The sequence below is a fragment of the Drosophila subobscura genome, chromosome A (genome assembly GCF_008121235.1).
Source record: "Drosophila subobscura isolate 14011-0131.10 chromosome A, UCBerk_Dsub_1.0, whole genome shotgun sequence".
Taxonomy (NCBI): domain Eukaryota; kingdom Metazoa; phylum Arthropoda; class Insecta; order Diptera; family Drosophilidae; genus Drosophila; species Drosophila subobscura.
The window spans coordinates 5,019,905-5,144,009 of NC_048530.1; the positions used below are offsets into that span (position 1 = coordinate 5,019,905).

The window sequence follows — 124,105 nt, forward strand, 5'->3', positions numbered from 1 at the left end:
TAGATTTCAAGCACAATAACAGAATCATTTCTAAGAAAACCTTTCTAGGAGTCATCTTCGCGTAACTCTATATAACCATTGACTGGTCCCGTCTAAATTCCCGAGAATTTCCCACAGATTCCCAGTACAAAATAATTGTGATAATCAAAGACCATGTTGGGTGGTGTTTTCCATGAATGAGGCAGTCTGATAGACTCCCAGTAAAGCTGATAGTTTTAATTATGCTTTAAATACCTTTATATAAAATATTTAATACAAACAAATATTTTGCCTTTGCCTTTGCCTTTTAGATGGTGACGGAATGAAGTGAAATCCTCATGCAAAATCAAAGAAGAAAATCGAAAAGTGAAGCGATCAAATGCATGAGAGTTGAGTGCCTGCCTTCAGAGACCGAAGTGGATTTTTTGTTGTTGTTTTGTGTGTTGTTGTACAGTGTAATGGCCAGAAGAGATCTCTGAGTGACAGAGAGTGAGAGAGCTTATACATCATACATGAAATACATATTATGAAATGTGAGAGAGATTCCCGAAAAGAAACCGTGAACGCACACACAAAGTAAAAAACCAAAAAACCTAATAAAAAACAACAAAATACTGAATAAAATCTCCAAAACCAAACTTCGATTGAAAGCCAAAAACAAAACAAAAGTAACAAAAAACGACACGGTATATTTTGTACATAAAACAAGACACAAAACACGACACCGAATTTCATTCATGGAATGAATGAGTGGTGCTGCGGTGCGTGCAACACGAAATTAATCCAATAATCGTAAAAGCGAAGGATAAGCCATATTAATATCTGTATCTTGATAAGTACCACCATAATCTACTCCAACTGTACTCCACTCAACTCCACTCCACTCCACTTCAATCCACATACGGCGAATACGAATACAACTGAGGAAAGGAAAATATACTCAAAATTACGGCATACGCTATACAGATTACGGCAGCATTGGACTACACTCAAAGCTCCTGCTGCTGCACCACCGCCACAGCCACCATAGCCACCAAAGCCACCACCATCCATAGCCATAGCCATAGCCATAGCCATAGCAGAAACTGCAACTGCAACTGCAACAACAACAGCCACCACAGCCACAGAATGCCAGTGAAAAAGCAAGGTAAGCGAAATATTTGCCATTTTCTGTGTCTGTATACGAGAAGCGAAGCTGTTTCTCCATCTCCTTCCCTTTCCATGGCCCACCATCTACCATCAGCATCTCATCCTCATCCTCATCATCTGGAGAGCTCTATCGCTCTATCGCTCTCTCATTCTCTGGTGGTTTTCATCATCTCGCTGTCACTCTACCTTGTGGTCTCCACGAGAGTATTACCTGGAAAGTACAGTACCCCTACCAGTAATCCCTCTTCCACCCAAAAGGAAGCTTATGTGGGGTTTTGGGTAGAATGTCTGTGGCTGGAATGCGCTTCACATCTGCAACAAAAAGGATATACGCACGTAGAAACAGATGCAGATACAGATAAAGTATGTGGGCAATTAGGGAACTCTTTTTGTTGTACTTTGTAATATTAACTTGTAATAATTAGGGACTTACCACAGGGTCTTTGTGTTCCCTTTTTGTATAGAAATTAAATTGAATCTATTTTATGAGGTGAAGTTTGTTCTTTCCATCATTTTCAGCTTTAATTTAATGCGGCTTTTCTCTGTGCCTTAATTGAGCTTGTAGTTTATGATATTTTCGATAAATAATTGTGGAATTATTGCGCTTTTCCATAAACAAATTTATTTATTATTTATTAACCCAGGTTAGGTTAGGTTACAGCGGATCAACATGAGCCGGCTTCGGCCCGTTGTGATAAAAAGCAACCCAATATCATCAGCATTTTACTATTATTTTAAAGCAGTTTTCTCAGAAACTACTAGGGAGTCTTTTTTGTATACAAACAACCGACTCATTCAATCGCTTGGGTTTCAAAATCTGAGCAAGCACTTGGCTTGGTTCCCCTTTTGGTATTTTGGTAGTTTCAGATTTCCGATATTTGGCATCGTTTGTTTACGCTTATTCGAACTGCAGTAAGCAAAAGCATCAGGAAGTGGTAAACAAATGAGAAATGAATGGGAAACGGGAAGACTGATGATTAATGCATTCGTTTTATAGACTTTTATAGAATACTTGAAAAGGGTTTTTACATAAATTTATCAAGAGATGACTTTGCCGTTGGGTTCGAATTTATGTGGATGGTAAACAATAAAAACCACATTGAAATCGGAAAACTTTCTCAATACATATTCTCATTATTGTGTCATCATAAATGGCATTTCAAGAGACAGAAAACTATTCCGCAAAGAGCAAGCAGCCTCCTTTCAAGTGTACAAAGTGAAGGTCAACGTCAGCGTCTGACGCGTGCTGCCACAGATACACAGATCCCAATATACATGTATCTCTATCTATATGGTAGCAAAAAGTATCTTCTTGTGTATTTTGATTTGTTATAATGTCTCGTGGTGTATAATCAAAATTGTTTGACTCGCGACTATAATAATAAATAATGTGTTTAATTTTTTGTTGGCAATGCGACAGATGACAGAGGCACCAAGCACAGTCACAGGCACAGCGTTAGAAATGACCGATGACCCCCAAAGGGGGGAACGAAAAAACTGTTATTTAAGTCCATATAACAGAGAGCAGAAGAACTGTGTAAGAATTGTGTAAGAACTACACAGAATTCAGCTCAAAAGGCATACGTAATTTTAGTCAATCTTTATTGATTTATTGGGGCCTGGTCCGGGTACTCTTTGGGGCAGAACAGACACCTACTATTTGGTATATTATAAAGCAAAAGACTCTGGGTCAGACACAGTCCAGTGCGGTGCGGTGGTTCGACCTGAAGAGTGGTGGCTTCTTTGAGAATGAATTCGGACACGGACTCGGGCTCTGAGCGGGAGAAGAGCAGCGATCCCAACGAGGGTTTGCTCAGCAGCGATGAGAAGACTTTTCACGACGACGACGACGATGATGATGAGGGGGAGGACTCCTCGCCAGCGGATGATGAGGCAGAGCCGGAGGAGGAAGAGTCCCTGCTGCCAGCGCAGAAGCAGAAGGAGGAGCCGTTTCAGGTGGAGAAACAACAGCCCACAGCCCCAGTGGTTGTCTTGCTGCAAACTGATGAGGAAGCCATAGAAATTCAAGAACAAATCGATGTCAACGTCGCTGTAACCTCAACCGCAACATCATTTGTGAGCGAGGAGGAATCCGCTGGAGTCGTGCAGCCACAGCAGGACCAAGGGCAGGAACAGGAACCCCTGAAATGTCCTTCCTCGCTGCGTGACAGTGTACGCGAGTCGATCGAATGCTTTTACTCGGCCCAGGATCTCCTCGAGTACGGCCACATGCTATCGTCGACAGCCGGCGAGCAACGGACACCGGATGTGGAGTCCGGCTACTTTGAGAAATCCGAGAGCGATGCCTCGCGGGACGAGTGGGAGGCGGCTCCCTCAGGCGGAGCCGCGCGTTCTCGTCTGCTGCTGTCCGCCTCACCCTCCTCCTCCAGTCGCAATAGCTCCGAGAGCCTGCGCATGGAGCTGAGTCGCTTTCGGGCCATGATCGAGACCCTGGAACGAGAGAACCTTGAGAAGTCGCAGTCCGAACAGCAGTTGCAGCAGCAGCTGCATGCCCCCCCAAAGAAGGCCAAGCCCAAGCCAAAGCAGCGATCCTCACATCCGCCGGGAGGGCCTGGACTGCCGGCAGAGCAGCGTGGCTTCTGGTCAACGGTGTTTGGCGAGGCCGGACTGGAACTGGGCCAAAGCCAGGAGGAGGATGAACGTATTGCGGTAATACAAAGTACGGAATTTCTTTTAATGGGAACACTTAAAGAGCAGATGAGAATCAGAATGGGAAAAACTTACTATAGAATCAAAGGATTGTTGGAGATTGGATGGACTATTGGGAAAAATGACAGACACTGCCATGATAGCCATTATTTACATATATAATTTATACATATTTACATTATATTTAATTGAAATTTATTCAATCGATTTTCTTGCTCTTTGATCTTTTGCAGAAGCTCATCGGGCTCTGGAATTGCTCGAGGATTACCATGCCCGACTCTCCGAGCCTCAGGATCGAGCGCTGCGTATTGCAATCGAACGCGTTATACGCATATTTAAGTCTCGCTTGTTTCAAGCGCTGTTAGGTGAGTAATGCCCTGCCCTCTGGCAACTATTATTAGTTAAGCTAGATTAGATAATAAGGAGTGCAAGAACAGGACTCTCACTTATGGATTATATAGCATTTATCGATTCCCAAAATGGATTTATTTAAACAACGAATTATCGATGTATTCATATCAGAGGTGCAAGGCACATCCAACAGTTTTGTTGTGTGTTTCTGTTTTTTGTTGACCGCAAGAAAGAATTTATCGAACTGGAAGAAGATCCCGTTAGTAGTTGTTCCGGTCTGCCACTGGCTCTGTCTCTGCCTATCGCCCAATCGATATTTGGTTGTCTTTTCATTTCTATTCTATTCTTTTGGGCTTGAAATTATTTCCACTTGACAGCGAACGAAAAAACAACAACGAAAAACAGCCAGAAGAGAGAGGGAGGGAGAGCGATATTATTGCATAGGATTTGGGTCAAAACACAGAGGCCCAGGCAGAGCGAGCGAGCGCCCAGAGCAGAGCAGAGCAGCGGAGAGCAGAGCAGCGCAGTCACGGTCGCAGCTTGTCGCTTGAGTGTTCCGTGCCGCTGCCGCGGCTGCTGCTGCTGCTGGGCCCCCCTGTGTCCCATTCGTTGTGAGGGACATTCGTTGCCGGGTGTATCCATCCATTTTGAGGGGCAGGCTGCCGGCCATTGTGTCTGCTCTGTGGGACTCTTCTTTATTTTCTATTTTTTTTTTTCTGCCTGTTGTATAATTTGCAAAAGTTGGTTCGCTCTCTCCGTATATGCCCGTGTGCCTGAACCATGGCCTCCATTCCCTATATACTTGCCACTGTGTGGCATCATCATCATCATCATCACCATCATCGTCATCATTCTCATGGGGTAACCACTGTGTGCCGCCACCGATGCCGCGTGCCCTGTCAGGCAGCAGTTGCATAATCCGTTCTGTAGCCCATATCTAGCATTTCGAGTCGATGCCTGCCTCCTCCTCCACCTTCTTCTTCTCATCGTGGTACTGCCTCTTCCTTCTTACTTTGTTACTGATTCTTCTTCTTCTGGTTCTGCTTCCACTTCCAAGTTTTCTTCTTCTATTTCTCACTTTGTTGTTGCTTGTTCTTCTTCGGCACACTTTGTTGGTGGTCTGGTCTGGTACCTACTCTCTCTCTCTCTCTGTCCGTCCTCTCCGTTACAGTTACTGCTGCTTGTCAAAGTTTCTTAAATACGCTTCCGTTTATACGGGAGACCATTTAGTGTGCATTTTGTATGCTCATTTTGTATTTTTCCATAGTTTGTGAACCTTTTTTTTTTAAATTTAAGCAAAAGCCAAAATAAATAGCTAAAAATAAATCAGAAAGAGCTTGAAAAACAAATTAAAACAGATGCAGCTGTAAATATCAATAGTTACGGGTAAATAAAGCTTTCTAATTGAGATTAAATATTATTTCATATATTTAACAAAATTAATTATAGTGAATTTAATTAATTTAGTATCAAAACTATATTCATTTCAATGAATTTTAATAATTAAATCACTTTAATTTAATATTTATTTATATGTTTATATGTTTTTGCTTTAAGGCAAGGCAAACTTGCCTTGTCCAATAAAGATTTTCCTTATTTCAGGGTGCACACACATCATGAAATAATGTTATCGCATAAACATTGTTACAGTTTCTCTGTGTTCCCTTGTCGTTCCGAGTGCCCAGCCACAGATGAGGTGGTGACAGAGGAGAATGCAGATAAAGTGAAACAATAAGTGGAAGGAGACGAGTTTGAGAGCTTTCTCTTTGCATGCGTGTGAGTGTGAATGCACTCTGTGGAAATAATTAACTTGGCATTAGCCACACAGCCACTGGCCTCAGCCCTCAGCATCTACCCCGTCCACTTGGTTGAAGAATCTCCAATCACATGACATGGCCTAGGCTGGTCATCAACTGCATGTGATATCAACCTGAGGCTTGAATAAAGCCCCTACCTGGTGCCTGTGTGCGAGTAAAAGCTGTTTCTGGCTCGTCCTTGCTATTTGCCATTGAGCCATGTTCGAAGCGGCTTAGAGATTGTAGAGGCTTTTCGGGTGCTCCAATTGACACTTTGGATTTGAAACTGCAAAAGGACTGTTTGAACTTCGGTTTAAGTTGTAGCTTCCTGTTTTTTATTGTGGCAGATATCAGAGAAATGAAACGATTAGAGAGTTGGAAATTCCTTGTGCATATTTCAACAATTTTCCTACTTGCATGACAGACATCAAGTACATGATGAGTGGGGAAAATGCAGGAACAAGTGGCAAGTTTTTACTTTCTTCTTTTTTAGTAAGCTGATTGAGAGGCACTAGAGCTTCTTGCAGCAGAGAAGTTAATGTACCTTTGAGTCTAGAACTTCTAAATTCTTAACTCCTAAACTTAAATTGATCAAATTGAGTGCAAGAGAAGCTTCAAACGCAGAAACGTAGGAGAGGCGGCCCCAAATCGTCATGAAGTTTGTCAATTTTCAACTTCAAAATGAGCCAAAAAGTAAAGTTGATACAAGTCAAGGAATTTGACTATTTTTTTGGTCACGGAGATACCTAAGCACACACACAGCGAGAGCGAGACACCTTTGTACATAAGTGGAGATGCTTAAAGTTCATGCCACCAATTGACACTCCGGAGAGAGACAGAGAGAAAGCGAATGGAAGTGGTAGCCAAAAGTATAAGCCCGAGTCAGAGGCCACAGGGAGCACAGAAAGATGAATGAGTGGGGGTGTGGGGTGGTGTGTGTGGGTTGTGGCGGCTGTCGGGTGTGTGTGAGCTGTTAGCATGTGCAGGCCAAAATCCGAATTTAATTGGCCTAGAATTCGGTTTATCTCTGACTGAGACCTGGGCTCTCCAGCACACACACACACACACATACACACATACACATCAGGGGCCTGGGTATCGATTTTCATGAGCCTCCTCAAAGGAGGGCCACAGAGCGAACAATACGAAGGGAAGGTGAATTGAGTTTCATCATCTGTTGTTGGCCAGAACCAGAAGCAGAAGCAGAAGCAGAAACAGAACCTCCCTGAGCCCACCCCTTCCTGCCTGCCGGGGGCTATGACATTGGCATTCGCCTGAGAAAAGCAGAAATGTTGGCAACACAAAGCACTCTGCAGGCAGCCAGCACACATCAGAACAGAAGCAGAACAGAACCGACTGGAGCAGGAAGAATCCATAGGAAACATTCCGAAGCCAAAGCATTCGATAACTCATTTTGGGTTCAAGTGGCTCTCAATCGATTGCATAACGATTGTCAGACACACTCGCTCACTCGGCACAATGGTCCAGGTCCAGCGGTTGTTAAAATTCTTTTGCCATGAAATATCTTTGAAATCATTTTCTTGACTCTTCCTCTCGCTCAGCTCTCTCCCTTAAGAGTTTCAGTTACAGTTCCATTTCCCAATTGCAAGTGCCCAAATAAATGCAAACATTTCCTGCTCTGCGGAGAAACCTACACACACAGACACCATTACGATAAATATATCCTTGTCCCAGTCGGAGGTCCCTCTGTCCCTATTCCTATGCAGCCATGAGGAACATTTCAATGAGAGCAGCAGCATTTCATATATGTATTACGCTACTCGAACGTTTGGAATTCGATGCTCTCCAATGATTCCCTAGCCCCGTTCCCATTCCCATTTCCATTCCCTTCTTCCTGCCCCTTTTCCCAGTTAGTTTTGCCAGGCAAGTGGCGCGCTGTCGTGAACAGGAAATTAAATGGGCGCCATGGATTTCGTTTCTCCCTGTTTGTTCAGTTTCTGTAAAGTTCAGCCGCGCTTCGATTATGTTCTGCTCTCCACAGTTCGGTTCGGTTCAGCCATATTAGATTCGTTGCGATTCAATTCAATTCGTTCCCCCATTTAGGCCACTCGACTGTTTTGTGGAAGCGAAACATATCGGCAATGCCCCCCAGTCTGTGTGGGAGATCGGGCCGGGTCGGGCCCGCCTGTCAGTGCCCGGCGTCAGTGCGCATTGAAATGTGTGCATTTGAGATGCATTCTGACAGTTTCCTGATTTCCGCTGTTTGCTATTTTGCTACCGCACCAGCGCACTTTCCATCCAGCCATCCAGCAATACCCAGCGGGGGAGGCAGAGACAAGAGAGAGACAGAGAGAGAGAGAGCGCGAGAGCTTTTTCAATAATCAACGCTAGCTAGAGATGAGCGCGTGAGACCATGACCCTTTGAAAAAAAAACCTACCAAACGATGGTTTAAACGTGAATTTTGTGCACGAATCTCTTATGGAAATTTCTAAGTTTTTGCTAAATCTCAAAACTTATTCTTAAGGCACAGCATCCAAATGGGTTTATTCTATATTTAAGACCTTTTGCTTTGCCTAGAATGAAGTTAAAATCTGATTCCTGTTGTGCAGAATGGAGGGACACGTGCTGCAACACTGCACAAGCAGCTACTCAGTTTCTGTTTTCGTATTAAAAGTTTCTTATTATTAATTAAAAACCCCAAAAAGCTATCATTATTTTATTTCTAAATCCATGGCTAATTTCTGCACATTTTTCAGAGTTATTTCCGAGCAGAATCTTGTGCATATTTTGTGTATTTTTTGTGCTTGGAATGGCAAGTGTTTTTTCGGTGTTTAAACAATTGAAAACCTTGTTGGTTTTATTTAACACTCTCTCTAGATCTCAGTGCGTCAGTAAAGTAAAGTTTCAAGTGGCTGGGGTTGCAGTCTCCTTCGCATCCAGAGGTGGCTGCAAGTCGCGTGGGATGGCCGCCCTCGTAATCGTTGCTGTTTATTTATTCATTCGGATGCATTCCACGTCGAACGCTATCTGTATTCAATGTTTTCAACTTTATTAACCACGTTGCCACTTGGGCCACTCATCCAGCCATTTATTGTTTACTCAAGAAGCAAGAATCAAGAGAATCTGTAATCCAGTTGTCTGTTGTCTGTGGTCCCACAGTCGGCTGTGGGTGCTGTCGGATTGGATGGCTTAAATGAGGGATAATGGGGATATTTTCTCAGTCTCTTCATCTCTCTTCTTGGCTTCACGTTTAAGCACAAGGGGATAATCTGAGTTTCCTGAGTTGAATCCGAACAGATCCCCAACGCAGATGGATGACTACGGAAAGTAGTTTGCCTCTTTCGAGTGTCAAAATCTGGCTGATTGGATGTCTCGCACTTGTAGGGTAAGCAACTCAATTAATATGAATCGTATTCAAGCAGAAAATTTAAGAATTGTCTCTTGCTTACAGAAACTGGGAACAAACTGGAAGCTCTACCAAGGGGAAATGAATCTGCGGAAAGATCATCGAACGCATCGAGCGGGTAACGCTGTCGTAAAGGAGAACTACAATGACGAAACGCTAATGAGCAGGGCACACCTCATGGACATTCGATGGATATGTAAAATGCCCAACCTGTGGCCAGCTCGGTGCTCCCTCGGTAGCCTCCTAGCTGCCGTTCGACCACCGAGACAAGCCGTCAAAAGCCGCGACCAGCGACGCCATTCAGCTAGATTTTTAGCTGCAAGAGGGAGCTCCTTCAAAAGTCGACTTTTCTATGGCTACAATTCGTTTGTATAGGATTAAGGATTAACTTCTCAATGGAATGGAAACCCTATTCAAAGATTTTTCCTTTTTAAATGAGTCAGCGCAACCAGAGGCTGAGGATTGCCTTCTGCTGTGCGGCGATCTGGCTTCTCTGTCGCATGCCACCTAGTGGAATAGCTCCCCAGTACCCTTTGCATTTCAATGCGGTCAGCAGGATTTAAGCTTTAGAATACTTCACTTGGCATATTAATATTTAATAGGACACTTTTTATGTGCCAATTTGTAATCGATTTACACTATGGAAAATAAGGTAAATAGCGGCATATCCTGGCTCCAAGTGTTCTGTCACTCCTCAACCTGTTTTATGCGTATAAATTAATCAAATGAAAACATGAGATCCTGTCCGATCTATACATCTATATACTGTGCTTAAAAAAAGTCAAACATTTCAATTGGAATTTGTATTGCAATTCCATTAAGATAAGCGCTTATGTATCTACACAAATGCTAAACATGATAAATGATAACTTAGTTAATGTAAGAATAAATTAAACAGGGGAAGGATTATTTTAAGAACAACATTAAGTACAGGGGTCTTAATGTGTAACAGATGAAACTGTTTCAGCACGTTAAGCGACTGCTTCGAGTGCAGAATAATGTTGCAAGCGGTTGACCTGTAATTTATCTGGCTCTATTAATACATTTTAGAGACGCAAATTGAGTTGCGAATCTGTTAAATGGGGAAATTGCAGACTATTCCAACCATCACACAATCCTCAAATGGTACATTTTCTGCTGAATCTTTGTTAAGTTTTAGGTTAGTCTTAAGATGCTAATGCAAGTTCTCTTAAACAAGTGAATAATTGTACATTTGCTTTCTGTATTTGCAGATATACAAGAATTCTATGAATTGACCCTATTGGATGACTCAAAGAGCATACAGCAAAAGACAGCAGAGACATTGCAGATAGCAACTAAATGGGAGAAGGATGGGCAGGCCGTTAAAATAGCCGATGTAAGTGAAAGACAATGCAACTCCAAGCCCATATAGAAAGTATATGTGTATCTATTATAGTATATCTATTATGGCGTGTGTTTTTTGTTTGTTTTGGGTTCAAAGATCTATTAATGAAGGAAGGACAAGAGTATACATTTCAGATTTATGTTTTAGCCAAAATTTCATGAAATTATTTTATGGTTTGTGCATCATTCGTATCATCATTGCTTTAAGACTCGTTCTATTATGCCATATCTAAACATATCTACATATCTGCCTATCTGTCATATCAGCTCTCTGCTCTGCTCTATACTGTTTTCTATATATTCTTCTCTTCTTCCACTCCATGCTTACTACTACTACTAACTACTACTACTACTATTACTATCCTGAAAACTATTCACACAGTTTATAAAGACAACAACAACAAATTTAAATCGCAATTGCGTCTATGAGTTTACCAACGATGCATCATCCAATCAGACAAATCAATCAGCACTCAATCAAAATCAAATTGTGAATAATATCAATACAAATGCCCAAGCGCATGCCGAGGCCCTCAGCAGAACATTTAAAAATGAATTGGAAGAGATTTTGGTAAGATACATACACAATCATTACACACATATCATTATCATTATCATTATCATGCATAGTATACGTTCATTTATACATCATTTACCAGTGAATAACTCTACGTGAAATATCTAAGCGTTGCATATGCTTTTTGTCATTGAAACCGCATTAAAGATTACATTTTTAAATGCATAGATGGATCGATTGATTCAACTTATATTGAGCCTTTATTATGTATGTATTTACATTCACTTGAAAACATTTTAAACTGAGGATGAGTTTTAGGCAGGCTCCTAGAGCGGGCGTCTGATACGATCAATGCTTATCTTGATCTTTAAATATTGGATGCATTTTTGGCACTGGGAAAGAACGTCCACAAATGCCTCCATGGTGCTTCATCGCCAAAAGTTGAACTCTAGACGATTTTGTGCTAATTTCAGTTTACACCAGGGCTCGGCACCCATACAATTAACGAGACGTTTTTGCGTATGTGTGTGAAGACGCACGCAAAACGGAACATTTCACTATATTGGTATTGGTACGAATCACTGTAGTACGCGTGTACGTGAGGGCAGCGCAGCAGCAGCGCACTTTTCCGCACCCCAGGGATAGGGCCGTGCCGAGCCCTGGTTTACACCTTTACGGTAGCTGCCGTGTTTAAAGACTTTACCACTTAAAGCTGCACCCAGTATCTTTTAACTATGGTTGTACCTTAAACATTATGTCGATATCTAGTTCTGCCATAACTTTCGCGCGAATCGCAATTAAATTATACTTTTCTGAGCGCAGTGCGGTTACACGGTTGACGCGTCATGCAGCAGCATCCCTCCGTTAATTGTTTCCAAGAATTTTCCAACTAATTTAAAAAGTTATCCGTGCAGTTTGCAGCTCAATTAAATGGGTTAATGGGTGGGGGTAGCTACACTCATACTTGCTCGATTTGTTACTCTTAGGACTAACTATGCCCTGAACAAACCCAATTGTACACCCGCTCCACCCGAGCAAATTGAAATCTCTTGAACATGTCTCAGGGTGGGCGGCCCCAAGTTCGAAGAGTGGGCTGACGGCTGAAGGGCGAAGGCGCGTGCGAATACACGAGTAGATCCATCCATCCATCCAGTTGAATGTCCGCACTCGAGGTTGTCCATGGATAGGGCTTCAAGTGGCTATGACAACGGTTATCCCGGCCCAATGCCCATGCCCATTTCCTCTCCTTTCCCATGGCTATACTCTGCACGTGCCAATGGGTGCCACACGATGATGGTGATGAGCGCCAGCTTAGGCAGCGTCAATCTCAAACTCAAAGCAGTCTGCTCTCCTGTCTCTGTGATAATGTGATACCCAGGCCTCGGACGGGGAGCGCAACACTGCTTGGGCAAATGCACTGCTTAGCAGGCAGCAAAGCCCACAAGCTGCTGTCACTCTGCCAACCATTGGAATGGGAATGAAATTGAAGTTGGAATGGGTAAAGGCTCTCTGGCTACTTTATTAGCGAGATTATCAAGTATTATTATATCTGGCATTGTGTAATGTGCAGGACTAGAGGCATACTTCTATTTATTTTCTTATGGCTGGCTCTTCCTGATGTCCGTGTGATCTTTGTTAATCTCTAGAAAAGAGATCAACCCTTCTATGACTGCAGAAATTGCAGATAATCTTTTAAGGGGTATCCTGCAGGTCGTTGCCACTGTGTGTATTCTTTATGGCTTATGCTTTATACATATTTACATACACATTAAAAAGCAGACACAAAGGTTCAGATTTACAACCTTTTGCTCTCTCTCACACTTCCTGTCTTTCTCTCTCTCTCTCTCTCTGCCCTGGCTCCTGGTCCCACGCTCATTCGTCTTCGCTGCTGCCTTGTTTGCTTTCCAACGCGTCCCGTTTCGTTTTTTGACGATGCCGCCCGGGACATGCGTACTGCACGATAAACGACAAAACGACCAACGATGAAACGGCGAAATGTTAGAAATCGGTAAACGGTAAACGCGGGGGCCAGCTACCGGTTAAACGGTTCACGTACAGCTGTCGCTGCACCCACATCGGGTGCACAGTGGGACGCATTTAATGTTCCGTGGCGGTGGGTGGTTGCGTGAAGTGGAGCAGCGCGTCACAGTGGGCATCCATAAGGATGCTGTTAACAGTGCCGGGTGGGGGTTTTGGGTGATCTGCTGGCAGGCCCCAACCAATGAACGATTACCCCAGGTTCTGCTGTCGACTTTTTTCCATTTGCTTTGTTGTTTTTTTTCCCCCCCTGCTATTTTGTTGTTGTTGCTGAGTCTTTTGTTTTGCCTGGCGACGCCGACCGAACGGTTGGTTGGGGCTTTCGGTTATTTCGTGGGGGGGTGGGTGGCGTTGGGTGAGTGTCGTCCGTCTGGCATGCGGGGTGCCATGATGTGCGATTCGATTCCGATGGCAATGGCGAGGGCGAATGCGAGACGAGGCATGGCGAGGCGAGGCGAGACGTTTCGATACTAATAGAAGACAGGCAGGCGGCGGCAGGCGGTAGTAACAGTCGTGCTGTCGACGTGTCGAGTCGCATTAAACTTTGCATAGCGGCGCGCGCTTCGTCGTCGTCGTCGTCTCGTCTGTTCTGTCTGTCTGTCTCTGCCTCTGTCTCTGTCTCTGTCCTGGTCTGTGCCTGCCGTCTCTTCGTTTTACCTTTGGTGCGACAACGACTCTGCACTGCTTGGATTGCTTCGATGCTTCGACTGCTTTAACAACTTCGGCTGCTTCTGCTGTTTTTTGCTTTGTTTTTAGATGTGTGTATTTGTGTGTGAGCGTGTGTGTGTAGCGGTAAACGCATCTAAGGCGGTTTAACCCTTGTGTTGTGGTCACTATTATTGCCAATCGCATATCGCGTGTCTCCTGGAGACACATTTCTTCCTTCCTGCCACCGCTCGACGACCTGTTTCTATTCTTCCAACACTTCAACTTTCTCTCTCTCCCTCTCTCTCTCCCTCTAGTGAGGGTGTGGGGCGCTGCCACCGGCATATGCGTGTCCATCACTCATGTCCGTTCATTCCTCCAACCATCACTCCTATTTTTTTGGCGCCAAAATGCAAACATTTTACATAATTTGTAAGACATGTTGTCTACAAGAAAGCAAAAGCAAAAAGAACAACAACAGCAGCAGGAAGATAGTGTGCTCTGTAGATGAGGGAAGGTGGAAGAATAAATGGCTGGGGGCGCGGGTGGGGAATGGGGCATTGTTTCAGGCAGGTTTCCAAATATTACGTGTGTATACGCTAGTGCCAGTGCCAGTGTCCGGCCCTGCCTCAGGGCAATATGCCGCCCGTTCCAATATTCTCTCTTAAGTTTGTGTATGTTTTCCGTTGTGAGTTTTGCTTTTGCTTGTTTTCATTAACTCTCCCCTTCCACCCCATTCCACAGCACACTCACTCTCTCAATTTTGTTCCAAGTTTTTCATTCATGTCTGACGGACCCCGACCCGACGCCTGGCATTGGAAAACATCGTTAAAGCAACAAGAAAACAACAATATATCAATCTATTTATTTTGGCAGCTTTGGCACGCTTTTTTCCCATTTTTTTTTCTTTCTTTCATTCTTTCAGACTTCCCTGCCGTTGTACGTCTTCTCCTTTGTTACTTTTACCTTTCTTTTCCGTTCTTTGGCTGTCTTTCGGCGCAAAATTTCAATTGAATCTTTCATGCCAAATATCGCTTGGACGCCCCCAAAACCAAGCCATCTGTTTGACCATTTTGCATACATTCAGGTGGCCACATGTTGTATGTGTATGCTGAAAGAATGGAAAGAGAGTGCCTTTCAGTTAGGGGAACATCTTAACGATGCACATTTCAAGCGCAAGAAAGTGTGAACATCAAAATGAGAAAATGATTCTGGTTTGCACCAGAGACACCGCATCTAGTCCGTTCCCTGTCTAAATGTATTTTCAATCATTTCTGCGACAGCTACGAGTATTGGAAAAGAAAGCCCAACATTTAGTACACGGCGTTCTTGTACTTTCGACACTTTTTTCCTTTTTTTTTATGGATATTTTGCCTGTATCCCACATGTTTTCTATTTTAATTGCCAGATGTTACAAATGTTAGCAGAACCAATTTTAATTTCGTATCAAAGTTGGCCCAAAATCCATTGAAAATAAATCAGTTTGGCAAAATTTCAGCTGCGCTTTTAATTAGAAAGTTAAGGGGAGCCAACCCCCACACCACATGATGCAATTTAGTTAGGGAATATTTGGATGTTGCGAAAATATATTTTGTTGAGGGTAGAAGGGCGTTAGGGTGTCTGCATCAGTGTGGCAGCGACTGTAGTACATGTGGAAGAAAGTCTGCAACATTTGATCTATGCCAAAACAACAACAAAAACTAAAAAAAACACAAGAAACAACAATTTTGATTTTGCACTCTGGCGCACAGATGTTTCATCCGACTGTAAACAAAACACCAAAAAAAGAAAAAGCTCTCGCATGTGGTTGGGGCCTGAGGGAGATCTCTCTGTGGCAATGGCCAGGCCTTGGGGGAAAATACTACATATGTATGTGTACAATGTGCGTGCGTGTGTGTGTGGGTGTGAGAAAGAGAAAAAGAGCAAGCAATTACTTGGCTGAACAGTATCCACTGAGTAGCAACAAATTTAAACGGCAAACAGATTTCCATTTGATGTGAGAGGGCAGAGGGAAAAGCGCCAAATACAAACACGAGTCCACAAATACATATGTATTCACACACATATGTATGTATGTACATATTTACATATGTATTCATATATACAGATACAGATGTCAGGCCGTTTGCGGGCGACCTACCAGTTCGCTTGGAGACATTCCAGCAGAACATTCCAGGCTGCTGGGGAACTTGTTGCTATCGCTGCGAGAAGCTCCCCCTCCCACTAGCACACAAGGGCTCCCAAGGGAACAAGCTTAACTTTAGCTGGCTTGATGTAAGGATTTGTTGTTGGTTACATTGTAGTTTTTATTTTCTAGTAGGCAAACGCTTAAGCTCTCCCTGCCGAGGAACGAAGCGGAGCATAAGCATAGATTTTGTGTCTGCCAGCGATGGCAGAGGAGCTTTAACTGCGTTGCTCGCAATCCCCCCAAACTTAACTATCGCTTCCTTTCACTCATACTCAAATCAGCTCAACTTGCGTATCGTTTCTCTCGCCCTTTCACTGAGAACAGAAGTTTCCTCTCGCTCTCTTCCGTTCGCAACCCAAAAAGCTTCTGAGCTTTGATCATGGCTGTTCCCTCTCTCTCTCGGTCTGAAGCAGCGCTTCTTTCTCTTCATCGATTACAGTTAACAATAGAGCAACATTGTTTATTCTTACTCTCTCTCGTTCCTCTGAAGAAACTGCAATAAAAATAAAACGCACAAAGTGAATTATGTACAAAAACTAAGAAAAGAAACAAAAAAGGCAAAAAAAAAAAACAGGAAAAGAAACGCTAACCACCGATTTTTTGTGAGAATACGAATACTAGTGCTGTAACGCAAACAAATCAAAATGATTGACTGGGTGTCGATTGTGCGGCACTCGCGACGCCGTTTCTCTAATTATATGGGCTCCCGGTCGCCGGTGCGCATGCGCCGACGTCGTAGGCAGCAGCTCATGGCACCGCCACAGCAGCAACAACAGCAACAGCAACAACAACAACAACAACAGCAGCCAATGTTGCAGCAGCAACATCAATCGCGTGCACTGGAAAAGAAAGAGGAGAAAAAGGAGTCTGGGGGTGGTGGCGGGTCGCGGTATGCCTGCTGCTGCGCCAATGTAAGTGCCAGTAGGATGAGGAGTGGGCTGCTCAAGGGCTGTCAAACGGTGCACGATGAAGCAGTTAATGTTGGGCACAACGAACTAACCGAACTATTCGTTTTTCCATCTATCTATCACACAGAACCAGCGCATGCGCATCGAATCGGACACGGAGAATGCCAAGGATGTGCCGGCCGAGAATCAACAGCAGGTGCGCAGCTCCCGATCTCCCCAGCAGCAACAGCAGCAGCAGCAGCTGCCGCAGTCACAGTCCACGACATCGGCCAGGAGTGGGTCCCAGACCGTAAGTCGATACACTTTTAACATGTTAACCATTCCCAAGGCCATTGCTGCAACTAACGCCTGGACACAACACACACAGATACAGATACAGACATACCAAAACCCACAATGCATCATCCACATGCACAGTGTTCATCAACACCAACACACTACCAACACCAACACCAACAACAACAACACCAACACCAACAACACCAACACCAGCACGAAACGCAGCCACAGCGACAGTGCTTTGTTGCAGCAGCAGCCGCAGCCGCAGCAGCAGCTCCCTTACCGGCATAAACTGCTCAAGCGCGCTTTTGAGTCCACATAATGGGTTGGGAGAGGGCAGAGTGGAGAGCGCCGCCTAGAGCGAGGCCATCGAGTGAAAGCCGAAACAAGAGGGGAAGTGGGAGAAACCGTTTGCTGTATTTAATTAGGCGCCGCCCCTCTCTTTCTCCTTCTCTCTTTTATAAATTGCCACTTTATTACTCTTTACCCCGCCCCAGACCACCACTCTCTCTCTCTCTCTCTCTCTTTCTGTTACACTCTCTTTTTAAATGAACCGTTACGTGAAGGTGCTAACGCCAGCGCTTGTTTGAGGGGCCGACGCTTGGCTCATTTCCGTTTCCGGCAGCGGATGGACGGGCAAGTGTTGGTGAACCAACAAAAAATCAATGCCAAGCGCGCTTTTGGCCCCAAATCACTTTAATAAGTGTTCCAGAGAAATATATGGATTTAGATCTTTTCACCCAATTTAAATCCAATGCAAATCGCCAATATTTTCGCTACATTATAATCTGCTAACTTTTCCTTTAATTTCGAAAATTATTCTTAAGTTTTTGCATGATTTTTGTTATTTTAATGCTTTTTTTTTGCTTCCAAAATAAAAAAAAAAGAGCAAGCTGTTTTGTAAAATATTAATAAAAAAATATACGTTTTATTTTTATAATTGTTGCATTTGCATTTATTATTTCCATGCTGTATGGTTTGTATTTCGTTTTATTTAACACCCTTTGCTTGGTTATTTTTAAATTTTGGCCTAATATCCCGCCAATCTTTTCAAATGCGAGCCAAGATCGCGGCTTGCCTATCGAATGGGCTCAGCAGCTGAAGTTTCGATGTATCGATAAGCAACTCTAATGATCGCTATCGATCAACGCTGCAGAACAGTGCTGCAAATCGGTACACAGTCAGTACTGTACAACTCTCAATTTAGTTCGGTCTCTCTCTTTGGTTGGGTGTGTTTTTTTGTTATTTTGTTTTTTGCGTGCGGGCATTTGTCAGGGGCCGTGTATTAAAATGTAAAACATTTTCGTGTGTGTTCGAGTCAGTCGAGAGAGTCGCAGGTCGCCATTTAGTAAGTTCTAGCGCGGAAGTGCGGGAGTGGCTGCCGAGCCAGAAAATCCATCACATACGTGAGCGGTGGTGGTGGCATTGCCAGGCGGCAGAAAGTGTACCAGACCAGTTACGCATACCGAAGCATACAATACAATACACCGTCTGGCGATAGTTGCGATATGTGATAGTGATGGTCACGGGTTGACTCACCAGCCCCCCATCCAGCCATCGATCGAACGCTCTCCCAGCTCTAGCTGGCGGCTGGCCGAGGAAAATGCCAACAAAACAAGACGCGAAGACGCAGCAAAGAGAGACAGAGAAGCTAGGGCTAGAACATTTGCATGTGTGTGCTGGTTGACTGTGTGTGCGTGTGAAATACCTGCGCGACGAATTCTAGTGCCAAATAGGAGTCACACACATGCATGTCTGATGTCCGCGAGTGACCTGGAAAGCGGCGGCTAAGGCAAAAACAGAAACAAGAACCGCGACGCGGCGAAGAGAAGCGAAGCGAAAGTGCACGCAAACTAAAATACCAAAACAGAAACACAAACAAATTGCAATTTGTGCTATCCAGCAAGAGCAACAAAAGTTTTAACTTTAGCACACACACACATATCCATCGGAATGTGATTGTCAAGATGTGTATTTCGTGAGTGTGTGTTCAACGTAAACCGCAAAAAATAGCCACAAGTAGGAGAATGAGAGAGAGCGGTAGAGAGCGTGCCGCTGCTTACAGTTTTTTTGTATTTGCCATTTACTGTAGAAGCAAATAAATAAATAATTTGAAGCGAGCACACACATGCATATGGGTGCCTGCGTATGTGTGGGAGAGTGATTAGAAGGCAACGCTCTCACTCGCTCTCTCCCTCTCTATCTCTCACGCTCAAGCGGCGCGCCAGCAGAACACAGTAGCGGCAGGCGGCCGCACTGTTGTATTTAACATTCCACTCGCTCACCGTCGGACGGACGGAAAGAGAGAGAGAGAGAGAGAGTCGCTGCGGCTCTCGTTTGGTGTTTTTTTTTATTGTGAATATTGTTTTATGTGACACTCGGTCAGCGTCTGTCGGGGAGATCGCCAGTAACAGTGCTGTGGCTATATGGATATATGGATATATCTAGTGAATCGAAAATAATGTTCGATGCGTGTGAATCTTTCTGCTTATCTAGTGCGTGGCGGCAGCAGCAGTTACAGTTACAGTGAATGAAAAGCCTTTAAAATTGGTTAAATAATCAGCTAACAGCAGCAACAACAGTAAATATTTGAACAAAAATAAAAAGAGGCAACGTTCCCGGCAAAGAGAACTTTTAAAGAGGAGACAACCCAGACAAAAACCGCACGCCCGCCACTTGTCAGTGTGTGTGTTCAGTGTGTGGTGTGTGTTTGTGTGGAGAGAGCAAGAGCTTAAGAGAGCACTTAAGCTAAAGCTAAGCTCTGACCCCACATCCCAGCCATGACGACACGCAAAAAGAAGCGCCAGGATAGTGCTAGCGGCGGCGGTAGCGGTGGAGGCGGTGGCTTCATCAAGAAGGTTTCATCACTCTTCAATTTGGATTCGGTAAAAGCACAACAAAATCTTCTACATAGATCTAGATTCTAGAAAAACGCACACACTATAGACACCATAATAGTATATATCTAAAATATATACATCTATAGTCTATAGAGATTATACATTTTATGCAATATCCGTTGTGGGGGTTGGGGTGGGCTGGTGGTTCTTTGGGGGTGGTGTGTGTGTGTATGTGTAGTGGGCGCAGCTTTTTGGCATCTGTGCTCTATATAGACGGATGATTCCATGGTTTATTTATAACAAATTGCCAGCTGGTCAGCCAGACAGCAGCAGCATAAATGGAGAAGGGGGAGGGTTGGAAATGGGAGTGCGTCATCTTTGCATTCGCATTGGCCATTTCTCTCTCCCCTCTTTCTCGCTATCTCTCTCTCTCTTTCTCTTGCCTTATGCTGTTGCTGTTGCTCCCAAGCAACGGTTGTTCCTCTTCCATTCTTTCGCTTGCTCTTTCGGTGCCCTTAATCTTTGGCGTATTCAGCGCAGGCGTAACGCCGCTGCCACCCAACAGCAGTAGCAGAGGCAGCGGCTCTCTTGCGGTGCTTCTCTTGCTGTTCCCAATCTCTCGCTCGTTCTCTCTTTAAAACTGTATCTGCTGTGCTTTTCCATCTTTCGCTTACCCACCCACCCATTATACGATCAACGAATGTCTCCGACAGTCTCTCCAACGAATGCTTGGGTATGGTGGATTATCCATCAATAAATGTTTACTCAAATGGATCTGTTAGTTCTGATCAGTGTAATGTAATGCTTCCATTTACAACAATGTATTCCACAAACAAAATTTATAAACAAAACGCACGGCCAAATACACTAAACAGACACCGAAGGACAAGGCTTACAAATTGGAAACTAAAATTGTATAAGGTTTTTGGTTTCCGTTTCGATTTGCGCAGGTGTCTCGTCTCGACCGCTGCCGATCGTCACGTCACGTCACGTCTGCCACCCACCCTCAACCTTATATCACAACACGCCCCTCTTCCTCTCCCTCTCCCTCTCCCCGTGCAACCACCCTGTTTCGGGGCAATCTGCCAGATATTTATTTGATCAATGAAGTGTGAAAGTGTGCATTGTGCATCCCGTGCGTAGTATCTGGAATTTAATACTCTCAGTCATAGAACATGTAAAGGAAGAGGAACAGGTATAAAGTGTTGTATATGATGTCAAGAAACTGTATAATTTTCTCTCTGAAATTGAGTGGAGGTGGATACCACTCGGCATATTCCTATAGTAAATTGACTGATGATGCGCACAGATCTAATGATTTTTGTAATAGGGGGGATACCAGTAAATTGTTGATTAAACGAACACGCACAGAGTGCACGTTGCATGGATCTACGCACGCGTATGTGTAGTATCTGTATCTGTGTAATGTGTGGGCAGTGCAAATGCGGATTAAGTAACGTTCGTTTATAGACTCGAAAGCAAAACGACTTGCGCGTATTAGACATCTGCTTTGAATGCAAAATCAAATAATATTTAACCCTGGTGTTTGGTTATGGGATTGCTTTGGTTTTTTTTGTAATTCAGTTTTGATTTAAATGTGCATAAAACAAAAAATTCCAGAGGAAAGAGGACTCATCATTTTATTGATTGATTCACTATTAAAATGTTCCCATACGTAAATTGACACACTCATTTCTTGATAAATGTAATTATATTCAGACACAAGAAGCATTTGTCTACTGCCTAAAAGAGTTTTCCTATTGAGATTTTCATTATGTACCTGGAATTGCAACTCCTCTCTCAATATTGCCTGCCGCCACTGTATGGTGTTGGTGGGTTGCTCAAGAATTTTATCTGCCGTCGTTGCGGTTGCGGTTCTGCTTTACACTTCCTCCTTTCAGTGACTATGCCAGTGCCAGTGGGTGGGTTTTAAGCCACAGCATAGTTCCTATGTTTATCATAGATAAGATATAGCTCCAATTGCTGGCGATATGATTCTATGACGCGACTCGCTCTGCCTAGTGCCTAGTGACTGCCAGTTGCCTATAATTTTTAGGTTGTTGGGGCTTCTGTTGTTGGGTGTGTAAAGCGGTGTTAGTGGTGTTCCATTAGCAGCGCAAGATCGCTAAAATTGTTTATTTTCCACATGTATCTGTTCGCTTAGGGGCACTTTACCAAGGAATGGTGTCCATGGAAAGGCTGATGATATAAATACGATTCTAGTAATGAAATATGTAGAAGGGTACCTAAAGCTTCGACCTTTTTAAAGTTTTCTGCTTCTGTCGCCTTTTCTTTATTTTCTTGGCATGTGCCCTGCCCCCCCCTGATTCTGTCATGCCGCCTCGCCACCTTGTTTTGGCCTCGTTAATGTTTGCTGCGTGTTTTTTATTTTTCTTGGTGGTTTTCTTCGGTTTGGTTTCGTTTCGTTTCGGCTTGTGTTAGGGCTCTCCACCACTTCCACCCCCTTGAGCGCTCTCTCTCTCCCTCTCTCACTTGATAGATGTTCCGATTGTTAACTTTATGATGTAATTTTTACCTATTTATAATTTACTCTTTTTTTTTGTGTGTGTGTTTTAAATAGAGTAAAAAACAGTCAAACGGAAGTGGCATATAAGACACACGGCACGAATGTCTGAGAGTGTGGTGTTCGGAACTCTAAGATTTTTTTTTTTTTTTGGTTCGGGTTCCTCTTTAAAGTTTGCTTCTGCTTGAAAATTGTACACAAGAATGGATTGAATTTGCTTTTAATTTTTTTAAGCCCATCGGATAAGTATCTACGAGAATTATTTCCGATTGAAGGTGTACATTTATATTAATTCTGTTAAATATGTTTAGCGGTGTAGCGTAAACTGAAGAGCAGCAACAGAATAATCGAAAAGGCAGGAAGTTGTCTCAAATTTCAAGTTTTCCCAAATGCATTTCCATACGCAAAATATCGCTATGCTAGCTGGAAGCCATCTAGGCAAAGAATATTTAACTTGACCCAGGTCTCAGTGGGTTAATTGGAGCAGTTGTTTTTTTTTTTTGTAGAGAGATAGAGAGAGAGAGAAGTACACTCCCACATTTGCATTGCACTCACGCTTCGGTCGCTGTGTTCCGCTCTCTCCATATTTTGAGTCTTTCTCTCTCTCTCTCTCTCTCTCTCTCTCTTTCCTTTTCTGGTCTTGGGGTTAATGCGGTTGATGAATTCATTTACACTTGGCTGCTAATCAATTGAACTCATTTAACGATGCCATAAGCAGGCGGCAGCATCATACCAGACCCCACTGCCACTGCCCCCATCCTTCCATCTTGGAAATGTGTGGCAAGATGTTGTTGCCATTTTGGGGTAGGCCTGTTAATTGAGAAAAACAACAACAACAAAAAACAACGAAACAAAAACCAAATGTGAATGTGCAATGGATGGCATACCAGAGATGCAATAAGACATTGACATGGTTTTCGAAGCCAACGCAGACATTTAGGAATAACAACAACAAAAAAAAACCCTTAACAACGACGTATGATGGATGTGATCACATCATGCACAGGACATTTATGTTGATTTTTGTTGGTCTTGTGCATTCTTCTTGTCGATTGTCGAATGTGAGAAACGACTATTTAAGGGTTGGGTGGATAGAGGTTTAAGGGGTATTTCTGGGGAAAGTTGAAAACGATTTCCTACGCAAAATGCACTAAAAAAAACTCATTTTTTTCCTCTTTCCTCTTGAAAACACGCTTTAAAAAAACAAATAAAAATCACAAAACAGCTACACAAGGCGTCATCGGCAAAGGTAAGAAAAGAAGAAGCTCTCGCCATACGCATTCCGCATACGCATTTGTCGTTCTCTGTTTGTTGTTTGTTGTCTCTTGTTCGTTGTCCATCTTATGTCCATGTTTGTTGTGATTTTTATGTATTCGTATGCGTATTTACGTACGTTTATTGCCTAACCTAAAGCCTAACTCATAATCCATGGCAGCCCAAAGTGTGCCACAGCCACACTTGCAATGCCTTCGCTAAGATCTCAAAGGAGCATTGTCAATGGTCAAACATTTCAAGGATATATTTTTAATTCATTAATCCGTTAATCGCACACTTACACTCACACACACGCACACTTACTTACACTAACACAAAACATAGTCAAATGGATTCTAAAAAGAGTCTTCGTCCTAAATTAAAAAACTCATACAATGTCTTTGGTTTAATGAGAAAACGATGTTTTATTCGTTTGTGCAACCCATAATCCATGCAGCATTCATCTTTCTCTGTATAACTACTGTTCTTGACTGTACAACTAATCTCTCCCTCATTCTATCGCTCCTTTCTCTCTGTAGGTGAATGGCGATGATAGCTGGCTGTATGAGGACATACAATTGGAACGCGGCAACTCTGGACTGGGCTTCTCCATTGCCGGCGGCACAGACAATCCGCATATTGGCACGGACACATCCATTTACATCACAAAACTTATATCCGGCGGTGCAGCCGCCGCCGATGGCCGCTTGAGCATCAACGACATCATTGTCTCTGTGAACGATGTCTCTGTGGTGGATGTGCCACACGCCTCGGCCGTGGAGGCGCTCAAAAAGGCTGGCAATGCGGTCAAATTGCATGTTAAACGAAAACGTGGAACAGCCACAGCCACAGCGGCCACGTCTCCAGCAGCGGCAGCAGGAGCAGGAGCAGGAGCAACCGCTGGTGTTGATGCCCGAGACAGTGGTTCGGCGAGCGGGTCAAAGGTGATTGAAATCGATCTGGTCAAGGGCGGCAAGGGTCTGGGCTTCTCCATAGCCGGTGGCATTGGTAATCAGCATATACCCGGCGACAATGGCATCTATGTGACAAAGCTCATGGACGGCGGTGCGGCTCAAGTGGACGGACGTCTCTCCATCGGCGATAAGCTAATTGCAGTGCGCACCAATGGGGTAAAGTATATCGTCATATTTGTGTATGGAATGCAAGCTAATGCTTCTCCTTTTTTGTAATTTTGCAGAGCGAAAAGAACCTGGAGAATGTAACGCACGAACTGGCAGTGGCCACATTGAAGTCCATTACGGATAAAGTGACGCTAATTGTGGGCAAGACGCAGCATTTGACCAGCAGTGCTTCACAGTCTGGCGGATCAGTAGCGGGAGTGGCAGCAGCAGGAGGAGGAGCAGGAGCAGATGTAGGATTACAGCAACAGCAGCTATCACAGTCACAATCCCAGCTGGCGACGAGCCAAAGCCAAAGCCAAGTGAAGGAGCAGCATCAGCAAGTGAACTCTCAGTCGACAGGTGCGCTTACAAGTGTTGGACAAACGGTTGTTGATTCATCAACAACAACAGTAGCAGCAGCAGCAGCAGTCGCAGCAGCAGCATCACTACCATCATCAGTCCCACCAGCATCAGTAAATGTCTCAGCATCAGCCACAGCCACAGCATCAGTCATTGCAACCACAATCAACAACAGCCACAGCAACAGCAACAACCACACCACAAGCAACACCACAACAAGCAACAACAGTAGCAATTTAAGCAGCAGCTTAGGCAATGCCAATAGCCACAGTCACAGCTACAGTCACAACAACAACAGCAATAATAATAATAATAATAACAATACCATCAACAGCAGCAGTGGCAGTGGCAGTGGCAGCCAGACATCAGTTGCAGTTGCAGCAACAAATGCTTCCGCTTCTGCATCTGCAGCTGCCTGTGCTCCGCCCTCTTCCTTCTATAAGAATGCTAAGCCAATGCTTGTCAATAATGCTGAACAATCCAACACAATACGTTCCCAATCACCACCGCCCCTGCCGCGCCGTAAGCGATTTATTTATTTTTTATTTTTTTCCTCCCCCACCACCAGAGCTGCTCACATTTTATTATTTTCACTTTTCTTTATTTCCTAAGCGAATGCGAAAGCAATCGTTCATTCATCTATGCCATCTAATACAACTTCCTTCTTCCTCTCCTGTCGGATCAATCCATCATTCTATCCATTCATTTACACAACTTAATCTCCAGGCTTAAGCCTTCAGCCTTCAGCCTATTGCCCCACCTGCCCCGTATTGCTGCTAACTGCGAAATGATTTCGTGTTGTTGTTGTTGTGGAAACCCAGCGCTATGCTGCTGCTGCCTCCATACCCCGCCCCCACCTAGATCGTGTTACCTATAGCTCCCTGTAAACCACACAGCCACAACCCACCCACACACCCTGCAGCCGCCTACACACGTTCAGTCCTTCAGTTAGCCGCCCCCTTCTGAAGAAGACGAAGAAGACGTATCAAACACCCCCCCGTAAGGCTTGCCTGAGCCCCTCCACCTTTTTATTGCCCGCGCGTGTGCTGTTGATATTTTATGCCGCCAATCGATAATTAATCGCTAGAGTTGTGTGTCGTATCAATCGATCAATCGATCATTCTCTCTCTCATATATTTGTTGCATTTATTTGGTGTGTGTCCTGTATGTTTGTATGTGTGCGTGTGTGTCTGTTGTGTCTGTGTGTGTGGGTGATTGTGTGGGTGATTGTGTGTGTTTGTGTGCGCGAGTTCCTGTGTGTGTGCGTGGAAAGGGGTGGGTGGGGTGTGGGTTAGGGTGTGGATATATTAAACAAAAAAAAACATTTTGTTTGTTTTTTTCTATTTTTTTTGTTCAGTTTTTATTTGTCTCTCTCTCTCTCTCTCTCTCTGTCTCTATGTTTTCCCTTTTTCTCTTTTCTCGCTCTCTGTCTATGTTTTTGTTGTCTCTCTTTCTCTCTATCTATCTACCTGCTTCACTCACTCTTCGTTGCGTGTTCCTTTTGTTTTGTGCTTTCGTTACGTCTCTTTCTCTCTCTCTCTCTGCATTTTTGTCTGTCTCTCTTTTTACCCCCAAGATTATCTTGATCCATAAATGATCTTACCGCCCCCTTTATTTATTTGTGGGTGGTACAACTTTTACCGCCCCCCCTCCGAAAGATGTCTTATTTATTTCTCTCTCTCTCTCTCTCTCTCTCTGTCTGTCTCTCGAAAAGCTTTAAATAACCTTTAACTTTCTCTCTCTTACTATTTCTATCTCTTGTCTCTTGTCTCCTTGTCTGTCTATCTCATTTGTTTAATAATTAATTATCATTCCTCAAAACTCTGTGTGTGGCGATGAACAAACATCAATAATGATAATCGAAAATCAATCCCAAAAACCAATCCAATCCCATCTTAGAGCCCGGCTCGAGATATGCATCCACGAATGTCCTGGCCGCTGTCCCTCCTGGCACACCGCGCGCCGTCAGCACCGAGGATATAACCAGGTGAGCAAAATCCAATCGCCCAGTTGCATGTTTGATGATTATTTTCTTGGTATCTTCTCCTTTACCTCACAGAGAACCGCGCACCATCACCATACAGAAGGGGCCACAGGGACTGGGCTTCAATATTGTTGGCGGCGAGGATGGCCAAGGAATCTATGTGTCGTTCATACTAGCCGGTGGGCCAGCGGATCTGGGCTCTGAGCTGAAGCGTGGCGATCAGCTGCTTAGCGTTAACAATGCCAATCTGACGCATGCCACTCATGAGGAGGCCGCTCAGGCGCTTAAAGTGAGTTTCCCCTCCGCCGTGCCTACTCGCAAAATATTTCTAAATTGATTTTCTTCGACAGACATCTGGCGGTGTTGTCACCTTGGTGGCACAGTACCGACCCGAAGAGTACAATCGCTTTGAGGCACGCATTCAGGAGCTCAAACAGCAGGCCGCCCTCGGGGCTGGCGGCTCTGGCACTTTGCTGCGCACCACACAGAAGCGATCGCTATATGTTCGTGCCCTGTTCGACTACGATCCGAATCGGGACGATGGACTGCCTTCGCGGGGACTGCCCTTTAAGCATGGCGACATCCTGCACGTGACGAATGCCTCCGACGATGAGTGGTGGCAGGCGCGACGCGTCTTGGGCGACAATGAGGACGAACAAATCGGTATTGTGCCATCGAAGAGGCGCTGGGAGCGCAAAATGCGTGCACGGGATCGTAGCGTCAAGTTCCAGGGACATGCGGCAGCCAATAACAATCTAGATAAGGTAAGTCAGGGCAAGCCTGTCCATCTCCATGACTGTTTTATTATCCATAACTGAGCCTCGTATTATTATCGATTGTTTCTTTTCTGTTGCAGCAATCGACATTGGATCGAAAGAAAAAGAATTTCACATTCTCGCGCAAATTTCCGTTTATGAAGAGTCGCGATGAGAAGAATGAAGATGGCAGCGACCAAGAGCGTAAGTAGACAATCGAACCGGGGAACAAACGAACCAAATGGGGAAGCCAGCCAGCCAGCAAGCCAGCCGTGCCCGTGCCCGACTGCCTCTCGTCTCTCTACATGTCTCTCTGTGTCTCTCTATCGCTCGACGACACTACTACTCGTGTAGCAAACATAAATCTAGACTCGAAAGGCGGATATACATAATAATTGTACTAGTTAATTGTTGTTTACAAATTAAGGCTCAAAGCGATCCCCCACTCTTGCTCTGTCGTTTTGTCTTTTATTCCTCTCTCTCTCTCTCCCTCTCTCACTCTACCACTTTACCACTTTACCACTCTCTCTCTCTATCTGTCTATTGAAAAATTGAGTGTGTGCCTGCGCGGGTGTGTGCTCCTGTGGGTGTGTCCAAATGTATGGGTGCAATGTATGCAAGTCTTTCCTTGTGTGTGTGCGTGTGTTTGTCTGGAGAAGAGAAACTTTGTTATTCTTGTTGGACGTGTGGAATCTTCTGCGAAAGCACAAACAAACAAAAACATGCACAACCCTCAGGTGAAGAGGTCCTTCAAGTCTTGTACATCAAGTGTACATCAGCTTAAAAATTAAACCAATTTCTTTTCTTTATTTTTGTTTCCTCCATTTCCATCTATCTTTTTTAGCCACAAAAAACAAAGTGTACATCGGTCTTGAGCTGGAAATATCTTTGGTGGCTAAAATGTCTTAAATTCAAATTTGTTTCCATTTTATTTTGTTTATTAAGTTAAGTTGTGACTCCCCTCCCCCCTTTGGGTTAATGTTACTGTTAGTTCATTTGTATTGCGTTTGTGTTTATGTTTATCATTTTACATAATTTATGTTTCTGTTTCTGTTTATTTTCATATTTTACATACTCTTACCCACACCCGTTCCGAAAACCGTTCGTTCAAACCATTTACAACACTGTGATGTGACGTCCAATATGTACACTGCTCATACAATCTACAAAACTGCCTACCTATATGCCATCTACACATGTATGCCCAACTTTGGATGAACAACCGATCGATGATGAATCAACCAACCAACCAACTGAAACCCTAACATTTCACACACACTCAAACACACACACATATTTGATATATATTTGATGTGTTCTTTTGGGATGTTTTTGTTTTGGGTGTGTGTCTGGTACCCTACGATCTGATCCGGCTAATATAGTCAATGGAGTTGTGAGCAGCACCAGCGAGATAGACATAAATAGTGTCAACAACAATCAGGCGAATGAACCGCAACGTAAGTGCATTCCACACATTAACGCATCCAGATTACTTCGCTGGGAGAGCGAATACGAATACTTGCAACATGGGAAATATCTATATATAGATAGACATATATTCTGTTACATATTTTCGTTTATAAGGAGCTTTCGGTTCTATGCTCTGTTTCTTTCTCTCTATTAATTGGTCTAGTGTTGGTAAACACCCATCAGACACAAGAACACTCGCAAACACACACACATCTGCACTTTGTATGGATTAAGCTATGGGCTATATCTAAACCGTTGGCTAGTTCTGCTGAATATTCCCTTCAGTATCATCTATCTATCTATCTAGCTTCTTTTTGTATCATCGTTCATATGGAGAGGCTTCTGAAAAATCATTTTGTACATACGTAAAAGTATCAGTCCTTGTGAGCTAAGCTATGCTCTGTAATTCTCCGTAAAACTCGAGACCGAGCTCCCAAAAAGTGTGCGTTCTTTTCAGCGGCAGAGTTGCACACCCACAAACATCACATTGTACATCCGAGGCGTACATACATAAATTTGTATGTATCATTTAGGGGAAACATCATCATAATGAAATTTTCGGTTGATTTATAATATGCTTTCTCTCCTGCTAATTTAACTACACGTTCTGAAAACGTACCTACTACTTATTGCTGTTCTCTCTACATTTCTCAAACACCTTACTCTTTCCGTGTATGTCCAATGTCTCCTTTCAATCAATCAATGTTCAGGCCAATGCTTTCATCAATTGTCTCGTACACGCGGACCCCTCAATCGATCCTCTCATCGCGCTCTATACAATAACTCAGGATCGTACCTGCATTGTATGTCCCGAAATGGTTCTTTAAACGTGTACCTCATATGTACGTCAGCGTAAAGGGATAGTTAGTTTATTCATCCTTTTATCTTTTATTCCGCTGAACACCAAAATGTACTGCGGATCTAGGGATAAACCATCTTGGGTTGGAAATCTAGATAGTTCTTCTCCAGCACCACATTTGCATGTGCTTCAAGGAGAACCATTTAGAGACAGGATGGATACTATACTCCAATGTCTTGTGCGTCCCCAGATGGTAATTTTCCATTCGTTCCTTAACCGTAGTACATCAAATGCCAGAAGAACCATTCAGGGACATCATTTTGAACCAGTAAAAAAACGAAACGAAACAAACAAAAGATGAAATAGAATTTATACCCACAATATATACATATTAATGATAAAATCGTATCGAAATCGAAACGATCTCCACTGCTACTTCTGTTTTAATCTGACCAAAACATTCTCTTTTTTCTCTCTCTCTCTCTCTTGATTCTCTTCTCTTCCCACTCTCTAACTGTAACTCTCTCACTCTGTTTCTCCTCTCTTTTTTGGTTTCTTCACTGTATTTTTCTCCTTATTTTCTCTAGCTTTTATGCTTTGCTACACACAAGACGATGCCAATGCTGAAGGAGGTATGTACTCGATAGAAGAATATACTACTAAACTATATACTATATACTATACTATACTACTATATATACTACATATAAACTACTTGCATATATGTATACTATATGCTACTATATATTTACAATCATATCAAATCTGAGAATATCCAACCGAACATACAATATACATACATACATACATCTACTCGTACACAGATACAAACCCAAACATAACATAATTTCCCCAAATGCTAACATTCAATTTTACATACATACATACTCGTACATATCTACATACATGAATATTTACATGCATATCTACATACATGCATACATCAGTAGTTACATTTTAATTTTTGTTAGCGAACTTTCGTTTTTTTTTTTTTTTGTACATTATAAATACGTTCATTATCTGTAAATCACCCATTAATATACTAATTGGTATCTACATTACATGTTCGTTTTGTACATACGCGTAAATATCCTCCCTCATCGATCCTTCATCCTTCTCACACATGAATTCGGGTTTGTGTTTCATACATTACGTACATTATACATCTTCGTTTTACATATTCGTCAATGTTTTCTGTGTACATGTACATCTAAGTGTTATACATAAAACATGTTTTGGGCCTATATCGAATCCCCTATATGGTTATAGTTCCTTAATTGCGATGCATCGTAAGATGCCTGTACACATCAGCTATGCATACGCATTAAAGATGTACATACATCAGGGTATATACATAAATATGTACATCGCTTAGAGGACCTACGTACCAAGCAGAAAGTTCACAAACACAACTTTTTGGGTTGGATATTAAGTTTCCATATCGTTTCTGCTTTGATTTGACACAAACGTACACATGCATCCATGTACATCCGAACATCCATGCGGACATCCAAACATACAGATAACCGCTAAACGATAAACGATAAACCAAACCGTAAAATGCTTTCGATAAGCGTTGTTATTTATCGTATTATGTATCCATTTTTATATCGACGTCGTGTTTCAATGTTTCCACACATTCGATTCAACTCGACTCGACTGGATTAGCGGGATGATAGATAATTCTAAATAGCTTAATCGATTCATTTAAATGTACATACATGCATACATACATACCGTGCTTATATGTATACCATATGTATAGCTTGAATGGAATACATCATTCGTGTGTATTGTACTGTACGTGGCATGTGCGCCATTAGCGTGTGAGTGTGTGTGTCTACATAAATACTGAGCATAGAAGAAATCATCTAGAATACAAATACATAATCGAAATGATGAATTATGATCTATATCTATGTATAAATACACACACACACTACATACTTTATATCTACTTACATCGCTAAACCAACGCTGAAGAAGTTCCCAAAGTTGTTCACGTTTTACACGTTTTATTTTCGATTTGCAAATATTTTTTTTTTTGGTTTACAGTCAGAACTCGATCTCTACAATCTCTGGCTTACTCTCAACTGTCTCTCTCTCTCTCCTCAACATTCGCCACAAACACCTTTCCACTCGTTACAAAACAAAATGGAGCGAGAAACATCTTCTATAAATCAGACAAAACACCAAACTCCTCGCACTACTCACTCACTCAGACAGTAAAAAACTTGATAATACTATCTACAATATAAATCGATTCGATCTGTTGTTAATCTTTGGTATTTCTGTTCTTCTTTTTCTTTTTGATACTTCTTTTAACCAACCAACCAACCAATCAACCAACCCCCTGTGTCTGTGTGTGAAACTACTTCTGAACACTTCTTGTGTTTCCCACTACTACTTCTACTACTACTACTACTACTACTACTGCTACTACTATCCTCAATCTACGACTGTTTTGTCTGCGAATCAATCTACTACTACTACTACTACCACTACTATATCTGCTACTACTATTGCTACTATGATGTGTGCGTCATCGAATCTAAACGTTCGTTTCACGTTCGTGTCCTGCTCTGTCTCTCTCTCTCTCTCTCTCTGTATCGCTCGCTATATCTCTCTCTATAAATATATATGTATATACCATATATATATGATCTATCTGGAACAAACAACAAAAAAAACCAACAAACAAAACAATATTTGATTTCGTTACAATCTTTGGTTTTGAATTCACGAAAATTCCCACCGATCTAAAACATACACCATACATATATATATATCTATATATCTTCTTCAAATGAACAACCAATCCACCAACCAACAAACAAACAACAAACTCAACCAATCAACAATTCAAAATGACAACCGATATATATAAATATTTGTATACCACCATGCGCTCCGCTCCGCTCCTCGCTCCTCGACCTCCTTCGACCCTCCGATCGATACTGCAATCAACAATAATCAAAAATTCGACTACTACTAAATTCTTCCGTATATCTGTGTATCAACAACCCCCCTCGTACATCCGTACATCGTACATCACATATACGAACGAAACGTCAGGCGAGATTATCTACCGGGTGGAGTTACCCGATATGGAGCAGATAACTCTGATCTACTTGGAGAATAGCGATGCTGACTATCGTAAGTCAAGCAACTGAAAAATACAAAAAAAAAAAAAAACAACCATAAAAAAAACAAAAATTCAACCAAAACCAACAGCAAAATATATCCTAGTATATTTAAAAAGAAAAAATACCAACAAATATATAATTTTTTGTTTTAAACAAATTAATTAAAAAAAAAAAAATACTAGTGACAAGTTTTTTTTTTCTTTCTGTAAAACAAAAAAGAATGAAATTTAAATGTATATTTTTTTTTAGTTCCGAATACAAAGAAATCCAAAATTTTGCAAGATCTACTATATTCCTCTATACCTCTGATTATTCTTTTTCCTGTTGTTTCCCTTTTTCGTTCGTTTTTTCTTTTAGTTTTGCCTATCTATTGCTTTGTCTCTCACTCTCATGCTGTCTCACACTCTCGCTCTTGCTCTTGCTCTCTCTCTTTCTCTGTCTATCCGTCACTATGTCTCTCCACTTCACTTTATAGATCCATTTCTATCGCAATGTGACTTATCTGTAGAAAATTTCAAACATTTCGAGATGAAGAACATTTCTAGAGTGCCAGATTATCATAGGATATCATTTTCTAATGGGGTCTAAACTATTTGCAATCGAACACTTTTGGGCGGGTTTCCTATCCAAAATAAAGATCAGCAGTTTCTACCATACTACCAAAGCTCATCTCTAGATCTCCGTCCAGCTTATGCATACGTTTTACCCACTTTCTGAGAACTCATATTCCCCGAACTCTAAGAACTAACAATCCTTTTAATTTTGTATTCCTTGTTTTAGACTTTTGTGAACTGTTGAATAATTTTATAGCATCGAATGACGGGTTCAGTCCATAGCAAATTAGTTTTGTGAACCCTTACCCTTGAAACACTCCACACACACACACACACCCTCAGCACACACCCTCAGCACACACCTTGTTGCGTTTGCCTTTGGAAAGTCACCCACCAGTCCAACTAGACCAACAAATTGAAAGCAAATAAAAGAATGATTTGAAAGAACACTTGAGTTTGAGTAGTAGATTTTTGGCATATTGTTGCTTACTGCATACTGTTTCTGTTCTGCCGCAGTAGACATTGCTTTGATTTTCACCTTTACCTATCCCCCCCCGTAATGTTGCTCGTGTCTCGTGTTGCATGATGTCGTTCGCCGTCACCAAACAATAATCATTTTTGTTTTTGATTTTGATTTGATGAGCCCTGTCTTAAGACCTAAGACCCTCAGGAACAGAATAGAACAAATGACTCTTCTGTAAGCAATGAAAGAGACACTCTTTCCGATAAGAAATGTGTTTCCCCTTTACCTCAATCTCTCAAATGTATTCCCCTGGTGTGGGTGGGGTGGGGAGAGAGTCTCAGTCTCAGTCTCCCTGCTACCTGAATCTGAAATAAACGAATTGTATAAATTGTGTGAGCAAAACAAGTCTTATTTTTGCCATGAATGAATCTTCTCTGTGAGGTTTAGATCCTCAAGAGCGGGGCGGATACTACTCCGTTTTTGTCCTTTTAAATGTTTGCAAACAATTGTAAGTCCATCGGCGATACGAACAGCAACAGAACAGAATCTCGCGTGAACCAACAGAGTGAGTAAATGAATAAACAAACACCACCCCCCGTATCTACCCCAACGTTCAATTTCATGGTAAAACCCCGCGAAATAACGGGGCTTTGTTTGTGTGTTCTTCCCCCCATCGAGAAAGAAACATTCCACCACCGAAAGGAATCTTTCATTTAAGCTAATTCTCAGATCAGTTAATTATCATTAGAAAAGATTGATCCAATTTATAATATTTTAAACATCAAAAAAACAAAACAACAAAAAACACACCGTACACACACATACACATTATGTTTATGTTGTCTCGTAAGTATGTATTGTGTGTGCCATGTATGTTAACATCATGATGTCATGTAGCGTGTATGTAGTATGTAACTTGTGTAAATGTAAATCATGCAAAAATAATGTGTGTGTCCAACCCGTACCAGTAGTGGTTTTTATCCCCGTAGATCGAACACATATCCTCCATATCGTACTTACATATATAACCCATTCTATATTCGTAGAATGTATAATGTATGTATGTTCATTATCTACATATACATACATACCTATTTATAGCCGTACATCAGTGTGTAGCAGTAAACATTTTAGCACTTATCACAGTTTTTGCATTTTTACATTTAAGTTTTTTAATTTTAAGTTTCGTTTTTTATAATAATATGTTCCATATTTAGATTATTATGCGGATTAAGACCCCTTTAACACGACCCACTCCCCCGCCGCCCTGCCACACAGCTTAGGAGTGGGCCGTATCCTGTGTCCCTTTCCTCCCCGAAGCCTCGTTTGAACATCAAGCGTAGACCATTTATTTCACTGGCTCAATCTCTTGAGTTTACCCCAGTTTAACCTTAAACAGTTGAGTTTAACCGGCTTTGTACAGTAAATGCTCGCTAATTGGAAAAAGCAAGAAGCATGCCGGGTGCTAGATTGATGAAAATACTGAAGCGGAACAAGAAATAAATATTTTGCTGTTGAGAAACTTAAGTATCTGGCAAACGGGTAAATGGTTTAAAAGACTTGCAAAAAAAGAATGTACTCCGATTTCTTTATATTTCAAATGAGTTCCATGATACTTTTTTTCCAATCAGCGTGACCAATACTGTACCCAAAAGAATTATGATTTGCCAATTAGCTTTGAGATTCAAGATTCAAGCAATTAAATAACTCTTGTAAATTGTTGTTTATTCGTATGTGGAGAGCTTATACGGTTATTTTTTGGAGACATACTCTAACCCCTACTCCCAATAAACCGTAGAGACAAGAATGAGCACTACCCAAATATATATGACATTATCTGTACCCATCTATCTATCTTAACTCTCTATCCCAAGCTATCTATCTATCGATCTTATCCCATCTCTTTTTCGTATGTATTCCCAGATTATAAAAATTAAAAGAAACCAAAAAAAAAAATGGAAAGAAGAAGTAATTTCTGTTGATTTGTAGATATCCAAATGTGTACCAATATCCCCTCATCCCAAACCCAAACTATGCCCAATTCCCTTTCCCCCGCCTCCACTGATTCCCAAATCCAATCCCAAAACTTCATTTAGAACACTTTGTTGATGATTTTAGCCATACGTGCACGACAAAAGTCCCCTAATTCGAACTCTTTGCCATACTTTGCAGCCTCCGAGGAGAATGTACTGTCGTACGAGGCCGTGCAGCGTTTGTCCATCAACTACACGCGTCCCGTCATCATACTGGGGCCCCTGAAGGATCGCATCAACGATGATCTGATATCTGAATACCCTGAGAAGTTTGGATCTTGTGTGCCACGTAAGCTTAGAGATAAGAGACCCTCAAACTAAACTCCAAACTAAACCGATCTATTCTGATTTTAGACACCACGCGACCCAAACGCGAATACGAGGTGGATGGTCGTGATTATCACTTTGTCTCCTCACGCGAACAAATGGAGCGCGACATACAGAATCATCTGTTCATCGAGGCGGGCCAGTACAATGATAATCTGTATGGAACTTCGGTGGCCAGTGTACGCGAGGTGGCAGAGAAGGGCAAACACTGTATTCTGGACGTATCGGGGAATGCCATCAAGCGACTGCAGGTGGCACAGCTCTATCCGGTTGCTGTTTTCATTAAGCCCAAATCGGTGGACTCTGTGATGTGAGTAAATCACTCGAAATAATCCACATAGATATGCTGAAACTATACCAAAACCATTTAGGGAGATGAACCGTCGCATGACAGAGGAACAGGCCAAGAAGACTTATGAGCGTGCGATTAAAATGGAGCAGGAGTTTGGCGAATACTTTACGGGTAAGTGTGGCAAATAATTGTAGGAAAGTATCGAGTGTAACTATTATTATTATTTTGAATTTGCATTTACAGGCGTTGTTCAAGGCGACACCATTGAGGAGATATATAGCAAAGTGAAGTCAATGATTTGGTCACAGTCGGGACCAACTATTTGGGTACCTTCCAAGGAATCTCTATGACCAACAGCCACAACAACATGGACACTGCCGCCTCGAGTCCGTTGTCGACCAGTCTCGAGAACAACAAATACTGCAACAACAAATCAACCGCAACAGAAAACGCCGCACTGATGATGATGAAGCATCACAACAACAAAAATTAACAAAAACAAATGACGCGACCACGAAACAGGACACACACACACACCGGACTTATTACACTTGACGATTGACTTAAGAACAAGAACAACAGAAACAGCAACAACAACAACAAAATTGACGCAGCCGCAGCAGCCAACTTAATGTAGCAAACAAAACAATTGTCCAAAAAATATATTTGGATGGTTAGATAGATGTACGCCGCTTAGTGGAACGTACATATGTTTAAGTCGAGGAGGAACATCAGAGCAAAGCATTTGGCATCGTGTAGCGAGAACAGAACAGAGCAAAGCAACGCAGACAGCACAGTGACGACAGCAGCCCCCATTGGACGGATTATAGATGATGACGATGACGATTGATGTTCAACTGAAGCGGACAAAGGTGTATAGTTTTTAGTTAGAACAAAGTTTGGAGCACGGATAAGGAGAAAACAAAGCGAAATATAATATATACATATATATATATACACACACACACAAACACACTTATATATTAAGATCTGATAATGAAGGCATACGGCAGAGAGCAGAGAGTAGATGGCAGATGGTTAGCTGGCGCGATTAGGAGAAGGAAAAGGCGAAAGCGAAAGGCAAATGCAGAAATCGACGAGGCGAATGCTTAGAAACGTTCGTTAAGCGCTAGAATGTTGTTTGTTTTATGTTGATGTTTATATACGAGAGCCAAGAGTTATAGCGAGTTAGTTATGTTGAAGAATAATGTGTTTTTTGATATATATATAAATATATATACATATACATACAAGCATGTGCAGCACATAAATATGTACGGCACCCATGATTATGATTATGATTATGACGATGATTATGCAATGAAATGCATAATTGTAATTTAAGTACGACAGTGTTTAATAACTGACGGTAGGGGGTTGATTGACAATGATTCAGAGTAGCCTGTAGAATTGTACATCCGGATTAAAGATCCGGAAACACACGTACATCTACATGGTTGCGCTTACAGTTAAAACAGTTAAACGATTACGGCTACGATTACACGTAGACTACTGCAGTCGGACACTGACGTTAACGATCTACGATTTACGATTAACGACTATGATACAGTTGGAGATGAAGATGAAATATGAAATATGATTATTGAATATGGATGAAAGGATGAAACACGTTGGTGCATTTGTTGTTAGATGTATGTAATTTTTCCCACTCGCCTTTGCCTACAAGCAACACAAAGAAAAGAAACAAAACAAAACACTATATAAACAAAAGCAAAACAGAAAACATTAAAATCAATAAAAGATCTGCGTCTAAATACAAGCAAAATACATGAAAGAATGCAAGGAAGAAACTAAAAGAGAACTCTAGTTTTCCCATATACATACACACACACACATATAAGACCCATGTTTATTCACACACATTTGACCATGCATATAGCATATACTTGTATTTGTATATCTGTTACATTTAACAAAATAGTCCGCAACCATGCGCGAGATCCTTTCAAACGCGTCCACAAAGTCATTTTACTATATATACACACGCTCCAAACCCCATACAGACACCCTCTCACACACACACACACACACATATACACACCTATTGTAAACTGAAGCAAACAAATAACTAAGAAGATAAAGGCTCCCTCCCTCCAAAGAGAGAGCGAGTGAAAAGTGTGAAGAGACGGAAAAGCAATTTGTTGTCGCGTTGATTTGAATATAAATATATTGTATATTTAACAATTTAAAAATAACAAATATAGTATATAGAAATACATACACACACACACACACATACACAAACAGTGCAGAACAAAATGGATGGATTACACAAGGGTTAGCAGAGGAGAAAGAGGCGTATTTTGAGGGGAAAAAATCGAAATGCAAAAGTAAATGTGGAGGAGCCGCCAGATGATGGATGAATGGATGGTCCGGCTGCAACTCAATTCAGATATCTATATCATCTATATTTGCTGATTAATTCATATAAATCAATTTAAGAATTATAGCCAACGCGCACACACACACACACACACACACACACACACACACACACACGAACAGACACGAGCAGACATAAAATACAAATACATACAATTAAATACAATTGCTACCGAAATTTGTTCAAGAAAAAAAACGATAAGATGAAAATTTAGCAAAATTCAACGTTGAGTGTTAAATACTATTATTCTGAATATTGAATATGGAATATGAATATGCATATAAATATGAATTAATTATTTTTTTTTATAATATAAAACTATTACTTTACTATTATCTGGTCCGAATTTCTCTTATCCTCTTAATCTTAAATGAATACTTTTCGTTTTGTGTATGTTTTGTCAATTTTTGTACATTTTCGAAATTGTCGACGACGTCACAAGCAGCAGCAGCAGCAACTATAGTGGGATATTATATAAAATATAAACACGTACATACACACATACACACTAATTAATACACAAGAATGGATATTCATTATAATTTTTTTATATCTAACAAAACTACAGAGAAAGAAAGAGATGGAGAGAGGAAGAGGGAGATAAATATGATGATAATTTCAAATCTACAAAGAAACAAAATAGAAAAACAAGCAACATCCACCCCTCCCCCCCTTAAAAACAAAACAAAAACAAAGAAGATGAGAGAACCTTATATGTAATAAACAAAATAAAAATTCAAACAAATGAAAACTTCTTAATCAATCACACACACACACACACACCACACAGAGACACCACACAACAATTTCAGGCAGAGAAAAAAAAAAAATGTAAGTTAGATTAAAAAGAAAAGGATAACCGCTTGACAGTTTGGAAGATACATACATACATACATAAATACATACATACATACATACATACTAGTGTTAGTAAATGACTTTTGTTTTGCTCTAAACCTCGGCGCTCAAAATAACAATACTCGTCGTAGCAGAGTGTTGGCCGCGCACACGCTCGCGTGAAACAATTTCTAGATTAACAAACAATCTGCAATTGAATTAATTCTTTCCACTGCAGAGATCCCTAACTAACGTACTAATACTACTACTACTAATACTACTACTATATAGAGAGCCTGACGCCCGGAATCACTCTTCGACCTTAGCCTTAGACTCGTATGCAAGAATTTTACTAGCAAAAACCCAAAAACAAAACCCAAAAAAACAAAGAAAAAAGTCTTTCAGCTAAATAAGGACTAATAGGCAGAGAGCTGCTATAAAAGAAACAAAAAATCAAAGGAATTTCCTTATCAATTTACAACAAAAAAAAAACAAAAAAAACTTTACTTATGTGCGCACACACACACAAAACACCCGCTCCCACATAAGCCACGCGCGCACACACTCATACGCATACGTATGTACATGCATAGGAAAGCGTTTCATCAAAATTGTGCCTTTTCTTTTCGTTGTTGTTATCGAATATCGATCAAAATATACATGCATACATAGTACATATACGCATACACACATATACGTATTTCGGAGCCAAGACGAACGCATACATAAGCATATTGCATGGCCTTTGCCACTGCCCTGCAAAGTAGGCAATGGATTTTCAACTTTGAATTTTGATTGGTGAAAGTTGAAATCGCGTAAAAAGTCGGAAAAAAGTATTAAAAGTATTTATTTTCGATATAGAATTACAAAGTACATGGCGGGATGGAATGTAATAGGGAGTAAATCTTAAGATCTTCAAGGCAATGTTCTGGGCAGGGAGTTGATAAATCTTTCGAAGTAATTTTGTATTACAGGTTGTTGATCTTGCAATCTTCTTGCTTAGCGCACTCTGACTCTGTCAAAGACAACGGACAACCGTCTTTCTTCAAAAGATTTGTCAAACTCCCTCAGGGATTTGAAGATGCGCCAGGGTTTGTTTATGCGCAGCAGTGCTTAGGACACTGCGGTCATTGCGGCAAGTTCCGCAGCAACAACATACGACACACTAAGGCTTGCTATCTTATTGAAAAGCCATACGTATTGCTACAGTGTGGCTTTTGCGCAGAGACTATAAGACAAAGGACAGGACATCAAGAATGCCCAAAACCATGTTGGACAAACACTCGCCTAGTGCCTCTATGCAAGGACGAACGGCTGTGCTGTGTGTATTAGGGAATTAGTATTGTATTACATAACTAAATAAAATTCAATTTTAAAATTATTTTTAAATTATATTATTGTTTTCACTCTCAACTGTATTGCTATCTAGTACATACATACATACGTATTGTCTTGAAGATCTTAATATTTAAGATTCTTCCTATTTCCCGCCAAGTACTTTGAAATTCTATATCGAAAATAAATACTTTTAATACTTTTTTCCGACTTTTTACGCGTTTTCAACTTTCAACCAATTAAAATTCAATCAAAAGGGCAGTGTTAGTAAACATATTTTGCCAAATTTGTCATTGCATACTTTGATGATCAAATGGGGCTTCTTTTTTCATTTAATTTAATAACTGACTTGTCAGTGCTTGGGGCCACACATCACACACCAACCCAAGCGACGCGATGCAGTAGCCTTAAGTGAAATGCAATTTCGTTGGTTTTTGCTGTGTTCGTTTGCTCACTTTGGGTGGACTGGGGGTGCCTACCTTCATCGGGGAAACGTAAAAGATCAAATGGGGCTGTTCAAAGGGGGAATGATATGCACAAAGGAACACACAATGACACCACCAACCAACACATACATACATGCATATTTACAATACTCCAGAGACATCCAGAACAGAGAGCGAGCGAGCGAGAGAGAGAGAAGAAGGCGCGCTAATGTGTGACAAAATCCATCATTATGTACTATCCGTATGTCAAATGTAACTTGTTCATCAGCAGATGAAATTACTCGACCCCCCACACCCACACCCACACCGCCACCTCTCACCCACAAACAAAATGCAAAACAAAACAAAACAAAAAAGAAAAAACACCCATGAAATAAACCGAAATTAATCTACGTAATATCTGTCAAATATCTTTCCTTTGCTTCGGACTCTGGGCACAGCAAACAGCAAACAAAAAATCGAGAATCCATTTCAAAACGTTGGCATTGAGTGTGCTGTCAGTTTCAGCTTGCAAGTTCAGTAGACTTTTTGACTCCACAACGAAACTAGCAATACTAGCAGCATAACAAACAAAATTTTTTGTTAAATATTTCCAAATTTTCTGTTTAACAAATATTAACAAATATTATTCGTAAAATATGTCTACAAAGACTCTAAAGTTTGGATTTTTTAATCAAATTCACAAATTGTTTGGATCGACGTGCATTCGAAACTTCCGTAAGCGCCTGCCGTAGTCGGAAAGGGCAACAGGATGTGATCCTTATATATCCTTTTCCTCTGCAGAGAAATTCGCTGCCAAGCCAGTGCGTCCGACCCCAGAGCGTTGCAGCAACGATGGGCCATTGCAGCGGGTGCTCAGGCAGATCCAAACAATTCCAAGACCGTCATATTTGGGCTTTCACGCGGCACGCGACATCAAGCCCGAGGAGATTCCAAAACTACATGCTGCAGGTCGCAACGCAGCGTCTGCCACAACGTTGTGTGGGCCACCGAGAAGGGACATGTCCCAGACAATGCTCTCTTCGTTCAAGACAACGCCCTGCGCCTCGAGGGGAGTGGCGGAAAAGGAGCGTTCGAAAAGACAGCGAGAGTCCTCCACGTCTTCGATCGCCATGCAATCTTCGACAATGCGGAGAGTTGTGACTTCGCTGAATGTTGCCGACCTGCAGGCCACACGCGATAAACTCATGAAGTTGCTACGGCGGAAGGAGCAGCGCCAGAGCGCTCCCATTGATGCAACAGTAAGTGCCATTCGCATAAATAGCCCGGAAAATGCCGGCAGCAGGTCCTACCGCCGCATTCGAGTGCAGTCGTCCTGGCCGCAGCTGAACGTGGACCGCGGTCAGAGCAACGTCAAACACTTTGGCTCAAACAGTCGGCCGTCGGTCAAGGTGTCCCGCTCGGTTAGGCCACCGCAACCAGCCAAACGCGCTCAAAATGATCTGGACAGTGAGTCAGGTGCTGATGTGAAGTCGGCCGACAGTCGGTTCGAAAGGTTCGACAACAAAAACCTCAAACTGGATAATAACCGAAAACTGCTAACAGCCAGGAAGCCAGCCAAGAGGAGTGCCTCAGGCAGCGTGTAACCCCTGAAGAAGGTGTCATCCTCGGCAAAACGCACTGAAAGCATAAACATTCGGGCACCCAAGAATTCCCGCTCAATATCGCTCTACGCCAAGCGAAACGAGAGTTCTGCACCCGGCATGCAGCTGGCATCCCCCATCGAGATTAACAATGCGACGCCTTTGCCTGCCATAGAGGAGTCCCAGACACAGGAGAGTCCTTCCGCCAACTCGAACGCAGAGGCTGAAAATAATAAAGCCGATGAGCCACCCAAATACTTTGTCACCTACTGCTCGAAATTACCGGGAAATGGCTTTAAGCTCTTCGATGCTGCTGAAAGAAGCCCAAAAAGAATCTGGGCGAAGGTGACTGAAAACGAGAAGGAAGACAACGAGCCCAGATCCAAGCTGCGATTGCCCGTGGAGGATAATGATGAATCCGAAGATTAAATTTGCCTCCCAGGTAAGCCAACCAATTGAACTGAACTTTAACGTAACACATGATCCACAGAACAAAAGAAAATCCAAACAATATGATCTATAAATTAAATTTCAATGCTATCTGTGGATGTGGACGTCACACCCAGTGCGAGAACCAACAGCAAAGAGCAAATATCGTCCTGCTTGAAGCACAACGAAGAGAATCCATTGACATATTTCAAGACTTTTCCGTAAGACAATCATTTCAATGACATTTGACTGCCCAAAACGAATCCTTTTGTTTGCAGAATTTTGTACACATAAAACTGATTTGGATCCCGCAGCACTTTTGGGCATTTAATACCCCAGCAAAACAAAAAACAGAACAGAACAGTCACCGGTTTGACTGTCAAATTAAACCGAAGCTACATTTTTATTTAAAAATAGTAGATATAAAATAAATATAGTTAAATATATATGAACAATGAATTTGATTTAATTTTGTGTTGTAATTTCATGGTTTTTAACAGTTGAAACATGTTCAGTCGTGTTCAATCATGTTCATACACGTTCCTTCGGGACGTGTTGCACTGGACATGTCACACAGAATATGTTGCACTGGACATGGCACACGTAACATGTTCCACGGAACATGCTGTACTGGACATGTCACACGAAGCATGTTCCACGAGATATGTTGGACTGGACATTCTAGCTACAAAGTGTACGAGGAGAGCCAGCTGCAACTGTACGAGCAAATCGAGGTGCTGTGACCCCTCGACCACAGATCCATTTAGATAAGTAGATATTACCAGTTAATTAGCTATATTGAAGTGGCTGGAATGACTGACGAGCTGACTGATTGCTGATTTGGGGCCATATTTTCTATGCACGCATTCATTAGCTGTGGATGTAGCCCAGCTGCATGATTATAATGCCATAGGACAGGCTGCTGCTGATGATGGCGAAGGCACATCTCATGTCCATGCCAAACATGCCGAGGACTCTGTTCTCCGGGTAAGAGGCACGAATGGCACGCTTTAGGTAAGCCATTTCCATCTATGGATAGAGCAGGCGATAGAGTTATCTTTTTTGGACAACCCCCTTTTGGGCTCACCTGACGCTGGGCTGCCTGTATGTGGGTCGATGACGTCTCCACTAGCGGACTGGCGCAGGATTTGTTGCCCTGGGCCAGCAAATGGCCGCCCGCAATCTGCAGGAGGAGGCCATCGCAGAGCTTGCTGATGAATGCGGCGGCGGCGAGCAGGAATTTAATACTCCACACACGGAAACCCGACCCCGACCCCGATCCCAACCCTGACCCTGACCCTGACTGAGAGGGCGCCGCGAGAAAGGAGTAGCCCACATAGAAGGTGGCCGTGTTGAAGTACAGCTGGAATACCAGCACAGCCAGCACTTGCCAGGCGAACAGGCGATGCACCCGCTGCACCAGTCGCAGCAGTCGCTCCTGCCGTCTCAGCTGTCGCGTGAGGGCCGCATAGGAGGTCCTTGGATGCTCACCATTGACCCGCAGAGCCTCGCCCAGCTGCAGCAACAGCAGAACGTAGGACATCAGCAGGCACTCCCGCACCAGCGAAATGTAAACGAAGTAAAAGTTGGCCATAATGTCCCAGACCGTAAAAGTTCGCACTTCCACCACCATGTAAACACTCAGGACACAGTTGAAGTTTCGCAGATAAATGAAGAGTTTGACGAAGAACATCACGTAGTAGAAGCGACTGTGCTCCTCCTGAAGCTGCAGCACCTTGGATCGCTGCCTCATCGCCATCAGTTCGTTGTACACCGCACAGACCTCCCGCTCACGGAACGCCCGGAGCACAGTCTGCAGCACCAGGGTGAGCAGCATCATCCGCACGTTGCCCTCGCAGAGCATCTGCACAAATCTGTGACGCCGGAACATGCCCTCCACAAAGTAGTTCTGCGCATACCGCCAGTAGACACCGTACAGCGACAGAGTGGCCAGCATCAGCAGCCAGCTGTACCAGCGAAGCACACCGCAGGGCACCAGCCGGCGACGGGAGACACTATAATAGTGCCCGGTGGCACCCAGCACCAGGCCCTGGATCATCCAAAAGCGCAACAGGAGCGTGTACAACCACCGAGGCCCCATGGCGGACAGCGACTGAGTTGTCCTTTTGCCCAACCGGTGATGTGTCCTACTCCATCCGATTATACTGACGGGCAATCCATCCGAATGCAGAGATAAGCAAATCCCCATTAACCCATTCAACCTGCAAAGGCAGAGGCCACTGACCAAACAGTGTTCCAGGGTGTGCCACGTCCCTACCACACATTTCACATAAGAACAACAAACGTGGACTGTCGTCTCTTTCAAGCGCGTGGAGAATAAGTTGTTGGTGAGGCCGCAGCGGACATCGGATTCCAGCCCTCGAGCAGAGTGCTATGACTATGCAATAAAGCAAACAGCAGGCAGCAAAACCATTTCGTTTGCTTTTCTTTTATTTGTGATTGCCAATTGTCTGCAAATCTTGAGTGCTTCTTGGAAGCTTGCTCTGTTCACCATTGGGCTGCCAATGTGTCTGCGAGGGTTTGTTTGCTGTTTTAGGACCGCTTGCGCAGGTACAAATCGAATTGCACCAGTGTGATGAAGTAGGAGAAGGCAGTGGCGGCTATCAGATAGACCAGGCGACGGTCAAAGTTCAACAGGCCACAGAGCATAGGCGGTCGGCACTTGAGCAGCTCCAGCGAGAACTGCTCGATCTGTAGATACAGAAAATATACAAAAATATCCCGAAAAATATATTTATTTTGCTGGTACTTTACCTGCTGGGTCAGACACTGCTCGACTGTGGCTGGGGGCTCGGTAAAGGTGCGCATTGTGAGGGCGAGTCCTTCCAGCTCCTGCTTGATGTGCTCATTGAGCAGCGTCACAATGTAGGTGTCGATGTAGAAGCCCGTGGCGTATACCGAGCCAATCACGATCGGTATGCTAATCTCCTCGAGCGACTGCTTGGCCAGCATATTGAAGATGGCATAGAAGTTGGTCAGGTTGTTGATCAGTGTGCTCAGCACGAGGCCCAGCAGCTGGAACTGATGCATCTGCAGGCTCTCCGCATAGAGGTGGTGGATCTCGCCGAACCGCTGCCGCAGCTCCTCCAAGCGATCGCTCATCCGACAGCAGTGCTCCATCAGCATGCCGCCTGGCCGCAGCGCAACCAGCTGCTGCCGCAGCTCCATCAGCTGCAGATGCAGCTGGCGATAGTACTTCAAAGCACTGCCATTAATAAAGTAAAAATAGTCGGCCATGTTCTCCGTGTAGTTCCACAGCACAAAGGCGTAGATGGCAAAATGCAGGCGCACCTGACTGACCACGGGCCCATCTGCGGCGCTGTACACCGCGAATATGCCGCCCACCTGCACGATCATCATCAGATTGATCAGGCAGAACTTGAAGTACATGAAGAACTCGAAGCTCCGCTTTGGCTGCCTTGGGGCGCCCTGAAAGGCCGTCTCCAGGCGCTGCCGCTGCACCGTGCACCGATAGTTGATGGCCTCAAAGTGCACCGTATTGGCCACATATGTCACGATCACAGTCGCATATTTGATGGCCGTGTTCGCGAAGCTCACGTACAGCATGAGCTGCATGCGCCGGTCGTGCGTCTCGGTGAGCGTTCGGAAGTGATAGACAAAGTAGCCGGGCAGCACCAGGATCAGCAGGAGACTCAGCACATGACTGTAGGCAATCAGCAGTGCCTTTAGACCCCGTCGCAACGGCTGATGGGGCACATAGTCGATGACCACCTGGCCATAGATGACAGCGTAAATGTGGCCATACTTGTAGAACTTGAACTCGTGCCGTTCCCAGAAACTCTGCTGCTCATGCTCGTGCTCCTCCGCTGTCGACATTTTGAGCCTAGCAGCGGCCAGGATATACTGTCACCTGGATGCCCCAAGCCAGAGTACAGAGCCATGAGCGACCACTTGCGTGTCTCTATGGCTGTGCCACCTGTGCATAATTAATGCAAAAATATCTGATACAAAGGTTTTGTGGTAAAAGGTAAAGGATTAAAGGGCACCCCCCACCGTCCTTAACTTCTCTTTGAATCATTTTTGGCATCATTTATTCATCGGATACGTTAGGATTGTTGCTTGTTTAGTTGCTGGCAGATGAAGTGAAGTGTGATGAGAGGTTAATGTGTGTTTTTATTGGTACTCGCTACTGCTACACGCTACAGCTACACGCTACTGCTTCACGCTACTGCTTCACGCTACTGCTACACGCTACTGCTACACGCCACTGCTACACGCTACTGTTACTCCACACCTTTCTAATCACTCGCTGACATGAGGAACCTTTCCATCAATCTTCCCAACTATTGAAAGGACTTTGCCAATGCAATAATGGAGCCAGACGTCTGTAGTATCTGTCAGAGTACACACACATACATATACATATATCGTTCGAGTATCGTTAGAATTCAAGTGTTAATGGGATGCACTTACCGATGCAAATGTGGACAGTGATGGCGAGAAGAACGGCACCGCCATGGTCGGGGCTCGCTGGGATCGTAGAATGAGGAGCAGAATAATGCGACGCTGCCTGGGTGCACACAATGTCCAGGGACAAGTGGCCGCCACACGAGAGAGCTCAACGCTCTGCAAGGATACTCGTCATTCGATCAATCAAACAATGATTTCGGGGGTCAACTCACACTTTCGGCCACCAGAGTGCCGCCGTAGCAGTAGACGAGCAGCTGGCTGAGTGCGGCCACCGTGTAGGCAACATAGAGCAGGGCGCCCAGGCTGCCATTGCCGACGGTCAACAGATTGCAGATGCTAAAACCGATGACCAATCCGGCGGACACAAAGTGCGCCAGCGTGATTGTCGCATAGCGTTTCCGGAAGAAACTTGTCAGCGCAAAGATAGCATTCTGTCGGATTATTATGTCACGCAGCTGGAGCTCCAGCAGGACACACTGCTTGGGCGTTAGCTTCAGGTATGCTTCAAGAAGAAACTGCATGGTTTGAGGGGAATACCGGTGTCAAGGGTGACATAAATTAATTGCATACCTTGGTAGGGTTGAAAGGTGGCGCGCATTTCCTCTTGGAGCGACTGAAAGAGGGACGAGATGTGGGCACAAAACTCAAAGTAGAAGCCATCGCAGCCGCCAAACATGAAGATGGTCACATAGCCCGTGTAGGCAATAAAGGCGTAGGTCAGTGGAAAGAACGGAGAGCGCAGCAGCACTTCTGGCATTCTGTTGATAAAAGGACCTGTTGAGAGAAGTGCCACCAATGACAGCATCACTCACGTCATATTGAACGGTGTGTTCCACAGTAGCTCCTGCTCGGGGTTACGCAAATACAGCACCAAGGCAATGAGCAGTGGCTTCAGGTTGTATGTGGTGCAGGTGAAGAAACCCGTGGACAGTGGCCAGAAATTGATGCGCGCCGCCATTACCGAATGCTCATGCATAATGGCTCGCTGTTGCCGTCTGTTTAGGCCCTCATCGAAGATCATATGGCGCAGTCGCAACCACATATTGGCCAGATCCCGGCGATAGCGCAGCATTAGCAGCATTTTCAGGAGCGTAACTGCTGACGTGCCGGCCGGACAGAGTGTCTCCAGTGCCATGGTGATTTGAGCCTTCTGCAGAAACGCAATGCCCGCGTGCAGCTCTGTGACGACGCCAATGAACAGGATCACAAAGTGAACGATGGCACGGGTGGGCAGATTCTCGCCTATCGGCCAGTAGCCCATGATCTCCAGACTGAGACGGGGCACGGCAAAGAAGTAAACCCTCAGCGGCTGATCGCGTCGCAGGAACCGCAGCCAGTGCCACATAATGCAACGATAATGGAGTGTCCTGCCTCAGGTGGGACTCTTTATATATCCACCCTATTGCCTCGTTCATCTTCTGGAAGGAGGAGTAAGCCTACTTAATTGACTTGTTATGACAGCAATTAGGGCAAAGTTCTTGCGAAAACTTTCGCTGGATAATAGTCCGCAAGTTTGAATTATTGATGGAACAGATACTGGGGATTGAAGACAGCAGACAGACATCTGACGGGCAGTCAGAAGTGGCTAAGAACGAGTCGCAATCAGAGCTAATGCATCAATTAGCGCCTGCCGCTAATTTCATTTGTCCAGTAATCAAAATACAAACAAATCAAGATTAATACATTTTTGGACTTGGACTCCTACAGAACACAAAAAACTCGTGCGTTTTCGTTAACTCTAATCTCTGGGGCCCAACTCTCACGCACCACATCAGGAGGCCACAGGAGCGGATTTCAGCCGAGTCGAGTTCCCATCGTTTGTTAATCATATGAAACATTCATTCAAAGAGGTGTTCATTCACACGTCGCTTAATTCCTAATTCCTTGCCTTAAATTCGTTGCCTTTGTGCCAATCGATTCCGCTCCTGTGCCACTTCTGATTGTGCCTGTCCATTGGAGTCATAAATCATGCAAACCCGTCTGGCATCGTACACGTGTGTGCTTCGGTTCGGTTCGGTTCGGTTTTATTCGATCGTTCGTTCGAGTATATTTCGTATATATTTTTCTTATATTTTGTGGGTCTTTTTTCTTCTTTTGTCAACGCCACAGACGGGTCTAAAGGCAATCGTTTTGCAGGCACACTCAGATTAGTAGCGCACGTTCCCTGGCACGGCCCCATGACGTCAGAGCAGTATTACCATATACATTTGTGCTACTCGCACTCGTGCGCATGACGGCGGGAGTCTCTCAGGTTTTTTTTTGATCGGGTTTTAATCGTTGATTTTTGGGGGTTGGCAGGAAGGCCGATCATGAGAACCGAGTGCCGGGTGCCTGATAAGGTTGATTGAAGTTCACTTCAATTTTGAATCTCTTCCAAATAGTTTTTTTTTTGCGTTGCTCCAGTCGAAGGGCAACAAATGATAATGCTGACGATGATCATCATAATGATGGTGATGAGTAAATTGCTTGATTCGTTGGGATTGGATTGCTTTGGATTTGGATGAACATCGTAATTGCAGTGCCAAGCACCGAGCAGCTTAGAGAGAGGTGCACCGAGTGAACCAACTGGCAAATTGAATCAACGGCAATTGTTCCACTATTTGCCCCTTTTTGTTTGTTGTCCATCCCCATTTATGCCCCATTTGTTTTCACATTTTGTAGTTTTATACACCCCACACACACACACACCCACGCATAGAGACAGACGCATAGAGACACGCAATACAATTACAAAGAAAATAAAAAGCGAGCATCATTTGGATACCCTTTGTGGTCGATTGTACTGAAAGCTTCTCCTTCTACAGCTTGGATTTTGCATGAAACATCTTTAGAGACTCTGTTCAGAGACTTTCTAAGAGTGTTTGCTAGCACTTTGTGCCCCTGGCTATGCTTCCTTCTTGGCTCTGCAAACATTTGCTCATAATTCAAATACCCCGTACTGCAGCGAGTACTCGCTCTTTCTCTCTCTCCCAAAAAAGGAAAGGGGGAACGTAGAGTGAGAGATCAACTCAATTGAGATGGCCTGACATTGTTTTTGATGAGCAGCAGCAGCAGCAGGAGGGGAGTAGGAGGGGGCGGCAGAGCAGCCTTAATTTTGGTGACTGGGAGCTTGGGCCTGTGATCACGCTGTTTCATGACGAAGCCAAACTGGGACCCAGAACAGTACGCAGCACCCCAGCACACAGCACACAGCACACCACCCATACAACAATAAAGTGCACATGACTCCGAGTATTAGATAAGTTTATTATGGAATAAATAAGCGTGCGGTGCCACAGAGCCGCCGCAGAGCCCGAAATGGAAACCGAAACACCGAAAGCGAAACAGAAACAGAAACAAGAACCCCAAAAGCGGACCAAAAGCGGTGCCCCGCTGCCGCTGGCTATAAAGAAGTGAAGCAATTCAGACAGTTTAAAGCATAAATTGTTTAATAGAGTTTATACGCCAATTGGGGGCATAAAGAGTAGAGTGTAGCATTTTTTTATAATTCACTTCGCTTGGGTTCGCTTCGGTTCGCTTTGTTTTTAGCTGCACAGACGCACGCAGAGTGCCACTCCCTCTCCTCCCTCCCCAGATAAGCCTCAAAAACTACTCATATTGCGTATACGCACGCTTGTCTGCACTCTTGGAGACATTCCAGCCAGCATTCCACCACACTCTCCTATCGGACGTAACATTGGGAAAGTTCAGGGTCGTCCAGGCCAAGACTTGGAAGTGAGTTTGCTTTTATGAGGGGCAGCCGATCGGCTGGCCATCGAACGGGGCAGGGTTATGCAACTTTATGGAGGCCAAGAAGGCCTAGGGGAAAACCCATGGAAGAACAGACGACTGTTTTAATACCCTAACAGAGCGCTCTAGCCAAAATGCAAGGCAAATAAATGAATGGCAAGACGGAAAGCTAATGCCAAATAGAAAACCATTTCTAGTGCCTAAATCTAGTTAGATTTCTTCAAGCTTAACATAAATCTATTGAAAAATAATCAAAGAAATACTCATACATATGTATCTATAGACCTTTAAAGACTGCAAAATTCCGCCCAAAGTCGTAGTGTAAAGTCACTTGCCGTTGGGTAATTATGAAAATCCAAGCGATAATGGCGATAGTCATCTCGAAAATGGCGCCAAACAAAGAGAAAGTGCTTAAATTAGGGGTTGATGGTTGATGATGTTGATGGTGGTGGCCCACAATGATTAATTGCCACTTGATGATCGCCAATTAAGCAGGCAAATTAATACGAACTTTCCGTACAGAACGGAACGAGCGATCCACTCTCGTCCACAAATGGAACGATCCACTGTGGAACGGCGCCGGCGATAACACGTCTCCGTCTGCACAGTCTCCCCCGCCAATCAATTAGTCACACAAACAAAATGGCCCAGTGTATGAGAAGGGGGTGCCGAGCTGCCTTCACCTACTTACGGTTAAGTCGGTTAACCCGTGCGCCGCCGCCTTGCGACCAGCACCACCGCCTGCTGTTGGCCCGCCTGCTGGCCCACTGCTTATCGAAGCCACGCGTCAATGGCTGCTTCTTCTTCCACACTCTTCTGGGTATTTCGTGGGCACTAATCTTGGCCCAAAGGCTTTATCGTCCGTGAGATCAAAGTTTGTGGTCAGACCAGCCAGGGGTTTATGGCCGATCGATCGGTTCCGCCGACGCCTAAGCCAATTTGAATGCAACAAAGACGCTGCTGGAACACAAAAAAAAATAATTCGCCTCGTTAAATGCGAGCAAAGACCGAAACGACAGGCGGCCGATGAACGACGTCACCAGACGCATGCGCAGTTCACGTGAACGGTCCGAGCACAAGACGTGCGACGGACGGACGGAGAAGCTGATCTCAGACGAGAGGCCTGAGACGACAAACGGTTTGTGGCGATAATAGGCATATGACACTCGCTTACCCTAATATTCTATGAACTGGTGAGAGGAGGAACACTGAGCAGTCGTTAAAGTAGCGTAAAGTAAACCAAACAAATAAATAAAAACATAAAAATTGTTTATAGATCAGCTTAGAGCTTGCAGAAATGATATGTAATTATAATACAATATTTTACCAAGAAGCAGTGAAAGAAACACTCGCTTCACGCACCTTGAATCATCTTAGATCCTAGAGAAATTTCATTACGAGCTTCATCTCTATGGCAGTTGAGATTTCATCTGAGCTGCTGGATGAACATTTCATTATTCTGGTAGTAATTGATCTTTCATGTTTCCTCAAATATATTCTTCAAAATGAAATAAAGATTTACAAACCATTGATCGATTATGCAGTAAGTGTCATACGGGCCTTAATCGAAAATTACTTCACGTTCGTCTGCTCTGTTTATTTTATGTACTGTCGAATGGTGGGGCAGGGGATCTGGGGCTGGGTAGGCATGTTTGTAGATGCCGATACATATGTTAATTGTGCATTTAAAATTGAAATAAAATGTTGCTTGTCGCAATTTATTTGGCCAACTTCCTCTCCCACTCCGCTGCTCCGCCAGACGGCCCACAGTTTGTCCGTGTGTCCGTCCGAACAGTCTTTCTTTATGTCTGTTTTTATTTGCGTTTAAATTTAGACCGGCTGCCGTCCTTACACCCAAAGGAAAAAGCTTTGGTCAAGCGACAATAAAGGTTCGTTCAACATGTGTGTGCTGCAATGGAAATATTAATCATATTTTTTGTTTTGTTCATCTCACAGCTTCTCCGTCTGTATGATATAATGTTTATTAATCATTGAAAAAATATAAACTAACTTCCATTAATCATCTGGAAATTTAAGTGCTTTTCGGTGAAGGGTTTCTTGGGGGAGTACCACTATATCTGACAAGCAGTTGCTATAAAATCATTTTTATCGCTAGTCTTTCCTTATTTTTAGACTTAGAACTTGTTTGGATTGCTTATAGACCTTCAGACAGACCTTCATCCAGTTAACTAACAACTCGAACAATAGCCCTTTTTCCCCCCTAAACAAATTTGCTTGCCAATCAACATTTTCACACCTCTAGGCCTCAAACACGACCAATATTTTCGGCTGGCTGTACGCCACTACGCATTGAGACGCAGCCGAGACGCCGACTACGCACTTGGCACGGACCCGGACCCCGGACAAGAGGAGTTCACGTGTGGCTTGAACCGTGAAATCGGTTGCCGGAAAGCCATTAAAAGGGAAATACTCGTACACGTACCCGTACAGGAGGGTCACTCGCACATCTTTGATTGCTGAGATACGAACATTTATGTATGTTTGTCTGGACAATGTCAGATTTGTTCACGTTCTACCCTATAGTATTTCTATATTTACATTTTGTTGGGCTTTGTATTCGTGTGTGCCATGGCTTGAACTGGACGCCAAATGCTCGCAATAATAAAATGTGAGAATCTTGAAAAGGTAATTAGCACATATGCTCCGCTCCGTGTTTGTTTTATACGCCATAAAAATAATCAAAAAATCGAGTCACACATCCGACTGCGACGAACATCTTTTTGTGTCGGGTTTGGAGTCGGGAGTCTCGTCTGGCGGCGCAGTGGGCACTGGGCCCGGACCTATAAAAGCAGATCAATCGCCGATGGATATGCGCAGTCAGTCTCCGCTAAGAAGTGCCCACTGTGCTCTCCCGTTCCAATTTCAGTTACAAATCTCCCGCTCTCCCTCACTCTCTCGAAGCTCAAAGGGAAGCTCAAGCTTACAGTCTGCAGCCTGCACCCTCCTGCAGCGGAACCACAGTCGCATCCTGCAATATTTAGTCAAGTGCAAGTGTCAAATTTCTATAAAACGCGAAGATAGTGCAAAGCTTTAATCAAATTTTAAACACTACGCTGTGTGGGATTAGAAAAGGAACAAAATGCATTCATCGTAAGTTGGAAAACGATAGCCGCTCATCTTTGCATCTAAAATTCATCGCTAAGGCACTTGCTTGGCAGCAAACATCAGCTTTGGCCTCGGCCTACGCCTCCGCCTCCGCCCTTGTCCCTGTCCCTGGCCTTGTCATCATCATTTCGAATATCATCTCCATCGCCACCGCCAGTGTCCCCGCTCATGTCGTCTCATGTGTTCTCGATCTGCCTGATAAGCGGATTGTAATTAATAACATTGCAAATGCATCAAACTGTAATATCCCGCTAGTCCATCCTCCCTTCCCTCCAACACCATACATCGTTCACGCATTAATCAAAAGTGAATCAAAAATAAAACAAGGCATTTGGCAAATGCGAACGCGAACTCGAGTCGAACGAACGAGACGAAGCGGCTACCGGAAGCAACCAGGAATCCAATTGTGAATCAGTAACAGTAACAGAGTGTGGGAGAGAGAGGGAGACGACCGACCCGACCCGACCGCACCGGACCGCAGTGACAATAGGAGGAGCGAGCGCGCGCGCGACAACCGCAGCGACAACTGCAAAAACGAACGGTTTCCCCCTTCTCATCCTTCTACAATCGCCGACGACGACTGCGCGACGTTGACTGCGACGCTAACACTGACGTCTAATCAGTGGGATTGGGTGGGGTGGGTGCGCACACGACACTGTCCAAGTCGTAATTAGCGCAAGGTGAGACATTTTTGTTTGCTCTTTAGCAACAATCCCTCTCTCCGTGTAATGCAAATTCTCACTCCCTCTTGTGACCAACTTCGGCCATGCAGTTCCTTGCACTCATCTATGTGAGAGCTGCTACCTACTTGGCCTCACCTTGCTTAAAATACACTTTGGACAGTGTCGATCATGCAGCGGGCGGCAGCCTAGAACAAGTGACGAACGCCGCACCGCCTCTGCTGCCGCTGCTGCTGCTGCTGCTGCTGGCAGCGACTACAACAGCTGTTGCTTTTGTTTTCAATGGCGCTGCTGCTGTTGTCGCTGCCGCAGCGCTTAGTTTGTTGTAAGTAGCATACTAGCAGAACAGAACAGCAGCAACAGCAACAACAACAAATACAAAAAAAACATTACTGTTGCTGGCGGCGTATTATATATTGTTTTTTTTTTTGTTTGTTGTTTGTCATTATAAATTGAGTTGGAATAACGCTTTCCAGCTTAGTCGTGTTCCAGTAACGCTTCCGCGCGCAACCTAACTAAAAAAGACACCACCACCCAACACCCACAACCAAGGACACTTGGGCATTTCCTAAGCACAAATAAAGTTCAGAGTGTGAGAAATCCAAAAGAAACAAAAACAGGTGCATATTCCCAAAAAGAAAACCCGGAGACAGGGCTCCAGATTCAACCAACCAACCAACCAACCAACCAACCAACCCACCAATTCGAAACGTGTGCCAATCGAATCTTGTTTTATATTTGATTCACTTTTTTTTTTTCCCGCAAACCACCACAATACCAATCCTCCAGTATGTCCGGTAGAATCCTGGAAGACTCGCCCAATGCGCGCATCAACAAGACCATTCTTGACCGCTACCTGTCGCTGCCGCTGGAGGATAACGTGGTCCAGGCCACCTATGTGTGGATTGATGGCACCGGCGAGGATCTGCGCTGCAAGGATCGCACCCTCGACTTTATCCCAACGAGTCCCAAGGGTAAGCTTACACACTCCATCCATCCGATGTTGGCTGGGGCATCCTCCAAATACTCAATCTCTCAGTTTTCCATCTCTAATCTTATCTGTTGTGGCCCATTGTGGGTAGGCCCAAAAACAATTGCAATGACAGTTCTGAGTACTGCTCAGTCGCGTCTGATTTATGGGCCATAATTCAGCAGTACCGATCCAATCCGAGCAGACCCATTCGCAATGCCAGCAGTTCCTCAGACTTTTTATGGCCAGGCCACAAATTGTTTTTGTCGAACAGTAATGGGCATTTAATGTGGATCGGAATGTGTGTGAGAATGGGTTATTAGCCAAGAGATCAACTTCTTGTGGAACTCCATGCCAGACGGCGACACTCGCTAATTTCCCTATAAATTAGGGTACCCCCAAAACACAGACAGATATATTCACACTTTTGTTCTATACACAAACTCGTGCCATTTACGGACTTTTATGGGTGCTATCCGATAAATTTTGATTATAAAAAAAACGCAAAAATTGGACACTGAACCGATTCGTTTGTTTCAGTTTTCCGTTTTTAACTTTCGTGTGCCGTTGATTTTTTATTTGATTTTCAATTTGCTTTTTATTGATCCTCCCTCTGCTGGGAACAGAACCAGAGTACTCGAAACTGTCGGTTAATTATATAATAGCCAATCCCCGTCCCCCGTCCCCTGCTCAGTGTGCGCTGCTGACCTTTGCCTTGGCACGGTTCTGGGCAGCATTTTGTTTGGCCCGTCCGTCCGTCTCGGAAGTACTTTACGACCAGTATTGGGGGGTTCTAAAAAAAGAAAATTTCACGACTCGCGTCTGATAATGCGATTTAGCTAGCGGTCGCACGAGGGCTTCATAAAACAAAACATTGCGACGGCTGTCTTGAAAGAGTTTTTCTTTAATTGATTGCGTTTTAACGTGCAATTACCGAGCCAGAGTCTTTAGTGCCTATGGCAGCCGTAAACTAATCAACTTTGGGGCAAGCACTCGCTCCTCGAACCCTCTTCCACTCAACTCAGACAGATAATACTCGCACGTAGAGTGTTTCCAAAAACCGCTCTACAAACTCGGAAGTCGCTTCCATCGCCCCAGTGGATCTCTTGTCATCTTAATTATTCCACTCGCACACGCTGCCCGGCTGGCCTGCACTTGAAAGCGCATAGAATGCCAAAGCAAAGACAAACAACTTCTGCTGCCTGCCCGCCAGCCCGCCAGCCTGCTGTTATTGCTATCAAAGTGACTTAATGCGCACAATTACTAATTAAGAATCTGTAGATACATCCACACAGATAGAAACACACAAGCACACGCCAAGTGCAGCGGACAAAGAGCATAGTGGAAACGAGAGAAAGAGAAAAACAAAACAGAAAAATCAGCTCAGTGAGACGCACTTGGCGACAGCACAGCACAGCACAGCGCGTGTGGGGGTGTGGGTGTGGAAGAAAGCGACACGCTGATGCTTAAGCACTGGCCAAACGGCGCAGCAGATGATCGGCATGGCAAGAGGAGGAATTCAACTGCCTCTTGCAGAGTTTAGACGGGTCTTAATGCCTCGGCCCTACCTCACCTGATGCGCTCGTCTACGTCTGCGCCAGACAGAGACACACAGAGATGCGACATCAATATGGTAATGTGTAAGCCAAGCATGCTCGAAAAAGGGAGAACTGTGTGCATAGAGTACGAGAGTTTCTCTCAGGGAGGGGACAAGTTGGGCAATGCAGTTGGGGAAGTTCGATTCTAATTGGGCAATTTTCAAACAATTTGAAACCAAATGACATTTAATCGGCTCTGCGTGCAGGTTTCAATGAAAAAACAATTTGATTTTGCATATAAAATTGCAGAAAAACCTTCGGAGAACCACTCTAAGCACGGCCCAACCTCACTCTATCAGCCCATTGGTCATCAAGTGGAATCAATAAAATGCATTAAAAAAACACTTGAACAAGAACAAACACCCAACCCTACCTCAATGGAGCCATACGCTTATAGTTAACAAATAATTAACAAAAACAATAGAAAGATCTTTGGTGGAAAGAGGGGGAAAGCCCCAAAATGGGATGAGCAAATGTTGTGGCAAAATAAGGGCAGAGCAAAGACTAATAGCTGTGGCACAGTGACACACTGTCGTCCTCTGTCTCTGTCTCTGTCTCGGTATCTGTCTATGAGCTACAGCTGTTTATCAATCGGAGTGCGCTCTACGAGCAGACGGACACTCACACACGCAGCCAGCGAGTGATGATGATGATGATGATGATGATGGAGGGACAGCAAGCGATGGGGTACTGGTTCTGGGACTGGGACTGAAACTGGGGTCGTTCCGAGTGATAGAGATAGAGAACTAACATGAGATACCAGATTGTAAATGAAAACGTTGCCCCAAGGTCACCCCCCGCCTGCTACAATTACTCTACCCCCCTCCGCTCTCTCACTCTCTGTCTCTCTTAGCGAGAATTTTGCATAAGTGAAATATTTTCATTAGCATTATTTAAATGCATTGAGAGATGGCTGTCAGGGGGTTGTGGCTACGGAAATTAACTATTTATTATAATAAACAACAGGCAAATGGAAAACAGGTTCCCAAAGCACCAGAACTAGTCGGCTCCCCCCGTAGCAATTTAATGGAAGCCCCCTTTTTGAGGGACACTTTCCACAGAATAAAACAAAAACAATGCCCAACAGAAGGGTAAAGCGGAGTGGCTTGCATTGTGCAATTTAATATGCGCACAATAATTATAGTATATTCCATACATATTATAATTTGGCAAGGGGGAAATCACAAACAGGCAACAGGCGAGGCACATTGTTATGGAATCATATCGTAGGTACTTTGGGACTTAAGAAACCAGATATCATTGTAGAATGACTCAATGAGAGAGGCATTAAATATTAATAGCAAATAGGGAAACCTTCAGCGCATTCTGATACAATTTCACAATGATCTGCACTCGATTGACAAATATCTTTGATGGCATAATTGATTGACTGTCTCTGCTCTGTCTTAAATGCATGAAACGTACTGTTCAGAGAAATGCATTTGCATTTGTAGCGTTTACAAACAGCATGAAAATGGCTGCAGCGCGTGCCGATTGTGTGGAAAATGAGAAATTGTTAGAGAGATGTGAAACCCAAGCCCAAAAGGCAGGGCCAATTGTCAGCCAATTACAATTAATTCGAGAATATTGCATGCCAAAGTGACTCTCAAGGTCAGCCCCCCGAGCCAACCCTTAACTAATACCCCAAAACCCCATCCAATTCAATCAATTAGAATTGCCTGTGTGGAACTATGATGGCAGCTCGTGCTATCAGGCCGAGGGCTCCAATTCGGACACCTATCTGTATCCGGTGGCCATCTACAAGGACCCCTTCCGCCGTGGCAACAACATTCTGGTGATGTGCGACACCTACAAGTTCGATGGCACACCCACCGAGACCAACAAGAGGAAGACCTGCTTGGAGGTGGCCAACAAGTGCCTCGATGAGGTGCCATGGTTTGGCATTGAGCAGGAGTACACCTTCCTGGACTTCGATGGCCATCCATTGGGTTGGCCCAAGAATGGTTTCCCCGGTCCCCAGGGTCCCTACTACTGCGGTGTGGGCGCCAATAAGGTAAGGGAATCGAATAAATTCCATAATTCAGAGCTCTAAGCTCCAACTTTGCTTCTTTGCTTTAGGTGTATGCCCGCGACATTGTGGATGCTCATTATCGTGCCTGTCTGTATGCTGGCGTCAAGGTGTCCGGCACCAATGCCGAGGTGATGCCCGCCCAATGGGAATTCCAGGTGGGGCCCTGTGTGGGCATCTCCATTGGCGATGACTTGTGGATGGCTCGCTTCCTGTTGCATCGCATCTCGGAGGAGTTTGGCGTGAGTGATCAGCCCACATGGCATAAAGGGCTGTGTCTGGACTCATGTGGAATTCTTTTTGTGACGATTGCAGATTGTGTCCACTTTGGACCCCAAGCCCATGCCTGGTGACTGGAACGGCGCTGGTGCCCACACCAATGTCTCCACCAAGGCCATGCGGGAGGATGGTGGCATTCGGGATATTGAGAAGGCCGTGGCCAAGCTGGCCAAGTGCCATGAGCGTCACATTCGCGCCTACGATCCCAAACAGGGACAGGACAATGCCCGTCGCCTGACCGGCAAGCACGAGACGAGCTCCATCAATGACTTTAGCGCTGGAGTGGCCAACCGCGGCTGCAGCATACGCATTCCCCGTGGCGTCAACGATGATGGCAAGGGCTATTTCGAGGATCGTCGCCCCAGCTCCAACTGCGATCCCTACTCCGTGGTGGAGGCCATCTTGCGGACCATCTGCCTGGACGAGTAAACGTGACAGGGTGGGCAAAGTCGCCATTTTATATCCATCTCTATGCAGCATTGTTTTGCTGCCCTGTTATTGATTTCTAATCTTGTTGTTAACCCATCGATCCACTGATCCATTGACCCGCACCTCTACCCGTACCCGTAACCGTACCCGAACCCGACACCACACCAACGCGGCAATCCGAACCGAGACGAACCGAACCAACATCGGAAGCGGACCCCGTCTCTCGGCGGTGGCGACAATATGTATACCTATCTACCGTTAGACATTAGTCATAGGCGCAATTCAATTTACCTAACGTATTTTCCCCACTGAAGTTCCTGAAGCTAAAGGGCAGGATCTAGAGACAGAATTACTCTCTCGCACTTCTAGCTAAGATTTTCCAATGCATTTTTTTTTTGTTTTTGTTTTTTTCTAGCTTCTGTTGTTAGGTTTTAGTGTGAGGATGTTTTTTTTTTTGTTTGTTGTTGAATGATTGACAAGTAGAGCAAGAATCCAAAAAGAAATACCCACCCCCTAGAAGAGAATGGTGAGAGACGAAAATATAAAGCTGTAGCATCAAATACACCCCCAGACCCCATCCTTATAATTGTTAATGATATTAATTTACATTTACGAGTAATCCTAAACTACATATACAACATACTCTCTAGTTAAGTAAATGCACTACAAAATAAACAAAAAAATATATTACAAAAATCTACACAAATTGCCGTTTCATTGAAGGGATCGATCCACCACACAGCTGTATACTCAGATGTTAAGCTGAAATGCAAATTGGAGTACTCCGTAGTCAGTCCTCCTTCCTAATGAGACGTTCAAACCTTGTTGAAGCGCTCAATGGGAGCGTGTCGAGAACAAATATTATCCCTTGTTTGCATTTAATTTAATTTAATTTGGTGTCAATTGACAGCTTATCGATGAATAGAGAAAGTTGCAAGTAAGTTATTAATGGACTATTATAATCACCTTGAAATAAAAGTTTGTTGTTTGATTTTAACATTTCTATAGAAAAGATTTCCCAAAGAAATTGCAATATATCAATAGATATTATAAACCTTATACCTTTGGTATTTCCAGTGCTTTGATATTTCCAATTGATTTCACAGGGCTCTGCATCCACATGGCTCACAGAACTGATGGGTGGCAGAGTATTAACCTATGTACATGGTAGCCTTTTGAAGCCCTACTGCATTTTCCACAAGCAAAATTATTCCATGCTGCTAAGTTTTCGTATAAATATTCCATTCAGTGCCCAACAGCACGTGCTACAAATATATGCACATATTGTAGATTAAACTGAAGTTCATTGAGAGATTCGTTAGCTGGCAGACAGTGCAGCCAGACCCCCACCGATAAGCAACAGAATTGCATCATCAAATTTCAGCACTACTTTTGTGTTGGTTTTTTTATTATTTTGCTTCTCACTTTTATTTATTTAAGACTAAAAGTTATAACTTTGATTTCGCTTCGTTTTACTGTTTTATTTTCGCTTGTCTTCTACACGATTTTTCATGTGTTTGGATTTTACATTTTCCGTTCGACTTCTGTTTGCATTTCCATCGGCTTATTGAAATAGTTATTTGTTGTATACATATGTACATATATGTATGTACATATGTAAATATGTTTATATAGGTAGTCTATAACTCTATTTGTTGCTGAATATTGTGGTTGCTACTTTGTTTCCATTCCGCTAATGATGATCAACAATGAACGAAATTATTTTTACAAGTGTAATACTTAATCGCAAATCAAAACTGAACATTGCCTCTGCTTGGCCGTACTTAATGAAAGCAGTTACTGATTTGTGTACTTACTTATGTATGTGTATTTGCCTTTAATACAATACTCGTGTATTCTGCCATGTGTAGTACTCATGTACTATATGCTAATTAATTGCATTCAACGGAATTGGGGGTTCAACACATCGCCTCGGGCTTGGTCTCTCGTCTCGTCTGGTCCCAGGTGTCATTGGCCACAGTCAGTCGAAATTGATAAACTGCAAAAGGCTTGAAACATTTATCAAATCAAACAGCAGACAGACGCCAAGCAGACAGTCAGGCAGAGGGTTCAACAACTCTCCACTCCGGCATGAGTCACAGTTAAGTGTGGGTCAATTGTTTGATTAGGCAATTCGCACTACCAAGCATTTAACCCATTGACCAGGCTATCTGTGTCTGTAGAGCAGTGTGTGTGGTCAATCAGTTAACACATCAGTTGCCCCAAGCCAAGTCTAGACTGTGGACAAACTTTGAACAGAACATACAATGTGCGCTGTCAAACAAATTCAACTGCTAGTCAGTCCATAATATTTATGTACATATGTATATCTGGAAACTATCATAGATGTCGTAGATAATCATTTGAGCCATCGCTTTCAATAAAATATAATTCGATTGGATTGGTGCACTGCCCAGCAATAATTATATTTATAAATATTTGAATTTTAAGCATCTTTAAAGTGATTATCTCTACTGATCAGCTATGATAGCTCTCCGAACTCCTCCTTTTCTGGAGTTGTACAGTTGCCACCAAAAATCAGCATTCAAATATTTCCACAATCTGATTCGATGTATTCCATGTTTAATTCAAAGCTTATCCGGGTTCAAAGAGCTTCTGGAAATAGAAAGTATCTCGCTAAGATATCAGTTTTTTATCACGGTGTTATCATTTTCAGGAATGGAGACTCCTGCGTTCGAGGCTTTTCTGTGTGTTAAGTAGAGTAAAGTAGGCGGTTCGAAATAATTTCACGCTCCCCTGTACGGAGCCCTTCTAGACAACTCAGCTCATCACAGTATTGACAACAGTAAGAACTTAAAAATATTTCTAATTTCCAAGTAATATTTTGTATTCCTATATTTTTGTGCAGTTCCTCGCAATGGAATTTATTCAAGATGAATTGTTTTTTGACACACTTCTGCTAGATCCGATTTTCAGAATGTTTCCACAAATTGTAAAATTGATTTATTACTATTTCCGACCGGTACCGGCATCACCTATTGATTATCTCGGTGATAACTTGCTCACGAAACCCCCCACTCTTTGGCCCTTTTTCTTGGCGTTGCTCCTGATGGGTCTCACTTGCACTGTTTTTAAGTTGGTCTATGGCCAGGAAATAATCAATTTGGGAATACGACTCCACGATTGGGATGTTCTGCGAGAACGGGAACATATCCAGTTGGAGCTGCAGGAGGACGAGATGGATGACCAGGAGGACCGCTTAAAATTTTCAACCGCTTAAGTAAATGAATCAAATATAATTTCATCTTTTTGTATTTTTGTTGCATCAAGACACTCCCAATAAAGTGAGCGTCAAGGTGCGAGATGAATTTGTTGCTGAGCGGTTCCAGTGTGTAATCCTAAGCCTAGCTGATATTAAATATTTGTATGACAAGGCAATAAACAACATCATTCGTGTCAAAACGTCATAACAAACTGTCAAACTATGTAACAAGGCAACGGATTCGAATACGTCACTACGAATAAATATGTAAACATAAACAACAAACGAGGGGGCAAGTAAAAAACAAAAGCGGCTTCTATTGAGAAACAACTGTAAGTCAAATGTTTTTGAACAGATAGAAGGGTACTTCTATTCTAGACCAATTATACAAACATTTCTGAGCAAGGGCGAACACGCGAAAGGTTTATGTCTTGGCTTACAGAAATGGTTAATGTCAGCGCTAAACGAAACGGTTCATGCCTACGCTGAAAGCACCGGCAGGTACATACATACATATGTATGTAGCTCTGGAGAAAGCTTTCGTTTACAGCTATGTATGTACTTGAATAGCAACGGAAACATAGAAAGAGAGAGAGAGAGTTTGGAATGATGAGTAGGAAACTAAAACTATAATATGGAAACTAAACGATATGCTACAATCGTCATAAAGGTCACAAAGACCTGTCTGATTTTGCCAAAGTACTTTGTTATTTTTTGGAGGGACCCGGTACTCGAAGAGTAAATAGGGTCAAAAATGTAACACCCAGGAGGAGACGTTTCCACTCGCTGCAACTGTTAACAGCGGCTCTTATGTTAGTGGTACTGGTGCTGTCACTGTTAATGTTCAAGAGCAGTGCTGCCAGCTCGTTGGAAAGAGGAACCTCTGTTGTTTAGTGCGCACGATCGACAGTCGCTTCCCGTCGAGTGTGTATCTGCTGGAAGTGGTGCAGCTCAGGAGCTAGGCTTGACCTGGATGCATCCTGGATGCAGCCTGGATGAGGGCGTTGCCCAAACGGAAATCGTCCAGTTTTGCTTCACGATGCACCACGCACGAAGCTACGCTCGGGCCGAAGGCTGAAACCAGTACAATGGGGGATCGCACTCCATAAAATATCCATGATTTTGGTTTTCTCGTATCTTTAAAATTTAATATGGCTATTTCAAATCGTCTATTAATGCGGATTACGGATTCCTTCAGGCCATGCAGCCCCTTCTGGCAAATATTTACAATTTATAAAAAACATCCAAAGTATGGACAATTCGAACCACTGTGCAGTGGGGCGGCCCCATGTGGCAACGCCACAGCAGCCATATGGGGTACTCTTTGCTTCGCGTAATGGAAATCCATTATTCCATTATGGATTCTTTCTCGGGCCGCGCCGCGAACAAGGAAGCAAGTGAAGCTAAATCTGTGAACACGTTAAGTTTCGTGCATAAAAATCAGTTTTGGGCATAGTCCATGACGGCAAATGAACAATAATCAAGTTAATTAGTTCAATGAACGCTGGAAAGTGAAAGAAATTGCTAGTTTTAATGGCCAGACAGACTTATGAATAAACGTCTGCGTCACGCTGTGTCACGGCATTGCCAGCAGCAAAAAAAACGTGACAAGAGCCGAGGAAAAAACACCCATTTCGCAGGCAATGGCAATTGAATGAGCGAAGCCTCAAATGAAGGCGAAGAAAACTGCTCAAGTGCGAAGAAAAGGCCCTGACCCGAGCCAGCTGCAACTGCACACAAAGAGGTAGTGGATGGGGGATCGGGTCCGGTCCGGTCCGGTCCGGTCCAGGTCGTTCCGTCGCCTAAAATAGGCCTCGAACGACGAACCCCTGGGAACACAAGCCGACGACCGAAACACCCGGCTTAGGGGTTGGGATCCGAAGCGAATGTGCACCTACCTACCTGGCCCAACAATGGCGTGGCGTGGCATGGCCTAGGAGACCGAGGCTACCAGCCCGAGTCCATCAACGAGTCGTTCATCAGTCGATTAAGTGCTCTAGCCAGCGACATGGCGTACCGGAGAATTGGCAGGGAAACGATTGTAAGGAATTTTCCAGACCAGACACCAAATACAGAAAAGTGAAAAGTTTCTTTATCTTTTTTTTCCAGTGACCTCCGACTGACTGAGAGGACCAGTGTTTTTTTTTCAATGGAAACCAGTGAAATTCGTGTATAATGAGAAGAAAGAGAGAGAGAGAGAGAGAGAGAGAGAGTTCTTATTTTAAAGTGAGGATGGGATTCAGTGAGCTTAGTGAAACCGTACCAGCAGGAGACCCACGCCACGGGACGAGCTGTGACGCCCGACAGTGGAGCTTTCCAGGCCCCCATCCTAGATCTTTCGTGTTGCTGGTGCTGCAATATTCACATATGAGCATGGCCAGAATCATCCACGCACTAGCATCAAACCCCATTCCATGAAACGATAAAGCAAGCAAGAAAACGCCTAAGCGAAAAGGAGGAGGCCATGGCCCTGGGTCTCTGGCGCCCATCCCTGGTGGCGCCCAATACAGCGGCGTCCTCGGGCGACTCGAAGTTGCGGGCGCGGCAGGAGTCGAAGTGCAGCGGCATGTGTGGTGCGCACCGGCGGTGCGACGGCTGGTCAGCGCTGCCTTATAACGGAATGCTTGCAACTGCTCGGCTGGCCCCACAGAAACGAAGAGCGCCGCTGGCGATGGAAGAGTTTGACCGGCGCGAGCGAGAGGCAAATAAAATGCATGGCAAGCGTTCACTTGGTGCCACACGGGAGACACGCGAGCACGGTGCGGGAAAAAGCGTAACCACATACTTCTACCGAGCCGTGCGAGCACTCGTGTGGCACTACATGAAAGCGAAAAGGATAGCAATATGTGGTAGGGACCAAGAGAGCACGCTCCTCTCTTTCATGACTGGTCACTGGAATGACAAGGACAGCAGCTCGTGTCGCGCCGGCCAAACGACTTCATCGAAAGCGGCAGAGCAGGAAGGCCACAGCGCAGTTTGCACAGCCCACCATGAGAGCGCTAACGCAATAGAACCACATCCCGCAAGAAAGCTAACGCATCCCTGATGTGTATAACAGTGGGCGCGCTCACCTCCTCGCACTCGTACACGACGCACACACGCGCGCGCGCAGGCACGACGACGGTCTGTCGACACGTAGAGATCGGGATAGCTGCCAGGGGCGAGAGGCCTTCAAGCATAACAGCAAACCCGCACAAGAGCACACGCACCCGCCCCCGGGCAGGTGCGCTGCTATAACATCTCCCGAGAGCCATCAAGAATCTGAATCCGATAAACCAGCAAATGTCATCGTAACGTTCGAACCCCTCACCTCATCAAGCCACATCCATGGCCCATATGTAAATATTGTCAGAGTTACATTTCCCGAGGATTGCCTCAATTGAGGTTTTCTCTCCGCCCGGAAAGGGCTGCTGTCTGGCAGCCACAGGGGACTGACCAGGGTGTGGGGATCATAGGGCACAGACCTAACAGATATTCCAGAGATTAGCGCTAGTCTAGCCAAGTCGCTGGCTTTGCGCTGTCGTTGCCGATCAAGGCCAACAAGAGGCACCACCCCAGAAGAAGCTGCCACTGCATAGATTCACAAGGATTGCGGAGCCCGGAGAACCATCCTCAGGGCTGCAGGACAGCAACAGCTAAACATTCCCTAAGATCTGCACCACTCACAGCTCAAAAGCCGAGTTAAGCCACCAAAATACAATCTCGATTGCCGCCATAACAGTGTCTAGAAATCGCCGTCAAAGCGTGGCAAGAAGTTTTCACTTATCTCAATTGATTTACTTGATTGCCCACTAACACAAACTACTTGCAGCCAATCAGTCATTCCGTTTTTTAACTAACATCTATCCTTGGATCCAGTCGTTCCCCTTGACAGAAGATTGCACATCAAGCCAATAAATCAATAGAACAATAACACAAAAACAAAAGAAAACAAAAAGAAACAAGAAAAATGAAAAGAAAGAAGTGAAGAAATCCATGAAAGCAAAGGGTAAAAGCAAAAAAATAATAATGCTGCAACGTTCTACGACCTGTCATAAGAAAAAAGAATACAAAATGTATTGAAGCGCTCTACGATCTTTCACAAAAGATCTCGTTATGAGCAAAAGAATGGAAAAGAAATCAAAAAAAAAAAAGAAAAGAAAATGAAAATGAATATAAAACCCTCTGCTGGTCAATCGTTCGACCTGCAGTTGGTTTGCCAAGGCAACCGTCACATTCTATGCTGATAATGAAGAGAAGAATTGATTACTTATGACAAATCGTGTGAACATTAACCAAAGGCAATGCAAACTCTTCAGATGGAGGCCGGCGAAGATCCCCGCGTTAAGTTTCCTTCATAGTTTTGTTGTAATTTATTAACCCATTTCCCCATGACGACTTCCATCACTAATTCCACCTAAAATTACATTTAAAATTCTCAAACGTCAGCACTCATTTAACAAAAGTTGCACTCTCTATTGGTGGCTTGCTCAGAGCTGAGCCTTGTGATTTTCGAAGTCTAGTCACTCCCTTTGCGTTCTGTCCTGCAGCTAATTGGCTTGTTTTGGGCACCGTTCTCCGACCTGAATTCGATATGGAAGCAGAGCCAACGGAGAGAGCCCAAGACTATCGCATACCGGACCATCGATCCCATACATCCATCCTCAATCGGCCACAGCCATGAAGCTCTGCCACATCCCAGAGAAGATTCCGCTAACCAAAAAACGATTTGTACAACTTTCAGGTTCTGCCTGGAGGATAACTGTTTCTGTTTCTGTTTCTGTTTGTTTTCCCCCAGCCCATCCTTATTTTTCCACCAGCTTTGCTCTGTCCAGACTGTCGTCCATTGTGTGCTCCAAGCTACCAGTTTTCCCCATTAATGTGTGTACTTCCACCAATTTTGAGTTTGAATTTCCACAAGAATCCTGACATCCTCCATACCGACAGTCCCACACACTACACACACACACACAGACACACATTCATATACACACAATCGTTCGGGTTTCGGAAAACGCGTCGAAGCGTTGCGTGGTCTTGAAACGTTTTCCGAAACGGAGAATTTCGAATTTGCGTATAACAAAAAAAAAAAGAAAAAGAAAAGAAAAAGAAAAACCCGGTAAGCGTGAGCGCGCCGTGAATTCGAAAATGGAAATGAAAAAAAACATTGCCAAAATAAAAGACTTGCAGCACCGTTATACGCAGCTCGAAAGAAAAGAATGAAACAAACAAAAAAAGAAAGTGTGAATACAAAAATGATTGAAATTAAAAAAAAAAAAGAAAACATTTCCATGTAAAAGAAAAAAGCAAGTCAAAAAAGCACCGTTATACGCGACTAGAGAGACCCGCGAAAAAAAAGAGAAGTGAAAAAAGGAAACGTTATACGTCTGAGCACAATCCAAAAAAAAACTTAACATATTTTATGGCTCTTCCGTATAACTTTATGCGTGTCCGTATACCGTTATGCGTCTGAGCTGAAAAAATAACAGAACAAATTGGTTCGTTCTGTATAACAAATTGAGTAACAAGCTGTTATACGTCCGAGCATATTGAAAGAAAAAAAAGATAAAAAGAAATGTTTATTCTGTATAACGGAATAGCATGGCAACGTTATACGTCCTCAGTGATTGGCAAAGAATCAAATATGTTTATTCTGCAGAAGGAATATGTACAATGGATCTGTTATACACATGTCCCAGTGATAGGCAAAGAAACATAAATATTTATTCTGCAGAAGGAATGTTTTCGAAGTGTTATACGTCCTCCCGGATTGGCGAAGAAACAAATGTGTCTGTTGATTGGCGATTTGTGTGTGTTTCTTTGCGAATCGGTGAGGACCCTGCGAAAGTCGGAATAGGAAGCTACAGATGTGTGTCCGTGTGGTGCACATGTGTGCAGTTTCCTGTGCCGCACAAATTAATTGATTAAATGTCTTGTTGAAAACTGAAATAAAAGTGTTTCCCTTGGGTTGGGCCTGAGAAGAGTGCGGGGAGCTCTTGGATGGAATTGGAGCCAATGCTGGAGGAACCAAACAGGATGTGGCAGCAGCATTAAATGGAACTACTCAACGCATGCCGTTTAAATCATAAGAACCACGCCACACATTTTTTGTTCACAGAAATAATTGAAAAGTTACAAAATGTAAAAGCTGGCAAAAACTGCTAAATACTTTCTATACATAAAAGCATACATACAATATTAAGAAACATTTGTACCCAACTGACAGATTTTGTGGAGTGTAAGTGACTGCTAATATAAATGACTGTCAAACCCTTAAGAGGAATGTGAAAGAACTAAGAAAACTGCGCAGTCTCTTCATTCCTTATAATACACCTGAGCTCGTTTCAATCATTAAGAATGCAAAGTTTTCTTTGAAATCTGCAATTAGACAGACGGAACTTGAATTATCAAATTATAAAAAAAAAAACCATTTATAAAATGTACAAAAAGCAAAATGGTTTTCCACAAACTCGTTTGATTCGAAACTGAGCTCTAAAAGAATTGAAATTGATGGAAAAGCAGCATAATCTAACAAGCATTAACGTAAGACTTAATCTATTCGGTTCGGTTACACGAGTCGCGCGTCATGCGGCAGCGCCCCTCGGTCGGTTGGGCGGGAGGAGGGGTGCGTTTCTGCCTGGGTTTCGCGCGTAACAGGCTTCGGCTTGGTGTCGCTTGGGCCACTTGATTGTGCAGTCATTGCATATCAACGTCCAAAGAAAATACAAACAATTAAGTTGAAGATAAGAATTTACATACATATGTAAATACATACATACATACATACATACATACATATGTTGGCAGAGTTGAGTAAATCTGAAAGTGTTCAAAACCGAAGATTAAATTATTAAATTATACAAAGATGAAATTATATTTGATTCATTTACTTGCAAATTTTATTTGATTGTCCAAAAAGATTCTCGTTAATTGATTAATGCCAAAATGGGACCTGTACATTTCGAACAATATTCAACAAAAAAACAAATAACTTTTTGAAGATTTTAAGCAAGAGAAAGTTCGTGCAGGGCATCAGTCTGCTCCATCCTCTGAACCGCCTTCCTCCTCCTCTTCGAAGTCCTCCTCCTCTTCGAAGTCCCCCTCCTCTTCGAAGTCCTCCTCCTCGTCCTCCTCGTCCTCCTCGTCCTCCTCGTCCTCCTCGTCCTCCTGGTCATCCATCTCGTCCTCCTGCAGCTCCAACTGGATATGTTCCCGTTCTCGCAGAACATCCCAATCGTGGAGTCGTCTTCCCAAATTGATTATTTCCTGGCCATAGACCAACTTAAAAACAGTGCAAGTGAGAGCCACCAGGAGCAACGCCAAGAAAAAGGGCCAAAGAGTGGGGGGTCTCGTGAGCAAGTTATCACCGAGATAATCAATAGGTGATGCCGGTACCGGTCGGAAATAGTAATAAATCAATTTTACAATTTGTGGAATCATTCTGAAAATCGGATCTAGCAGAAGTGTGTCAAAAAACAATTCATCTTGCATAAAATCCATTGCGAGGAACTGCACAAAAATTTAGGAATACAAAATATTACTTGGAAATTAGAAATATTTTTAAGTTCTTACTGTTGTCAATGCTTGTGATGAGCTGAGTTGTCGAGAAGGGCTCCGTACAGGGGAGCGTGAAATTATTTCGAACCGCCTACTTTACTCCACTTAACACACATAAAAGCCTCGATCACAGGAATGGGAATGGTCCTTGTAAAATGATAACACCGTGATAAAAAACTGATATCTTAGCGAGATACTTTCTATTTCCAGAAGCTCTTTGAACCCGACAAAGCTCTGAATTAAACATGGAATACATCGAATCAGATTGTGGGAATATTTGATATATCACAACTGATCAGTAGAGAGCGCAAAAGATCCATTTTGCGAGCCACCGAATATGAAAGTAAAGGCACTGCCATAAGGCGAGCGACAAGTGATACATTTTCGTATACCCGCTTGAGTTTTGCTTAACTCTCGCCTGCGATATCGCTTACGAATGTCCTCTTTGCCGTCATATCATTCGTGAGGCTTAGTCTCATGAAAGGGCATGTTCTTTTGAATAATAGCTTCGGATGCCAATGAGAATTGACAAAGGTTTTGTCGAATATTAATTTGGTTAAATCGTAGTATGCATAGTTTTAGTTAGCACCTTGACACAAAGGAAAGAAACAGCAATAGGACAATTCCATTCAAGAGTGTTGAACAAACTCTGGTGGCCACCGACTGCCTGGGCACTGCCATGGATATTGAGTTTGAGCCACTGCACCTGGAAGTGGGCGTCGTGAGCAAGGCCCATCCGGTGTTTCGTATGCTGGATGCAGATGACATAATTCGATTTTCATGTAAGAAAAATAAAACCGCTTGGTGGATACCCAACACGCACTGCATTATCGATTGGATTGGGACTGTTTTTTGCTGCAGATTTTAGTCAGCCTAACCGCCATAATAATAACATCTACAATTAACATACATTTACATTTACATTATACATTCACTGCTCGCTATACGTTTAGTGCATGTTGTGCATAATATACACGGCATGTGTGCCTGGCGACCTCTGCCATAAATTCATATTTATATTATACATACATATATTTTCTCTTCAATATTTATTACATTACATTTATTACTTCTTACATGAATTCTACATGCAGACATATTTGATACACAAAAGGCGCCATCTACAAGTGCACAGCTACATGACATGCGTAGCCTGCGCCTAATTTGCGTTAAATTTCAACTAAAAACCTGTAATATTACAAAAAAACACACTACCAAAATAAGAAAACTTTCCGTATTGTATTTTGTATTTTTATTTTTAGAAAAATAGTTCTTTAGCATTCTTTTTGTGGATGCTAGACATCTCTTTTCTCGTCACTCGTTTTCTGCAAAAGAGAAATTGTTTATAAAAAAAAGTATTATTAAGTGTAGTTAATTAGGACGACTTAATAACTATAAATACACAAAATCGTTCAAATGCATCAAAGAAACTCGGAATAAAAATCCCTTTCTGATTGTCGGTAAATGCTATTTAAGTACAAAGATTAAAAAAAAATGAACGTAATCAAAAACGTATGCTTTGAAAATAATTTAAAGTAATATTTAAAACTATGCCTAAGTCTAATATATAGAAAAAAAAGATTTGAGATGCGAGTGCCGTTGGACAACAGCTCACAAAAGGAAGCTCAGCGACTGAGTTTCAAACTTCTGGCTAACCATATGAATAAAATGGATCGAAACACGGATCGATTCGGTTATAACTATCAAATAAAAAATATATTTTATGATAAAAAAGGAAAAAAAAAAACACTTATGCGGCAGCGAGGGGAGGGGCCGGCCAGGCTGGGGGCCTTGGATGTTGCTTCTTTCGGGGAATGCATTGATCCGATGTTCGATGTGTAGCGACATTTGATGTTAGATTTCTTATTCGTGTGGTTGGGGCAAGTATACATATATGGGGCATTGGTGCGTATGTATATATATGCTTGTGTGCGTGTGCCAGGGAACATTGATGTGTGTGGGTGTGTGTTGGGTGGGGGCACAGTTGGTACTTCTCATGTGGAACCATAGAAGGGACTGTGCGGGAACCTCCAGTTTCATCCTCGTTCATCCTCCGCCTGGCAGCGAGCTTCCTTCCTCCCCTCCTCCCCCTCCTCCTTGCTTTACAACCTACAACCTATTTACATCCTGTGCGGATCCTTAGGGGGCGACGTGGCAGCATTGCATTGCTTGAGATTAACAGTTTCCATGTACGGCTAGAAAGTTACACTAGAGACAATCGTGGTCCCGGCAGTGGGTGTGGGCGGGAGTGTGGCTGTGCCTGTGGGCGTGGCTGTGCATCATCTGCGCTGGTTCAGCATCTGCAGATAGTACTCGCAGTTGGTGCAGTAGACGGCGGGCGCAATCACATGCCGCTTGCGGCACAAATTGCACTCCACGGCCTTGGCCGAGGCCTTCACGATGGCATTGTTGTAGACGCGGGTGGGTATGGCTGTGATGGCCGCCGGCGTTGTGCCAGGAGCTAATGGGCCTGGGCCTGGGCCAGGGCCGCCCGACTCGGGCAGTCCATTCTGCAGGGCCAACTTGGTTTGAGGCGGCGGCGGTGGCGGTGGCAGGCATTCAACTTCGCCCTTGGTCCCTGGCTCAAAGCTGACCTTCTTCTGGACAGGTTTTCCATTGGCAATAATCAGCTGCTGCTGCTGTTGTTGCTGCTGCTGTTGGGTTGGCAAGGGGTAGTAGGATCCGCCTGGTTGCTGGTAGCCATGTGGCAGTGGCACACGCTGGTAAGGCGAAGGCAGCGGCACCTGCTCGCTGGCCGCTGCCTGGCCATTGCTGAAGTATCCCAGGCTCAGTTGCGGCGATGCCTGTTGCTGTTGCTGTTGCTGTTGCAGCTGATGTTGCTGGTGTTTTTGCAGTTGCACCGAGTAGGTTTGTGGCAACAGATGAGGATGATGCAGTGGCCGGGGCATGCTGGTGTACTGGGCATCGATCTGGTGCTGCGCTTGCTGCAGCTGCTGCTGTTGCAGATGTTGCTGGCTGACGATGCCACTCATGCTGGTGCGATGTTGCTGCTGCTGCTGGCGGTACATTTCCTGCTGTTGTTGTTGCTGCTGCTGTTGCTGCTGTTGTTGCTGCTGCTGCTGTTGCATTCTCTGCACATATCGCTGCATGTCCGTGGCCGCTGGTCTTCCCAGCATGGGCGAGGGCTGCTGCTGCTGCTGTTGCTGTTGATGTTGCAGCTGCAATTGCTGCTGCTGCTGCTGCTGCTGCTGGTGCTGTTGTCGTGGCTGTGGCTCCGTCTGCAGTCGGAGCATGTTCTGCTGCTGCTGCTGGATCATCTGGGCCGTTACTTTCTCGTTTGGGTGCTGGGCGGTGCGCAGGACACGCTCCAGTATCGGATTGGGTATAAAGTCGTCATCCTCCTCGTTGCCCGCGGTTGCAACGAGTATCACCTGATCGCAGAACGACACGCTCTTCTTCTTCACACGCTTTGGTGGTGCACCGGCGGCGGCACTCTGGTTGAGTGTCTGCTGCACCATCGAGTTGAGGAGCTCCACCTCGCGTATCTCCTCGGCAATCTGCGACTGGGACATCTCGTACTTGGGCTTGGGCAGCATCAGCGGGAGGGAGGCACGCGATGGTCCGGCACAGTCCACCTCATCAGCGTCGATCTTCGCCTGGCTGGGCAGGCCGTTCATCTGGGTGCGTGGCGGGGCGAGGAGTTCCTGCGAGGCGTACGACCGAATGGTGGCCGTCTGCTCGAAGCGGTGCGCCAGATCACGGACACTGCTCGGGGAGGAGGCCTCCAGCTTGCGTTGCATCGATCGCAGATCGGCCGATTGCTTGGCCTGCAGCTCCTTCAGCCAATTGGCATCCACGCTGTTGCCGGCGCTCGCTCCTGCTCCTGCTCCTGCTCCCGATCCTGCTCCTGTCTGCTCCTTGCGCAGCTTCAGCAGATGTTGGCGCTGCTGCAGCTGGGCCAGGATGCTGGTGGTGCCCTCCAGCGAGTCCAGCTGCTGCTGTCGCTGCTGCTTGCTGGCCGCCTCCAGCTGCTGCAGCTGACTGAGCTGCTGATTCAGCGGCTCCAGATCGAGCTCGGGTGGCGGCGGCGGCGGGAAGTCCTCGCTGGCCTGCCGCGAGTGGCAAACTGAGTGCGGCGGACTCGGATACGGGGGCAGCTCCATCGGCGGTGTCAGTGGCAGTGGCAGTGGCAGTGGCAGCTCCTCCTGCGCCATGCCCAGCATTTGCATATCCTTCAGCGGACTCTGTTCGGAGTGCACCTGGGCACAGGTCGTGATTATGGTCTGGCAGGAGTCCTCGCTTATCGAGGTGTTGGAGCTCATGGCGGAGAGGTTCGACAGATTGGCCTCGTGGTGGAACTGCTGCTGCTGCTGCTGCTGCTGCTGCTGCTGCTGGTGGGGCGTCAGGGCGGAGCTGGTCCGCATGGGTGGCGGCGGCGCCACCTTGGGCACGGGCATCGTCAGCTGCCGGCCGCTGCCGTGGAAGCTTTTTCGCATCAGTTTGCTTCGCTCGAGATTTGGATTCGGATTGCTGCCGCTGCCGCTGCCTATGCCATTGCTGTTGCTGTTGCCGCTGCCACCTGCCACATTGTTGTGGCACGGCCCAGCGCCGGGATAGTCGAAGTGACCCTCGGAGATGTAGCCGCTCATGGCGAGGGCGTGCTTGCCCAGACCCACGGCGCTGTCGTCTACGGAGCTGCCCATGAGGGCGACCACGGATGTCGCGGAGCACGGATGGTGCAGCTGCAGGTGATATTGATGGGCACTGACCGCTGGCGGGGCATCGTCCACGGCCTCGGTGAGGTCGGGCATGGAGCGATTCTTGCGGCGGATGAGGCCGCCCATGAGCAGCTTGCGGCGGATCTTGTGCTGCTTCTTGCCGCTCTTGTCCTTCTCCTTCTTCTCGTCCTTGTCCTCCTTGTGCTTCTTCAGCGTGTCCTTGGCATTGACCAGCAGCGTCTCCGTCAGCGAGAACTCCCTCGTGAGCTTATTCCGATCCTCGCTGCGGCTGCGCTTCTCCTTCTCCTTCTCCTTGTCCTTGTCCTTGCGCCCGAACAGAGAGCGACTCTCTCGCTCCGGCTTCTGGCTGCTGGCCGGACTGCTGGCCACCACCTGCTGCTGCTCGTACTCGATGGCATTGTCGTCCATGCCAACAGAGCCGGAGCCCGATGCGGCTGCGGCTGCGGCTGCGGCCAGTGCCTTGAGCGGACTCTTCCGCTTCGGGAGCGTCGCGTAGATCTCAATGCTCTTGGAGACGGCGCTGGGCAGGAGCTGCTGATGGTGCAGCTGGATCTGTTCCTTCTCCAGGGTGCGATCCTTGCTGTTCTGGCGCACGTGCTTCACGCTGCTGGTGCTGCCCTCCCGCATGTGCTTCAGCTCGGGCATCGCCTCCGACTCGGCGCCCTTCTCCACCAGAATGCGCCGGTGCAGGCTGCGGGCGCGCATCACGCACGTGTTGTGCTTCATCCGGGCGAAGGTCATCGTGTGCGGGTTGCTGTACGGCGCATCCATGGCGGCGCGTGCCCGGCCAGCGGCCGCGTTGCACAGCACCAGGGCCGTCTCCAGATCGTGCGACTCCTCCACGATGCGCGACTTCTCCAGCAGCTGATCCGCCTCGTGGCAGAGCTTCTCGCAGTCCCCGGACAGGGCCATGCCATGGCCGACGCCAGCTCCCGCGGCTGCCTGAGCATTGCCGGCTGCCGCAGCGCCCATGCCCATGGCTGCCTCGGGTATCTTGGCCAGCTGGGGATTGAGGATGTGCTTGGGCGGATACGAGTCCGTGGAGCTCAGCGAGAACGAGTCGTAGCCCGGGTCGTAGGGCAGTCCGTGCCGCGTGGGACTCTGCGGCACCGCAGACGCTGCCACACCCCGCTTGGCCACCATGTACAGGTAGGGATTGTCCAGCGTCGTGGAGCTGGCCGAGCTGGCGCTGTTGCGGTCCCCCGACCAGTTGCCGGAGTCGCGTCTGCGCGGCTGGTTCAGGTGCTCGGGCATGGTCAGGCCATCGCTGGGCGGCGAGCTGCCGTTGGAGGCGTGGCCGGAGCTCGACTCGGCGCTGTGGCTGCGCTGCAGCTGAAGGTGCTGCCGCCGTGCCAGCTGGGCGCTGAGCATCGCCTCGATGGGCTTCCGATTGAGGAAGCCGCCGTCCTTGTCCGCATTCGCGGTGGGCACAGCGCCAGCTCCGGCACTGATCTTGTCCTGGATGACGCTGAGATTCTGGTACTGTGCACTCAGGACGTGCTCCACGGTCTTGCGGCTGATGTAGGCATCCGTCTCATCGGTGCCCGCTGCCATGGGCATGGGCATGGCCATCGGCATGGGCATGGCCATCGGCATGGGCATGGGGAAAATGTTCTTTTGGATGACACTCAGGTTCTGGTAGTCATTGGTGGGCGTGCGCAGGGGAGTGGGCGTGATGGCGCGTCGAGTGCTGCCCAGACAGGGCTTCTCCGGACTGGGCGTCACCGCCCGACGCACCACAGTCGAGGCCAGAGCCGCCGCACTCATGGCGGAGCCGGCTGGAGATGGCAGTGAGCCGACAAGCGGCAGCTGGTCCATGCCCGAGGAGGAGCTGGGCGGCTGGGGCACGGCGTAGAGCAGCAGCAGCGGCTGATAGCGGCCGCGACTGCACTTGTCGACGACTCCCTCCCAGCTGGGACCCACCTCCTTGACGTTGGCATCGTCGAAGTAGACCCAGACCTTCAGCTTCGTGTGGAAGAAGAAGGTGGTGTAGTGCTTGCCGTAGTAGGAGACGATCCCCACCAGCTCGTGCTGCGCCTGCTGGGCCCAGCGCTGCTCGCTGACCTGGTGGAAGACGTCGGCCAGGCGCAGACTCGTGCCCACAGCCTTGAGCACGGCGTGCACCTGATCGGCGGCCGGTCTCTCCGAGTCCCACACGATGCCAATGGAGACGACATCGGGACGATTGAGCAGCGCACGACGAATCCCAATCTTGGCTCCACACGTGTTCTACGGAAACCCAAAGAGACGATGGACAATGAGTGGCTGTGGCTGTGGCCGGGTGTAGATCCCTTGGGTTTACTTACCGGACAATCGCGTATGTCGCCCATGTTGCCGGCAGCCCTAAGCAGCTGGCCGAAGCTCAACTGCTGGTGGCTCTGCATGGCCAGGCTCTTCTGTGATGTCAGTGCCGAAGCGGACACATAGTGCACCATCTGTAAAGGAAAGACAGATCAGATCAGATCAGAACAGAACAGAACAGAGGCAGAACAGTAGTCAGTGGTCAGTGGTCAGGTTTGGTTATGGTCAAGGCGGAAGTGCGACTCCCACAGTCTCTCCTCGGCACGTGCTGACGTAAGCCACAGATCGCAGATCGCAGCTCGCAGATCGCAGCTCGATCACTGATCTGCACCTTTTAAGGGTCGACTCTACGTTGGTGTCTCGCAAACTGGTTCAGCGGCATTCGCACTAGAATCTGCATCTGCATGGCTCAAACCAGTTCGAGAGGGAACGATCGGTTAACTGTTACCCAGATTGACGACGGACAGGCAGTCTGCAGGTGTTCCCATGTTGTGGAGTGCTCTAACTGTGATCTCGATCAACGATCGATTGTCAGTGGAGGAGGAGTAGGAGGAGGAGGAAAGACTCACCTGCGTGAAGGGTAGCTGCTCGGAGTTGGCACCGCACTTGCAGACACTCTGCTCGATGACTCGCATGGCGAAGCGGCGATGGGCAATGCAGGCACTGGACTCGCACGAGTCCCCATCGTCCGACGAGATGTGCGAGTGGACGCGATGCAGCAGCAGCTCAAAGCACTCGGCAGCATCGCCCAGGCAGCCCAGGGGGAAGCGTCGTCCAGCCAAGGGCCCACTGGCCAGGGCACGCCTCAAGGGCTCCGGGCAGAGGGCCGGCTCCGAGCTGGTCTGCAGCTGCTGGAAGAGTTCCTGTGTGGAGCAAAGGCAGAGTGGCATTAAGGCAGTGCTCAGAGTGGATATTCAGGCATTTGCTAAGGCGGTTCCCCGTTCCTCTCCCACTTAAGTTTGCGCTTAATCTATGCCCAGACTTACAATGACCGCATTGATGCAGCGATCGCGCTCCGCGGTTCCATTTCCGATTCCTCCACCGTTCGACAGGCCGTGGCCGTGGCTGTGGCTGTGGCTGTGATTGTTGTTGTAGCCCAGCACTGCCAGCTCCACGCTGCTGGCCACCTTGGCCAGTGCACTCACCGAAGCCTTCTGCTTGCTCTGGCGCGTCAGGGTGGCCGCCTTGTGGCCACCGCCCTCGACCCCCGACTCCATCATCATCAGCTTCCGTGGACTGCTGCGCGGCAGTGTGCCACTGTTGCTAATCAGCTGATTCAGCTGCTGATGCTGATGCGGATGCTGATGCGGGTGCTGCAGCGGTGCGGCCACAATTGCCGACGGTGGTGCCGGCAGTCCAGCTCCTTGGCTGTGGCTCGGCGTGGCCGATGGCGCTGCAGCGCCCGAGCAGCCTGGCGGCACCACATTTGTGGGCTCCTTTCGCTTGTAGCGAAACTTGATCATGTTGCTCCAATGGGCGGGGGTGTGTGCTCCTTCCTCCGAACGACTGAGTTGCGCTTCGCTTCGTTTCGTTTAGTTGGGCATTTCACTGTGGAGGGGACGGGGTTTAAATTTCGCTGGAGAGCTCTGGGAGACAGTGGGAAGCGGACTCGAAGGTTTTTGCCATTTGTTCGGGGGGGATTGGGTTGTTTTCCCTTAGTCAGCGTCGAAAGGGGAAGTGCACCCCAACCGAAAGACGTTGACGTCGTAGAACGGAAGTGGAAAAACAAACAAACAAAAAGCGAAGCGTCAGCCCCTGCCTTGCAGGGAAATCAAAAACCGAAGAAAGCCCAAACAGAAATCGATTTGAACTCGGACTTCGCCCGCGGGCACGTGCTGTTGGCTGTTGGCTGTTCGGAGACGCCGACCCAAAGGGTTCTGTGGATCGATTCAAGCGGTGGTTCGACAGCTGCGACAGGTTTTTGGTCTCTTTGGCACACCCTAAACAATAATTAAAAAACAGCAGCAGCAGCAGCCAGCACAAACTGTCCGAGAACAAGAGTTTTTGGCATGGACTTTCGCTTTTGGTCGCGACCTCATTTGCCAGGCCGATCGCCGATCGCCGATCGAAAGTTTCGCCTCGCCACAAACCGGTCCAGACTCCGACTTGGACCTCAAAGTTCTCCGCCTCCTGCAGCGACTGATGGCCATCCCCAAGCGGGCCAAAGTGCCAGTGCAGCCATTTGTTTATACATAAATGTACGTACATAAATGCATGTACATAAATGTATGCATTTATGTACGGTCCACGCTGCACTCTAATGTTGCCACTTGACAACTGCTGACGCCTTGAAAATGAAGTCGCTCCGCATAGAACTCGACCCCAGTGTCAAGCACAGGCACAGCCCCAGGCACAGACCCAATCCCAATTCTCATTCTCAATCCCAAAACGATCCCAAGACCCAAGACACGAATGAATGCACGAAATGACGCCATAAGCGACATATGGCTGAGACACTCTTGGGCTCCGTGAAACGCCTTTTAATTCGCTTTTTGCTGTTGCTTTTGCTTTTGCTGTTGCTTTTGTTGCCGCTGCCAATTACAATTGTTTGGCCAAGAGCAACAACAGCAGTCGGCAGTCGGCAGTCGACTCAAAAATAATGCTGATGTATGTGCAAACATATGGGATGTGGTGGTAATAGTACTCGTACCTTATATGGACATGCGATACCTGGAATCGTATTGGGAATCGGCACAATTAACACTTGTCAACTGGCACAAAGTGGCCCCACAAAAGTGAGTTCATCATTCAGCAAAAGTGAGTGAGAGAAGTGAAAGCCATTCCCGAAATATGCATGGGAACTTGCACAATGTCGAAGCGCAACTGTACTGCAAGGGGAAGCGAGAATAAACGTTCCAAAGGTAGTTCCACAATCTATTGGGAAGCTCTTTGCTGGCCACCAATTGCTGTGCGTCAGCAGATGGCTGGCGCCTGGCCACACACGGAGAGACCCACCCAAGAGGTGAATCCGAGTTGACTGCACTTTTTGTGACAATTGCGGGCAGGGAGGGTTCGGTGGAAAGCAGCGGTGGGAGCAGGGAACAGCCAGAGCCAAGAGGTGAAAAAGTGTTTAATAAGCGGAAAAGCCAAGCGGAAGTTGTGGCTGGAGGAGCCAGAGGGAGACACTCCAATGATTTCCAGTTTTTACTTTTTTCCCCAATTGTTTTTCCAACTAAACAGGTGGAGTGGAGTGGGGCGGGGCGGGGGGCTTACTGTTGTATAATTGCCCATTCATTGGACAAAACAGTTGCATATTAATTAGTTTAGAGCACAAATGAAAATGCAGCGTCACGCTCTTTCATTTCCATTAGCCGAGTGCCAGCAAGCCAATTCGATGTCCCAATCCCACAGCCACAGACCATGGACCAGGCAATTGTGTTGCCACACCACGAGCAACGAGCAACGAGCCACGAGCCACGAGCCACGAGTGTGTTGGCGAATTATTTTGGACCATGCAATTAGTTGGCCAATTAATTGAGCAACAATTGCCACGAAGGGCCATAGGGAAAAGGGGCCGGGCTTAGGCCCTTAAGATGCTTTCAGAGAATCTTTTCGAGAGGATCTTCCAGTTTCTATTCTGATCATTTTCCTGCACGCTTTTGCTGCTGCAAAAATGCCTTTGGCATCGTCCCAATATTGAGTTTTGAGTCAAATTTCATGTTTGTAAGTTGCGTTTTTGTTTTGCCTTTTGATTTGCGACTCTGCGAGCCAGCCAAGAGCACTCGAAAGGGGAACTTGTAGTCCTTGAAACATGGCTGGGCACTATTTATAGATCTTTGCGCACCTCAATCGAACGCAAACAGATGCAGAAAGATACAGATACAGATACAGACAGACAGCTGGCTGCAGACACAAAGATTTGAGAGCGGGTTCCAGTTTTGTTTTGTATTTGAAATGCAAACAAGTTGGAAACAGCAGTTGGCCTGCATGCTAAATCTTTGCATTTATTATTATTACTATTATTGTTATTGTTATTGTTGCGGTCTTTTGTTGGGGTTGTTGCTGCTGGGAGTCTCATGATTTATGAGCGTTAATTGTTAAGCCACAAGCGGGGGCCAAAGCGCTTGGCGCAAAGCGCATTTGTTTGGTTTTTTATGGCCAAACTGTTGTGCCGCTGCTTCCGCAATTACAACGGCAACAACAGCGGCAGAGGAACAGCCAGAACTGACCTTTTTCCCAGAGCCAAAGATTGAGAGATTGAGGAAAATCCAAGCAAGCGGGAGCGAGAGGAAGGGCAGTAGGGGAGGGACAGCGAAAACTGGTAAGGCCCAGGGCGAATGTGAGAACCTGAACACGTGCAACCTGCCACAGACAAAAGGAGGCTGCAAAGAAAAACTGGGAAAACTCTCCGAAAACAACCCGAAAGATGCACAAAGAAGTGGCAGTAGAAGAAGAAGTACGGGGCCAAGAGGCAAGGTAGGACTCAGGTAGACAGGTGACCGGGCCCAGCCTTGGGCCGCGCGACGCACGACGCACGTGAGGCGGCTGCCAATCGTTCAACTTGGGGGCTAATGGCTCCTTTACATATGCCAGACATGCGCCAGCATTTTGAGAATTAGCCATAAATACGCATCTGTACAATAGCTCCACGGCGAGCTGGCAACAAGAATTTAACGCATTAATATGCTGGCCCCACAGACACAGACACAGACACAGAGTGGAGTCAAAGTCGAAGTCGAAGTCAAAGTCGCTGCCAAAGACGTTGAAATCGATGATGAAGATGATGATACGGGACGGTAAAGTAACGTTTGTGACATATGCCCCAGCGAGGAGACGCGGCCTAAAGCGGAGTTTGTGGCCCAAGTCTTTCGTTGGGTTTGGGACTCGGTTTCGGGTTGATGGCTTGCATTTCAAGTGGGGGCGGAGACCAGTTGGCCTGGCCCCAGCCAGGAGAGGTGTACGGGCACTGGCACTGGCACTGGCACTGAGTACTGGTTTTTATGGCCTGGCAAATGCAAATTGAAAATGCAAAGTGCTCAAGCGGCCCACACTCCCGGCTGTACACCCTCTTCATTGGCCCACAAATTGCACTTAAATGTTAGCTAGTGTCTTTCTCTCTCTCATACGTAGACTGTGTGTGTGTGTGTGTGTCTGTGGGGGGAATATCGCGTGATTCTCTGGACTTTCCCTAGGGAAAGACAATTGGCCTGAGAAGCCAGCCATGGCACTCTTTAGAGCTTTGCGAGCTCGGAGCTCTGAGCTGTGAGCTGCGTGCGAGGCGCAGATTAATCTTTAATAAGCAGCATAAATGCATTAGGAGAGTGCCCACTGTACCAGCGTTGGTCCCCCAGCGTTGGCTTCCAGCCGGTTTCTGCCACAAAGGACAGGGGCAGGGGGGTTCTGCTGCTAACATTTACATACCAAAAGATGCCTCACAAAAGGCCAAAATACTGCTGCGGCTGCCAAATGGCTGGAAACAAGTTAGCGGTTGGCTTAGTGGCTCAGTGCGCGAACCGCTATGGACCCACATGGCGGCAGCGCCGAACGAGAAGACAAAACAAAGCCAAGCGAGTCAATGGCTGTAACTGGAAATCGATTAGAGTTTCGGAGCATAGAGATCGGAAATCTAAAAGCTCGAAAACTATGCAAAGCAGCTTCGAATTCTCATCCCAATTCTGGCATTGTGAAACGATCCACAGAGACTTCTGTCAGATGCTCAAACAAACTTCCCTTGAAAATTGAGTAAACTTTGATCTTCCATGGATCCCAATCGAACTGCTTCCCGGAGGCAAACCTTGAGTGCTTCTATGCTGCATCTTTGCACAACTTACGCCGGCACTTTAATAGGGGTATTCATGTATTCCTGGCTCGATTCTTTGCTGAGTTATATCCGAATGGTTGTTCCAGCCAAAAGGCACTTTTGCACATTTGCCAGTCAAACAACTTGTTGTTTTTGTTGGTCGTTTTTCTTTTTCTTTTTTGTTTCTTTAACTTTTGTCGAACTCTTCAACTTTTGTCAGGCACGGGCACACACACTCAAAACTTGAAAAAACAACAACAAAACGAGATATGATTGAAATCAGCGTTTTTTGCCGCGCGCGCGATTTTTTGGATTCTCGATTACTGTTTCTTCTGGTGGCTGCGGCTGCGGCTGCGGCGGCGGCGGCTGGCTGGATGGTTGGATCAAACACGTCCGCACTGTCTCGCGACTGAAACTTGTTTGGGCCGCAGCCGCGACCGCTGCTGTTGCCGCTGCTTCTCGGTTTTCAGACCAGACCCAACGAAAGAGCGCGTCGTCGACAAACAAAAGACGTTTAAGGGAGAGCGAGAGAGACGGGGCAGGACCAGTTATTGCGAGACGAACAAGAACTTCTGGCAACAACAACAACAATAACTACAACCAACGACTTGCTGGCCGCGCTCACCTGAGCAAACTCTGAGCCGAACCGAACACGAAACGAACCCCAAAACAGGGGGAGTTTGTCTTGTAGTAGGGCAAACAGGTAAATGTCTTGGGTGAGCAGGTAAACGACAAGTCTGCATGTCGCTCTCTCTCAGCTCTCTGGCTCTCTCAGCCACTCTTTGTGCGTTTGCGCGACAGGAGTCACCCTGTGCTTGGCTGCCGAGATTTGCCTTAATTCAAATGACAAATGCAACCAGCAGATGAAAAAAGAAGACGGCGAGCGGGAACGGGAACGGGCAGCAAATGAAGTGGCATCAGGATCAGCAAGTAGAATTGTACCAATCATCTTACAACTTAGATAATAGCCGTATAACCCGTTTTGTGGCCAAGCTTTTGGAGTCGTCTGTGGCCATGGTTTGAGTTGGAAGTCTGACTCCGACTCCAACTCCAACTTAAGCTCAAGACTGTGACTCAGAGCTGTAAACGGAAACGCGAGCAACTATTACCGCATGTCCGTGACGCACTAAATAGCACCGCTGCCCAGCAACCCGCTGAAATTCACAAGAAAATCCCAAATAAATTGAACCGACTCCAACGACAACAAAAAAACATCAATGCCCAAGGTTCACCCACAAAAACAACGAGCGAGGGAGCATCAAAAACGAAACCGATAATAAAAGACACACAAAACACGAGGGTACCAAAATTTCATTTTATATCTTCAGATTAAGCGGCTGCGGAGGGGGGGAAAGTGGGATTTTAAAGTGGGGAAAAGTAAGCCACGTTCCGATGCACGTTATCGTGTCACTGTTGGTTATCCCGCTCTCCCACTCCTCCATGCATATACACATACACCTACAAAAACAGGGAAGATGCACTCTTCTCTCCTTGCACTCGGCATTTGTATCTGTAGGCACTCTTGCACAAGATAATATTATCTTCATGAGACGTTTGCGGCGCATTAAAGGGAGCGCGAGCCCCAAAAAACTGGACAAATGTACATCTGTATGTAAATAAATACTATTCGGGCTATCGATTTAGTTAATGATCTGGAAATTGCCAAAATTTGTGTCCCATGCAGTTCCATGTGTTTTGTTGCAAGCCAACACTCCATTCTGAAGCTCCCATTGCATCGATCGGTATGAAGTACTTCAACAAAGTTCACTGCAACGTCTCCATTTAGCCTTTCGCTCTTCTTTTTTTAGGTGTCCGAGCTTGAACACTTATCTTTACATGACTCAAACCTGGAGAAGAGCTAAGGCGAGGAAGCTGCAACCTGAGCGGCAGTTTAAGTTGGAGTTGGAATCGGGTTCGGGCTTGGGCTCGTGTTCGCGGCATGACTCATGCAGGGCCTGTAACTGTGACTGTCTCTGTGTTTGCATCGGCGTTAAATTGATTGATTGGACAGCGCAAGCCACAGTGGCGTCTGACAGCAATAGGGAGAGTGGGTGATGGAATAGAAAAGTAATTCCAAGAGATGATCAACTTACACGATACTCATTAACAAGGTACAATTATACCTCTAATAATGAGTAAAAGGTTAACTTTTACATCTAATGGAAATGTAAGCATTTTTAGCTCTAACACTGCACTCAAATGTGAAGCTTAATTCGGATGATCGGTGAGCGGTGATAATTATTTGCTCCACTGTTCATCTATTATAATTTCATATTCATTTAATTTATTTCCCCCTCTCCCATCAAGTTTTGGCTCAGAACCGCACAAGAGGCAAACTATTTTGATGGATTGGTCTGAAGAGTTTTGTAGATACCATCCAAAATGACAAAAGGAATAGCCCATGGACCAGGAAAACTATCGAATAATTGATGGCAGAGTTCTGTGACAGAGTTTGATTGAATTTCTCTTCAGAGTTGAATAGATTATGGTATGGCAGTATGGGTCTTTAAAAGCAACCTTCAGATGGCACGTCGCGTGCATAAATTCGAGGTAAAAAAACAAAGAAATCAAAATAAATTTAATAATAAAGTGGAAGAGCAAGCTAAAGCGACAGATTCATGCGACTACGACGGAACAGTTGAGTGGCTGATCTTGGGGAAAAGTGATTCATTCCACACCGAAGTTGTGGATGGAGATGTAAATGGGTTGTGGATCTGTGGGGCATTGCAATTTGTCCGCACTCTGGGACCCATTAGCACCTGTTCTACGCTGCTCGTGCCCAACGATTCGCCGCCCAGCCCTGCACTGGCCATCCCATTCCGCCCCACTCCACTGGACCCACCTTTGTTCATGTTAATTTCGTTTTTATGCCCGCTTGAGCAGAGCAAACAATAAACCCGAAAAAAGTAACCCCAGAAGAGCCAGAAAATGCATCAAAGGCTGCACTCTCTCGAAAAAAGCAGAAACGTTGTTTGCACTTACTTAGATACGTTCGAGATTAAAGAGAACCCACAAAAAAACCCAACAAAATCTGGAGTACCCATGTGGACAAAGAGCAAACAAAGCTTAGAGGGGGGAGAGAAGCGATAAGAGTGCTCGATGGAAATGGTGGCTGGAGCTGGAGAGTGCTTATCAAAGTGGCACACGATCATCCACCTATCCATGTGTCTGCCTCATCATTACGAGTATCTATGAGTTGTATCTTTGTATCTCAGCATGATCGTTGAGATTGATCTGTGGACGGAGGGCTCTTTCCCGAGAAGAGGACCTGCTGGCGTTGTCTGGCTTCCATAATGACTTTGTCCTTGCTTTGTCACCGTCTTTGCTTCGATTTTCCAGCAGGATTCCTAATGGGAATTGTGCATTGAGGCATGGCCAGATGATGTCGAGACGTTTGCTCATCAAGAACTTTTTCTTCTGCACACTCCACCACAATCCCCTTCTGAAGTGAAGCATATAAAGTGAAACACAATCAACGAGCGGGAAACGGTCAAAGTGATCGCAATCGTGGGAGTTTCCCACCAAAAGGGGCCAATGTCTTCTGCTTTTCTTAGTCAAACTCCCACTCTGACGATTTTCATAATTAAATAGTCTTTGCCCTGTCTTTCCCGCGGGCTGCTACGACCACTAGCTGCAGCGGTGGTGGAGGAACAATTAATTTAACCCAAGAGCGACTCCACTCAAGCGAGCAGCGACAAGTGGCAGAGCCAAAAAGACACCCAAAGCAACGAGAACCGGGAACCGGGAACCGGGAAGCGACCGAGAACCCACAACCAAGAACCAAGCACCAAGCACCAAGCATAATTAATGCAAAAAGACAAAAGTCTTTGCTCCTCCCAAAGCCCCAGTCCCAGCCCAAGCCCAAGCCCACACCCAACCACTTCTCAGCGGCTTCTCTGGCAACCCTGGGTGTGTGTCGCAAACAAGTGGCAGGGGGGGCGACGACACTATGGCAACCGGGGACGTGGGCAGTGGGGGGATGGGGGGGCGGCTAACAAAGCGTTCAAAGCAGTCAAAACAAAACAGGCAAACAAAAACAAAACTAAAAAAAGAAGCGACCAAAGAAGAAACTAGCAGCACCAACGGCCAACACTTTCCACTTCGTCGTCGTCGTCGTCGTTGGTAGAACGACGTCATCAATGCAGGCACACAGCGAGAGAGAGAGAGAACAGTGAGAGAGCAAGCGGCGGTGGTGCCGGGAACACCCTGTGAAACGTTGCTCAAAAGTACAGTCACGTCGTTGCCTTTTGTCTTGACGTTAACTGAGTTTTTCCCGAACGTCACGAGTTTGTCGCTTGCCCACAGCGGCCTAACCATGGAAGATGCTCCTCAACCCAACAGCAGCAGCATCTTCTGCTCTCTCTCTCTCTCTCTCTAGCACGTTCTCTCTCTGCCTCTTTCTTTCTTTCCCTCTGGCTGATGATAATGATGATGATCATCTTCTGGTCTGGTTTTCTTGGCTTGCACAAACATTGAGAGGGTGACTCCAACACGGCAGCGACTCGTTTTCTGTATTCAGTTTTTCCACTTTATGGAAATTCTCGTTGTAGGAGTCCCACCCGATGGCTGGGCGGGGGAGCAAAGTTTATTGACTCCCCAGAAGGATTTCGAACGGACATTTGCATAATTCGGACTAAAGGTGAGCAGCCAACAAGCCGCTAAGCACATTAATCACTTTTTCCTTGGGCCACTAGTATTAAGCGGGGCAGGAGCGTTGAAAGGACGTCACGCTGGAGCGCCTACTGCGGGTCCTGTGCGGGTCCTGTGCGGGGCGTGACCCTGGCAGCGGTCAGGACTTATCCGGGCCGCACATTTCATGTGTGGATGGGGTGTGAACCTTACATGCCCGTTACAGGTAAGATCTCAGAATAACAGCCCCGAACAGGAGAGGGAAAACGATTCCAGATTGCAGGATTTTGGGCATTCCTCTGCACATCCTTTCTCCACTGCGCTGCAATTGTCTGGGCTGGGAAAATCAGCAACGAAAAGTGGAAAACCATACACTTGGCAGCTGACTGTCAAGAGCGGGAAGCGGTGGGTGCGTGTGAATAAATGTTCGCCGGGATCGGTGCCGGTAGCAAAGATGCAGCCGAAGACGGACCAGACAAGACATCATGTTCCGCCACTCCATCACTTTGACTGGCTGGGCAATTAAGGCGAAGTGAAAGAAATCTGCTGTGGAAAATCTAAATCTTCAAATGCATCCCATCCAATGCCAGACGGGCGCACAGGAGAGTGGGAAAATTTACAGACTGCCTGACTGACCTGACCCTGGCCGGCACCCGGCACCCGGCGCTTAATTACTTTATTTGAATTTGTTTGAATTTCCGTTTAAGCCAGATATTACAGCCAAGAGAAAGATTACTTCAAGTACAAATATCATTGGAATTATGGCAATTATGACAACAAAAAACAAGAGCGAAGAAAGTGCGAAAATAAACACAGCGAATGAAATTCGAAACCTTTTCAGCCGCAGACTGCCTGAAGTTTGTTTCGGTAAATTCTATTAATTTGTATAATATTTTCAGCAACAGCAATGAAAACTTCTTTGCAGCAGATCTCTCAAATGCGTTTTCAAAGTCGTTTTCCAGGGGACTTTTGTCATGCATTTCCCGCTGCATACTTTCGGGCGGACAGCAGGTAAAGAGCCAGCCCAGCAGGCAGGCTGGCAGACAGTCCGCGCATAGTTCCTTACAACCATTCTAAATATTTAATAATAATATAAGCTTAATTTTAGTTTAAATATTACACACACAACATACGAATTAAATGTTCAAAAACAACTAAAATTAAGGAGGGAGTCTAGGCTTAGCAAATGCCTCGTGGTTTGTGCACCCGCTAAGCGGGCTCTGTTAATTTCGAAATTTCTGTTGTTTCGAACTTACCTTTAGAGCGCAGAATATACAGTCTTGGCCGCCGCATACATGCTGGTTCAGGCCTCGAAACGATCGTCGAAAGGCGTCCAAGTGCCACAAGACCTGCAAGAGAGTCAAAACAAGAAAGAGAGAGAGAGAGAGAGCGTGTGAGTTGGGGTAGACACTGACTGATGATATCTCTACAAAATCTCCGCTGAGTGTGCATAACAACAAGAGAGGCCCAGAACCGGTTAACTCGACGCCATCTTGCCAAAGATCTGGAGCTTGGCTGTGTGCGTGCGACCAGACTCAAGAGAGTGGCCGTTGCCCAAAAGTCGCGCCACAAAACTCTTCCCCCTGTGTGTGTGTGTGTGTGTGTTTGTGCGTGTGTGTGTGCGTGTGTGTGTCCAAACCCGTTTCGCATTCGGCCACAGCCACAAAACTGCAAAAGCTAAAATCTTGTCTGCTGCTCCAACTTCGACTTCGATTTCGACTCTGAATCTGACTCTAACTCTGGCCGAGACTGGCCGCGATCGAGACTGGGTGGCCCAGACGGAGAGGAGAACCCGCCAGTCGAGTCTCCCTGCCAGCGCCAGTCGTTTCTCCATTCCCTCGTTTATTTTGGGCTTTTTCTACTTTTTGGCGGCCTTTTGTTTGTGGCGCGTTTCGTTGAGGCTGCCAGTGGAAGGCTGAGGGAGAGCCCAACAAAGATGTCGAGTCAGAGTTCAGGCGATGAATCACGGCAGTCGCAGGGCATGGATGGGGCCATGCCATCCACATCTACCATCCGCGTCATATCGATTCCCGCTCACTGGCAACGTAGAGCTGTAATTAGCATTCGCTGGGGCGAAAGCCCCCCCTCGGGCGACTCACTCGACTCACTCGACTCCCTTCACTCTTTCTAATGGCGTGGCCAAAACCTCATTAGATTTGGAGCAGTTGGGAGCACAGAGCAAACCGGTTCACAGATTTGGGCAACCAACTGTCCGAGCAGCTGCATTGGGCCCACGACTACCCAAAACTCTGGCCACCAGCTTCGAGCACGAGCCTGTTTTCGCTGCTTAAAATAAGAGCTTGACTGGCTGTACTCATAGGCAAAATCATGCAGAAAGGCTACAGAACTCAGTGCTTGAAGGAGTAAGGATTGAGGCTGAGAGTGGGTTCGAGGAATAGGTGGAAGCCAACAACTATTTACCCACCAATAAGTACTCACTTCCAGCCATGCCTCGAAGCTACTTTCATTCCGCACTTGCCACTTCCCTAATCATTAGCATTAGGTGGGGCAACGGACACACGGGAAAGGGAGAGCAAGATCCCCTTGGAAGTGGACATAGAGGCTGCTTTCGGGCCATCAATCTGATCATATGTAAACGAAATATGACTGCACCTCCCATACGAAATCTGTGGAGCAAGGATGGGCAGAACACGTCAAAGAGGAAAAGGAAGAAAACAGAAGAGGAGGAACAGGCAGACGAGGAAGATTTCCTGTCGCTTTGGGCATTTACAAGCTAATTAATCCCCCCATTGACGATGGCCAATTGACAGAAACACCAAAATAGGAAGTCATTAGAGGGAACCCTCCTCCTCCTCGACTGCTCTTTCTGCTTCCTACTCTGCCTGTCTCTCTCTCTCTGACAAACGGAAGATGTCGCTCTTAGCACGTGCTACCGTTGACTGCTCCACGCCCACCAGCGAGTTGACGCCCCCACACAAACACACACCGAAATGTTGTCCATAATGCAGAGTGCGCCAATTAGGCGGGAAAAACAAAAACTAGAAACCAAAAATCGAATTGGAAATGCTTTATATGACAAGTGTGTGTGTGTGTGTGTGTGTGTGTGTGGGGGTGGGGGTGGCTACCCACGAGTTGCTGCAGCGGAAGTGGAGCGGGGGCAAGGCTTTCGGACACTGTGGGTGGCCAGTGCGTGGGTGAGCGATGCTCAAGTGATGGATCTAATTCTTCACAATTTCAACCATCTATGCTTCAGATATTTCCATGCATCTGAAGCTTCACATCCTTCGATTTATGTGCTAAATTCTGGTCCAAGCAATGTTCTGCGAAGAGCTAACTGCTCATAGTCCACGCTCTGCTCTGTGTTTGATTTATTTCTTCGGAAATTGCCAAAACTTCGATTTCCGTGCGCTTGATTTAACGCTGAGCCATGACTGGCCCGTCTTCGTCTTCGTTTTCGTAGTATTTCAGTTACATAAGCAGCTTAGGGAAGAGCAGAAGAGCAGAAGAACTAGCAACGAAAATAGAAAAGACAAAAGACTTGGGCGACAAACACCAACTGAAGCCCTTGCCCTGCTGCTGCTGTGTTGCACGTTGCTGTGCTGCTGACCACTGGCCGAAATGTGTGTGTTGTGAAAGTTCTTCACACGTTGAAAGAGGGAAAAATATGCCCAAAAGATTTCCCTTGTCAGCAGCCACACTTCGTTGAGTTGGCCACAGCAGTGGAAGTGGAAGTGGCTGTGGCTGTGGCATTGGCTGTGGCAGAAGAGAGCAAAACGAAATTGAACAAATAAATATTTAAACTTTTGATCATAATTTATGCTCAACCTGTTGCTGCTGCTGCTGCTGCTGTGGCTGTGGACATACCCTTGCCAGCTGCGTTGGGGTATTAGCATTTTGATCAGAGAGACAATTGGGAGACAAATCATGATCCAACTTCAGTTGACTGTGTCGCTCGGGGAGAGTATCTTAGGGTGTCGTTGATTTCTGTGGCTGGTCGCTGCCTTTGCTGCTTAGCAACATTGGAAACTGTTCGATTGGCACACAGCTGCGCATATTTGTTACCCCTGCCCACACCCCACTCCGCCATCGCCTGCTGCCACCTGTGTATCAGGCGCAGCATCATTCAAATCGATTAGCATACTAGTTTCTATTAGCTGGAATTTCTGTACAGATACTGGGATATTTCTGAAATTTGAATTATGTCTGTCCCATTTCCGTGCATCGAGTCGAGGCGCTTTTGTCGAGTACTCTCCCCCGCATGAGTGTCTCTTACTGGAGCGTAAAACAATTGCGGCACGTTAGGGTTTCAGTGCTTGTTGCAATGCGCCGACTGACATAATTAAGTTCAAGCGAAAACAGCCACGGAGGAAATTCAATTAAATTAAAGCGAAATGTTTAACGAGACTTGTGACAGCAGCAAACGAGAGAGACAGAGGGGTAGGGAAATGGAGTGAGTTATGGTGAGGTTGCAACATAAGCATTTGGATATTTCCCAGGATAAACAAACACGACACTCGGCGGTGGAAAAAGCGGAAAATGTGCGACTACAGCAGGTACCCCGGCACCACAATGCACGCTGGATTCCCTCACATTGTGCATGGTAGATCCCTCCGTGGCTCAGGCATTATGCTGTCACGCTCACACAAAAAGGAAACAAAGGATCTGCGGTGCCTCCTTCCACTGCGGCAGCCTCGAGTGGTGCACCCGCTGAGTGATGTGGCACACAGCACACAGCATACAGGAAAGGAATGCATGACTGGTGCCATTTCCCATGCCCAAATGCTGCTCCAGTTAGAGTCACAGTCACCGTCATCGTTGTAAATCGCTTTTACTTGGTTTGTGCCTCGCATTTGCACCTTATGTAAGATCCATAAACGAGGCTGAAGCTGAGCCCCATAAATGGTTCGCTTTTCACTTCATGTTTTCCTCTCGCTTTATGCTCCATGCCGGAGTGGGGATAATGGGACTGGTGGGTGGGTATCGTTGAACGTTGGGCGTTTTGTAGGGGGAGTCGAGCCATGACAAGCCCAAACGATTGGGCAAGGGTCGTCTTCAGTTACATGATTCAGCCTGACACATTTGCACATTTGATTGCCTCATGCTGTGGCTGCCTGGAGCAGCCATGTGATCGCTGCTTTAGCTGATTTAACTTCATTTGCATGTTAATTATATGACTTTAGTGCTTCTCCTGCCTCGATGAGCAGCACATGATCCACATTTGCACCTCTGTGTGGCCTGTGCCTCAACCCTGCCTTAACCCTGATCTGCCTTTCCTCCCCTGAGCCCTTTTATTGGGTAAATGTGTGCCCCGTGGTCTGCGCGTTGCGCTTCTTGGAAAATCTTCTCTGATTTATTTAATCACTGCCCGCGCAGCACAGGTACAGTTCTTCCAAATGAAGTTCCCTTTCTCGGGAAAATCTATCCCCCCCGCATGCTGCGTTGCTCGGGGGCAGGGGCAAGCAATTCAAAGTGCGCCCACATCAAATATTATTTCATTTCTGTGGCGTTTCGTTTCTAAATTGTCCACTGCAGGCGCGTTTTAATTTCTACATTTCCCCCGCCAGAGAAATGAGCAAGAACAGAGCCAGAGTGAGTGAGAGCGAGAGGGGGGAGTGAGTGTGTTTGTGTGTGTGTGTGTCAGGGCAAAGGTTGCCGTTGCCGTTGCCGCAGTTGACAGTTAAAAAGATTCGTGAAAATGCTTTTTTTTATGGCCACAGCGGCTGATGGCTTACTCGCACTTGCAGAGCGGCACTTGAACCCCGCTGACCTTTGATGATTTCGGTTCTGGTTCTGGTTCTGATTCTGGGGGTTTTCCCCGCTCTTACCTTGCACGTCTGGAAAAATGCCCCAATGTTGTTTTTGGCATTGAGTGTGGCTGTTGTTGTGGCTGTTGCAGCTTGGACAGTCAATGGTTGTTGTTGCAGCAGCAATTGTTGCTGCTGCTGTTGGGCAGCCAATGGGGCATGCGGCAATGCCGTCTTGATGGCCACCGTATCCATATTGAATGCTCCAAAAAGGGTATTCCCCGTGTTGTGAGATCAGCACATGGTTGCTGCTGCTGCTGCTGCTGTTGTTGTTGTTGTTGTTGCTGCTGTTGTTTTTGCCACTTGCAACTTCCGCAAGAAGAAGCCCGCAAAGGGAAGTGTTGCGACAATCGGCAACCCTTTTGCGCTCACACTTCTTGGGCAACGGCTGCTGCTGCTGCTGTTGCCTCCACTTCTGGTTCTTCTTCTTACGCCTCTGCCACTTTTTTGTTCTTCGCTTTGCACCTGTTTGCGTTCACTTAACTAAACTTTATTCGTGGTGGCTCTCGTTGTTGTTGTTGTGTGTGTGTGTGTGTGTTTGCTGTAGGTGTCGAGGAAAAGCTTAAGTTGTTTTTTTGGAGTTTTCTTGCTTTTAGTGTCACGCAAAACATAGACAAAATGGGAAACACACACAAAAGCGTAGCACTGGCAGTCCAAAAGTATTTCGCTGGATGCTGGACTTTGTTTTTAATAGTTTCATACACAGTTTTTACACACAGTTCAGATGCACACAAAAAAATTATTGTTTCTTTTTTTTTAAGTTTGTATTTTTGAGCTGCGGCAACGGCGACTGCGCAACGGCGTCAACTGAGCGGTAATAACGCAGGCAGCGACCACAATTTCCCCTCGAAGTGGCTCGCAAGCGCGAACGGCAGCTGGCGAGCTGGGACATTCGCTCATTCGCTCTCTCGACTGACACGTTTCGAGCGTTATTTCCCCGTCGAAGCGCATGCGCAAGCGGCAGCTCAAAAGGGAAATTCCTGCCGCTGGCTCACATGACTCTGGGACATTTCAAACATGTTCGAAGTGGGTCTCCAAAAGAGTTGTCTACTTTCGGGTGCTTCGATTTTAGTCAAAGCATTTGGGGCGAGTTTCTAAATTAAAACTTACATTTTACAATGCACATTTTGTCGTTAAAATTTAAAGCAAACACCTTTCAATTAGCTCCAGTTGTAATTTTTCAATTTTTGTAGACTGAAATCTTCAACCACTCGCTGAGAAAATAACCCATCAGCCCCAAGCCGGGCAATTTACTCTCTCAAGCATATCTCTCGCGCAGCCTTCTTTGGTGCCAAGTTCGAGCGCGAACTAACAAAAAGGGAATTTTACTCTCTCAAACGTGTCGCCGCGCTCGCGCTCTCTTCGAACTTGCTTGTCTTTGCCAGAGCTTGGAGCTTAGGGGCCACAGCTTGACGCAAACTTGGGCGAAAAACCAGAAATCTCCCAGCACTGCTTGCTGCAGACAGAGTCGCTTCACACAAAATGGCGGCCGTTAAGATCAGCATAGAAAACAGAGAAGTACGTAAATGAGAAAAAAGGTACAAAAGCGAACGGAGAAAAACACGTTTACGGGCTTAACGAGTTTTGCTGTTCCAAAACTCAACGTGCAACAGCAGCAACAGCAGCAGCAGCAGCCCAAAAAGGTAGAAAATCAAGAGAAACGCGAAAACAACAACAACAAAATATTGTTATTGAGGTTGCCAAAGTGGGATGGCGGAGCAGAGGGGTTGGCTGCGGGGGGGAGACAGGTAGCGCGGGGGCAGATCATGATGTGTTTTTTTCTCTCCCTCTCGTTGGGTTCTGCTGCTGCTGCTGCCACAATGGTCGTGATGGGGGCCCACTGTAGACCTGGAGGCTGCTGCTGCTGCTTCGTTTTCGTTTGATGCTTTTTCATCTCTGCCTCTGCATCTTCTTCATTGCCCGATCTTCTGCTGCTTTATCTTCTTATTGGGTTTTGTTTCGTTGTTGTTTTTTCATGGCCCATTAGGCTGCATTGGCGCGGCTTTTGTTTTGGGGGCCAGTTTCTACACTGGGTGCCTGCCCTGCCCTGCCCTGCCCTGCCCTGCTCTGCCTCATAATTTCCCTCTCTCGTACCTCGTACCTCGTACCCCTTCCCTTTTGCGAGAAATCATTGTTTATGTGGCACTCGAGGCGGTCAGGAGAATTTCGCGCCAAAAGCCACAGAAGCCAAGCCAAGAAGAGCTGCAAAACGGAGCTGGAGCGGGGGCTATAGCTGGGTAGATGAGCATCCAAGCAGCTTATCATTAAACAAAAGAGAAGCGCAGACTGGGCTCAGGGTTTGCTGCTCCACCTCTGAACCGAGCATCAATATTACCCCTTTTCCTCTCCCTCTCCCCTGCACCGTTTACCCCATAACAGCCACGAACTGCCTTCAGGGAGAGATTTTGCTTTGTTTGAAACTGAAGAATTAAGCAGTTTGTAGGACTCAACGCAAGGTCTGGCAATTATCATAATTTTTCACAATTTTTCTACATTTTTTGTTGCTTGGAGAACTGCCAGCAAATTGGCAGTTGCATGCCACACACATTCTTGCATACTTTTCGATTAGCTTATTAAATTGAGCTGCATGTTCGGCAGTTGTGGATTTGCACTTGTCGCCACCTCCCTGAGTGACTGCCACATGCCTTCACCACCCCCTTCACCTCCCTTCCCAGAGGTAGAGGTTTGTAGCTGATAATTTGCAATTTTGCCTGCTTCATGCTGCTGCAATAAGCCAAACAGCTCATTATGCGGTGGCCATAGCTGGGCGCAGTGGGGGCGTGGCCTGGCCAGTTAGTGGAAGGTCGCCCCAAGCATTGCCCAACGCATTGGCCAACAAAGTTGATCCACATCAAGCGGTTGGGCAATTGCAAACGCAATGGCAATGGATAGCCCAACAGGAGCAGAACCCATTGCCAATCTTTCCCCGCCGATGAATCCCCAGTTTGAGTGCCATTTGCAGAATGGAAGCAGCTGCTTTTGCAGGATCGACGCTCGAAGGAGTTACTTTGCAGCTGAAACTCGCAGCTAAAAACTGAAAACTGAAGCCTGAAACACTTAAAACTGAAAGAGCCGAACGAGAAACACCGAAAAAGGGGCAGGGCAGCTGGCTTTCAGTTCGAAAAACTTTCAAAAGCTGATGGCGAACCTTGGATCGTGGCTTGGCTTAGAACTTGGCTGTCAGCCAATTTATGTGCACAAATTAACAAGCCAAGAGGAGAGCGAGAGAGAAGAGAAGAAAGAAAGGGTACAGCACAGGAGAGAGAGAAAGAAAAACGGCAGCAGAAAGGCAATCAGAAGGCTGCCACATAAATTTATGAGCCGCGTCAGGCCAAATCCCCAACTGTGGCCGGCCAAGGAGTCCGCGATAAAGCTCCCCAAGGGGCAGCAGCAGCAGCAGCAGGCAAGGGAGAGAGCGGAGAGAGAGGCAAGTGGCAGGGACAGGCGCGTGCTGTGCCATAAAAGGGGTAGGGGTAGGGGTAGGGATCAGCAAAACATGAAACCGGGAAAAGGAGCGGAGCCAAACGCCAACATAAACTGGTTCTCTGTTTTCTGTTGTTCTGCAAACTGCAACTGCAACTGCACTTCCAACTTCAACTTCAACTTCAACGCGAACTCTGAGTGCGAGTGCCCCTCCTGCCCTGCCACTGCCCCCACACCATAGATCCTGCTGCTGCTCCTTGGCTAAATTTAGCACGAGCCGCGGCAAAAAGACATCAAGCTCAGCTGGCTGGAAGGGCCTGAGCCATCGTCTCTCCAAGTCTCCCAAATAGTCGCTTGGACTTTGTACGCTGGCTGGCAGCTCTTTTCCTCCTTTTTTGCTTTGCTTTGTTTTGGTTTTTTTTTCCTGCCTGTTCTGTTGACTGTTTGCTGTCTGATGTCTGATGTTGATTGTTGTTCTGATACCCTGCCCAGTGGGTGCTTTGATTTGTAGGGAAGATAATTTGCAACGAGAGGAGCACTGCACAGCCCTCGGCAGAACATTTCTTTGCTTTCATTCTCAAGGGATAGGCTGTTGGAGAACTCTTTGAGCTAAGTTTTGGTTTGGTTTCTAGATACGAAAGTATATCCCAAGTTTCGGCTATCTGAGGCAAGTCTTCTTTTGGCTTTTCCTTTCCTGTTTTGTAGCTGTTTACGCGCCAGTTTCCATCCAACAGACACAACATGGAGGCATGATGGATGGCTATGTGGACACTGGACACTGTCCGCTGAGGGTTGCCTCAGCCATGAGGCAATGCATTTTCACCAAAAGCCTTTACTTTTGAGTAAAGATTAGAACTGTTTGTTCATTGCATTTTTAGATTGTTTTCCTGTTGGTCAAATTGGAACATTTTATCTGCCTTTTGGTTTGCGTTCTTCTCAATGTTTGCTCTCAAACATTTGCTGCTTCGAGGAAGTCAAGGAGCAACCCTCTTTGGCAGAGTTCTGCCCAAAAGCAGTCTGTGCCTTGTTCGGCCAGTCGCCAAGACTCGCGCCTCGATTTGGCTGTGATCGTATTGGGATTTGGTTTGTTTGTTCGCCGCGACTTCGGCTGCGGCTTGGCTAAGGCATCGGCTATGGCATGAAGAAACTATAAAGGAGATCTCGTCGGTGGCAGAGTTATTCGCTACTTTCCCCAATTTTCAGTGCTCGTGTGCTTGTCAATGCGGAAGGTTACAGCGAGAGCCCTTTCACTCGCATTTTTCACTCGCAAGTTTCCCTAGTTTTTGCCGACGAGACCTCCTTTATAGTTGCTTCATGGGCTATGGCTTCGACATCGTCTTCGTCTTCGGCTTCGTCTTAGGCTCCCTCCCCTGAGCTGTGCTGTGCTGTGCTGGGCTGTTCTTTGCTTTTGCTTGGGCATCGCTTTGCTTGTTTGCTTTCGCTTTGGTTTGGCTTTTTGTTTGTGTCTTTTGCTTGCTTGTTGGCTTGTCTATTTGGTCTGGTTTTGGCGCGTGTGCAACTGTACCAAGCTCCACATCGGCACTGCACTCATGTTGCAGCTTAATTGACACAGCAGCAGCAGCAGCATCGATGGCAGCGGCAATTAATAATTGCAACAGGCACAGGCTCATGCTCATTCTCTGCCTTTCTCCTGCTCTGTCCTATGCTCTCCCGCTCCCGCTCCCTCTTCCGCGCTCTCTTTCTCTTCTGCTGTCTGTTTATGTTGCTGCTTCTCTTTCCCCGTAGACCTGGCCTGCCGTCTCTTGTCGCATAAATTGCTGTTGTCATTACGCGCAGCAGCAGCAGCAGCAGCAGCAACAGCAAGGAGTCAATGGCAAATTTATGTTTGACTCGTGCCCAAGCTGGCAACTGAAGCAACAAAAAACTGAACTCGAGTGAAAGATAAGTTAACTGGATAACTGGCTGCTGTCCTGTTTGTGTAGTCATCGTCATCATCATCATAAACAATGATGCCGACTGATTGCCCATGCCCTGTCCTCCCCACCTTTCCGGCAAGATCAGCAAATAACAAAAGGCACGACAGGAGATCTCTCCGAGAGTCATCCCTTCTTTACGCGTCTTGCGGATGATTGCTAATCCGATTGCAGACTAATGCCACATGCTCGAATGCACAAGTGAAGAATGTGATTGATGGCAGCAAAAGGAGTGGCTTTCCAAGGGTTTTATTCCCAGCACAAATGAAGGATAAGTCTTTTTTTGTCTGATCAACCAGAACCCTTGGCATAATCTTCCAGCTAGAATTTATAAAAAGATTTCGTTGCGTTGCGCGACTCAAAGTAATCGAAAACTGAAGCCAACATAATCCCCATTAGGTATGAGCAATGCAACGAGTCTATGGCAAAGAAATCTCTTTTCAAGACTACATTTCGGTAGATAAAAGAATGGAATATGGAATGGAATTTGAGAGGATAAGCCAAAGGGGAAAATCTCTCAAGACACAAGTAATATGAGTAAGAATTGGGAAGAATTCTCTCTCTCTCTTTTTGGAAAGCATTTTGCACTTTCAATTTATTCAAGAATTAGCCAACGACTTTTAATGAACTGAAACACACAACTGCAAACTGACAACCCAATGAAATATTCTGCATAAAAGCGGACCACAAATTAGTGGAGAGGCGGGGAATGCGTTCTTTGGCCTTTCTCCAGGCATGAAGATCTGTCGGAGCAGCCGATCGCCTCGCTAATTACTGCAAAGCTAATCAAAGCTCAATGTGAGTCAATTAAAAGATTGTCCCATAAGCAGCGCCAGCTGCCTGGTTCCGGGCCGTGCCGGGCAGGAATGGGATCCGTGATCGCACTGAGGATCTCCAGCTGGCCCCTTCTCCATGCAATGACAATTGCGACTTGACCAGGAGATAGAGAGAGAGATACTCGGGCGGTGGAGGAGAGGACGGCAGCAGATCGAGGCTGCTTTTGGGTGCAGCTGGTGGACCGGTTTGGCGCGTGCCCAACTCGGTTCCGATCCGATACGAACCGATCCGCTTACTCCCTCTTACATTCCCCTCGCTCTCTGCCTCTGCCTCTGCCTCTGCTCTGCCTCTCCCCCTCTCGCTTTCTTTTTCCTTGCTTATTTTTGCACAAACGAATTAATTAAAGATGATGACGGAGATGCGAAGGGGCCATTAGCATTAACGGACACAGCTGGAACTCCAGCAGGAGAGAGAGAGAGAGAGAGAGAGAGGAAGAAGCAGTGACAGCGCGTGGCAAGATCAGTGTGGCAGCTGCCACATATGTAAGGGGCACTCTCGCCGCTCTAGAAGTACTCCTTGCCGAGTCGAGTGCGCTCGTCCGGCCTGTGCCTGCGATTCGAGACCCCATCCGACTCGTCCATCATGTCCTCGAGCATGCGCTCCTGTCGCGGATTGAGCGCCGCCAAATGGATGTCCCGCGTGGCCCGAAACTTGCCGCAATTGTACAGATGCTCGTTCTCCAAGCGAACATAGTTCCAGATGAAGCGCCTGCTAAATGGGGAAAGTAGGAAAAGAGTCGCAGGCAGGGAGGAGAGAGAGGGGGAGAGTGGGAGTGTGGGCGCCACTCACCGCGTGATCTCCAGGAGACTGGCCAGAGTTCTGGCATTGTAGGGCGTCATGAGTTTGCGATGCTGGAAGGCAAACTCGAGCACCCAGAACCAGCGCAGCAGCAGATTCTCGACGATGACAAAGTAGTAGAAGGACTGCGGATAGACGAGCTTCTCGCGCAGAAAGATGTGCTCCCCCCTGCGGATGCGGAACAGGCCAAAGTCCTTGATCACGTCCCACAGATAGCAGTACACGGTGGACACAACGGAGGCGGCCAGCAGCAGCCACGTGTACGGATTGGCGAAGGTGTGCGCATAGCCACCTGTGGAGAGATGTGGCTAGAGTCCAGCACGATCGGTGGCAGATGGGGACGGGGACTCGCACCATCCGTGCGAACTCGCAGCGTGGAGAAGAGCACCACGAAGAAGGTCGTCGAGTACTTGCCGGAGTTGAGCAGATACGTGATGGACTTGGACCCACTGTCGCGGAAACGTCGCAGGCATTGCGCGAGGCGGAACCAGGCGGGCAGGCAGCACATGATCGGCACCAGGACATCCGTGGTGAGGTATGGCGGCACCTCGCCCGCCCGCAGCCAGGAGGTGGCGTAGAAGCGCACAATGTAGTAGTGGTCCAGCAGGCAGGTGACCAGCGAGTTGAGCTGATCGCCCATCCAGAAGTCCGCAAAGCCCACGTAGTGCAGCGGCGCGGTCATCACGCGTCCCAGCAGCCGCATTGTCCACCAGCGCGCTGGCCAGTTCATGATCGGCAGGGGGATGACCAGCAGCAGCAGCATGATGAGGATCAGCGCCAGTGGAAAGACAAACGGATCCTGCACGTTCAACGGGCTGTGGTAGAGGAAGCCCAGCATCGAGAGTGTCCACAGGATGCCGAAGGTGCAGGCAATCTCCAGGAACGTGGCCGGCTGCAGGTGACTGCGCGGATCTATCTCGAAGATCAGCACATGGTTGACGCCCGAGCGCTGCCAGCCGGTCACATTGGCGGCCATAAAGAAGTTGAAGATGACCCAGGTGAAGGGTCCGCGGTAGAGGCTCATAAATGCCAAAATGTTGGCCTGCAACGGCGGTCGCCTCCAGTCTGGGAAGAGCATGAGATTTAGCATGAGCGAGGGGGAGGCCCCAACTAATGATGACCTACAGCTGATCGCAGTCGCCAGGAAGAGCATCAGAAACATGCCGAGGGCTAGGCCCGCCCGGAAGACCATCTGCGCAGGCGTGGGCTGACCCAGGGGTGGCACTCGCAACTTGTTCATGGCTCGGGATCGATCCCCACCTGCCAGATAGAACGTGTACAGATCCTCCACCTCCAGGACCATGCGCTGCAGCGATCGCTGATCGGTGAAGGGCGCCTGCGCCACGTGGCGCTCGAACCAGGCCGCACCCGAGGAGGATCTCAGATTCTTGTCGTACTTCTTGCATATCTTGCGGAAGCCCGTCTCGTTGAGCGACTGAAAATTCTGGATCAGCACGAGGCTCAGATAGAACTCGCTGTAGGCCGTGCGCAGCTGCCGCTGGGACATCAGCTTACGGCTGCCGAAGGTGTTGACCGGACCCGGGCGTGCCTGTTCCGTTCGCTGCGAGATCAGCGACATGCCACTGGCCGTATGGCCCGGCACCCGGGCAGAGGCCAGCAGCTGGAGCTTGAGTGTGGCATGCTTCCGGCGTGCCTCCGCCAGCTTCTCCATGAAGAAGTTATTGACGCGATCCAGCTCGTTCTGGCACTCGGAGAAGAAGGCCTCCTCGAAGGCCTTGTAGTAGGCCTCCGCCGCGTAGGCATGCGACGAGTCCGATGTGTGCGCGCCGTCCACGCCCTGCTTGATCATCGTCTTCAGATCCTGCAGATTACAGCATGGAGGGAATATTCTTTGTGGGGTACAGAACTGCCGCTCACCGAATAGCGCATGTACTGCTGCCGCCACTCGATGGTCAGATGCGTCTCAAAGGTTTTTCCAAACTTCATCTCGGGGGGCGCGTGCCCCACAAGCGGCGCTGTTGGCGTCCCAGCTCAATGCCCGGTGCTAGCTGAGACAGTTCAGTGTCGTCAGGGGCTGCCAATTTTGACATTCTTCTCCACACCAACTTAACTTTCCACATTTAGCTATGACGACGAGTCTTGCCTTCAACGACTTTTCCCCGGTTGAATGTTTCCCTGTGCCATGCCAGGAGCACATTCACTCACTCTGCTTCACTCTGCTGCGTTCTCCTGGGTAGACAGACCACCTCCGATCGTGAGTCACTTCCTCGATCGCATTATGTGTGTGTTCACACGCTGTGCAAATTGTTTCTTCGCTCTTCCTGTCCAGGTCAGCTGTCGCTGACTCAGAGAGTGCCACTATCCGCTCCGCTCTGCTCCGCTCCGCGCGGGTTCCCGTTGGCTGAACCAAATTTGTTGTAACAAACAGAAAGCCAGCCAAGGCGGTAGTGATAACGATCGCGCACCCATCAGTAGTTGCTGATTAAAAATCGCCAGTAAAAAAGTCCACAAAGAAAAAGAGCCAAAAAATTTAAAAAAAAAAAGATTGGGCTCGTCCGGGAGTTGAACCCGGGACCTCTCGCACCCGAAGCGAGAATCATACCACTAGACCAACGAGCCTATATATTTGGGCTCCGAAAATATGAGAATATTGATGAATACCCCCTGGGGGAAATGGGCCAGGCTAATTGAAACGATTACACCATTGCGAATATTAATTATAATTGTGTAATTGTGTGAAAAATTTGCTAAAAATATTTCAATATTTTACTGCAGTAACCATAAATATTTCCCATTGCACAAGAATCGATCAATTGCTGGCATTATCTAAAAATAGTTGAGCGCTTTTCTGCAATTGCAATTAATAATTATTGTTAATATAAATCTACATGCTGCTATGTAGCGGTTGGCCCTACTAATAACAATGATCGACGAATGATTGAGAGAATCGACAGGCAAATGCCAAAGTGGCGATTCGCCAAACAGCGCAAAAGGCAAAGAATTCTCCACACTTTTGGGTCTTCCGAGGGCCACTCGACGGTGACGATGATGACGGCGACGCTGACGTCGCGACGTGTGTGATCAGCCACCTACGACAAAGTCCCGCTACTCCGAGCAGCACTCACCGCAAAAAGAGAACAAAAGCTGCAAAGACAGAGAGAGAGAGAGAGAGAGAGAGAGAGCGGACTGGCAGCAGGTAGAAAGCAAAGCAGCAAAAAGGGTTACAGCGACCACTCTCAAAAGCTTTGCGAGAGCTTTGCCAGATTGCCTGCAGGAAGAATGTATGGCCCCAGTCCAGCCACTGAGCAATTAATTGAAAAAACAATTTGTAAATGTTTAACCTGAAGCCTTTATAAATCTTAATACACTCGAATTGAGGTCACAGGGTTGCGCCCCCTTGTGACGCGGAATTTCGAATTTGAAATTCGAATAATTAATTAGCGGCCGGGGCGAGGCCTGGAGCTAGACAAATTCGTTTGGCCGCATAAATGATTGAATGATGGTTGGAAGTTCAGGGTAGGGTAGGGTAGGCGTTTGCTGTTACCCTGTAAATGACGCAGAGACCCGACCCCTACCCGCTCTCTTTGCTGCAGGCAATTTGTATTTGTATTATTAAACTTTAAAAACTTTCTTTTATTTAAAATACAAATACAAAATTAATTATTATTATAAAAATTAATTTTTGCTTTAAATATTCTGCGAAATTCCATTAAAAAATGTTACACCACAGACTAATATTTATTTTTGTTTTGAGCTTTCCCTACAAACATTCTCCACATGCAAATCTCACTCTTGAGCCATCAGGCAGTACGAAAATGTCAAACCCTTGCACAAAATCTAGCCTGACAATCAGGTTTGGCAAAGACTTCTTCTCCTTATCCACAGAAGGGGGCAATTTTTGCAATCAATCAATTAGAGGGGAAGATCACTTCCTTCTGGCATTGTGTGGCGCCGAAAACGGAAGCAGCTCAGCGACGAGGAGGAGCAAGGAACAAGAACATCCGACTGGAGAGAGAGAGAGAGATGGCAGATAGATGGTCAGGCTGGGCTGGGCTGGGCTTAAAGTGCGCTGCCCCCTGGCTGGCAGCCACCTATGGCCAACTTCCGTTTTGATTGATACAACTGCAAATTAGCAATTGGCCATTGGCCCGAGGCCAGTGCTGACAATGGGAGATTGGTCTTGGATCTCGTCACCGTCACCGTCACCACAATCACTGCTAGAACCCAGGCTCTTGTGCAACTTCCGTGCTCCACTTGTGCTGCAGTGCACCACTTGCTGGAAATTGGTGGAAATTATGGCATCGCTCATATATATAATTAGAAATGTCAGTGCCTCGGCAATTGGCATGCGTAATTGGCTAATTGAATCCAATTGCCTGTCATGGCTATCGACCGATGGATCGGATCGGATCGGATCGCTGGCTGTGTGGATGGATGGATGGAGCCCACATCCGATCCGCAGCAAAACATCATTCATCTTGCTTGGGAGAGCAGACGCGACACATCTTATCCTCATTAATCATTTGATTTCCCTCCAAACACACAAAAAAACATTCCCATAAGCATCTTAGCGCGAATCCCTTTTACCCTCTCTCCCTGTGCCCCTCCCAGGGTGGTCCACTGCTGCTGTCTGTGGGTGGCTTGTGGCCAGAATGCTGGCTAATGGAGAGACCGCACATCAAAGTTTTCCCAAATTTCCCAGGCCACACGCAACACACACACACACACGAAGAGCAGCGCCAGCAGGGAAACACAGCCTCCGGGGCATGCAGCAACAAGTGTCTAGCCTGGCCGCGTTCCACCACCGAAATTCCAGCTGGAATGTGGAGCAGTGGAAGCCCAGAAGCTGGCCAAATATGTTCAATCAGCTGCCATTTATTCCTGCGATTTATTCCTAAAACTTTTGCTGTTTCAAGTTGATAAATAACAAGAAAGAAAAGAAAGTCCCACTGCCGCAAAGTGTCTTTAAACATTAATTTTTGTGCTCAAATTGTTTGCCACATTGGACACATTTTGACAGTTTCTAAGCCACTGTGCAATGCCGAAACCTGTTTAGTTTTTGTTTTATTATTATGCCGCACAAATAAGTCCAAACACCAAATAGAAATTGATGTAGAAATGGAAAATGGAAAATCGCCAAAGAGCCGCAAAAATAAAATTGGTGTAAGCCAAAAATACCCCAAAAAGGTACAGGAAATGGGCATTCTTTGGGGTACTCCGGCAATAGCAAATAGCAATAACCATTACGATTACCACCGGCACACAAACAACAGCAAAACACGAGAGAAAAAGAAACCAAAACAAAATTAAATATAAAAGAGAATTTCTAATCTTGCCGACGTTGGCCGCTTTCACCTTTTTCTGGCTCGATCTTTGGGTCTGAGTGTGATTTTTGGGTCTCGAAGTTGTCCGAGTTCCGACGCTGACCACGGAAATGTATGTAAATGTAAACGTAAATGTAAATGCCGTGTAAATACAAAGCGGCGAGCGGACTAATTGAAAATGCAACATGAATGGTGCAACGGAAGTGTAGCGCGACTTTCAAACCCAAACCAACCAATCAATCCAATTCGAAATGAATCGAAACAATTTTGGTTGCCTGGTGATTGATTGTGTCTCAATTAGAGGCAAATTGCCTCTGCCCCAAGCACCAAGCCCCAAGCCCCACGGCAGCAAGCTGCAACAAAGCGAACACCACACAAAAATCCCTAATGAGAGAGCATAATAATGGGCATGGGGATGGGCATACAAACTCAATCGATCGGCTAATGAGAAACCCAGTGATGTGAATTTGTGTACAGAAAGATGGGACACTGAATGCAAAAATTGTTGCGCAACAAAGAAAAGAGATGGCAAAAGGCGAGTGAAAAATACAATTGAAGCGTCAAAAATCGCAGGAAAATCAGAATGAAAAATCTATTGAGAATATTCCGATAAAGGATAATCAAAAGCTTGAAACTCTTGGCGGAAACTCTTCTTGTCTCATTTCCATTTCATATTCATCCGCTTGAAAGCCTCTTTGGCTGGTGGTCATCTTTTTATAGATGCTGGGACACAGTACTCGGTCGGGGTCCATTGCGGTTATTGCTCATTTCTGTTCACAACTTGGCAATGTCTCAGCTAAAACAAAAAAACCCTCAAAAAAACGACACAGAAAATGTATTTAAATTCGGTAATTGTGTCCGGCAATGTCTTCTTGATCAAGTTGTGTCTATCTGTCGCTCTGTGTGAAATATTTGGTAAGCATCAGGGCCATCGGCTGGCTGTTATTTCAGGGCCAGAAGAGCGATACTCATACGCTCATGCTTGTAATTGTGGCTGTGGTTGGTTTTTGGTGGCTCTACAGTCTACACCCGCATTTCGTATGCCTCCCGTCTTCAATCTTGTTTGGGTAATTGTTCAAACAGCAACAACATCATGTCAGGCCATTCGAAAGTTGTTCATGGTGGTTGTCCATGTTCAATGAACCTTTTCAACTGTTGCTGAACCATTTCTTGTTGCTGTGGCAAGTTCGAGTTCGTGTCTCGAGTCTTTCGTTCGTGTTGGAAATTGAATATTTGTGTGTGTCGCTCTCCGAAAATGTGCGTCTCCCCAAAACATGGTCCGTTGGAAAGTGTTTTCCGGCCTGAACTCCATTTCGTTACCTTTTCGTTGTTGGTTTTTCTTTTTCAATTTTCAATTTATGTCTCAATTAGTCGCCCAAAGGGTCTCCGGTCCTAATGAAGTCGCCATTACGGCTCAGAACAGTAGCTCCCTCTTGGCTCTTGGCTCTTGTCTCTGATTGCAATCCCATTTGGAGCTACTTTGTTGCTGTGGTTCTCATGAATATTTATCGAGTGTCGCCATATGGGGTTGCCCAGCTCCACATAATTGCCACTTCCTATGGAAAATCTGTGATTGGATTGCATAATGCCAGCAGTAGCGGATTAATGAATCAAATTAGAATCTCTCAATGCAGCAAATGGAGTGCAAAATGAAGTTGCAAGGGCGCCACAAGACTGCAAGGAAGAGAGTTTACTGTAGCTGTGATGGGAAATGCTAAAAGTAATTGATTTTTCGTGGCAATCGGTGGCCCGAAGAGCACTCGGACGTAGGATCTCCACACCCAAAGAGTTTACTGCCGCTTAAACGATCTCATTGAGCTCTGCCCTGCCCCTACATACAGGCATATACTTACACATGCGTTTGTACATATGTTTGTTAAATTAAGCATAGCTCTGACCACCACCACCACCAGCAGCAGCAGACAGACAGGGAAACACAGGTTAACACTAAGAAGAAGAGGGTTCAACCAGCCAGCCAGCCAGCCAGGGTTAGGGGTAAGGGTAAGGGCACCATCAAGACGTAGTCAGGTGGGGGTAAGAGCTGCCAAAGGAGTCTACGAAACTTGACTGCTGAAAATTAAAGAAGAATAAAGTCTGCTCTTTATTTCACAGGCAACTCCGTCAGCCGGAACCAACTTGAGTCTTGACTCTTGGCTCGAAGCAACTTTTGCTGGCTCATTTTTTTGGCAGCTGCTTGAACGACTGCGCAGGTGTAACACACACAAATCCTTACATATAGCAGATATATATATATGTACATATATATATATATATACTATATATAGTATGTATAACTGAATAAGCTGGAAAATGTTTTTGGCACGCACTTTGCCTTTTTCTCTCACACTCTTAATGACAGCCAATCATCATTTGCTTTTGGTCATAAATATCAAATTCATATTAGCTGCCAACCAAGCAGAACCCCTCCCACCACAGTACTCCCCCTTTTTCGCCTTCTTACCGGCCATGCCGTTTGTTTGGCTTATCGTGTGAACTAATCTAAGGGGAGTAGCTGGGGAGTTCCAGTCCCAGTTCCAGTCTCAGTCTCAGTCCCGGTGTCTACAACTTGTAGCTGTGAAATGATGTGCGAGTCGTCTATGAGCATAAGACGTGTAGCCTATGCCCATAGCCCTCTTCGTCTACCCCTTAGTCCCTTCCGTTTTGTGCTGGCTCGTATCATGGTCTGATCCAATTGCTGACCATCTCGGGGGCCCCTTCATTGTAATTGAAGCCCAGGAAAATGCTGCGACTGTGCAGTTGTTTTGCAGCTACTTTATTACACTCTGAGCCAAGAGTGAGCCAGGGCCAAGACGAAGCCAAGACGTACACGAACTGGCTTGGATTGCTTCTTGGCTTATTCTTTTTGTCTCATTTCTTTTGTCGCCTAGTCGAGCCAAGGGTTGCCTTTCGTTGCAGTCGAGTGCCCCTGCCCTGGCTCTGGTCTCCAGCTCTGACTTTGTGGCAAAAGAAACACATTAAAAGCATATCAAGTGAAATCATCAGCTTGTTCTCAGCGTTTCTCAGCTGCAGAGTGCAGCGGAAGTCTTAGCCAAAACCCCAACCACTGGCAACAATCGATGGCTACCAAAAAAAAAATTAGTTTTATGTCAAGCCAAACAATCGACAATCACAGTTCAACCAGAGACAGGCAAAGAGACGTTAGACAATGATAAAACATTGTGCGGAGAGGCTGGAGCTTCGGTAGATCTGAAATTTGGGAGCTACGTAGATCAGCATGTGGCAAAGTAGAGAGCAAAACAATGAAATTGTAGACGAAACTGTCAACAGATTTTGTGTGTGTTTGCTTTTGGGCTCGGCCCACGCCCATTTGGCCACATTTGATTGCCATTGTCTCGTTTTGATTACCATTTCCATGAACTGGCATTGAGGCGCTGTCACTGAGGGTATATGCGGCTGGGACACTCAGTTGGTGCGGGTGAAATGCAGGATCACCTCTTCGGGGCAATTGATCACCCAAAACTCCCATAAATGATGACTGAAACATAGGGTAACCCTCTCTGCGTCGTTTAGTTACGATTCCAGCACGTATGTGTACACTGTGCAGCGCTTTGCCCCATGCCACGCCCAAAAAAGAGCGACTCGTGTGTAAGAAATCAAATCGAAATCGAAATAAGAGCACATGCCGTCCGTGCAATTAGTTTAATGTTAGTGGCCGCACCTAGGCCTCGCCTCTTGCCAGCTTCCAGCTTTTAGCTTTCAGCTCTCAGCGCCCCACATTCAACTCCAGCTCCAGTCTCAACTCTTAACTCTGACGAGACCACTTGGAAGGGGTAGGGGGAACTACTGTATCTTGTTATATGTGAGTCATGGTGTGATTGAGATCTATTCAATCGATAATTGAGCGTTGCTGTGCCTAAAGATGGCAATCCCGTAGCTGAAATCTGCAGAGAGAACGTATGAAGATGGTAGATGAGGAGTGCCACGGGTTAATCGTCAACGAGCAACGAGTAACGAGTTCAACGAGTAATTTCAGTGTGACCAATGCCAGAATTGATTCAAAGATCAACCCGTTAACAACTGTCGCTAGAGCAGAACACTTGAAGAATGGTAGGATGAGGGGACACCTCATGTAGACCCTACACCATGTACCCTGAAACTGGGTGCTCCTCCAGCTCCAGCTCCAGCTCCAACCCATTTCTTGTTGCAATCGCACTAATTGTTGTATGAATTTCCACTTTTGCATAATTTCCCCAGACGTAGCCCCATTCTCCATGCGACTAGGCAATCATTAATATACAAATTTATGTTTATTAGGAGTTGCTCATCAAATTTATGCAACTGGGTGGCGCTTCCTACTCCACAAAATCCTCTCTTTGACTTACTCACTCCTCCGCCTGATGCAAAGCAGAACACAGCTTTCTGCCAGGCCATGTGAAATGCTTGAGAACTGAAACAGAGGCAAAGACTTTGGACAGACTGGTGTGGGTGTGGGTGTGGGTGGCTCCATTGTGGGACTTGCTCAACTCAACGAACAAAAAGATGAGCCAACAATTAACACAGTTTCCGTGTCGAATATTGATGCGTGGCCTTCAATGGGCCAGGGTCAAGGGTGGGTGGCACCTACCTGCACTGCACAGTTGAGGAAACAGTTATTCTGGCCGGGTCCATTCAGCAGACCCTTCGAGGATGGCTCCAGGCTGGGCGATGCGAGGCTGTTCGGGGCACGCAGCAGCTCCAGCAGGCGACTGCGTTCCGCTCCATTGGCCACGGAGCCGGCGGCGTAGAGCTTCGGCGCCGACTGGCCGTACAGCTGATGTGTGCCCATTTGATGGGGCGTGGGCGTGGGCGTGGCAGCTGAGGCCAGGCGATAGAGGGCGCCACTGCCACTGCTTGCAGCATTGAGGGGCGTGGTCGTGGTGCTGGCCATTCTGTGGCGACCGGTGGCAGACATTCGGAATCAAACTGAAAGAGCAAAAGGAATGGTGGAAAATGTTAGTTAAATATTTGATTTATTTATGGACTTGTTTAAAGAGTATTCGCAGGGGAAAGTCGCCTCGAAAAGCGCCCCCCTCCCCGAACAATGTATGACGAATGCCGCGTGCGTAGAGTAAAATGTGTGTCACTTGGATGCCAAAGACAAACGGACAACGGACGAACGGTGTGGGGAGCGGAAATGGCCAACTGGGATTATGCAACCGCTAATTGCAGGCCAGCCAGCCAGCCGGTCATTCGCAATTCATTCATCAAATTGCACGAATCGTGCAGAGGTTTTATTTTCATGTTTTTATTTTGTTTGTTTTTTATTTTCTTATTTTCTTATTTCTTGTTGCTTGTCCACATTTTCTGCTTTGCAATGCGAGCGCACAGAAAGACGACTTGAGCAACCTCGGAAAACTTTCTCAGCTACTCTCTGTGTATGTACTCTCTATGTACATATGTACTCTCTATGTATGTATGTACATATATGTATATGTCCGTACATTATCGCTTAGAAAAAGAGGAAGAAAAAGTTCAGTTGCAAGGTTCCACCGAGATTTGAACTCGGATCGCAGGATTCAGAGTCCTGAGTGCTAACCATTACACCATGGAACCATCCTCCGCACGAAGTCACTTTTTATATGACAAGAGTGGGTGGGAGGGTGAGCATTTGAAATTAGTTTTATGTAGCTATATTAAGGCAATTTATTCATTCATTTAATATTTATGCACTGTACATTCAGCCATGCATAAAAGTGCCCAACATATAATGCAAAATAACATTAGCCAAAGCAGCAATGGAATGTGGTAAAAAAGTGCTACAATTAATCGCTTATTATGGTTTATTTAATGATTATTTGTTAAATGGAAAATATATTAATTAAATGGAACACAACTTGAATAAGCAGAACTAAAATCAATTTCGAAAATATTCCAAAAACATTTTCATGTTTATTTCTATGAAATATTTCAGCAATATTCACATTGAATATTACGAGTGCAAACTATTCCCAGAAATGCGTTGGCATTCGCAGCACGTACAGTAAAAACAACGACTAAAGTCCGTGCATTCATACCATTAAATATTCCACTCGCTAAGCATAAGTTTTCCTTTGTTTATTTTCAGGGAATTCATTTCCAGAAAACACAAAAATATATTTTATACATTTATTAGATCAACGAATCCATTTCCAAGTCCAAACACAAATCTCTTTTTGGATCTCTACTTTTTGGAATATATTTTCCTGATTCGATTGCCCTCGATTCCCCGAATTAAATTTGAATTTTTCCAATTATCCACAGAAGGGAGGGAGGGAATAACCGAACGAATCGGGGTCTCTATGGTCAATTTGAGTTTTATGCTAATTGTTGAATGCCCAAAACGTTGCTAATTGATAAATGCTACCATAGGGCAGTGCTGTGGCCTCAGCTCACTGGCCGACACAGCTTAATTAACATAATCGGCCCGAGCACCTGCAACTGCAACTGCAACAAAGGAAAAACTGCTTTGCATATTAATCGAGCTGGCCCCGGCCCCGGCTCCGGCTCCAGCTCCAGCTCCGGCCCCAGAGCTGATGGAGGCGCTTCGTCTGTGGTGTGAGTGAGCTGAGGGGATGGGTTATGGGATAGGTGAAGCATTTTTCAATTGCTGTTGCGTGAAATGCCACAATTTGCGGCATGATATGATCCAATCAACATTCGCCAGCATCTGGCTGTCAATTCAATTTCTGTACGTATGGCAATGGGCACGATGCAACATCATAAATGTTGATAAACTTTATAATTTGCCACTCATCTGGCTCTGTGTTTTACTTCTTCTTTTTTTTGGAGTGCCTAATTTCGAAATTCTTGTTAAATTGCAACTAAAAACCGGACCAGATCGGACACGAGAGACTGCAGCAAAAGGAACAGCGTGAACGCTGAGTTAAATTCAACTGAATAATTGTTAAGTTTTGTTTGAGATTGGATTCACTACACAGTCAAAACAGTTGTTCTCACAGTGAAACAGGCCATCGAAGTTGGTTGATTAAAGTAGAAATTCCTGCAGACTGGCAGACATGTTTATGTAGCTCTAATTAAAAATGAAATGTCTCAATCCATCTGCTGGTTCTCTTTCTGTGAGAGCATAAAAACTGCAACACAACTCACGCAATTCTCTGTTCCTGCATGCAGGCTGCTTTCTTTTCTTAGGAATTAAATTTTGCATAGAGTTTTGCAAGAACTTTCTCTGGAACGCTGGGCCACACACAGTGGATGGGCTGTACAATGCCCACTTATGAAGTTCTGTCTGGTCACGCACTCGAATTTTTGCGACAATTACGCAGACTTTGAGCTAATGAGCTCTGGTCACTCATTAAGTTGTTGCCCGTTCGTGTGCTGGACACGATCTGGTCTGTTTGTCGGTCCATGCTGGCGCCAGCAACTGATTCTTCCCATTAGTCCGGGCACAGAGCTAAGAGTTGAGTGTATTGCGGAGTGGAGTGATGTGAGTGGATTGACCTCGGCGGAAAAACGTGACATAATGCAAATCACACGGTGCCCCCAAAGCAGATAGTGGACCCAAGTTGTGTGCTGTGTGCCACAATGAAAATGAAATAAAATGAGTTGGGTTTTTGATTGTATTTCAGGGTGCAGTGGCTTCGGTCGAGGTTTCGATAGAATGAGTCCCTTTTCATCTAAGGCTTTAGTAGTGGTTCTAATTCCTGCCACAGCCAACGCCAATGAAGGATCCTTCAAACAATAGCAAATATTTGATCAAATATCAGTTCCCCCATCCGTTGCTGTTTGTTCTACCCATAAATGACCCATTTATGACCAGCCCACATGCCTGTTTATCGATGGATCGGTGACCAATCGAAAACATATCAAAACGGTGAGGAAAATCTGCTATTCCAGCGATTGGTCATGCAAAGAAAACGAATTTCGTGCAGTATTAGAGCAATTTGGATCTAGGGGAGTGGTACAAGCAGACTTTCCTCACTGCCACAGATTGTTGCAGGTCCAAGAGCAGCCTCCTTTCCCAGTTCCCTGTCTCAGGCTAGACCTCAGCCATGACTCTGCATGACTGACAATTACAATAGCTCAATCAAGTACCCAGCCACCTGCTTTAGTTTTGTGCGAGTTTCTTGTGGGGCCACACTGCTAGTCTCTGCTCCAGCTCCAGCTCCAGCGCCAGCGCCATCCCCATGCCAATGTCTGCCTCCCCCTTTCAATGATCGAGTGAGCCTCAATTGCTCTAGAAACTATGCCAAGAATGTTGAGCACCTGTTGGCATCATTTCTGGCACGACAGCAGCTGCAGCAGCAGCAGCAGCAGCAGCAGAACTCGCAGTTGCAGTTGCAGTTTCAGTTGCTCCAACAAAAGCAGCAGCAGCAGGCAAACGAGTTGCCTGCTTGTCTCCGACCCTGAGAAATCAATTCAGTTTCTACTCGGGCTTTGGTATACTCTCCAAAAAGGTACAATGTATGTACAACATATGTGAGCCAAATGTATGTATTTGTTGCTCAAAAGGTTGTTCTAGATGGGATTCGTAAGTATTATTGCTAAATCATTTAGTCAGAAAAGGTAATTAAATATTCGGCTACCAAAGCAGATCCATCCCTCTGCTTTATCGACTATGCTGCTGCTGCTGCTGCTGCTGCTGCTGCTGCTGCTCTGCTGCTGCCCTGCTGTTGCTGGGCTGTGAATGAATCGTTTGAACGTGTCGGTGCTTGAAGCTTCCAATTGACCAGCTGCTGGAGTTGTTCTGCATCCAACATGAATTGAATTGATGTTGATGAAGGTGGGAGGGGTGTGTGTGTGGTGGGAACGAGATCAAGATGAAGCGAGAGGGCAAGTGGTTGTCCCTCTTCGGTTGTTGTTGTATTTAATTTGACAATTTAACGGCGTGCATTTTGTTAGGGCGAAGCTGAAGCCGAGCTCGAGCCCGAACTTCCACCCACATGGCTCGCTCCATAGATAACGAAGCATTTATGTATGGAAACGCTTCGGCCCACGCGCCACCTTCGCACCGTTGTGGGCGACAGCGCTGTCCGAACTTGAGCACAGACCGAACCTGTGCTGACGAACCGCGCTCTCTGCCTCTGCCTCTGCCTTTGCCCGGTCGCTGTTGTCACTTGGCTACCTGCACCCTATGCTGTACTGCAGTCAAATTCTGGCACGAGTTTGATGCTCGCCAACGAACATGTCGGCTTCGGCGCATTCCTGCTGCTGCACTTAATGGTGAGCGCGGGGACCTCCGTTTGGCATTCCCAATCGTCGCGCATCAAATCGGTGTGTGGAGAGCGGGGTGGGGTGCAAGCAGCAACCGCGATTGATTGGACGCGCATGCGCAAAGGCGATGAGCACTTGGCACAGCGACAGCAGCTGCGCAGTTTAATTGCAAAAGAAAGAAAGAATGTGAGCTTCTGCCAGCAACTGATGGACTAGGGAATACTGTGGTTAGAATACGAACCATTAACCTTGTGCAGACCAAAACAGTTGATTCTCTCCATTAAAACATTCTCTGTCCAATGCCTGAGCCACCCCAGGAACACGCTGTAAGAAGCCACAAAGCCACAGCGGCGGCAATCAAGAAAATGGGCGTCTTTGTGCGGAAAATTTTAAAGAGTGGGATGGAAGAGGGGAGAGTGAAGGAGAGGCTCTCCCATGGAGACCGCGAAATCGAGAACTGCCGAGAGACAATGGCTGATTGTGACTGACAGCATAATTTATAGTTTCGCGATTTGAACTGCGTCACCAGCGTGGTGCGGGCATCTCTCCAGCATTTGACTTTGACTCTTGTGCCGACAAAACACGAGCCCCCCACCACCACCCGTCACCCGTCCGGGGAAAGGCAATCCCAGGCGCAGCTGCGCGATGATGATGCTGCGTCCACTCTGGTGTGTGTAAGAGGAACCGCCAACCGCCTGGAACCGCTGCCCAATCGAATGGAAACTCAGCATTGTGTGTGGCCCATCCAGCGATGGATGCCCTGACCACAGCACTCATAACTGACAGCGGTCATCGGTCCAGCTATGCCAAGCCATGCCATGTACATCTTCGACATGTCCATCATTTCCATTTCCATTTCCATACCCACCATCATCATCATCTTTGAGGTATGCAAATTGATTTTTGGTGGAGGCCCATCAGATGTAGGCTTCATTAGCGAATCGAGCCGAGTAGTTTGGCTGCCATTAGCAACACCTTCGACCAGTTAATTATGGCACCGACCATAAATCCACGTTCGATGCACGTTTAACAAGATCCACCCAAAGATACAGATACGCCCAGCAACAGATTGATGGGGGATCGGTCGGAGGTGGGCCGGCCCGGGCCGGGCCGTGCCGTGTTATGTAAATTTTACGCATAATTTTTTTCCTTTTTGACAAACGCAACTCCATTCCCAGTCGAAGAAATACGCCACAAAAATAACCACAAAATTCTAAAGCGATACATTCCGCACACAAATAAAAAAGATAGTGAAAAAAAGGTAAAAACAGAAAAAAAAACTACTTTAAAATGCACAAACAAACGCCTTGCCTTGTTTTCGGTGATTTTTTGTTTTTGTTTTTTTTTTTTGTTGGGGTTTTGTCTTATATTTTGTGGCTTTTAGCCACGTGCTGGTCTGGTCTGCTCCCCCAACTATGCGAGTATCTCTCTCTTGCTCTCTCTCTCTATATGGCCTGCTCTGTCTTCGCAGACGGTTTTATTTTATGGAAATTAACATTTTTTAATGGGTTTCTTTTTCCAGACACACACACACACACACACAAACACATTAATTGTTTGTCGGAAAGTCATGTCATGCCGCATATTCTCTTGCTGGAGTAGGATATCCATCCACTACGACTAGTGGCCATTTGGAGTTTCTCTAGGCCCGGTTACCTACAAACGAACAAATTCCCCTAATCATGGTCTGCTGCTGCACAGGTTGCGTGCTGCGTGTTGCAGTACGTCCGTACATCTATCGATCTGGACAGGTTTCGGCGCTGACCGAAGAGACCGAAGAGACCGAATTTAACGGTGTTTCCCAAGGCGGGGCCTGGGGTGAAAGCGCTGCAGACATATTTATTTATAAAGTATACATATATACAAAATATATGTACCTATGTATATATTGTACATATTTATATGTTTATTCGGATGGTTCCAAGAGACAGCACTTAACCTTTTAAGACACTTCCTTAGCTTCAGGTTAATTGCAGCTCAATATTTATCTTCTAATTGCTCCAAACTTACATGAAATATCTCTCTTTTGATTTAAATTTGGAATAATTATAATGCTAATTGATGGAACAGCTCAGCTTTTGCAATTTTGTGCGGCTGCAAAACTAAATTTGGGATGGAAAATTCCTTAAGATAGAAAAAATCTAATCAAATGGCAACTTAGACACCACATGGTCTGAGTCTAGACTCTAGACTTGAGCACGAAATTGTATACTCCTATCCCGTTCCTCTCCTCCACCGATCCGATGCGATGATGCAAATCAACGCGTTCGAAGATCGCAGAGATTCAATCAATCAGAAACGAAAAGAGCAAAAAATGCTCAAGCAGCAACCGAAACGAAAATGTGGAAAAATCTTCGAATGGAAAAATCAATGATAATGATGATAATAACAGTGCTAATAATGATAATGATTGGCAGCCACATGAGAGCGAGGAGCGGCGGGGGCTCAAGGCGTATCAAATTTTCGACAACACTAACGGAAAATGCTCAATTAGTTAACGATTTGTGGGATGCAAGATGTGGCAGACCCGGAGCCGACATGTGGGAAACCAAAAACCGCGGCCACTTGAGCCACACACACACAACAAAATTGTACAAAATGTTGAGGAAAATGCAGCTCAAGTGATCAGCCAGAGGGGGAGAGTCCCAGCGGGGAACAAGAGGTTGACAAGTGCACTGGTTGGCATTACATTTTGGACAGGTTTGCTGGCACACACACACACACACACACACAATCTCCATCAATCAATCTCCAATTTAAAATCGATTAAAAAAGGAACCACGAAAATATTCTGGCCAAAAGGAGAGCTGCCTGCCTGGCCCGGTCCGGCTCCTGTCACGGCCACTGGCTGCCCATTTTGGTGTGTTAGTTGAGATGTTGTTGAAATTTAAAGCCCCCAAGCCCCAAAAAGAGAAGAACACGAGAAGAGCTCCGGCACGCAACGTCAACAAAAATCGAACATAATTACAGAACGAAAATGGAGACGGGGCAACGGGAAGAATTACGGTTCTTGGGAGAATCATCTTGAGTTGGGTTCCCTTACTTCCACTCCACATCCATTCGAGATTCCATTCCTCCGCTTCGCCGCCCACAACAGCAGATCTTTGATCGGTTCAAAGGGAGAGTCGGGTGGGAGTCGGCTACATGGCCAGATGACAAATGGTTGATGGAACCACCATCCGCAGATAGATGGAGATAAAGTCAAAGTCAGAGTCAGACGCAGACGCAGACATAGATATGGTTATGGCAATGGCTATGGCTATGGCAGTGGCAGTGTCTATAGTGAATGTGAGATGTGAATGGCAAGAGCGAGCAAATGAAGCCAAGACAATGCCTGGGACACAGCAGGTTCAATGACAGCACCCAAGATAATCATCTTCAACACCATGATAATTCATTAAAATTTTGTCGTTTCGCGTTCTCCATGCGGAGTAAAGTTCTCTGGCATTCAATAAAGGAGTCCGCAAAGCGAACTTCCACTTTGGAAAGTCTAATAAATGGTTAAAGTTTTTCAAATAAAATGTGCCCCAAGGCAGTGTAGCAGCATTTCTTTTTGTGGAATTAAAACTAATAATGCATACAAATGTAGACCGATCAATGATCTTTCGATGCCAGAAATTCTTCTTTCGCTGCACAAAAAAAGAGCTCCCTACTGGCAGAAATAAAAGCAGGGCAGGGCAGGGCCTAAGAGTGAGTGTACATGCGGTGCGTGCCTGCACATGTTGCTGCAACATAGTACAAAGATCTGTTTATTGTTTACGAATGGCCAACAGGGCCACCAGCAGCACCCGCCCCACCCCATGGCTCGCTGCGGAATCATTTTTAGCTGTCCAGGCACGTGCCCCTGCCCAAGGCTCACCCTTTGGCCGTTCTCGAGAATAATCTGTTTGCCCGCCTTTGCTGCAATTCGGAATTTGATTTAGGGGCAAACGAAAGTTGTTAGTCGGCAGGGGAGGTGGGACAGCGGCCAGCATGATGGGAAGCACGTCTCGATGCACTCGATGTTTATATTTTATAGACCATTTACAAGGCGGCAACTGAAGACTTTCGAATGGAATTCCAATTGGTTAAGAATCAAAAGTTCCTGCTTCGAGTCACTTAAGTGGCCAGAATAGGGGAAGTTGCACGTACACATACGAAAATGTAGAAGAGAGACAGGTTCATCTATCCAAAGCACTTTTGAAGATACTCGTGCTTGTTAATGTGTTTGATTTGCCTTCAACTTGAAGCAGTATAAAAATACATTGAGGAGAAAGCTGTTCAACAATCAAATATGAGTCTAATCTAGGAACCATGCCCGAGTGCTTAACAAACTTTTGCTGTGTTTCTCGCAATTTCCTACAATTATTTGAATCAACAATTTATTCAACCCTTTGTTCGCCTTCCGCCCCTTTCTCTTGTTGTGCTGTTTTTATGTTCTGAGAGCATTGGGTCAATCGCCTTCCACTTCTACTTCTACTTCAGCTCAAAGCTCGAGCGAGTCTCACGCAATTCGCTTTGAACAATTGCTAAATTGACATTCGCTTGTACCAGTTTGTATCTGTATCTTTATTTGTGTCTGCATCTGTGTCTCACTCGGTTGCTCCACATACGAGTATGTGCAAATTTCTTTTCATATTTTCACCCATTTGTATGCCAGACGACACAAAATTGCTTAATGGTTATTAATTATGTAGATGCCAGCTCTGGGAGCAGCATCTTCAGCTGCTCCTCCCTTCTGCGGTTGATGCCTCGGCCTCTTTCTCAGGCCTCCTTCAACCCCAACTCTCGACTACAAGTTTTGCTCACCGCCAACGGCAATTAACAATCTTTTGGCGGCGACAACACTTAACGGTACATTTTTATCGAACGCATCGACTACCTGGGCAGACATCTACGCACCAAAAGGCGCTGCCATCAGCTCTGGCACTGGCAGGTGAAACGCAAAATTTTATGCAATTTGGGGGGGGACAGCAGGGAGCAATTTTGCCGCCAATTTGGGGCACACGGATGTACATACATGCATATGTAAGTGAGTCGCCCTCAGAGATCTAATAGCCGAAAGAGACCAGAGAGCCATCAATCAGTTTCGTTCCCTGTGGCCATATACTGAGAGATGTCAAATATATCACGTAGCAAATGTTTCATGCATAACTCTTGCTGTACGATCGTATCGCATCAGAAAGTGACTGACCCCGAAACCCCAAAAAAAACCGAAAAAATATATGTACATTGCCAGAGAAGCCACACCGCAAACATTGCATTGCCGCAAAAAAGTGTGTCCAAAAAACCAAACCAAGAACTCGCCAAATTAGAGTGTCCAAAAAAAAGTAAAGCATGGCGAGACCTTCGGAAGCCATGAATCTGTATCTGTAACTGAGTCTTTATGCAGCTGCAGGTTTTCACTCAAGTTAGAAGTGATCAGAATTTCCATGCGGCTCATCCTATTGGGAGTTACTTCAGCAAACAGAAATCCATTGATCACTGATCGTCCGCCATGTCCATTCCAGCCCATTCCACTTTCAGTCTTTTTGTTGTTCTCTTCCCCGGCTACTCTGCGTTCGCTGATTGATTGATTGATCGTATCTGATTATCCCAGGCAAGCGATATCATAGCAGAGCCCTTACCACTTGTTGATCTCTGCCCCCATTCGCTATCCGATATTCACTTACCTCTTTACACCTGAACTCGGTATGTGGCTGATGATGATGCTGTGGCTGATGATGCTGAGTTCGATTTCGAAGATGTTGGAGCTTGGCTGGATAGGTGCAACAGTTGCGGTTTCATTTTGTTCACGCTAGTTGACCGGAAGTTTTGGCTGGCCGCAACACAGGATATGGATATGGATATGGACACGGATACTTCAGGGTGTTGGTGCACACTCACCCAACGAAAGGGCGAGACATTTGGGGGCTTCGGCCTCGACTGTGGCTTGACTGTTGGCCAATGTTAAGGGGCTACTTTTCACACGCTTTCACTCGAACAAAAAAACAACAACACAAACAAACTTTCAGCTGCTGCTGGGCGAGGTGGCAAGGGGGGTTTGATTCAGGTTTGCCGCACAGCTCCAAATAAACGCTGATAAAACGATGCAATGCCCGATGGCTGATGCTCGATGCCCGTTGCCCGTTGCCGATGGCTTGTTAATTGTTGTTTGTCAATGGCCGATCCACGATGTTCGTAGTGGCTGGCAGCTCACAATTATTGTAGTTTGTCGTTCTGCGAACACAAACATCCAAATATCAAAATATCAACAGGTGATTCCAAGTGCACAAACGCAAACAAAAACCACAAGACGAAACGCGAAACACGAAGCACACACAAACACAAACAAGCGCGCGCGCGCACACGCACACCCTCAAGACGTGAGATATGACGACAAAAATAATGTTGCCGCAGCGAACACAAAGTCAAAGCAACGGAGCAACAACCGCTAGAAGCCGACAGCAGGCCGACGTCCGTACATTTTTGAATCCGAAATGGAAATAACCTGCTCTGAAGCACAACATAAACCGCCGCCACACAACACGGCGCGGCACAGCACACTAATATCTGTCGTTTTTGTTTGCCCCACCAGTGCGGTCACACTGACGATCGGCGCACGATCGACCATCTTCAAAGTATGCACCAGCAAAAGTGGACTGGAGTTTGCCGCCAGGTGTCGCTGACACGCCATGGCGTAGCCAGTATCTGTAAATATGAGTCGATTCCACTAGTCTGGCAACTCTGCAGCTTCGAGAGCAACGCGCGAAAATTAAAAAATTCGAAGTGGTTGAAACATAATACACAGGCCACAGAGTTACTTCAAAAATGTTTGCATAGAATAGCTTGTACATTTTTTGGAACTGCAAAGCATAGCAGGCCATACGAGAAATGGACGGCAAAGATGAATTAAATTTTACACATTCATTTCTGTGAACTTGATCGAACTTTATGGAGCTTATCGCGCCAGCTCGACTGCTGAGCTTATTTCTTGACCACCAGATGTCTCCGTTGGTAATTGCATACATCGAAATGTAGTTGCCATGTAGCAAATGTGTACTTGTCGTGTAGCAAGCTTCATTTTCAAATTAAAAATAAATGCGCGGACTTCATAAATAAGCTCGAACTATTAAAAAAAAGATTTTCCGTTATCACCAATTGGATTAGATCGCTGATTGCCGTTGGATGGCCATAACCAAGCCGACAAGTGTCTCCCCAGCACATTTTTACGAGCCTTATTGCTTTTCTGGCCACATCTGGTCGTGACCCCCACATCTGGGAGGCGGCTGGCAGTTGCAACAAAGACCAAAAACCTTTTTGGCC

At 45.9% G+C, this 124,105-nt stretch overlaps 9 protein-coding genes, 1 long non-coding RNA gene and 2 other non-coding genes across 43 annotated transcripts; 4 read left to right on the plus strand and 8 right to left on the minus strand.

Moving 5' to 3' along the window:
- Positions 1-658: 658 nt before the first annotated feature.
- LOC117903743 (disks large 1 tumor suppressor protein) lies at positions 659-39,669 on the plus strand. Of its 25 annotated transcripts, none has more exons than XM_034816119.1 (19): positions 659-1,126; positions 4,032-4,163; positions 10,546-10,670; positions 11,061-11,249; positions 17,101-17,262; positions 23,842-23,865; positions 24,410-25,000; positions 25,069-25,351; positions 27,251-27,338; positions 27,411-27,624; positions 27,686-28,099; positions 28,192-28,294; positions 29,473-29,547; positions 30,947-30,991; positions 33,435-33,515; positions 36,695-36,844; positions 36,910-37,192; positions 37,254-37,345; positions 37,418-38,905. In XM_034816119.1, the coding sequence occupies exons 1-19, from the start codon at positions 1,108-1,110 to the stop codon at positions 37,522-37,524; spliced, it is 3,177 nt and encodes a 1,058-aa protein (XP_034672010.1). In that variant the 5' UTR covers positions 659-1,107; the 3' UTR covers positions 37,525-38,905. The 25 variants fall into 25 exon arrangements, with proteins under 25 accessions (XP_034672010.1, XP_034672020.1, XP_034672023.1 ...); XM_034816108.1 differs by lacking the exon at positions 659-1,126 and adding an exon at positions 2,826-3,808 and having other exon boundaries at positions 37,418-39,669; XM_034816129.1 differs by lacking the exon at positions 11,061-11,249 and having other exon boundaries at positions 660-1,126.
- Positions 39,670-42,729: 3,060 nt separating this feature from the next.
- On the plus strand, positions 42,730-43,905 carry LOC117903444. Its single transcript, XM_034815476.1, has 2 exons — positions 42,730-42,913; positions 42,980-43,905. The coding sequence occupies exons 1-2, from the start codon at positions 42,835-42,837 to the stop codon at positions 43,780-43,782; spliced, it is 882 nt and encodes a 293-aa protein (XP_034671367.1). The 5' UTR covers positions 42,730-42,834; the 3' UTR covers positions 43,783-43,905.
- An 11-nt stretch (positions 43,906-43,916) lies between these two features.
- LOC117903447 lies at positions 43,917-44,603 on the plus strand. Its single transcript, XR_004649502.1, has 3 exons — positions 43,917-44,221; positions 44,270-44,429; positions 44,487-44,603. It is a non-coding gene; the product is annotated as an uncharacterized LOC117903447 (long non-coding RNA).
- A 434-nt stretch (positions 44,604-45,037) lies between these two features.
- Positions 45,038-46,309, minus strand: LOC117893979 (putative gustatory receptor 10b). Its single transcript, XM_034800796.1, has 2 exons — positions 45,296-46,309; positions 45,038-45,237 (listed from the first exon to the last, which is right to left on the minus strand). The coding sequence occupies exons 1-2, from the start codon at positions 46,307-46,309 to the stop codon at positions 45,079-45,081; spliced, it is 1,173 nt and encodes a 390-aa protein (XP_034656687.1). The 3' UTR covers positions 45,038-45,078.
- Positions 46,310-46,735: 426 nt separating this feature from the next.
- LOC117903446 (gustatory receptor 10a) lies at positions 46,736-48,177 on the minus strand. Its single transcript, XM_034815478.1, has 2 exons — positions 46,984-48,177; positions 46,736-46,920 (listed from the first exon to the last, which is right to left on the minus strand). Exons 1-2 carry the CDS (start codon positions 48,064-48,066, stop codon positions 46,762-46,764), a joined length of 1,242 nt encoding a protein of 413 aa, XP_034671369.1. The 5' UTR covers positions 48,067-48,177; the 3' UTR covers positions 46,736-46,761.
- A 168-nt stretch (positions 48,178-48,345) lies between these two features.
- LOC117903442 (odorant receptor 10a) lies at positions 48,346-53,650 on the minus strand. 2 transcript variants are annotated; one of them, XM_034815473.1, is made up of 7 exons: positions 53,564-53,650; positions 53,081-53,346; positions 49,473-50,078; positions 49,231-49,418; positions 48,873-49,162; positions 48,664-48,816; positions 48,346-48,584 (listed from the first exon to the last, which is right to left on the minus strand). In XM_034815473.1, the coding sequence occupies exons 3-7, from the start codon at positions 50,003-50,005 to the stop codon at positions 48,534-48,536; spliced, it is 1,215 nt and encodes a 404-aa protein (XP_034671364.1). In that variant the 5' UTR covers positions 50,006-50,078; positions 53,081-53,346; positions 53,564-53,650; the 3' UTR covers positions 48,346-48,533. The 2 variants fall into 2 exon arrangements, with proteins under 2 accessions (XP_034671364.1, XP_034671365.1); XM_034815474.1 differs by lacking the exon at positions 53,564-53,650 and having other exon boundaries at positions 53,081-53,520.
- A 3,007-nt stretch (positions 53,651-56,657) lies between these two features.
- LOC117903443 (glutamine synthetase 2 cytoplasmic) lies at positions 56,658-62,197 on the plus strand. Its single transcript, XM_034815475.1, has 5 exons — positions 56,658-56,815; positions 56,985-57,169; positions 60,437-60,777; positions 60,843-61,034; positions 61,108-62,197. The coding sequence occupies exons 2-5, from the start codon at positions 56,986-56,988 to the stop codon at positions 61,498-61,500; spliced, it is 1,110 nt and encodes a 369-aa protein (XP_034671366.1). The 5' UTR covers positions 56,658-56,815; position 56,985; the 3' UTR covers positions 61,501-62,197.
- Positions 62,198-71,634: 9,437 nt separating this feature from the next.
- Positions 71,635-72,306, minus strand: LOC117903445 (putative F-box protein At1g47300). The gene is made up of 2 exons (XM_034815477.1): positions 72,275-72,306; positions 71,635-72,211 (listed from the first exon to the last, which is right to left on the minus strand). Exon 2 carries the CDS (start codon positions 72,200-72,202, stop codon positions 71,735-71,737), a length of 468 nt encoding a protein of 155 aa, XP_034671368.1. The 5' UTR covers positions 72,203-72,211; positions 72,275-72,306; the 3' UTR covers positions 71,635-71,734.
- A 1,404-nt stretch (positions 72,307-73,710) lies between these two features.
- Positions 73,711-123,059, minus strand: LOC117903439 (hormone receptor 4). Of its 5 annotated transcripts, none has more exons than XM_034815465.1 (6): positions 122,473-123,059; positions 112,257-112,594; positions 90,886-90,978; positions 79,830-80,123; positions 79,266-79,394; positions 73,711-79,188 (listed from the first exon to the last, which is right to left on the minus strand). In XM_034815465.1, the coding sequence occupies exons 2-6, from the start codon at positions 112,581-112,583 to the stop codon at positions 74,539-74,541; spliced, it is 5,493 nt and encodes a 1,830-aa protein (XP_034671356.1). In that variant the 5' UTR covers positions 112,584-112,594; positions 122,473-123,059; the 3' UTR covers positions 73,711-74,538. The 5 variants fall into 5 exon arrangements, with proteins under 5 accessions (XP_034671356.1, XP_034671355.1, XP_034671357.1 ...); XM_034815464.1 differs by lacking the exons at positions 90,886-90,978; positions 112,257-112,594; positions 122,473-123,059 and adding exons at positions 80,247-80,808; positions 85,032-85,409 and having other exon boundaries at positions 73,711-75,267; positions 75,304-79,188; XM_034815467.1 differs by lacking the exons at positions 90,886-90,978; positions 112,257-112,594; positions 122,473-123,059 and adding exons at positions 80,247-80,808; positions 85,032-85,410 and having other exon boundaries at positions 74,912-75,084; positions 76,778-79,188.
- On the minus strand, positions 101,653-104,434 carry LOC117903441 (xenotropic and polytropic retrovirus receptor 1). 3 transcript variants are annotated; one of them, XM_034815468.1, is made up of 5 exons: positions 104,265-104,434; positions 103,512-104,208; positions 102,741-103,451; positions 102,378-102,678; positions 101,653-102,299 (listed from the first exon to the last, which is right to left on the minus strand). In XM_034815468.1, the coding sequence occupies exons 1-5, from the start codon at positions 104,331-104,333 to the stop codon at positions 102,092-102,094; spliced, it is 1,986 nt and encodes a 661-aa protein (XP_034671359.1). In that variant the 5' UTR covers positions 104,334-104,434; the 3' UTR covers positions 101,653-102,091. The 3 variants fall into 3 exon arrangements, with proteins under 3 accessions (XP_034671359.1, XP_034671360.1, XP_034671361.1); XM_034815469.1 differs by having other exon boundaries at positions 101,655-102,296; XM_034815470.1 differs by having other exon boundaries at positions 102,220-102,298; positions 102,375-102,678.
- Trnap-cgg lies at positions 104,895-104,966 on the minus strand. The gene has a single exon. It is a non-coding gene; the product is annotated as a tRNA-Pro (tRNA).
- On the minus strand, positions 113,153-113,224 carry Trnaq-cug. Its single transcript has one exon. It is a non-coding gene; the product is annotated as a tRNA-Gln (tRNA).
- Positions 123,060-124,105: the final 1,046 nt, after the last annotated feature.

Coding starts and splice junctions, on each gene's coding strand:
- LOC117903442 (XM_034815473.1), bottom strand. CDS start 50,005: ATGTGGCACTGGCTGCGGTTCCTGCGACGCGATCAGCCGCTGAGGGTT. Junction 49,419..49,472: donor AACACACCGTTCAATATGAC/GTGAGTGATGCT, acceptor TTTTATCAACAG/AATGCCAGAAGTGCTGCTGC. Junction 49,163..49,230: donor CACCTTTCAACCCTACCAAG/GTATGCAATTAA, acceptor TTCTTCTTGAAG/CATACCTGAAGCTAACGCCC.
- LOC117903444 (XM_034815476.1), top strand. CDS start 42,835: ATGTCTACAAAGACTCTAAAGTTTGGATTTTTTAATCAAATTCACAAA. Junction 42,914..42,979: donor GACGTGCATTCGAAACTTCC/GTAAGCGCCTGC, acceptor TTTCCTCTGCAG/AGAAATTCGCTGCCAAGCCA.
- LOC117903441 (XM_034815468.1), bottom strand. CDS start 104,333: ATGAAGTTTGGAAAAACCTTTGAGACGCATCTGACCATCGAGTGGCGG. Junction 104,209..104,264: donor AGCAGTACATGCGCTATTCG/GTGAGCGGCAGT, acceptor TGTAATCTGCAG/GATCTGAAGACGATGATCAA. Junction 102,300..102,377: donor AGTCTCCTGGAGATCACGCG/GTGAGTGGCGCC, acceptor TTCCCCATTTAG/CAGGCGCTTCATCTGGAACT.
- LOC117903443 (XM_034815475.1), top strand. CDS start 56,986: ATGTCCGGTAGAATCCTGGAAGACTCGCCCAATGCGCGCATCAACAAG. Junction 57,170..60,436: donor TATCCCAACGAGTCCCAAGG/GTAAGCTTACAC, acceptor TCAATCAATTAG/AATTGCCTGTGTGGAACTAT. Junction 60,778..60,842: donor GCGGTGTGGGCGCCAATAAG/GTAAGGGAATCG, acceptor TCTTTGCTTTAG/GTGTATGCCCGCGACATTGT.
- LOC117903743 (XM_034816108.1), top strand. CDS start 2,878: ATGAATTCGGACACGGACTCGGGCTCTGAGCGGGAGAAGAGCAGCGAT. Junction 3,809..4,031: donor ACGTATTGCGGTAATACAAA/GTACGGAATTTC, acceptor GATCTTTTGCAG/AAGCTCATCGGGCTCTGGAA. Junction 4,164..10,545: donor CTTGTTTCAAGCGCTGTTAG/GTGAGTAATGCC, acceptor CTGTATTTGCAG/ATATACAAGAATTCTATGAA.
- LOC117903439 (XM_034815463.1), bottom strand. CDS start 80,723: ATGATCAAGTTTCGCTACAAGCGAAAGGAGCCCACAAATGTGGTGCCG. Junction 80,124..80,246: donor GCTGCATCAATGCGGTCATT/GTAAGTCTGGGC, acceptor TGCTCCACACAG/GAACTCTTCCAGCAGCTGCA. Junction 79,395..79,829: donor AGCAGCTACCCTTCACGCAG/GTGAGTCTTTCC, acceptor TTTCCTTTACAG/ATGGTGCACTATGTGTCCGC.
- LOC117893979 (XM_034800796.1), bottom strand. CDS start 46,309: ATGGGGCCTCGGTGGTTGTACACGCTCCTGTTGCGCTTTTGGATGATC. Junction 45,238..45,295: donor TACAGGCAGCCCAGCGTCAG/GTGAGCCCAAAA, acceptor CTCTATCCATAG/ATGGAAATGGCTTACCTAAA.
- LOC117903445 (XM_034815477.1), bottom strand. CDS start 72,202: ATGGATTTTATGCAAGATGAATTGTTTTTTGACACACTTCTGCTAGAT.
- LOC117903446 (XM_034815478.1), bottom strand. CDS start 48,066: ATGTCGACAGCGGAGGAGCACGAGCATGAGCAGCAGAGTTTCTGGGAA. Junction 46,921..46,983: donor AGCAGTGTCTGACCCAGCAG/GTAAAGTACCAG, acceptor CTGTATCTACAG/ATCGAGCAGTTCTCGCTGGA.